Source organism: Saccoglossus kowalevskii, chromosome 15 (genome assembly GCF_978046115.1).
Source record: "Saccoglossus kowalevskii chromosome 15, keSacKowa6.1, whole genome shotgun sequence".
Taxonomy (NCBI): Eukaryota; Metazoa; Hemichordata; class Enteropneusta; family Harrimaniidae; genus Saccoglossus; species Saccoglossus kowalevskii.
This window is the reverse complement of record NC_140655.1, coordinates 31,840,896-31,962,791: the sequence shown is the minus strand read 5'-3', so window position 1 is coordinate 31,962,791 and position 121,896 is coordinate 31,840,896. Positions and strand designations below refer to the sequence as shown.

The window sequence follows — 121,896 nt, the reverse complement described above, 5'->3', positions numbered from 1 at the left end:
AGCTCCCTCTGGTCATTTTATTTTCACATTTCTTTTCCCTCTGCTATAAAGCAACAATTTTCAGCAATGTCCAATTTCTGTCCCCAAAGATTGGATGTGAATATTTTCCAGAAAGCAGGAAAAGCTGTTCAGTTTCACTTGGACAAAATGAGAAGGGGAAAATGACTATTTTTAAGTTGGACATTCAAAGCATTGAGCTGTTAAAAATAGATTGAGATTATCAGTTGATCGCTTGGTTGTAGAGCTGGTGTTAACCGGTTCTAGCGATATTGGGAGATAGCGTTTTTATCACAATCATCTAATTAAAGGATTATATCTACAATTTCACATCCATTGATAAATTAGGATTTTATGAACTAGATCCAATCATGAAATGAGGGATGCCTTGTATTGAATTTGGAGTCATTGCATGTCTATTACATGAATGACACATGTTCAATTCTCGGGTAGATTTGTACAAGAAATTTACTTCTAAAAGGACTATTGTCTACAGCTGGGAGAGAAACTATTTTAATACAGAGTTCCAGTTGTAATGTATAATTCCTCTTCATTTTGACTACAAAAATGTTAACGCAATCCCCAGAATAGTGTATTCAACAATAGTCTTGACTACATTTTATCTTTGACCCTTATCCTGCCAGCGCCATGTACTTTTACATTGATTTGACCAGATAGGAGTTAATTTTCCAGGTTACTGGTCATCTGTTCAGTATGCCAAAACTTGGCCAATTTTGTGGATACTAAGTTTCATTTCACTTATATAGTTCTGTATTTGCAATGCAAATATTTGAAAGCACAAGAATCAGTCAACCATTTACAAGTTATCACCCTTTAAAAGTTTATTAAATAAGCTAACATTAAGTATATCTCTATTACACAATAACTACTGGTACATTTGATAAAATATTTATAATTTCTCCCATTGAATAGAAAACATTTTAAATTACACATTTAGGCGGTCTAAAATATTGAGAGGAGCTTCTCTGTATACCCATCTCTTCAATAAGTTTAAATTCAGTTAGAGAAGGGAGACCGAGAAACACTTTAAAATGTAACAAATATCTTATATCAATAAATAAAGTTAAAATATACACACAAAGTTTTCACAAACACAGTTTTCACAAACACATTTTGCATGGCGTGGTTTGATCAAGTCCCACTCCCAAATTGTATGATGGATGGGCACCTGTGAAAAGTGAACCAAAGGCATTGGTCCTGCAATTTCGAAAAAAGGGGCTAGGTTCAGATGAGACGAGCCTCTTGAAAATTGGTATTCCTAGATTGATTAGAAAAAAAATCTGTTTGGAATGATTGTTTATTGGGTATGCATCAATTGTTTCCGTCACTTGCCTATTGGTCCAATGATAAGAGAAAGTATATTTATATTGTGTACTAAATCTAAAATATTGACAGGAGAAACCATGTGCAAACAATCGACAAGCTTTTTTTAAAAAAATATTTGGCATTAATTAATATGACATGATAAAACAGCAGCTCTGTCAAAAAATAAAAAATTCTTACAAAATTTACAGTTTCCAAATTGCTGAACTACTAGAAATCTGGTTACTATATCAGTACCATGCACAGGAGCTGTCTGATTTGAATGCTTGCTAAAAAAAAAAAAAAGACAATCCATCGGTAGCCTAAAACAGGTTTGGCTGGAAAGGGGTTGGGCAATTTAATAGGTGCTCTGGTTTACTACGCTGAACTGAAAATATAAATATTCTTTACCACACCTTACAAAAAAAAGAGCAATTTCTGACAATCTGCTCGAACAAATACGCCATATTTACATATTGCACCAAGGAATTGACCAAGCTGAATGATTCACATCACATTAAGACTTGAAAATTTGACAGATTTACAAAAAAACAATTACAATTTCAGCCACATTTCAGCATTCGCCATTTCTCTCTAAGCAGACTTTTTACAATAATGTCAACTTGTTAGTTGCATAGCAATGCCACGCCACAGCCCTCTTGTCAAAATACATTAAAAGTACAAAAGCAAAATGACAGCTATTAAACATGGAAGGAAGTCCTTGTGTATTTGATACAAACTCTGCTAGCACCTCAATAAATTAAGACCGTAGAGGCAGAAGTAAAATTATGGCAAGTTGCAGAGACGAGAGGCAGTTGCCGAATTTAAAAGTTGAATAATAACCATCATTCTATATCACCTTTAAAACCACATTATCATGTGTATGGAGAAGGGGTAGACAGGTTTGAAATTCATTGTACAACTTTTTATCTGACATCAGAGTCCTACGATTAGAAAGTCTGACATGATTAACTATTCGTCACGCCAACACAGAATTGTAGTACCATACGATTTCAAAATCTTCTGTCTGGGGTTGTTGATGCAACTTGTCTCTGATAAATTCATTTTTGAACTGTGAATATCTCTTCCCAATGAACCTGCATTGTTTTTAACAATATCTTATAAAATAATATAAATATAACAGCCATTGAAGGCTCAGTCTTATAAAATTTGGTTTTGCCATGTGATTGCGCGTTACTGATAAAGAAGGTAATTCCGCAGTACTGTTGGAAGAGGCAAGTCATGCACTTTATGTAGTCTTTCTTTGCCAACAGATACTCTGATTGCACGTCGACACAAATCCATAAGAGGCAGAGGTTCAGCTGTAACAAAAAAATAAATAAATAAAAATTAGTTGTTTTAACACTAATAGCCGCCTACATTTGCAGGATAGAGAATCACAATCTGTATCAATATACATGAAATGGGTTGCTCAAAGAAATTGTAGGTGGGTTCCATTCTAACCATGAAATTAAGCACAAGTGACCGCCCACAGAATACATTTATGATGAATACAAGGTTGTCACTAGTATCTTGTGAGCAAAAAAGCAACCCAATATAGCTCACTGTTATACTAACAAAAGTGCAAGATTGATAGTTCAAATGTTACAATTTGCAAGTAGAGACCAAATACTGGCAAAACAGAGCTACATTTGCAATACTACTTTGCTGGGCTTTTCTTTTACAGTAAATTACATGCAAGACTGACGGGCAAGCAAGGAATGCAAGGCAAGCGGTGACATGTTCTCAAATTATACATCAATGCTTCCTTCAGTGTATTTTTAGCATCAAATTTAGTAGCGATACTATAACTGTCAACAAACATGCACCTACTGCAATACAAAATGTTCTGCTGGACGGGGTTTGCAAAAATGCATGAAAGAATGATCAGCCGTTTATACAAGTGGAATTAAGCTCCAAGTATGATGATATATTTGAGAAAATGCAGAACCAGCAATGTACTCTCAACTGCCAGGGATATGCAACTTGCATAAACTAATATTACTGATGTTGTTAAATCCAGCCTTGAAGCTAAGGTCGTTTCAATAATTTATTTCCTTTTATAAGTTTATTACCAGAATAAATCAAGTCGGATACTGATATTACAGTCTCTTCGTGACAATATGAATTCATCACTATGCAAATTCAATTCATTAAATCCAGTTGTATTTTTTAGTTAATTTAACTAGTTACACAAATTAAACTATAGTTACAGTATAAAGTAATATACGCAATGATTACCTCATGTGGGGAAATTTTGGTTCAGTAAATGTAACAGGTTCTTATTACTGGTAATCACTATTGACACAAATGTTAAAATAAATTTATGGTTTTCTCAAACATAAATCAAATGTTAACTTTATTTAACACTAACTGAATAAAATGGCCAGCTATTTTACCATTCAGCATTTCATAATTACACTTATTTCAGATGAAAAACCATCATCATGACTTAAGTCAAATGTTTCTAGTAACTTTAAAAAATGACTGGGCATGCTTCATTTTATATTTTTGTGTATGTGCCATACTTTATTATTGCTAACACATAATTATGATTTAAAACTAGAGATGTGAAAAAAAGAACGTCAAAGTAAATTAAAAAATACAACATTTGTAAAATGGCTAATTTGCATATCAATAGTTTTGATTTAATTTGCATGAATTCTCCCAAAATACTGGTATACAGGTTACCAGAAATGAAGATTTATTTGGCTTTCAGTTTACTTTGATTAACTATATAAACATGAACTAATACTTACGATCAAGTCCACCGATATATTGCATTGTTATTTCACAATGTCCCCATACTGCACTCACAATGGGGTAAAGTTTCTTCCCCTTAAGTCCTCTAAAAGCAATTCCTAGGTATTGTCCATCAACAACAAAACTTAGGGTTCCTTCATCCATGTCAAGAACAACAAGAAATTTATCAGGCACAACAAAGTTTTCATCAGAGTTCAGAAGACTTGGATACGTTAGTCCGGGATTATTCTTCACATCATGGTAAAGTTTGTTCCTTCCAAGATCCCAGCCCCACGATTCACAGTTGCTTCCAACTAATGATTGATAACCAACACAATGTAAAGGTGCATTCTTAGTGCCAACTCCAACAACAGCATGTGTACCTCGTTGACGTGTACTCCAGTTGATTTCCCAAACATGAAGTCCACGTGTGAATCCTTGTTTACCCCGTATACAGTCAGTACTTTGTGCAACAGGATGACGATGGAAAGACATTGGATCATCTTCTTTCACAAATATGTTTAATGATCTATCACTTTCATTCCAGGAATGTTTATTTTGCACATCCTTGGGAGCTCTTGGCATGTCTAAGAGAATATCAAGACGGCTTGGTTTGTGCAATTCCATATTGAATATGTAGTCTTTGTGGATAGGCTTATACACTGGATCCCTTGCTATGGTCTTTATGCCTCCTGATACCTTTTGACCCATGGTTGCATCAGGAACAACTCTGATAAATAAACTGCAAGTCGATAAACGACACAAATTAGGAACTTGAAATTACTCGCACTTGCAGATCACTAATTAATAATAATCCACCAGATTTCTAGAAAGAAAAAGAAGAAAATTTATTTAATGAAACATTTTGTTTGTTGAGTATGCGAACAACCAGCTAAGCATAGATCTCAGCACTTTAAAATGGGACAATCAAGGACAATGGCACTAGGTCTGACTGGAGATAAAAGATCCTTCATGCATTCAAATGACCCTACCTAAAGGACAAAACAAGTCTACAAGGACATTCACTGCATTTCCTCTCAGTGAAAACAAATTTTATATGACTGAACGCAACTGTATTATTTTTAACAGGACTACTATAAACAATACTGAACTAACAATACAGTTAGTATTAGACAAAGGAATTCACAAAAGTATCATGGTCACTGGTTAAAAATAGGAATGTTGACCTGTCTCATGCAAAGCATTGACCACTTAAAGCCATATAAGGAATGTTCACCCTGAGTAGCAGCCATTTTGATACTAACAGGAAACCATGCATGGTTCCTTCCCTGCTGTGTAACTAATTATTAGTTTGGCAGCAATTTTAATTATACCAAGTAACCTAGCAAATTTCAATAGTTTAAATTAATGTGCTTTAGAATGACAAATTCTAGTTCAAGACATTAAGAAAAATATAATTTAGCCAGTCCCACTGGAACTATACTGAAGAATAATTCAAGACAAACAATTATATAGATCAACACTTCGTTGTGTCGTCACCGGAAGCGCTGTCCCAGCACAAACCTGTGTCATATGACGCCTTACTAGCCGATTTTGGCTAACATTCCGCTCCGCCGCCTCTTTATAACAGTGTTTATACGCGGAACTTGATATTGCTTTTTACAATTTGGGTTGCCTTTGAATCACATATTTTAGTGAAACATTGTTTATAGAGTGAAATATTATTGTCATACATAATTCAATCTTTGAAACAACAGAAACACATAATAACGATAATCAAATTTGTGTTTGAACTTTCGAAAGTGGTTGCGTTATTTCCGGTTTCAACTAGTTCGAAAATAGAACGTCCTTGAGCGCAATAAAATCACGCGTAGAACTCCATCCGAACCAGACTCTGGTAGCGTAAACTTATTGCAATTTGGGCCCAGTTTGTTCTTACAAGTTTTCTAAGTTTCATTTATCATTATTTAGTAAACAGGTCTCTGAAACGATTTAATATATCCGTAAAATACGTGGCAATCGACGATTGACTTCGAAACGTTCGAAATTTCGAACAAACTCCCGGCACACCTTGCGCGATATGCATCAGATCGGTGTAGAAATGATCAACACTTTAAATGCTTACTATTACCGGTATATAACTAGGTTCATTGTTTCCCAGTAAATAGCACGATAATTAATGTTTAAATTCACACATCAATTATCATGCTACTTACAGGGAAACAATGAACCTAATTAAATACATTAAGCAAAGGCATGAAATACTTTGTAGTCACAAGATACACTACCAATGCTGTAAACTTATTTTAATAAATTAAGGTAAATTTACATTTAATCTTAAACACAGAACTGTAGATATTCCAAAAACAAAACACTGACTACTATAGTCAAGGCATGGTAACATAGCCTAACCACCTCAAAAACAAAGATATAATCTCAATATTCAAATACCAGTGTAATCTGCATAGTTTCATTTGAATCAAACGTACCAGTCGCAATTGGCTTAGATTATGCTGAATTATGTAAAATGAAATATTTACAAATGCCACAGAAAAAAAAATTAATGTACTTAGTGTCACTAATTGTAAACAGGAAGTTGGCAATGGCCTCTGTCAACTAAAGATAAGTAATTTAAATTTTGGTTTACAGAAAAATAATTTATGAAGAAATTGCACATTTCGAAACAAAAGTTCTAAAAATAGGCCATGGAGAAGATGGATGCTAGTACCTTCTATTGTTTAGAATAGAGGATGAGACGCGTGTCACTAGAGGCTTGTTGTTGATAAGGGTAAGGGGGTGGACATTATGTGTAGTCTCTGCTGGTTCCCAATTAATATTAATAGATGGGACCCCATATGGTGTGGAGTAGAGAACAATAGTGAGAACCAAATGAGCCCTACAAAATGCTCAATACGATTAATACTAAATATTTGCATATTAATCAATACGAGATAGACACAATGAAACATCTTTATTCAACATCTCATAATTGTAATTCAAACTTAGTCTTCACAGCAAACACCAATCTTTGTCTTTTTCAAAACAGGCCAAGTTGTAACAATATTTTAAAAAGGCCGATTCTGAAATCTGAATGCATGATTTGCAGCATGCTTTGACAATTATTAAAATACCATGGACACTAACATTTTTGTTTTTGTGTTAACAAAGACAACAAAAATTCAAGGCCTGTTACAATACAAACGAAGCACTGTTAAGTTGATAGATAACTAAAATTAAAACAGCCTTCTCACACCCCTTTATTTGGCTGGTTGTAAATGGTACATTTTATGGAATTTTTAAGTGTTTAATCAAAGGCGCACGATTTAAGCGCGTCACCTTGAAATCAGAATGTCATTTTACATTAACCTTGGTACTGAATGAAATCTATTGAAACAGGGCCAGCATTCAAGGACGCGACACTGAGTAATTATCAGTAGAGACCGTGGTGGCTATTTCACATTGACCAAGCAAATTCGAAAAAACACGCATCAATTTGGTAATAATTTTTCAATTATCCCAAACGTTTCATGTCATGGGAAACACGTAGACATTAGTCATTTAAACCGGCATTCCTTTGCGAATGATTCATAAAGCGACAAGTAAATTGGGTGTGTATTTGACGAAATGATCGCCAACCTGCGAACAGACAAAGGGGTTGTCGGTCAAACCAATGAATGGACGTACATTATAATGTCGCACACAGTTCTTCGCCAAAAGAGTGTTGAATTTCTTTTCTTTGGTTCGACCAGACACACATAACATAACACCACTTTTATCATATAGTTATATAAAATATAGAAAGTGACACCAAGGGATGAAAATCAAATACAGTTTAGAAAGGCCGACAAAGAAAAATGCATCGAAAATTAAGAGAACCGAACAGCTGTTAACGGGTTTGCCAGCATGGAATTCATGTCGGCAAAACTTTGTTGAATGCGGTACAACACAGCACGGATAACTCTCTAACTGATACGAACGAGGGAGATAAATTTGAGACATACTTTTTGATACAAATGAGGAATATAAGCCGAAAAATAATAATGAATTTCACGCCCGGAAGTCTGTGTACGTGAACAAAATCCGTGAAAATGGGACAAAATATAGAACGCACACATTTTCAATATCAAAATGAGAGAAAAATACTTACACAAAGAAAATTGGTCCTATTTTGTTGTAAATAAGCTGAAATTGGACGTGGTCGAAGGTGTGCTGTGTTTATACCCTCCTGTTCCAAAACTGTGGGACTAAGCTGTGGTCACTGCTATAAAACCAACAATAAACTGCGATTATTCAAGGACCGTAGGCTCATAACAAAACCAATATGGCGGAGCAGGTCAAGGCAGGACGTCACGTGACCTGGTTTCAACCAAGTTGTTTCCTGCTAGTTACTTTTTGTTATTAAAGATATGTTCATGCAATGTTTAGCTAACATTTATATGTATACTATAATTTAGACAAAAATACACAATTTTATTGTTGTTTTGACCCTACATTGTAAAAATTAAAGCCATCGATTAAAGTTTGTCTCGACGAACTACACAGATCACCCCCATAAATTAATAGTCGGGTCTTCTGACGTCACTCGCCGAGGACGACGCAATCAAATTGAAGAAGTCCTTTGTTATGTTGGTTTTTAACGCGCCAATGTCGTATATGGTTAAAGATTTACTAAATATAGTCATACACACGTAAACAAGTCTCGGTAAATGTTTTTTTCTTCGAAGCCCATTGCGATTGTACAAAACACATTTTTATTGTTTATGTCAAATAATATTGAAAGAAGACATTCACAATACTGTGAACAACCAGGGTGATGGTTGGAGTATATTATTTGTTGCCAAGATAGAGTGTGTTGCATTTTACATCATTGTTTATCGGTGCTTTGACATAGTAATGTGTATGCTGCGCACGTCACTAGGGGTAAATCACCGTATATCCCCGGTTAGCAGGAAATGACCAGTGATCCCCGGAAATTTTATCCACCTTCGGACAACGGACGTATTATTCAGATTTAGCAGAACAACGAACTTTGGATAGTGGAGTCACCCCGTGTAGGCTTGGAGAAGCATCGCAACGGATCACTAGTAAATAAAATATGAAAATACAGCAAATTTCTTTGGTGAGTATTTATTTATTTATTTATTTGCTTACTTATTTGGCGTTAGCTTATTACGGGGACTCACACACAAGGGAGCTGCAAATAACAATAAAAATCGTGATTATTATTTGAAGCACAGTCCCTCTATGTTTGAAGAAACCATTTATAGTGTTGATATTACGTAATGAACTTTGTGGGCAGTGTTGTAGTTTATTACTTGTTTACCCCTCTTTTGTTTATTCTCATCAATTAGTTTTGTTTACTGAACAAACACACTCATACGGGTAGATAAAAAATAAAAATAAACGCTCGTTTTCTACTCTACTTGCTTTTAAACATGTTTCTATCTCAATTATTGTAGGATATCTATTTTTGGATGTCACGACCGCGTGGTTGTGGATCTATTGTGTTTTTATAGAACATTGGCCTTCACATGCCGGCCTCGTAAACTCGTTGCTAACTGCCTAGTTATAAACAACTTTGAACGTGGCTTGTGTAATTCATCGTGAAGGTTGCGAAGTGATGACCCCATGATGTTCAATATCACGTCCGAGGACAGACAACAAACTTAAATGTGGTCAGTGAACTGCGCATGCCTAGAACGTGACTGCGCAACCTGTGATACCTATTATCCCATGTTAGAATTATCATGGAAGGTACTAACGTTAGTATCTTCCATGGTATTAGTCATAGACGTGAAAATATGACGCTGTTTTGAATATATCTGATATCGACACAGTCACTCGATGAGGATGTTCTTCTATGTACACATCCTCGCTGGGTGACTCTGGATATCAATTATTGGAAAAGTGGTAAGCACACTTATATTTCAGTTATTATGTTCGAAGAGCGGTGGTCGTCGCGCCGCGTTCTGTTCGATGGAACTCATAGCAACGTATAAAACATGTAAAATACATTGTTTATTTACGTGAAATTCGAACACGACCATCGTCCTTTCATGTCTAATTTCAAGCTGTCTGTAAATTATATTACTGTACATATTATTTCTCAGGATAAATAATTAATAAAGCAACATATACATTAACAACATATAACTAGCACCATGTTTTTTATATTCTATAATTTACATCAAATATTATTTTCACTGAGGTGTCGCAACCATTTTTGTTGACAGGCAGTTGCTAAGTGTCCCACTCGACTTTAGTGGGTTGTTAACTCCTCGCGATAACATAACAACGTAACAACATAACAACTCTGCTCGCCCAAACCTAGTACGGACCTAGTATTTCACGTTTAATTCCTAAACATAATTCACCAATTCAGAAAAGGTCTAAATAAAGGGCATATCATATTAGCTCTTCCGAATAATTTAAAATAATTTGTTTTATTATGCGTGGCTGCTTCGATCGTGACAGTGACGGGGTATCAGAATGCAACTAATGGTTTCCGCGTAACCAGCGGATTACTAGTACTCATGGTCTGTATTTCTTTAATAATTTTTCAAACTAAACACCCGACTGACGAAGTCTAGTGCATCAAATGCAGAAGCTTCACCAACCACCGACTGACTCTGGCGGATTCAGTTTATGCAGCGAATCTTTGGCGCATACAGTGGTGGACAATTTGCCAATGAGTATCATACAAACAAGGAAATCTCTTTACTTTACGTGACAGAAACACCCATAACTATCTAACTATGTTCTAACAAGGGGGGGGGGCAATAGGCGTAGCTGGTACAGTTTTAGTACGGGAAATAAAACGGGCTTTTTACAATTTACAAAGAAAAAAAGAAGTTTTTACAGTTTTCAGTGAAAATTAATTTTTGCAGTGAATTGTTGTCATTTAGTCGTTTTACAGTTTAGAAAATGTAATTTCCCTGGATTATTCTTTACGACTTTTTTTATTTGGATGTAAATTCTTGTACGTACCGAGAAAAATGACACATTTTTACAGTGTACAAAAAAAATATTTGATTGATTACGTTGTACGTCTAGCCTGTGATTACAGAATTACGGAATTTATTTTTTCAATTTACCTTGTACGGCGAACAAAAAAATATTGCAATTACGTTGAACAAAATAACCCTGCCCCCTTAACAAATGTCACCGGATGTCGAGGCCTGGATTACGACTACTGAATGACCACAAGTTCCATCAATGTTTGCTATAGGTGACCCCGGGATTAGTCATGACTGTGGGAATGTGTCCACCAACGTCATCAATGAGCGTGGATCACGTGGTTTGGAACTCTGCTGGGAGTCATCCTGGGCCAGGGTACAAATTTGATAAATAAAAACATATTATAGCACTTTTAAATCTTGTATTAAATTTGAACAATATTTAGAAAATACCAAAAACAGGAAATTTAGAAATGCTCTAACCAAATTCAGGATTTCAGCCAATCAGCCAACCATCCAGTCGAAAAAGGTCGACATAGAGGCATCAAAAGAGAAGACAGATTCTGTCATCTGTGTAACTGTAATGAAGTTGGTGATGAAAAACATTACCTTTTCTGATGTAATCATGACAAAATTAGGGAATTAAAAAATACATTATTTACAACAATCTATGTTTACGCGCCTAGTCTACAACTATTAGCTAGAGTGGATTTTTTGTTTCGATTTTTTCAAGTTCTGATCTTTTTATCTGTAGTAGTCTAGCAAAATTTGTTTTTCATGTTTTAGAATTGTTTTAACTTATTTTGTTTGTGTTATTTTGGACTTTACACTAGCTCTGTATTGTGTACGTGCCAAATAAAATATCCTATCCTATCCTCACGGTCACGGGGTTAAATTTAGAAAAATTGAAACAACTGAAATAGGTTCTCTGAAAAAAAGTCATACAATATTAGTAATCGTCTTATACGATTGATCTATATTTTAACACCACTGTTGTTACTGTCTCAACAGATCAACTTTATTGACAAATCATCCTATAAAAATTATTAGACAACTGACATTAATATTACCTAATCACACACCAAATTGCGCCCTCATAGTTTGACTTTGTCTACGTAGTCTGACGAATCGTCTGTACCAACCATACAAGATGGCGACTACGGAGAATCGCAGCCAGCCTCCCTCCATTCCTAACGGCGTAAAGTTCTTGTTTGGAGGAGCAGCAGGGTAAGTCACCTTGTGCATAGACTTGGTCATTATTATGTATCTCAGATAAGAAATTTTAAAGATAAGTGATATACTATTCTTGTTGAAAGATGAAATTAGTTTTGGTGCCGGGAAATGCCGTGCTTACCGGGCGGTCGATCCAAAGAATTTGTCTGGCTCTTTAAACCGATGGTGAACATATTCTTCTTCATTACATATATTTACTAATCTCAGCTAATCCTCGGCGAATCTAAAGTTGTAACTATTTTCGGCTAGAGCCTTTCTGCAGCTCATCGACCAAAAGTTCGTTGAGGTCAATGTTCGCTGTCGTCAAGGCTCATTAATGTGCGTGACGTAGGCGTGACCTAGTTGACATCAAAGCAAATTACAGCTCTTTGCTTTTCAGGTTTATATCGTAAACAAAAAGTGTTTATTCGTTTGACGTAATGAAATTGATAAAAAAGATGAAATCACTTCACAAATATATCAACAAATATAAGAATAATATTAATTAAGTATTTACCCTATATATAAAATTTGTGAAATCCTGTCCCTAACTCCCTTGGCTATTTATTATCACAGTTTTTTGTCACCGGAGTGATTCATATCGCACAGGCATGAATAACATCTAACCGCTTGACTGAATTAATGATATTATTGATAAATCATGATAGATTTCTTTTGATTTTTAGTCTGCTGGGTGTCTATAAACATAGCAACGTTGTTTTTGTGAATATAGAACATACCCTTTTCCAGTAAAGGATTTTGATATGCCAATTGAAACATTTTAACAATTCCTTATTGGAACATCTTCTGTATAAATAGTCCTTGACTCACTAAAATTTGACAATAGTACTAACCCAGAATAGACTTCCTGTTCAGCGCATCTTTAATTGTAGCAATCACCTGACTGTACGTAAAGACACATTTATTTGAACCTTTTATTTGTAATAGAACTGAAGCAAGTAGATGGAAACATCGGTTGCATTACTCCATGCCATTACAAAATGCCAGACAGTACTCTACTGATGTGCCTTTAACTATTTTTCCTTGACCTTTTAGAGGTCATGCATGGTGCAAAGACTTCTTAGTTTAATACAGTTCTATGTATGTTCTATGTACTGTCACTAAAAGTTGTACAAATCTTGACACATATCTGATAAAACAGTTAAACCAGCTTATAATTGTATCTATTACCAAATCTCTGGTGACATTTAATAATTATCCTGTCAACCTCATGTGTTTTTACATTAGTGTGATCAGATAAACGTTAATGTATTTCTTAAAATATTGCACAATACAATTTTTGCATCATCCAAAGAAAATAAATGTAAACATGCCATTGCATGTGACAAATAGATTTGAAAAAAAATGCCAAAATATTTATATTGTCAAAAAGGTATTGATCAGCATGTCCCTGCACTACCTTGATTTAATGCTTTGATATGTGTCAACAATTCATGAGGAACAAGTTGATTTGAAGGCTATATGTCATGTTCGTCATATTTTCATTACCAATATTAGAGCTCATACCATCAGAATAGCAAAAATGAACGGTGACATAGGGTGAAAATCGTATATATGATATGAAATCTAACATTGGGTAATCATTTAAAAAAAAAAATGACCCCAGGGTGATACTAGTTTTCCATTTATACAATGAGAGGTTATCTTCCATAATGCATTGCATATATGTGCAGTAACATACTCAGTTGTGCAAAATTTGATTTCATCTAAAAGTGCCTTAAATAGGTCACTCTTGGTCATACAATGTTCCTTGATTTTATGCTTTCAAAATGTTGTTGATTTGAATATTTGAATTAATTTGAATATCATAAGATGACATACTGTCAGAAATATATCCATTTTGGATTACAGTACATTATGTGAAATTATAATGGCCTCACTGATTCACTTGTTAATGCCACATTAGCATAGAATACAACATGTATATTTAGTTTCACCTTTGCCCTCTCTTCTGTATTATTCACTTAAAGGTAAAATCTCTATGTTCTTGGATGAACTTAGAATAGGAGAACTTTATTTAAAAATGTTCTGTTTCTAAATTGGGTTATTTAATATGGGTTCAGTTGTCCAAAATTAACTTAGGACATTTTGTCAGAAATAATGTTATGGGACATTTCTAATTATTTGCCATATTAGAAAGTAAAACATTAAATTTATAAAAAAAACATGTATCGGAATATCTGATGTTCATTTATCATCTGAATTCAATATTCGATCACAAATGAACATGCATTTTTTGTCTGTTTCTTTTTTCAAAACAATTTTTATAAGACTCGTAGCCAATGGGTGTTATGTCCATCCATTTGGTCCGAAATTAACAAAACTTTGTTGGTGTTCACAAACTATGTTTTTATTTTTTCATAAACATGTTGAAAAGAGTTAAAATATTTTGTGACAAACAAGCTGCCTCTGTGACCATTTCATTGGAATTTGTAGACAGCTAGTACATGGGGTTCAGGTTGCCTATTGTGAAATTTGTCTTCAGGGCAACCTTTTGTTATGACTTGATATTGTAAAGTAAAGAAAGTTGACCCCTAATTTAAATATGATTGAATTTTTAAGTAAGTTGAGCAACTGGAATTATCATTTGACACAATTTAAATTTTACTGGCCCAGCCAGAAATTTTTCGCAAGTGTGCAATAATTGGTTTGAATGCTGAATTTGCTTGACATATTAATTTGGGCATATATCGACTGAATACTATTTAATGAAAATCTGGCAACTGTCTCAGTGTATAATGTGCATTCGAGATGTAAGACGAATTGCATGTGAGAAAAAGTGACTTGAAAAATGGCTAACATTGCATGATTTCTAGCTAATCGTGAGAAATAATGTACACTCACAAATGTTACCTATATTTCATGTTTGAACAGAATTGGGGAGTGGGTTTAATATGGCTGCCAGTTGGCCATTTTAAATCCGAGTAAAAAAAAGTACTTTAAAAACCTGTCTACAGACAGAAATTTGGGGAAATTTTGTGTCAACGTAGGAGATTCTACAAACTTGTTCTCTGAGGAATTAAATTCCCCGACCGGGACAGTCCAAGACAGACAGACAGACAGACAGACAGACAGACAGACAGACAGACAGACAGACAGACAGATAGATAGATAGATAAATGTGTGGGTAATAATGTACATGTAATTTATTTTTCTTTGTTTTGTAGATGTTTCGCTACATGCTTTGTACAGCCTTTAGATTTGGTGAAGAATCGAATGCAACTTAGTGGTGAGTAGTACACAATGCAGATCGCATGGGAAGTGGCAAGGTGTTCAAAGCATTTACTCAACTATATTTTCACTTCATGCTAATATATTGTCAGTTTTTGTTGTTGCATTTAAGACGAGGTAGTTCCCCTATGACGAATGAGTGTAATTGTAATATTCTATTGTATCAGTTGTCATTTCACTGAAATAATTGCTTTCTAAGGCAATTTCTAGTGACATAACTAGTTGGTTTTTTTTTTATTTGAAGATCCCTCCAAATCAGTCCTGTTAGAGGAAACACTGCACATTATTTACATTACAGGCAACTCATTTTCTGGTGGAATAAATCAATGCAACATCTTATTGTTTCGGTGACTGGGTGGGAGTTGATCAACAAATAGTACTCAACACACATCAAAATGTGGTGTCTGTTTGTACTGGTACTGATCTAAGGATACCAAACGTGACCCATATGATGGAGTCGATTGGTACTGCCAAACATCACGGTACTGAACACATCCCATATGGTGGAGTCGATTGGTACTGCCAAACATCACGGTACTGAACACACCCCATATGGTGGAGTCGATTGGTACTGCCATATACCACAGTTCTGAATACATCCCATATGGTGGAGTCGATTGGTACTGCCAAACACCACAGTACTGAACACACACCATATGGTGGAGTCGATTGGTACTGCCAAACACCAGGGTACTGAACACACCCCATATGGTGGAGTTGGTTGGCACTATCGAACTCACAGGCAACCCTAATATGATTTGCATGCGTTTTTAGTTGTGCATGTTTGTGCATGTTATTTTCTCAGAAATTCTGCAGCAGATATCAATGAAACTTTTTAAAAATAATAACTGCTCTGGACTGCAATGTATGTTATTTTCAAGATTATCTCTCTAAGTCACCTTCAAAAACCCATTCAGAAACAACTCATCATGCGCAATTCAGTATTGCTACAGTTCAATTTGTGGTTTAGAGGCGGACTATTTGATAAATGGGGGGAGGGGGGGGGGCACTTGTTTTCTGTCTTAATTTTTTTTAAACCAGTGATGACCATTCAGTAACTGTTTTTATTTAAAGCAGACCCTTGCAATTTTTGTTTTTTCTGTATGGGCATGTACATTTTTCTGATTGATTTATTTGTTGTTTCACTCTGTTCATGTTTGAATTATCACTGTAGCACACTTTGACATCAAAGCACAGCAAAGAATGGGAACCCATACATACACTGGCCAGGGGGACCTTTTGACGTTGTAGGCCAAAGCTGTTAAAATATATAGAAAACATGAGTTGCTAGTACATCAAGAAAAGAAATTTTTTATAAAAGCAGTTACAATTTACAAATTTACATTGCAGCTTGTCTACTACCTATTCATAACGGGATGATACAATATTTGACAACCATGTTTACTAAAAAACACACATCACAAGAGTCTGAAATATCTAACTTGGCAGTTTGTAGGCTCTGATTGCGGAAAACAAAATATTCCGTAAAAGTCAAAATCAGGTCAACAGTTCAGGGTTGAGTACGTATATTTAACAGAATTTACACTGAACTTTGTTTTAGCTTTTCAAAATTTACCCAGTTTGAATGTGTAAAATGGAACCAACATCATAGGCACTCATATTAGCTCTTCAAAGTTCGAAAACAGGACGTATATTTCAGTCTCCGTTCGTTCATATTTCAAAACCCTCTGGACTAGAAGTTCATTCATTGCACTTTGTTTGTTGAAAATGTGGTATCCTGGACATTGTCAGTTTACATTCAAATTCAGTACATACATTATTAATGACAGAATACATGTCTATGACAATTTGTTTTACAATTTGATCGAAGATGGCTGACTGGTGGCCATCTTGCTTTTTCATCATACTACTATAAAGGTTGTAGTAAATGTTCATACAATGTTTGTTAGTCACTTGGTACACATTCATGTTTGACTTCATGCTCATTAAATTGTAAAGTGCCTTAATTTCCTGCCATTAAAAATATTGTTAGAAAGATTGTTGGGTAGTGCCATACACACACATACAGTACTGGAGACATGCACTTCACTTGAGTTTGAATACAAAAATTGCATATAGGAAAGAAATAGCAAATATAAATAGAAAGTTTGTGACCATATATATATTAGATTTGTCTATTATCCCCTCTCAATTACTGGCAATACACTACAAATTTATTCAGAAACAATTAACGTTTAAATAAGGGAACTACGACATTCATGTCTTGTCGTGCATGTTTTTTTTTCAAAAATAGTTTTTAAGAATAGCCAAACACTTGTATAAGAATAAAAGTATTGGTGGTGTTTAGTAGATATCTATTTTACCCATACTGTAGTCAAAAAGTAGGTATCTATTTTACCCATAGTGCAGTCTAGAAGTAGGTATCTATTTTATCTATTTTTACTCTAGAAATAGTAGGTACTGTATCTATTTACCCCCCCCCCCCCCAGTCGCACATCATGAATCTGGGAACACATCATGCATCTGGGAATGCATCATCCATCTGGGAACGCATCATCCATCTGGGAATGCATCTGGGAACACATCATGCATCTAGGCACACATCATGCATCTGGGAACGCATCATGCATCTGGGAACACATCATGCATCTGGGAACACAACGTGCATCTGGGAACACAACGTGCATCTGGGAACGCAACGTGCATCTGGGAACGCAACGTGCATCTGGGAACGCATCATGCATCTGGGAACGCATCATGCATCTGGGAACGCATCATGCATCTGGGAACACATCATGCATCTGGGAACGCATCATGCATCTGGGAACGCATCATGCATCTGGGAACGCATCATGCATCTAGGAACACATCATGCATCTGGGAACACATCATGCATCTGGGAACACATCATGCATCTGGGAACACATCATGTATCTGGTGCACAAGTCTTTAGAGTGGAACAGGCCTAACCCATACAAAAACATTTTGAATCTCTAGATGTTATTAACTTTTTGTATACTATGTATGCCTTCATTGATGACTTCATTGAATTGTTCAGTCAAAGCATAACTTACTTTCTTACACTAAATTATCTTATTGCTAACTAGGTGAAGGTGGCGGTTCTCGTCAGTATAAAACAAGTCTCCATGCTTTACGATCTATTATAAAGAGTGAAGGCGTATTGGCGGTGTACAATGGGTAAGTTGAGTGGATAATCTACCTGGTTAGCTAAGCCTACTCACTGTGTACAATGGGTAAGTTGAGTTGATAATCTACCTGGTTAGCTAAGCCTACTCACTTTGTAGAATGGGTAAGTTGAGTTGATAATCTACCTGGTTATCTAAGCCTACTCACTGTGTACAATGGGTAAGTTGAGTTGATAATCTACCTGGTTAGCTAAGCCTACTCACTGTGTACAATGGGTAAGTTGAGTTGATAATCTACCTGGTTATCTAAGCCTACTCACTGTGTAGAATGGGTAAATTGAGTTGATAATCTACCTGGTTAGCTAAGCCTACTCACTTTGTAGAATGGGTAAGTTGAGTTGATAATCTACCTGGTTAGCTAAGCCTACTCACTTTGTACAATGGGTAAGTTGAGTTGATAATCTACCAGGTTAGCTAAGCCTACTCACTTTGTAGAATGGGTAAGTTGAGTTGATAATCTACCTGGTTAGCTAAGCCTACTCACTTTGTACAGTGGGTAAGTTGAGTTGATAATCTCCCTGGTTAGCTAAGCCTACTCACTGTGTACAATGGGTAAGTTGAGTTGATAATCTACCTGGTTATCTAAGCCTACTCATTTTGTACAATGGGTAAGTTGAGTTGATAATCTACCTGGTTAGCTAAGCCTACTCACTGTGTACATTGGGTAAGTTGAGTTGATAATCTACCTGGTTATCTAAGCCTACTCATTTTGTACAATGGGTAAGTTGAGTTGATAATCTACCTGGTTAGCTAAGCCTACTCACTGTGTACAATGGGTAAGTTGAGTTGATAATCTACCTGGTTATCTAAGCCTACTCACTGTGTACAATGGGTAAGTTGAGTTGATAATCTACCTGGTTATCTAAGCCTACTCACTGTGTACAATGGGTAAGTTGAGTGGATAATCTGTCTGGTTAGCTAAGCCTACTCACTTTGTACAATGGGTAAGTTGAGTTGATAATTACCTGGTTAGCTAAGCCTATTCACTGTGTACAATGGGTAAGTTGAGTTGATAATCTACCTGGTTAGCTAAGCCTACTCACTTTGTACAATGGGTAAGTTGAGTTGATAATCTACCTGGTTAGCTAAGCCTACTCACTTTTTACAATGGGTAAGTTGAGTTGATAATCTACCTGGTTAGCTAAGCCTACTCACTTTGTACAATGGGTAAGTTGAGTTGATAATCTACCTGGTTAGCTAAGCCTACTCACTTTGTACAATGGGTAAGTTGAGTTGATAATCTACCTGGTTAGCTAAGCCTACTCACTTTGTACAGTGGGTAAGTTGAGAGGATAATCTACCTGGTTAGCTAAGCCTACTCACTGTGTACAATGGGTAAGTTGAGTTGATAATCTACCTGGTTAGCTAAGCCTACTCACTGTGTACAATGGGTAAGTTGAGTTGATAATCTACCTGGTTAGCTAAGCCTACTCACTTTGTACAGTGGGTAAGTTGAGTTGATAATCTACCTGGTTATCTAAGCCTACTCATTTTGTACAATGGGTAAGTTGAGTTGATAATCTACCTGGTTAGCTAAGCCTACTCACTGTGTACATTGGGTAAGTTGAGTTGATAAATCTACCTGGTTATCTAAGCCTACTCATTTTGTACAATGGGTAAGTTGAGTTGATAATCTACCTGGTTAGCTAAGCCTACTCACTGTGTACAATGGGTAAGTTGAGTTGATAATCTATCTGGTTAGCTAAGCCTACTCACTTTGTACAATGGTTAAGTTGAGTTAATAATCTACCTGAATAGCTAAGCCTACTCACTGTGTACAATGGGTAAGTTGAGTTGATAATCTACCTGGTTATCTAAGCCTACTCACTGTGTACAATGGGTAAGTTGAGTTGATAATCTAGCTGGTTATCTAAGCCTACTCACTGTGTACAATGGGTAAGTTGAGTGGATAATCTACCTGGTTAGCTAAGCCTACTCACTTTGTACAATGGGTAAGTTGAGTTGATAATTACCTGGTTAGCTAAGCCTATTCACTGTGTACAATGGGTAAGTTGAGTTGATAATCTACCTGGTTAGCTAAGCCTACTCACTTTGTACAATGGGTAAGTTGAGTTGATAATCTACCTGGTTAGCTAAGCCTACTCACTTTGTACAATGGGTAAGTTGAGTTGATAATCTACCTGGTTAGCTAAGCCTACTCACTTTGTACAGTGGGTAAGTTGAGTTGATAATCTACCTGGTTAGCTAAGCCTACTCACTTTGTACAATGGGTAAGTTGAGTTGATAATCTACCTGGTTAGCTAAGCCTACTCACTTTGTACAGTGGGTAAGTTGAGAGGATAATCTACCTGGGTAGCTAAGCCTACTCACTGTGTACAATGGGTAAGTTGAGTTGATAATCTACCTGGTTAGCTAAGCCTACTCACTTTGTACAGTGGGTAAGTTGAGTTGATAATCTACCTGGTTAGCTAAGCCTACTCATTTTGTACAATGGGTAAGTTGAGTTGATAATCTACCTGGTTAGCTAAGCCTACTCACTTTGTACAATGGGTAAGTTGAGTTGATAATCTACCTGGTTAGCTAAGCCTACTCACTTTGTACAGTGGGTAAGTTGAGAGGATAATCTACCTGGTTAGCTAAGCCTACTCACTGTGTACAATGGGTAAGTTGAGTTGATAATCTACCTGGTTAGCTAAACCTACTCACTGTGTACAATGGGTAAGTTGAGTTGATAATCTACCTGGTTAGCTAAGCCTACTCACTGTGTACAATGGGTAAGTTGAGTTGATAATCTACCTGGTTAGCTAAGCCTACTCACTGTGTACAATGGGTAAGTTGAGTTGATAATCTACCTGGTTAGCTAAACCTACTCACTGTGTACAATGGGTAAGTTGAGTTGATAATCTACCTGGTTAGCTAAGCCTACTCACTGTGTACAATGGGTAAGTACATGTAGATAATCTACCTGGTTAGCTAAGCCTACTCACTGTGTACAATAAGTAAGTACATGTAGATAATCTACTTGGGTCAATTGAGTTGAATTATACATGTATAATAATAACTAATTGTTGTGATGTGTCTAGTTTATCTGCAGGGTTGTTACGACAAGCAACCTACACCACCACCCGACTGGGAGTCTATACGATGCTGTTTGACATGTGTATACGGTGAGTGATTTGTATTAGACCACTTTCTTGGTATCCTGTGTGTATACAATGAGTTATTGTGTATTATATTATGCCAGTATATTGATGGTGTTAATCCATCGATTTGATTGGTCCAAACACAAAATTTGCATATGCAATTAATGGTATATTGGCTGATAATGCACAGCTAAACAAAAAAGCACCGGAACATGAATTGACTACAGGTTTAATGCGGAAATACATAAAACCGGTAGTATTTGATTTTTAGGGAAATATAGTGGTTGGAATTTGGAAAAAATACTGGATTAAAAACACCTGAATAATTATATAACCATAATATTGCTTTTTGTTAATGGTGGGATCCAAATTGTGAGCATCTGTCGTTTGCTACACAAACCTAAACCACTGTCCCTCAAAACCATGAGGGATGATGCCTAAACGATTGTCAAAACGCTGTGTTCTCCGCATTGTGACTTAAGAATGGATTGCAAACCTCCAACAAAGAAAACAAGATCTTTAAGTTTAACTGGTGACCAACAAGATGAGATTGAGGGATTGAAGCACAAAAGAAAATGCAAAAAACTATGAGTCACAGGCAAAAATGTTTGCCACCAATAACAACCGGTGTCCCGTAGCGGCGTTCGAATTTTAGCTGACAAAATTGCAGTGAAATTGCACCCAGGTAGTTGCCATCTGTTTCAAAGAACACAGGACAACGCAGAATTCAACGATGATATGTGGTACATTGTATTGTACATTGAATGCTTTGATATTTGGTGTATATATACCTTGGGTAGACCTCTCTCAGATTTGTTCATTTCATGATGATATCTTTAATTCTCTAATTTTGATGAATATTTTTGTCATTTTTGGTAAAAAGTGATATTTTCGACTTCTTGCTAAAAACCACAAGTCCAATTGCTTTGATATTACATATATACCAGTAGGTACTACATGTGGACCTCTCTCAGATTTGTTCTTTTCGTGATGATATATTTAATTCTCTAATTTTGCTGAATGTTTTTGTCATTTTTGGTAAAAAGTGATATTTTTAACTTCTTGTTAAAAACCACAAGTTCAATTGCTTTGATATTATACATATACATGTAGGTACTACATGTGGACCTCTCTCAGATTTGTTCATTTCGTGGTGATATCTTCAATTATCTAATTTTGATGAATATTTTTGTTATTTTTTCTGAAAAGTGATATTTTTAAATTCTTGTTGAAAACAGCAAATCTGATTGCTTTGATACTATACATATTGTTCATTTTCGAATGATATCTTCAGTTCTTTAATTGCAATGTGCATTGCTTACAGTGGAGCTATCTCAGCCGACAGCCTGCTTGTTTTACTAGTTTTATCGAATTGTCAATATACTGGTATAGTATAATAGCAATACCAGTAACCCCCCTCCCCCCCCTTCCCCGGCAAAGTTGGGTATACCACTTGATATTGCACTCCATATATGCACTCGCCTGCGGCTCGGAAAGTAGTGTATTGTTTATCAGTGAACATGTGGTGTATTACCCTAAATGGAATGTATTGCATTGTTTCAAAACAAATATTTTTTTTCCATTCAATTCTCAGGGATGATGGAACACCACCAAATTTTGCTACAAAGGCTGGTTTAGGTAAGTGCTTGACATTTTTCTTGTAAATGTTTAGTCTGATGTAGTTCACAACCCGGTTATGTGTTTTGGGTGTGTGTCTGTCTCTCTTTCTGTCTGCATGCCTGTCTCTCTCCTTGTCTGCATGCCTATTCTGATTTCGTAAAAACTTGGTATTTTGATCACACCTGGTGCACATCACTTTTGTTTTGCGCTTTGATTCAAAATAGCTGACTGTCAGCTGTGTTGATTTTAACCATTTCTCTGATGTACCTAAAACTATTTTGTTCAAGTAAGGACAAAGACAAGTCATAAAAGTATTTATATGTACATCAGCAATTTCTCTAGTATGCCAGGTTCGGTTTTATCTTTACTCATGCTGGGTTATTGATGCATGTCATTTTGTTTTCATGATTTGATTCAAAATGAATACATCTTACCCATTACTCAGGAAGATAAATTTTCACTGTTGTTTGATTATGAAGCAAGCTATAATGGTGTGGATATTCCCTATGATCAGAATCAATAGCATTCACAACCAATGAATTGGGCAAGTTTCCAGTGATATAATAATACAATCAAATTTTATTTAGTTATTTATGATAGCCATGGACATGTATTTATTTTTAAAAGATGGGAACTTAAAACTGGTTGATTTTGTGTTTGTTTATTTATGTACATACTAGATCTAGCTGGTAAAGAACATAAATTCTGTCATTTTGTTCTCTTGGTACTGTTCTATTAGTAGTGCATGCACACACGAAAATGATGTGTTTCTATTCCCAAAATTTTATTTTAATGATACAATAAATGTGAGTTTATTTGTGCTTCTATTGAAAGAAATAATGACATTATTTCTCAATTTATAACATTTAGGTATAACTGCTGGTGGTATCGCTGCAATGGTTGGAACACCCGCTGAAATATCACTAATCAGAATGTGTGCAGATGGCAGGTAAATATATTATTCACTTGCTTACCTGATAAATCTTTTTCTAAATTAAATAAATTGAATTGTAGTTTCATTGAATAAAAATGAAATAATTCCTCAATCATTTATTTATTGTATGTTAGATATAGTCTAATTGTTTTTTCAATAGAATTTTGTATCTGGACGTCTGTCTTGAATCGTATTTCAGAACCCTCTGGACCGAACCTGTTTATTCTGCAATTGCCTATAATTTCATGTTGGCACATACAAAAGTTTAGTGATTCAATCCAAAATGACCGACTGCTGGACATTTTGGTTTTTGAAAATGTGGAATTTTGAACATGCTTTATCAGTTTTTGCTCAAATTTGGAACATACATTATACACATGTACATGTCTATGACGATTCGTTTCGCAATTTAATCAATGATGTCCGACTGGCAGCCATCTTGTTTTATGTGAATGATGTATCATGGACACGTCATTTGTGAACACTTTTGTCATTTTCATTCAGATTTGTTCTATACATTTTATATTTTATTTTTGACCTTATTACTTATGTCAACCATTTTCAATCATATTTGGCGCATACATCAAACATGCTTGAATACTAGTATATATTAGTTTGTTTCATAATAAGAGCAAAGAAGGCAGACTGACAACCATATATTTTTTTTGTGGGATCTTGGACATGCTTTGTCAGTTTTCATTCAAATTTGGTATGTATATTATACGTGTTGAGATACATGTCAATGGTGATTCATTTTGTGACTGGATCCAAAATGGTCAACTGGCAGCCATCTTGTTTTTTCTTTCTTCAAGTTATACATGACATTTAGTTCCATAATCAGATCCAAGATGGTCGGCTGGCAACCATTTCCCTTTATTAGCCATATTTTATTTGTAGGAATATCTTACAAAGGTTGTATTAAATTTTCATAGTAAAAAAATCCAAAATAATAAAAATAAACAAAATGTACATAGATCATTTAGGATGAGTGAGTCTAGTTGCAAATGAATGCATGAATGGCACGATTTCCTTATGTGATGTGTAATAGCTTGTACAACAGATTATGTCCATGAGTGTGAGTAAACTTAAACTGACAACTCCGTATTGTATATCTCAAACATACATAGTATATGTTAGTCACTTAGTACATGTTTACGTACAATTTATGCTTTGTTCTTATTAAATTATAAAGTGCCTAAATATACAGCCATGAAAACATTGCAACTTGCTTACGATACTCAGACATAAATTGTAAAGTGCCTAAATATACAGCCATGAAAACATTGCAACTTGCTTACGATACTCAGACATAAATTGTAAAGTGCCTAAATATACAGCCATGAAAACATTGCAACTTGCTTACGATACTCAGACATAAATATTTGTTTTTATCTTTACTAGACTTCCAGTTGATCAAAGGCGAGGTTATAAAAATGTATTTGATGCACTTTATAGAATTGTCCGAGAAGAAGGTATTCTGACATGCTGGAGAGTAAGTTACTGTCTTTTTATTTGTTTTTATTTGTCACCGTAGTGAATCAGTTTGTCTGATTGAGACAATCAATGTGTCATTATGACATTTCAGAGTGTAACCATAGCCATATATTACATGTGATATATATGAAATCTCAAAAAAAACACTCTGATTCAGGTGGATTTGAATTTCACCAAAGAACATGGGCTTCTCACTGAGAAAATTGTTGTAGAAATAAGGCATACGGTAGAATAAACACTACCTGGTGGGGTGTATGTCATCAAAATCAATATTTAATATTGGTACAAAGAGGAGAACTAATGTTTTATGTTCTGATCCAATATGACGTATTATCATTGGCATTCATTGGTCTTGTTTTCCAGATATACACTGGTCTATTCAAACAAATTTAATACATGTTTATCTTGTCTGTATCATCGTAGATGTAAGGCAAGGTGCCCAATTTAGTGCACAGATTACTCAGCTCTAAACATCTGATGTTCTTAGGGGTGGGTGCTTTCCCCACTGGAAAAAGTGTGCAAATGACAATATTAGTTGACAATGTGACAGCTTAAGTGGAATTATATTACAATATTAATTACGACCATCAAAATTTACATTTCGTTTTCTTGCTCGATTTGATCTGCATTTGACCTGATATGAACCAATCAGAATGCTGTGTTGTAACAACAGGAGATACGTGTCCTTAGCCAAACATGACCCCCCCCCCAAAAAAAAAATGCCCCCAAAATGGGGGGGGGGGGTGCTTAGCTGAACATGGGCTCCATTAAAGTCAAATGAGTATGGAAAGGAGGGGAAAATATCTGTTTTCTTGACACATGGAGCTGGGAACAGCCACTGTAGACCGCAGAAGCAGTTGTTAAATTTGGTGACCAGTTTAGAATGATTACAAGCGTATACAATATTCAAATAATCACAATAGACAGAGTGAGGGTCAAGACCGAATATACTAGTATGTGATTCCGGAGTTTCATACTAAATGTTTTCTAATAATAATTTCACTTTCAAATAATATTCATGAGATATGTCTTCGTCATAACCTCGTTAAATTTCATTAGCATATTGCGTTTGCAGTACGCATGCTTTGGCTCTTTTTTTCCGTATTCCACAATGTACGAGTCATCACAGTGAGTTCAATTTCCATGCAATGCAACATTCAGCATTGTCAGTGGGGTTTCACCACATTAATGGTGCTGAATGTTGTTTTCGTATTCAAAGTCCACACATAAATAACGCTACCAGATATATAAAACAACTTATTTTGCTGTACTATTATCTTTTAGAAACTTTTATACATTCATGTTATTCTATAAGGGACATGGAGATTAAAACAGTACATTTTTCTATATAATTATATTTACTTTTTTTATTTAGTCTGTATTTTCCGTGCAAAATTCTAATAGTTAATGTTATTGCATCATTTCAGTATTTATATACATTTGTTATTTATTGTAAAATACTTTATTTTTGCTGCGATGATTCAGTGAAAATAAAATCTAGTGAATATACTGCTTTTCCTATAAGTTATATTCAACTTAATCTAGGTTCTCAATGGACAAGGTTATAATAGTTATGATATATTATTAAGTATTTGTGGAGTAACGTGTCATTGATGATTTGTTTCTAATCCAGGGTGTTACACCAACTGTGACTCGAGCTATGGTTGTGAATGCCGCTCAGCTAGCTTCCTACTCACAGGCTAAGCAAATGTTGTTATCAACAGGTACGTAAAGTATCGGTACATAAAACCAATTCCCATTTGATAATTTATTGACTATTATGACGATGAAATTTTAAAAGTTGCTACGACTTAGCTGTATCGACCAAATAAAAAGTCTTGAAATTCCTCTTGCATATTTTAGTAATGGCGCCCTCTACCACCAGTTATAGTAATATTTTTCTTCAATATTGAGGGCGCTGTATAAATCCCAATAGTGAAGTTCTCCATCAAAACACCAAAAACTTATTCATCCTGTAGATTTGCTACTATATTTTACAGTGCATTTTTTTTTTCAGCGTACTTCAATGATAATATTTTATGTCATTTTGTGGCAAGTATGATCAGTGGTCTGATCACCACTGCAGCGTCCATGCCGGTTGACATTGCCAAAACTAGAATCCAAAATATGAGAATAATTGATGGTAAACCAGAGTACAAAGGATCTTTGGTGAGTACAATGATATGATATATGTATATGCAGTTATTTTCATCACCATGACATGATATGGTATCAATAAATCAGTTGCATTCATTCCAAAAATATTTTCTCGTTGCCAGATTGCAGTTCATTGAGGTGATACTGTAAAATCTGTATTAGAAGCTGCGACTTCTATTAAAATGGTACAATGCAACAGATGTGATGCGGCTTCTATTATTACAGCATCTACAAATAAGAGAAATTATGAATTTTTGGTTCTCGGTTATTCAAAAAGATTTGTTGCGACTTCTATTAGGGATGCGGCTTCTAATACAGATTATACAGTTATATCCAAGGGATTGTTGCTATTATACCAGTAATAACAAAGTTTTATTTACTCTCATTTTTAGGACGTATTATTCAAAGTTGTAAGAAAAGAAGGATTTTTCAGTCTCTGGAAGGGATTTACACCGTACTATTTCCGACTCGGTCCACACACTGTACTCACATTCATATTCTTGGAACAAATGAACGCATTCTACAGGAGACAGTTTATGGGATGGAAAGAATAAAAAGAAATATCGTCATGGCAATTAGACTACCAGTGTTCAGAATATGTTGCCATGGTCACACTAAATAAACAACACAGCTTTTGTTTGATATCAGTGATTGTTACCGTAGTGATATTCATTGTTATTCCTAGATGCTATGGTGATGTTTTTGTATGACCTTTTCTCAGGCGTACCATTGCATATATTTTTATATGTACATGTTCATTATTCCTGAAGTTACACTCTAATTTTTCTCTACCAGTAGCAACTTTTCTCATCCCTTAGCAATTGTTGATTTGGAATGAATGGTTCATCAAAGATAAATAACATTGTGATGCAAGATGCACATAGATTTGACCAAAAAAACTGAGTCAATATAGAATGGAATACAAGGTGTAACTAAAATAATGTTCAACTGGAATTCAACTGAACTTATCTGATGTATTTGTATCAATATTTTATATTATAAACACAAATCATTGTGACACTGAAGAATGAAAACTTCTTGATTTTTCCATCGCTGGGGATAAATGGAACGTAAAACTTTTTACTTTTTGTTGGTGTCATTTTTTAGTTCAGCTGATTCAAATACTTGTCAAATGTGTGCAGGTGATAAGGTGAATGTGTCCATGTCTGACCTCTAAAGGTCACAACCTGGCATAGTTAATTTTGTACATCCAACTGAAAGTACCAGGATGTGTGACAGTTTGGAGGTGCATGCTTAAGGACATGTGCACACTACATTTTCAATAAATCATGACTTTAACATTAATACCTACCATTTTATAATTTGAACAGTTTGAATACAATTTATGTGACTTGCACATGATGTGGGTGTGTTTTGAAATAATGTAAACAACACACGTGATCTATGATCTAATATATTGTCTAGAGAATTCTCTGTCATGCTCTTCTTATATTCAATGCTCAAAAGTTTATCTGAAATAGACATCAATCAGGAGATCAAGAATTTGGATTGTTTTGATTTGTAGCATTTACAATACCAACCCACTCTTGCCCTAATTTCTAATTAAAACAGTAGGCAATGATGCGATGTGTAATCTTAGAGTGATAAAGGTAGAATGGTTTTTGAATTTGTAGACTGTTTCAGTGGGTCTTATTAAAAATAAGTTTACTATTTGCACTTAGGTGTGTGTGCATAATCTCCCATGCCACATTTCCTAATTTTTGTTGTAAGTTAAATTCTATTGTACTATTGTTTAGGATTATTGAAGAGTGTGCACATACCGGTACTGAGGACCATAGAATGAAAAGTACTATATTGGGTTTTGTGTGAGAAATTATCAATTTTAGGAATTCAGAGCAATAATGATGTAATGTTGATGTACGCGCTTGAAAATTAAATTGTTAATTTAAAAATTGCCGACTTCAGTTCTGATTTTTCTGCAATAAAATTTAGTATCCAATTTGGATGAAAGCTGCATATTCCAAGAAATTCTAGCAGTCTATTTATGCAAAGTTTATTGTTGAAAGTGCAAGATACCAATTGAGAATTTTCTTCTTTGGTGATCACAGGAGTTGGCACTAATAATACAAGTTCTTCAACACAAAAGGACCTGTTGAAACGCCTGCAGTACAGCCTCACATTTGTTAGAGTATGTAATTATAGATAAGCTTAAAGGGGAACCACTCAATATCATGGATTGCACCATGTACTCTTGGGTAATTAACTCCCCTCTGTTCACTAAGTAAATGAATTTTTAATTATACTCAAACTGATTGACAGACATTTTGCATACATTAGTTGCCATTTTAAACTCGTGATTTTTACTTGTTACGGCACGTTTCGACCGAAAACAACTTTTATACATCAAAAGCCCAACCAGACGAGTAATTGCTAGCGTACATATTGTGCCCTCGTAGAAATCTAAACATCATAAATGGCACATTTCCCGGAGCTCCCGCCACTATGCTTGGTTCGGATTAGCATACTAATTGCGGTGACCATCTTGTCCTTATTTATAGCATAGTTTCCCCTGGAAATAGATATATACACACACTTAGCGGTCTTTTGTTTCTCATTCACTCGCATACTAGACTAAATCAGATTATGGATAGATCACCAACACTGTTTACATGCAGGAGTTTACATCTGCAGAGACTGCTGGAAAATTATGGAAAACTAGACGGCTCAGGCCCATTTTAATTTGATACTGCAGTGTCCTTTAGAAGGAGTCTGTTTCTGAGGGACTACTTGGATTTAAGTTGAATGAAAAATCGCATTACTTCTATCATACCTAGCAGACCACCCAAGGAAACTGTAAACAGTCCAATGTGGTACATTTCTGTTGCAGAATTATTTCATCTTTATGCATCAGATCGGCATTTGAGTTTTCTCGCAAAGTCACAGACTATTCTCAAAAATCTCCATCCCAGCTCAGTTTGATTATATCAGAGCCAGAGATTGGTGATGTAGAACCAAAAACATCCATATACCAGGGGGTACATAAATGTATATGCCACAGATTCTCTCTACAACAAACACAGAAGGGTGACAAATATCAAAACAATTGACTGTCACTCTTTGGACAATTTTGACCATAAAATCTGTTGAATGGTACTTAAAATTTACTGATTAATATGCATAGTTTCAATCAAAAACTAATCATGCCTGCACATTATCCCAGAGCATCAATGCATCTGATGATTGGTTCTTAAGATATCAGCGAAACAGACACAGATGCACTAACCGCAAAGACTCTCATAGTGTGCTTCACACAGAGGAGTCAAAAATGCTGTGACCAATCAAGACTGTTTGCATAAAATGTTGTTCCCGTTTCCGATGCCCCTCCCGTTCAATTTTGTCCTTACAATATCCAGACTAGGTATTTACATAAAATCAATAGGCACTAAAAACCTACCATTATTAGACATGTTAATGTGCACATTGTAAATAGCTTTAAAAAAAGTCAGCGAATTCACAAAATTTTGTAGCAGCAGTGAAAATTCAGTGAAAAATTGTTTCAACTGTTCGCTATTTAAAAAGGGATCCATCTATTTTTTGCATGGACACACTAGTCTTGTTGGAGAAATTTCTGAAAACTGTATATGGACCCAGTGCATCTGTCCTCTTCATTATATCAACAAACATGAATGAGATATGGCACCATCGAACTGCACTCTTTTAAACTAGATGACTACCAATCATCCATATTGAATGTAATGAAGACAAAAATGTACAAGACATTGCCTGATCGACAAGTGTAATTTGAACTTTCAGTTCAGGCATGTCCGGGATTTGGTTTTAGAATGGTGAAAATGTGATTTTTGCTGCATTTTCAGCTTTAAAATGGCTGCCATTTCACCATTTGGATTATAAATGTATGGGCATATATCAGATGTGAATATTATAGGGCCTTGATGTACGGCATTGCTTTTCTGATTGGGTTCAAAATGGCTGACCCACAGCCATTTTAGTTTACATGTAATGCTGTTCAAACTTCTAATATACATGTACATTTGATAAACATTCAAAATTGCGGTCATTTTCATGCATTACAAATTCCAGGCTCAGATTAGAGTCATACAGCTATTGTTCAAACTTGATACATACATTGAACACAAGTCATTGTCAATGACACGTCCCCGTTCCGTTCATATTTGAGTGGCATATACATTCAAAGCAGATCATGACTGAAATGCACCTGTATATGTACAACACATTGTACTAAATCTGAACAAAATCCATCCATGCATGACTGAGATCAGGTTCCGGAATTGTGAAAATACGTGATTTTGATGCATTTTCGGCCTTAAAATGGCCATCACTCAGCTATTGTTAAGCGGATCATGAAACAAATGCACATATCTATTTGTGACATGATATACCATGTGTGTGTGAAGTTTGAACTTGATCAATCCAGACATGTCTTGGATATGGATCAAGAACTGAATTTATTAAAACAAAATGGCCGCCAGTCGGCCATTTCGAACTTGATCCAAAAAAAAAAAATAACGTGCATCAAGGTCCTATTATTTTTAATGTATGCACCAAATTTGAACGAAATCCGTCCATGCACAACTGAGATCCGGGTCCGGAATGGTGAAAATGTGTGATTTTGATGCATTTTCGGCCTTAAAATGGCCGCTATTCGGCTATCGTTAATCGGATCATGAAAAAAATGCATGTGCATATGTCCCATATAATGTGTGATGTACGAGTGAAGTTTGAACTTAATCGGTCTATGCATGTTCGAGAAAATCTGGGTTTTAGAGATGTTCAAAATGAACTGCTTAATAGGTAATTAACAATTATTTGCATATTTGAGCCACAAAGCAGAGCTTTGTACAGCAGTATACCAATTCAAAGGTTGGTGTGAATGGTTTGCCAAAAACTACGCATAAATTGGAAGTCATGTGATCAAGTGGCCATTCATTCTCCCATGGGGGCTCAGTTCTTATAGGTTATCGAAAGTAATCAGTCTCTGCTGAGAATGACTAATGGTGAAGTGTTTTAGTTTGACTTTGAGGGCAGGGTGTTCTGCAATTCTGGTTTTGAACCCGAGAAACAGGTTGCTGCACTCTGCATTACTGTGGCTGCAAATTTGTTTCATACACCGAGTTAGAAATATCATCAGCTAATTTGATGAAAATACAACTGATAACGATGTAGTAGCTTCCTGAAAGAAACATTGCTTGCAATGCAGCCGAGTTGTCAATTAGCAGACTATGTTTAGGCAAAAAAAACTTGTGGAGCCCTCAAGTCAAAAAATTAGGTCGGATGGATTTTTTTTTTTAAATTCGTGAAAACTAGGAGTATCGTAAATAGCTAAGGTATATGGAGTTCACAGTATTCAGAACATGTCAGAAATACAGATCAACCTGAGGTTCAAAGTCGCCACTTGCGGGGACCCTGAGGATCAAACAACGGTCTGGGATCCTTAATTTTTAGAGGAAACCCTTTTTTACTGCTTAAAATGGTGAGTTTTTAATATTTGGATCTATTAAAAAAAAAACACGACCCATTATTTCATATTTTTTGGTCCGTCGCTGAGGGCAACAAATTTTTTTTTTTGGCCTGATGAAATATTACTGGCCACATTAGCACTCTTTGCAAGACACAAAATATTCAAATCATTTCACAAGTTGGCGAGCTCTGTTGCTAAGTTGGAATCAACTCGTCCAATATGGCACTTTACGGAATTCATTGTAATAATAAAGCGAGAACAGTAATATTGCTTTAGACTAACATTTTAATAGTCATAATCCATATTCTCTGTACTGACCGGTAATCTTTAGTGTATGGTCATTATACCGTTCATAAGGGTCCAAAAAAGCCATAAGGTCAGTCCAATACTATTTAAAATAAAGACATATAAATTCAAAAGAAAGAAAGAAAGAAAAAATAAAACGCACTATTATCTCCATGTGAAATGATAATACATCAAGTTTGAAATTTTCTATTTCATCAAAATAAACATTAATGGAAGCAATGGATACAATTGGTCAACAACCATCGGCCAATCATGCTGGAATAAAATAGATACTTTTAGGATGGTTGTGTAATATAACTGGACACAAGACAACAAATCCTTTGTAATACATAATTTTGTTAACATTTCCTGAAGAAATAAAATTAGATACGATGTATAACCCTACATTTAAAAAAAATAAGAAATAGAACACAATCGTCTAACAATTTAGATTCTGAAAACTCCCCCACTCCTCCCCATATATATAAAATATTTCAGTGTTGCCACATCCAGTCTATCTATACATACATTACCCACAATGCATCATGAAGTTTTCAATAACACCAAGAAATTATGAATGAGGAAAAAAGGGTATGAAAATAATTTCAATTAAAAACCTTTTTTTACCCATGTTTTAATACAAGCACCAAATTAATCTGAAGGCCAAAAAGCATCATGTACCAGGAATCAACGACAATTTACAGTAACAAAACTGAGGCCAGCAATCAACAGTATTAGGCAATATCTTACAAATATTGCAGCATTAATTCTAATTGCACTTGTATACAATGTTCTTAAAACTGGTTTGAACCTGTTTAGACAAGTTTGAATTGGGAAAGGATAGCATAGAAATAAAAACAGATTTAAAACGTAGAACATTGCAAGACAATTACTTTACATTGCAAAAAATTTCTCTCAGTATTGCAAGGTTAGTCAAACACTAAAACACTGCTATGAATGCTTGTTGTACAACTTGTTTGATTCCCAAAGCCACATTCTGTTCACAACTTAATTAGCTCAGTTGCAACTGAAAGGGAGATTCACAATTGTGACCAATTTATTTACACAAATTCACCTTAATGTGCTGGATGTACCAAGATTTTTGGCAAACACCAATCATGGCAATGGTAACAGTCAACCAATCTTGTAGTGTGAGCTAGCTCATCTCTGCTAACCCGATCCAGTTCAACTGTTACTAAAACCCCCCACACAAGGTTTCAACATAAAGTACAGAAAATAGTTTCTTTTCCGATACTCCAATTAACTAAGCAGTTTGATATTTTCAAAATTAAAAGATTAAGAGCAGTTTTATTTAGTCTTATATGGTTTGATTATAGGATCATGTTAACGTTTTGATGGCCCCCATCTTGGAGCATTGCCTCCTGATGTAGGGGCAGCAGCAACAGAGCCTAAACTGGGATATTCCTGAGTACTGGTGGTGTCAGGAGGTTTGTTCCAAGGAGCATCTCTTACAACAAAGCCCCTTGGCTGATTCTTCTCTCTGTATTCCGATGTAGACCTTGGAGGAGACATGTACTGTTGTAACATTGATCTCTCTGTGATATCTTGCATCTGAAAAGATAAAGTCATAACAAAATTATTAAATCTTTTAGCCCACTATCAGTTTAACATTTTGAGTACAGGCTTTGGCTTGCACACTCACCTAGGGTAGGTGGCTTTGGCCTCCTTACTATGGCACACTCACCTGAAGTTTTGACTTTCCTATCATGGCATGGGATTACCCTTTTCTGGTGTTAAACGCCAGATACATTTTAAAACTCAGAACCTAAAAACTACTGTATCAGTGATTGGTGCACAGATTTATACAAAACCAAATGCAACTTACAAATTCTTCTTCTAAATTGAGTAGATGGTCCTTTGCATCAAGCACATCATCCTCCATTCCAGTTATGGTAACAAGATCGGGATCCACATCATTGCCTCGAGGGAACCGAATATCAACTTTATAATCTTCCATAACTTTACGAATTGCATGGCCTTTGTTGCCAATTAAACGGGGATGTACACGCTGGTCAATTTTCACTTCTACAGTCGACATATCCTCCTGAAACACCAAATCAATGTCCGTCAATCAACTGCCTTATAAGAAAATGTTCAACAGAGGCACAAACAAGCTCATATGATACAAGAGTCAGGTTTAAAATCTCTCAAAAATTTGAAGAAAAAAAATCTCGTCAAATTTTTAATAGAGATATGTCATTTAACATGGCGTATATTAGTAATGTGCACGAGTGGGCATAATTTGTAACATCAATACAAAGATTAATAAATTCTGCAAAGACATGAAACTTGATGTTGATTGTGTTTTGTTGGTCAAAGATCAACATAATGCAAAACTAATGAGTCTATTATGGCTTGCCATTGTACCAAATGATGACAGACTGATGACCAAACAAAACCCAAAACACAAGTTCCTGCTTTGGATTTTGTCTGAAATGTACAAAGGTGGGTGCAGACACTATGCTGACACACAAAGGTTATTTTGATTCAGTAATACACGATTCAAAAATGTAAAATTTACCCAATGTACCAGGTATATAAAATTGGGTTATTAGAATAAACAAATTCTTAGAGAGGTCCATCTCAAGGTTCCTACATAACTAAATAATAAAGCCACATGCATGGCTAACTTATCACGACAAATTCAAATATGTGAAGTTGATGACTGAACAAACAGTAAATATGAATACTAGTAACTCCACTTGACATTCTCAACTGTTGAGATAAAAACTAAATTATGTGATTAAACTTACTAGTTCCTGAACAATCTTGAGGATGGCTTGTTTAGCAGCTTCAGCATTTTGTTCATATCCAGTTATTGTGATTGTGTTCATTTGCTCACTATCTCTATCAGGAAACTGAATATTAACAGAGTGGTCCTGTCGAATTTTAGTTATTACTTGTCCTCTACGACCAATAATCTTGGGGTGATGTACGGGACTCACATTTACAGTCAGCTGAAAGTTACGCAAGACCTACAATACAAAGATTATACATTTAGAGACAAAACTACATGTACACGTTTATTTTACAAGCAAATACACCGCCTTTGAATACCCCTATCATGTTCAGTCAGTGACTATTTGTCCTATCAGAAGTAAATCTTGATTGGACATGAACAAAATATTGCATTTATTGTATACTGGACTTGATTTATTTAGGAGCTATAAATAGAACAAATACAGTATGGTTAACAGCTTCAAACAAAAACCTACCCTGTCTTCCTTTTCTTTTTCCAGTTCCTCAACTCTATTCAGTAATGCAATCTTTGCATTTTCTACATTGTTGACTGGGCCTGTTACTCTGATTATACTGGATTGCTGTGCTGGAGGTGGTATGGCAATATTTACCTGCAAGAGATAAAACATCAAATGACAAATTAATTTGTAACTATAGTATTTACTATTTATTTAATTGATATACAAACTAATGTTTGACACACTGAAACTAGCCGCAAGCAGACTAAACTAGCGGCAAGCAGACTAAACTAGCGGCAAGCAGACTAAACTAGCGGCAAGCAGACTAAACTAGCGGCAAGCAGACTAAACTAGCGGCAAGCAGACTAAACTAGCGGCAAGCAGACTAAACTAGCGGCAAGCAGACTAAACTAGCCGCAAGCAGACTAAACTAGCCGCAAGCAGACTAAACTAGCCGCAAGCAGACTAAACTAGCCGCAAGCAGACTAAACTAGCCGCAAGCAGACTAAACTAGTCGCAAGCAGACTAAAACTAGTCGCAAGCAGACTAAACTAGTCGCAAGCGATTCCCCACCAATATTTCTTATTATTCAGAGATTATCAACTGAGGGTTTGAAAGAGACAGAAGTTGACTTTGGTGTACTATGCATCAAACAACTATACAAGGATGCCACTAATAATCTATTACAAAGAGGAGCAAGTTTTCATCTAAGGCATGACAAACTAACATTACAAAGAGGAGGGAATCTTCATTATACTCACATCATGATCATCCATCATTCTCCTCACACCAGCACCCTTAACTCCGATGATGAAACGATGAAATTCAAATGGTACAGTTACTTCTTCTGTTACAGGAACCAAGGCCTACAATATAGAAATTAACAAGTTACAGACTGAGAAATGACTGGACAGTAACACCCTGGAAGTCACAAGATCATTATTATAGTATCCCAAAAATACAACTTGAATCTGTCAGATTTGCCTTTCTCTAATAATAAAAACAAACATGGCTGCCACCAGAGTTGGACTCTGCAAAGAAGTTGGCTGATTCTGTTCTAAACTTTTTGTATTTTGGCATTCCTATGATGTATCCTTGGAAGGAAAAGATGTATAATAATAAGGTTATTACGAGGATACCGACAAGTATACACTCAAACAGTACGCGGCCCCATCAACCTACGCTGCGCGTCTGTCGATACTCCTGCTGTAATGTCTTCGTGTATACTTTTGTATACTTTAATAACCTTACATTAATACCACATATTTTTAATGCTTCTGAGCACATTGCTTATGCCACTCATGACTAATAATTTTTAGTGTGAATTTATTGTAAACAGTTATAGCAGCAATTGAAGATAGTATCTCACCAGTAGAGCAGCTTTAGCACGGTCACAATTATCCTGCTTGCCAGTGATAATTATTGTATCACATTTCTTGGGTTTATCATCTTCACTGTTCTCACTTCCGCCATCGCCATTGACAACAGGTTCAATGGGTTCACCATTGCCATTATTTCCATTACCTATGAACCAAATAGTGTCAATAATGGTAAACACAAACATCATCTACACTAATTTCAGAAAACCTATTGGTGTTTGGAAAACCTAAGGCAAATACTTTTCTTGCACCAATGAAAAATGATTGATTCTATCCCCCCATACAAATAAAGATTTTTTTAGTTAACATGTAAGGCACATTGTGTTTTACGGGAAAGGAAATGCCAACGTGCAGCTGTAACATAGTCAAGTCAGCCATTTTGTGAACAGTTTTAGCAGATGAAACGCAAGACAAATTAACATTTTCAAAACTTGTTCACCATTTTAAGTTCGACATTTTTCTTCGCCATGATGTAACGCATGTATTCAAAATAGAGATAATGACTTGTTTGACATTTGTTTTATTTTACTTACTTTCTGCATTCATGTTCATATTACGATCAGGGAATTTGATTCCTACTTCATACTCTGATGTAATGGCCTGTACTTTGGATCCTTTGGCCCCCATAACAGTGCGATGGTTTTTCTGGTCAATTATACATTCAACAGTCACTTGGGATTCCTAATAGACAGAAACAATATTCAAAAGATACCCTTTATAACCAATATAATTTAGTCAGGAAAATGCAATATTAATAAACCGCCTTGAATCAATGTTATCAATCACCAGGGTGAAAATTAATTTTTAGTGATTTTGAATGCACTAATTTGGCTTTCATATATTGTAAAATTATTTGACAAGCAAAAATTTACTGTGGAAGGGGTTAGTTCTACAACATTACCCATGACTGACCAACTGACCAACAATTGCAAGATACACTCAAATATTAAGAGAACCACAACACAAATCAGCACAGACACATGGTTAAAACCCCATGGAAAAGGCTCAATACTACGACTGCACAAACATCAAAGACACAATTGTAAACGTCGTTAACGCGAAGGCCAATAATGGTCACTGTCTGGAATTTTGGTAATAATCTGCAGAGTTTCTTTGATAGAAACAACAGAATGTAATCCAATTTAATATTCCTCTTCTTATTACACACTTGTAGATGGACTACTACATGCATGCCTTTGTAAAGAGGGCAAGGTCTCACCCCCCCCCTCCAATGACTACTTGCCTGAGAACAGTGCCTGAGTTGTCACAAGGAAGTGTCAATACAGAGAACAAGTACTTACCAAGTCTTGCACGATTTCTAATATTCTATTTTTGGCTCCCTCAACACAATCTTTAGCTCCTTTCACTGTCACTTTGTCATTCTTGGTTCCACTTCTAGGAAAACTAACAGTAACACCACCATAGTCATCTGCTATATCCCTCAATACTTGACCACGGCGGGCTACAAAATGACGATGGAATTTGGGATCCACACTGATCTCACTTTCAGCAATATTATCCTGTTAACAGATTATTTGTTATTTATGGTGCAATAATTAAACCAATAGTTGAACAATTTTCAATAATTATTGTCTAAGCAGACAAGATTAAGCTAAGTTAAGTTAAGTTAAGTTTAGCAAACAGTACATTATTTAATACAGTACACTTTTTGTATACATCAATTGACAAGGCATTTCTCAGACTGAATTGGGAGCTGTGTTTTTGACAGACCAGGCTAAGTTAATAGCACATTATTCAATACAATACACTATACATTTAATAACAAATTCAATTAAATGGAAGCCTTGTTTTTAACAGATACACTACATTCTATACATGACAAACTACACAGCTGTTCCTTCAATCGATTGAACATCACCCATCAATTTAATTATGTCAGAAGCCAGAATAAAAACAAAACAAGATAACAGATGCTTGGTGCAATTCAAAATATTATTACAGCATAGAAATACTTGCTATGTAAACATATGCTTAGTATATCTATACCAAAGGTCAACTTACCAGATTTTTAATAAGTTGTTCCAATTCTCCCTTTGCGTCATCTACGCATTCCTTCTTTCCTATAATTGTAATCAGCTCCTGGTCCTCGTCCTTTGAAGTTGGGAAGACAATACGTGCACCAGTTCTGTCACGTACTTTTCTAATATTCGTCCCACCTCTACCAATTAAGAACTTATGATATTCTGGTTTAGCATGTACTTCAGCTGTAAAGCTAGACTGGGCCTAAAAAGTTTCATAAACAATTCAGTATTGGAACTCCTGTACACAAAGTTGTGTATACCAAATTAAACACAAGTCATGTACTCATGACTTGCCTTATATATGCAAGGGCTGGCGTATTATTATACAAGGTGGGGCAGATAACAGCACAAGATGGGAAGATGGACGAGGAGAGAGAAGATCACTGCAGAGGGTGGGGGAAGGTAATTTACATCTATAGATTAACCAACAAGCAGCCAGTCGACTGAGATAGCTCCGCTGTTAGCAATGCACATTTCAATTAAAGAACAGAAGATATCATTAGAAAATGAACAATATGTATAGTATCAAAGCAATCAGACTTGCGGTTTTCAAAAAAAATTCAAAAATATCACTTTTAACCAAAAATAACAAAAATAATCATCAAAATTAGATAATTGAAGATATCACAACAAAATGAACAAATCTGAGAGAGAACCACCCAAGGTACCTTCCTAGAAAGTTTCACAGCTATACAGTTTGTGGTTTTTAAGAAGAAGTCAAAAATGTAAAGTTGACGACGGACAATCAGTAATACTATAAGCTCCGCTCAACTTAGTCGACAACAGGGCTAAAAAGAATTGTTAGGCAAATAGGGCAGTTTGGGGAGTAGTTGCAGAAAGGAAAGGTAAAGGAGTATCGTAAAATTCCTTTTTGAGACCGCGGCTTTAATTAAAATTCATTTTTACAATGGACGAATTCAGATGCGTGAAGTCTTGGTGCGGCTTTAATTAGAGCATTCACTTCGGTAACAGTGGGAATTTTTTTCAGAAAACAAAGGAAGGAATAATGATATGCTAATGAGATGCACGACACTCGATTGCAACTTTGTTGCAATTCTAAGGCACTTTCGGATTTTTACACACAGACAAACTTGTACACAAACGAAATTTCACACTGTACAACATACTGCACAATAAATAATATCTACAAATAGATTTGTATGCATTTGCAGATTACGATACTGTATACTACAATCTCTTGAATAGATTAATTCGTTAGCACCGGTCACTCTTTTAGTAACCGTGCAGACAGCCGTCTGACAGTCGATTGCGGCATGTTCGACTTCCGGCAGAGTGACTGTACATTCCATGTTTAATCTAGACATCGGGGAAATTAAAATAAAAAAAGTCAATCAAAAAAAAAATGATAACGAAAAAAATACTCCGTATATTATTTAATGTAATATATATTTATTTTCTTATTTTTGATAACGAAAAGTATATTCTAAAAGAAGTCAAAACAAAAACGAATGCATTCTTAGTAGCAAATGATCACGGTAACGGTCATGCTGCTTCACACAAGTGAATAACTTACTTGTTTTGAAGTGTTACAATTGCTGATTATTAATCAGTAGTGATTACAATAATGTACAAAAAATAAATTCGTTGAATTGTTGTGAAATTTCAACAGTTTCACCGCAAGCGAATGATTTTGGTCACATATAAATGCTCGATCCGATACGATATCCGCCATGTTAGTTCAAACATCTTTAGTGACTTGAAACTTATGTTGACCTGATAGGTCAAGTCGCTAATTAACCAATCGAAACGCTGGATGGTGCAAACGTGATTAAATTACCATAGCTCATTTAAATATGTTAATGTAGTTCAGCGACCTCATGGTAAACGAAACACGAAAGAGATTTACCGTTGTTGTAGTGCAATCGTTTGGCTTTGATTTTGATGGGAAAACGACATGATTTTTTTTTAAATCAAGAAATTGGTTGTTTTCGACAGATAAGCTGAGCATTGAAGAAGAATTTAACATTTTTGAAGATAATAACAGCTCATTGTCGAAACGCAGTTTACCCAGTCACGTTACCCACAATAAACCTGTACTCTGGAATAAGCGTCAATGACTACGGAAAACCTTAATTAGACTCTAATTTAAGCGTCAGGAATCATTGCCTTAATTTAAAATTAAATGGTATATCTTTTTCTGAAATATGTGGTGGCTGTTTGGTTTGTGAAAGTTTGGGGTGCGGCTTATATTGCAGACTTTTCCCTGGGATCAAAACTTGTCAATTTCAACATGAAACAATGTCTCAAGTTAGGGGTGCGGCTTCTATTAAAGCTGCGGCCTCAAAAAGGAATTTTACGGTACTACATATTGGATTGGGTAGATGTGGGATTACCATATTAGGATTACTTGCTGTTCTGTTGCGATTATTGTGTGCTTGTGTGAATTAACCGCTGCATATCGCCATTGTACCATGATATGTCGTTTGTCTGGTGTATATTCGCATGCTTGATGGTTGTATTGTTAGTTTGACTTCAGCCTTCATGACAATGCACTGACATGAAGTGTGATGGCAACCAAGACATATGGGGTTGATGCACGTACGTTGATGCACATGCTACTATGCCCATTGTACCAGTTTCCAAACAACTGTTCAGCCAATGTCAACTTTTTATAATGTTAAACAAAAATCAGTATTCAATGGGAAATTACATTTACTATTCATAAAAAAAATGCCTAAATTTCTTGCTTTAAGACTAATGGCAACTTAAATTTGGATTGTGTTTATGTAATCTTACCCTTTCATTTGCCAATTCCATTAACTGTTTCTTTGCTTTATCCACATCATCCTTGGGTCCTCTCAATGTGACCTTGTCACTCCCTGATCCTTCATTAGGGAAGTGAATCATCACACCACCACAGTCTTCCATGATGGAGCGTACCAAGCGACCTTTGGCACCAATCAGGGACTGGTGATATTTAGATGCTATACTGATCTCAAGCTGGGTAACATTGGCCTGCATCAAAACATAGTAACATTTGGTGAATATTAATAGGTGATTTTCAGTTCAACCGCGAGATCTCGCGAGATGCATGAAAGACGCAGGTTGAACGTCTGCCGCAAAAATAGTTTTGATTTCAAACTCTAATTTTGATATTTCGTAGCTCACATCGACCGGCCGATCTTCGACAGAGGAATATTGCTTTCGAATACCCTCACTTAATTAAAATTGTCTATCAAATGTGTACAGGACATTATTAAGCATGGAAATGCCTCCCAAAATATTTTTGCGTTTGTCGAATCCCATACGATGTTCGACGCCACTACGACCTTTGTCCTGTTTTTACATTCGATTTCACACAACACACGATTCTTGCAGTGAGCGGAAAATGGTCTATTGACAACGTGCTTAAACATACTTATAACGGATACAGAATACAACTAAAAGCAGAAAGCTATAAATCTAGATGACACTAGACAAGCATGTTCAAGTAACAGTGCACTACAAACAGTGACCTCATCTGCATTGGCTTGGAAGGTTGAATATCAATCCATAGCCAGGTTTACAATCGTCAATTATTAACCTGAACCAATCAAAATCCAACCTTCTGGGTGACTGCAGCTTAGCTAACAACTACCACAGTTAATCTGAAGCATACATAAACCAAACCAAACATAGCATAGCATAACTATTGCAACATGCCCTATTCAGAATATAGATTAAGTAAATTGATGGATTCACTATTTTTGGCATAACAAAAGTAAGTTTTAAAGTCCTGAATCAATGCATTAATATATGTAATAAACATTGTGCATCAAAAATACAGGCACAATTTTCACCAAAAGGTACAGTGAAGTACGGTAGTTATAATTACCCAAAATTACTTAATCCTACATGTACTATTATAATATTAATCTCAATGTCACTTATAGAATAAAATAAAGTTACCACTTAATAGTGCCGGAAAATACAGTCCGAGTGAATGTCCAAATTTAACCATAGAAGTATTGTTTTTCTTTACAAACAAGTGAATTTACATCCTAGAGTTAATTTTGTTGATATATACTACTTACCAATACCAACAAGTAGGAGACAACTTTAAGTGAAATTTAACTAACTTATAGATAGAACATAGCACAAGGCTAAGATCACAAACAGAATTCGAAAAAAATTTAATAAAACTTGGGAAAAGTTTTACAACAAAGTCAATAATAGACATTTCCTTTGTATTTCCTTAGTTTTGACCATAGACACCTCTGTGGGAAGCACAACCAACAGAGCAGGTATCCAGATTTGATACTGCAGGATAGAACAGAATACAAGGTACTCACAAGTTCTTTCTGAATTGCTTGTATTTTGTCTCTTGCCAATTCTACTTGTGGTTTCTTTCCGATAATGATAATCACATCACTATCACTATCCTCGCTTGGTATTTCAATTCGTGTGTCAGTTTCGTCTTTGATCTGCCAACACAGACATACAACAATAAGTCAATGACATAGACCAAGTTTGTATTAATATTAGACGATACAAGTATAAAAAAAAAAAAGGTTTAACATATGCCTGAAAATGATGAAATGTTTCAATTCTAAGTCTTCTTAGAAGAAAATGACCACTAATACCAATTCAATTGTGACAGCAGTTTTCAAAAACTTGTGATATGTATTCATTACAAACTACCAAGAGTGATTTTAACAAAAACCATGGTTGACAATAGGATTTTAACAATAGGACAGATTAAACAAATGTTCACATGTTGCAGTCTTTAATAATCAAAATTAGCAATGTTCATTATGTACAAATATTTCACATCATAACCCTAAGACTACAAAGCTTTGGAATGATGCAAATGCAACCTAAAGCATCAATAATCAGCATTCAGCAATGAAATCATGTTGAGAGTCAAACCAACCAGGTTTTACATACCTTGCTAATAGTAGCTCCACCTTTACCAATAATATTTTTATGGAATTTCTTGAAAATAGGTATCTCCACTTTATAATTATTAGCGACCATCTCAGTGTTCAGCTGGTGTAGAAACCTGTAACACTTATCAACGTCTTGTCTGGGTCCACGTAATGTCACAACATCTGACTTTCTACCAGGGTCAGGAAAAGTGATGCTAACCTATCAAAACAATGACAGCAACAATACATTTATATAAATTGATACTTGTGACATAAATACTTAGAACATTGTACTTGACATGGTCACTAGGAATAGGAGGTCCTTTGTACAACATTTTTTTTTTCTTGAAGTCGCAATTCAAAAATTGCCCACCTGAAATGCTTGTAGAAAATGTTTGAATAGACTTAACTTTAAGTGATGGAATTTTAATGAGTGGCTTACTTGATTGAATTTGTCTCTGATGTCACGGATATTGTTCCCTTGAGTTCCAATCATTGTTCTGTGAAAACGCTGTTCAATCACTATATCTTTGGTCTTTTCATTTTCCATTTTGCGTACCATTTCTAGTAGTTCATTCTTTGCCTTAGTAACCCCCTCAGGACTGCCTTCGATGCGGATACATCTACTCTGTTTTTCCTCACCTGGTATGTGGATGGATACGCCCGTCTCTTCTTTGATACGAGAAACTGAAGAAAAAAAACATTACAACCTTGCGAGAGAATCTAGATTAAATGAATGGATGGATGAATGATACAAACTAATAATGAACAATCTTTTCTTTGAATGGCAAAAGGAAGTATAAACGTTCTGAAACAATGCAATAATATATCTAAATATTTTGCATAAAAAATACTGGCTAAAATTGAATTCTGATTATAATTACATGAAATGAATACATAATTACATGAAATTAATACGTAACACCAGAATTTTCATTGTCAATAATTCCCAAAGAATTGCATTCGTACAAGACAGCATTCTGATTGGTTAATATCAGACTTGACCTGATCGAAAACAGATGAAGAGAATGATGAAGATTGACTTCAAACTTTCAGAGCCAAATAATTTATAAATTCTGATAGTAATGACATCAACAGATTTGAGTTGTGTTTTTGTCCAGTATAACAGAACTATGCGTGTCCCATGACTACTGTCTACATGTCTGCTCACTCGCTAGCCCTGGGCACTATTTTCAGAAAAATGTTTAACAGTACTGTGGAATACTTTATTTTAGCTGGAACTAATTTTCGCTGAAGAGTGTTTTGTATGGAATTTATTTTCACTGATTATTAATAAATTGAATTTGAAATATAGGAAAAATAGTATATTAGCTGGATTTTATTTTCACTGAATCGTCCCTTCAGCAAAAATAAATTTCAAGCAGTGTTTTACAGTAAGTAATTATTAGTGATGAAATGTGCTCATTTTATTTCCCAAAAGGAGTTAATATTCCTCATACTCTGGCATATAACAAAAATTATCATAAGAATAATTTCCGAATAAAGGGTGTTCCAGCTTGGCACCCACTCCCTAAAAACAATTTTTAAAGTCTAGTATCCGAGGCGTTAAGTCAGACAAGTACAGCAAGTGTGAGCACTTGACTGACAATCGTAAAATATGGTTCAAAGGTCATACAACCACCCTTCCCATGCTACTTTTTAACCAGTCACAATCCAGTACAAGCGGCTCTGAATTTGTGTCAACCATGTGACTAATACGAACAGGAATAATTGTGTGAGAACACTCATTTTGTTCACTGTTCAAACAAACAGGTCCAAATTATTAATGAGATGTTTTAGTTTCTATTCCTCCTATTATTACACACTAGTAGATGAAATGCTACAAGCATGCCTTTGTACAGAGGTAATGTAAAATACTTTATTCTCCCTTGCCATTAATTTTCGCTATTTTTGCTGAAGGAGTGATTCAAGGAAAATAAAATCCATCGAAAATACCTTTCCCCCCCTATATTTTACATTCAACTCGTCAAAAATCAGTGAAAATAAACTCCATACAAAATACCCAAAAAGGCTTTTTAGTGAAAATTAATTCCAGTGAAAATAAATTATTTCACAGTAAGTTTACTGTATTGTATGATGAATACTTTTTCTATAAGTACAGTCTGCATAAATGAGGTGTATCTAGTCGTATTTTTTAATTGGCCTACAATATATCTCGATTTTCATTATTGTATTAGAAGAACATGTTCAATAGAAGCGCATATAAACCGAAAATTGCACATGTTGTATGTGGAATAATTAAAGCGGGGGAGTGGTCACCTGCTCATGCATCTGATGGCCATAGCGTGTCATAGTTTACAAACAAGCGTCTACCCATGAGCCTTTGCATTTCAACGCATGTTATCGTCGCTTGGGTGCACAGGTGACGACCCCTCCACTTTAAAATATGGCTTATTCTCTTCATAGTAACATGTAAAGTGCTGCTAATAGAGGAAATACAGTACTTGCAATAATAAATACACTGGTTACTTACCGTTAGCACCGCTTTTGCCAATGATGTGCCGATGATATTTTGGGTCTACTTCAATCTCAGCGAAGACAAATCTGCTTTGTAGATCTTGTGTTATGTCATCCAAAGCCTTTCTTGCTTGTTCTACCTCTTCTGGTGGTCCCTCAACTGAAATGGTATCTTTTCCCTCTTCAAATTCAACATGAACCTGATATAATGAATCAAGGTAAGAAAGATTAACACTAAATGCAGAGTCAAATAGTTTAATATTCTTTATTCAGGTGAAAACATGAAATTGGTAGTGTGACATAAGATGAAATGAAATTGACATTATAGATACATTGAATTAAATGAATAAATCATTTCATGGAAATTTTTAAAGTACATGTCATCTTGGAACATTAAAAGTTACCTTTGGTAGATTTTGTGTGATGCTTCTGATGTTCTGTCCTTTTCGTCCAATGATGAATTTATGCAGCCAAGCTGGTGCCCTGACTTCAACAATAACTATACTGTTGGCCTGTAAGTCAAAGAAAATTAATAGTTCGTTATTTAACGACTTATGATGTATCCAATTACCCAACTAGATTTTTAAAGTAAACGAAACATGCTATACACGTCCATCTTCTCTAGCAAAGGTCTAAGTTTATCCGGCCAAGCCTATAAACAGACCTTGGCAGAACGACCATCAAATATGCGTATTCTAACAGTTTTGTGTGGGAGGGATATCATCATAGCGACAAAAACAGGAAGTGGAATTTTGTTTTATAATTAAGTACGTCCAAGCTGATTGGACGCCTTGTTTCGAGGCGTGCCCAATCAGATCTCACTGCTTAAGATACGCAATTAGCCTAGCGATCCCATATGGTATGGTGTAGAGGCCTATAGGTGCGATTCAGAAAATGATACACGTCTAATACCTTGGCATACACTTGGGTAATAGCAGGTCCCAACTTGTCTTGTTCTCCACGCAGGGTTATTGTCTCTGATGGACTATCTGTAGGTGGCAGCTCAACAGAAACACCAGTTTTTGCTAGGATTTCCTGGATGTTGTTTCCACGGGGACCAATAACATATTTGTGTTGTGACTTGCGAACTTCTAATGATACTGTGGTTGTCTTGCGTTTCTGGAAAAAATAATTGAAAATTTCAAGAAAGAGTGTTAGTGTCCATCTTTGGAAATGGCCTGTTTTTACTTAATTGAAAACTATAATGATTATAGACAATCTAGTTATCGTCCATTTTTGGTCCATCACAAAATATAATACAAGTATTGTATAAATAGAAGAGTACATGCGAGTTTGTAAACCGAGTGCCTAGTGCTACTGCCAATTGTGTATGGTGGCACAGTCATTGTCTATACACTGCACCATTATTTAAATGGTACTATGCAACAGAGTGGGATGCAGTTTCTATGGAACACCTAGACAGAAGAATGTCTTATTTTGGTTCTCAATTTTTCAAAAAGAATGGTGCAGCTTCTAATATAATTTCGTTAGTACCAAAAATATTGATTTAACCACTGATTATTCAGCATCTACTGTTAAGTTAGAGTACAGTAAGCATACACCCATATAATGCAATGAATAGATGTACTATGCAAGGTGCAATGAATCAGCGATTAAATGAACATACCTTTTCCTCGTATATAGTCATAATGGTGTGTATCGCTGCCATGACACCTTCCTTTTCACCAGACACCACAATTTCATCTTTCATAACACTGGGAGGAGGAACATTAATCCTGGCTCCAGTTAATTCACTTAGTTCTTGGACGTTTTTATTGTTTGGGCCGGTTATAAATGGATGGTATGGTTTCTCAATGCGAAGACGTTCAAATGCTAGCTTTGACTGAAAATAAAAACAATACGTCTTAGGATATAAATGTACATCTTAAAGTACCACAGCTGAACAGCATTCAATTTATGTAAACATGGCATTGTACACATTAAATATAGAACATAGTAAAGCACAAGGACAATGGGGCATTAATATTGTCACCAACAGTCCCCCCCCCCTCCTTTTTTTCATTACAAATTCACAAAATGGTCTTGTGTATAGTCTGCACATTCCCTCAGAAGATTGGGACAAAATTAGCCAAATTTTTGAGTAAAAACTGAAATTGACCCAATTTTTGTCTGTTGGCTCCAAACTTACAGTTAATTGCCAGAAATACTGAAGAATACAAGAAAAAGATGCAGAAAAATGTGGGCTAGAAAGTCTGGTGGTGAAATGGTTAAAGAAATTTGTCCAACTGTCAAAATTAATATTCTCTCATACCAAAGCTACAAACAGTTTTGTTGACATTATTTCCACGAAAACACATTTGCAGTCTTGCACCTACTTCTTAACAAATCTGGTTCTAGAGGACTGCTGAAGAAAAATGAAACAAAGTTTTGTTTATACCTGTTCCTCAGAAATGAGTTGTATTTCGTGTTTAGCTTTGTCAATACCATCCCTAGTACCAGTGATTCTCAGTACATCAGAATTGTCTTCAGTGCGAGGTATAGAAATCTTAGTAGCAGTATTTAGCTCAAGATCTTTCAGTTTTGCACCATGTTTGCCGAGAATAAAACGATGATGTTCCTTTGGGATGCTCAGAGTCACGTTAGCTTGTGTTTGCAGTTTGGAAAGAAGTTCTCTCCTTGCCTGCATCACAGCATCTGTCTTTCCAGTCACCATTATAGTTAGACTTTGATCCTTGGACAAGCTCATCTCAATGTGTGTACCTGAAACAGAACACATATTTACATTAAACTCTTATCATACGTTGTAATTACTAAGAGCATGGCAATTAATCAAGCTGCATGTACATCTTTCTTGAAGTCTACATGGACATTATAAAGAATTAGAGTGGCTTAGAAAATTCAAGACAGACTTGATTTTGAAATGAATGTCACAGTCCAGTCATTTAATTATAAAATACTCGTGTTAAAATAATACATGGAACATCTGCAAACAGTTGAATTAATATGTACTCTATGTGGGTACAACTTATCATAAAGTGATTTCCCTTAATTTAGTATTGTACTGATATAACTGAAAACTTCCATTGATTGCAACATACGTGCAACCAAACTGTGTCTCATACTTGCTGAGCCTGAAACTGGGACTAATAAGTGGGATGTACCACGCCATGTTGTATGGTTTTATTTAAGATGGCTTAACAGCAAGATCCAAAGTTCAACTGACCTGTCTTCAGCATGATGTCATAACATATTTTGTTAGACTGTTCACCAGTTTCACCAAATCGCTGTTCTAATGTTAGATCCCGATAACGTCTCTCTTCCAAAGGAACATGAAACACCTACAAATAAAATTGACCAATTCAATTCCGTATTCAGGGCAAGCATCATTTATTTTCCTGTACTGAAGTAATTATTGAACAGTTCTTGAAGGTCTATAAAAACAGATGATCGATGCATGTTTATATACACTTCAAGTGCTCATCTTTTATTACGAGCTTGACACAAATGTTTAAGACCTTACCTGAGTTACATTGGATGATCTAAGCGCCATCTTAGGATAAGCAATATGGCCAACAATTTCTGCAGTTGTACGTGGTGAGGTTGTTGTCACGGTTGAAGTCGTCGTTTCTGATTTCTCTAATGATGCTGGCAATGGAGGGAAAGCCTCAGCATAAGTAGGCTGGTAGGCTTCCTCATCCACTGGTTTAGACGTAGACGGTGATGGTATCATTTCAACAGCCTCTGTGCTCCCAGTGTTATTACTAGTTGGATCCGAATTCATGGTCGGTTGCCGTTTTCAAGTCTGACAGTACCACTGAAATGGGAGAAATGAATGCTTAGCACATACCCATACTCAGAAACCCTTGCTTTCAGGAGTCCAAGTCACAAGTCATTGCCAACAACATTTTTTAGTGTCAATTATAAACAAGCCATGCATGGCACCAGTCACAGTTATCAAATTTAAGATGTATAGTAATATAGTTGGGAACATGTCAGAGATATGGATCCAGAAGCTGATGCTTGATTATGATGATTTTTTAACATTATAAAAATAATTGACATTCAGTCATCTTGTATCTGATTGTCAAACAAGTACTTGTCTGGAACAGCATTAATTAAAACAAAATGGCCACCGGTCGGCAATTTTGAGTATATGTATGACATGATGTATAATGAATATATAAAATTTTAACATAGTGAAAGCATGTCAGAGACATGGCTCTAGAACCACATTCATTAAAACAAAATGATTGCCATAGAAATCAGCACAGGCATGGAGAGGGGAGGCGAGAACTGAGTGAAATGTGTAATGTCCAAATGTTGAGTTTTGGGACCAGTCAGTCAAAGTTCAACAGAACAAAAAAATAATTGATACAAACTTTAAACAAGCAGCCTGTCGGCTGAGATAGCTCTGCTGTTAGCAATGCACATTTCAATTAAAGAACTGAAGATATCATTAGATCAAAGAAAGCTTAGAAAGAACTCCCGTGTGCTGAGAGTATTGGAGACACATTAAATATAATTCGAAATTACTTAGCTGAAAACTAATTATGCAAATCAGAAAATTAATATGACCAGATTTGAGTGTAAAACTAATGGGGTCTGCGCAATGTAACAGAAAATCTATGTTTCCAAGTTTAATTGAAATGTGATTAGAACCAATAAATTATGAATTATTATGCTTATTAGGGAATTAATATGAACAGATTTTTACCCCAAACTAATTAGGTTTGTACATTGTCCTAGAGCATCTTTGTACTAAGTTTCATTGAAATGGAATAATTAGTACTTTAGATATCAGTGTGAAAGCTTAAAATTGGTTAATTATGCAAATTAGGTAATTAATATGTACAGATTTTAACCCACAATTATTCAGGTCTTTCTATTGTCCTACAGCATCCATGTACATTCATTGATATGTGATGTATAGTACCCGAGATATCAGTGTGAAAGTTGGTTAATTATGCAAATTAGGTGATTAATATGCACAAATATTTACCGGAAACTAATTGGGTCTGCATAATTCTAGATTCATTGAAATGTGATGATTATTACTTTAGATATCAGTAGAAAAACTGAAAATTAATTATGCAAATTAGGTAATTAATATGCACAATTATTTACCCTAAAACTAATCAGGTCTTTGCATAGTCCTAAAGGATCTATGTACCAGGTTTCATTGAAATGCGATGATTAGTACTTGAGATACCCATGGAAAAGCTGAAAATTAACTAATTATGCAAATTAGGTGATTAATATGCACAAATATTTATCGGAAACAATCTCTGCATAGTCCTTGAATATGTAAGTACCAAGTTTCATTGAAATGTAATGCTCACTACTTATATCAAATGCTGAAAATTAATTAATTATGCAAATTAGGTAATTTATATGTACTGATATTACCATAAAAACTATCAGGTCTGTGCAGTGTCATGACATCTATGTACCAAGTTTCATTGAAATGTGATGATTAGTACTTGAGATATCAGTGGAAAAAACGAAAATTGACTAATCATTATGCAAATTAGGTAATTAGTATCCACAGATTATTACCAAAAACTACTGAAACCTAGCATTAGTTCAGAGCATGTATGTACAAAGTTTCTTTTATCACGCTAACAAGAGGTCGCTGCGGGCGTGCGGTGCAAACATCGGTGATTACGTCGCTCTGTATTTTGTTTGTGTTTTCTCGCCTGTTATGGTACTTGTGCGAGTTATTTAGAACGATGAACGTCGATGGAGTACGATATACGAATGCAGGCTCGTCTGGGGACTGTTTTGGTTCAGAATTCGCTGGTCTGTGGAATGAGAGAAATATCGCTATGCCCGAAGTGTTTTGCAAAGGAATCCAAGATGGCCGACACCCACTGAAGAACACGTGTAAGTGGATAATAGCGCTGATATCTTTATTGCTAATATTGTCTGGGGATATCGAATTAAATCCCGGGCCACCTAAAAGAGGGACAAAAAAGAAAACTAATTCAATGGAGTCGAAGAAAATCACCGAGGTATTTGGATCCCAGTCCGTAAATGGGGATGACTCGCGTGGACGTCAGTCTGTGTCCTCTCTTTCAAGTGGAGATGATGGTATTACACTTGTTGACATTATTGCTGAAATCCGGGATCTCAAAAAAGACATGAGGCAGCAGATTAAAGTGGTAGATGATGGAATACAGCAGTTATCTAGTGAAGTTCGGGAGTTGAAATCCGGTGTGAAAGTTAATTGTGAAAGAATACAGCTTTTGACCGATGAAGTTAAGTATTTGCGTGATAAACTTTACACAGTTGAATTCGAAAATGATAAAACGAAAGCACAGTTGTTACGGAATAATCTCATATTTCATGGGCTCCCTCAAAGTGGGTTTGAAAATTGGCAGGAGACAGAAGATGCTCTTCGGAGTTTTATTTCGGAAAAATTGGATATGCATGCAGAAGAGATGGAATTTGAGCGAGTTCATCGCATTACTCATGTACGTAGTCGTCCACAACCTGTAGTTGCAAGATTTCTTCGATATAAGCAACGAGAAAAAGTCCTTCGAGCATCCAGTGTGCTAAAGGGTACGAAATATTGGATACGCGAGGATTATACCCCCAGAATCAGGAACCTGCGTGGGAAACTTGGAAAATATGTTATGGAGGCCAGGGAAGAAGGAAAATCAGCAAAACTACTTTATGACAAAATTAAAATTGACAATACTGTGTACAAGTATGATGAAGAAACAGAAACTATCAAGCCGTTGGAAACCAGTGACTCACTACGAAAGCAGCAAGGGACACACAATAGAGTATCTGTAGTGGCCATGCCAACTCCTACTGCGTCCAATAATTCAAATACTGTTAATGACTAGGAATTTGGCCATGGCCTTAATAGCATGGGGAGTGACGCTGAACTAAAGTTTTTAGTATGGAATGTAAATGGCTTAATAGGAAAGTTGGCTGATCATGATTTTGTAGATTATTTAAAATCATTTGACTGTGTTTGTTTGGTAGAAACTTGGGTGAGTACCATATTTGATTTTAAGATTGAAGGGTATGAGGAACTACATGTTAGTGGTCTAAAAAAGAAAAAATATGGAAGAGCCTCCGGTGGAATTTCTGTGTTTTTTCGTAAAAAGAACATAGGTCAATTTAAAATTAAGCATATTTCTAAAGATCCATACTGTGTTTGGTCTAGGATTATAAGCAATGATCACACAATACTTGTATTTGCAACAGTGTACAGACCTCCCGAGGGTTCAATATTTGCACATGAAAAATACTTTGATCAATTAGAAAAAGATCTGATTGTATATTCTGCAAAATTTGGTTGTAATGTCATAATTGTAGGCGACTTCAATAGTAGAACTGGTAACTATGGTGATAATGTTGATCTAAATACAATGTATTTGCCAATAGATGATTTAGAGCAAAGTAATGATATACCTTTAAGGGAGTCGATGGATAATGAAATTAATAAATATGGTAGTGAACTTCTGGATTTTTGCATTAGCACTGGCCTCAGAATTGTGAATGGTAGGGTTTATAAAAACACTGGTAGTGGGAATTTTACTTTTATTTCAGAGGTTGGGACAAGTGTTGTTGACTATGTTTTGTCATTTCCAAATACGTTTCCATTGTTCAATGTATTTACAGTTGGAGCTCGGGTTGATTCTGATCATATGCCACTTGAATTTGCTACATCACTTGCTTATGGTTCCAATTCTGCGAATGTCAATGACTTTCAACATAGTGTCAATTATTCTACTCCTAAACTAAGGTGGGACACCAAGGGAAAACCAAAGTATTATAATAATATTAATTTACAACACGTTGAGGGGATGCGCCATGATTTTCATGATAATATTAGGCAGGGAAATGTAAGTAAAGCTGCAAATAATTTAGTTGATATTATATATGCTTGTAACACACATATGATGCACAAACCTAATTATGTTGGCAGGTCATATTTTAACTCCTGGTTTGACAAGGAATGTTGTACTACTAAAAGAGAAGTAAATCAAGCATTGAATCGTTTCAGAAATTGTAGAAGTCAGGCTACCTTAGACTATTATTTGCAGTCTAAATACTCATACAGGCAACTAGTTCGTGATAAGAAAAATAGTTATCAAAGAAAAAAACGTGATGAATTTTTAAAAATGGCGATACAACCTAATTCAAAACAATTTTGGAAGAGTTTGAAATCTAATAGGCCCAATGTGCCAGACAGTATATCAGAGGTTGAATGGTTTAACTATTTTAATGATTTATTTAACCCTCTAACCTTGATGGAGGACGAAAATCAAAAAGAGTTTTTCGCATCAATCAAAAACTACATGGATGATTTAGAAGATAATGCGGTGTTAAATAACGAATTAAATGTTTCTGAATTTGATGGGCCTATTTCTTTGGATGAAATTAGGGAAAATTTAAGTAAATTAAAGACAAATAAAGCCCCAGGACCAGATGGTATACCCACAGAATTTTGGAAAAATGCTCCCATAGAAATCCATGAAATGTTATTTATTTTATACAACAAGGTATTTGACCAGGGAATCTTTCCTGATGAATGGGGTAGGGGATTAATATCGCCTGTATACAAGAAGGGAAATAAGGATGACCCCGGTAATTATAGGAGTATTATGTTATTAAACGTCATAAGTAAAATTTATACAAGTATATTAAGTAATAGGTTAAATACCTGGTTAAAACATTATAATGAAATTGTAGAAGAACAAAGTGGTTTCCAGAAACATAGAAGCACATTAGATAATGTTTTCATTTTACGTACTCTTGTGGAAAAATATGTCTTTCAGTTAAAAGGTCGTTTCTATTGTGCATTTGTGGACTATGAGAAGGCCTTCGACAGGGTACATCATTGCTCATTGTTTTACAAATTATCGAAGACCGGTCTCAAAGGCAAATTATTTAATTCCTTATATTCAATGTACCAGCATGTAAAGGCAGCAGTGAAAACTCCCTGGGGGGTAACTAACTACTTTAATATTAGTATGGGTTTGCAACAGGGCTCTGTGATTTCACCTCTTTTATTTTGTTTCTACATTAATGATCTTCATGGGGCTTTTCAACGAGGTCATGAAAGTGTAGTTTACCTGTGTGCTTTGAAATTGTGTTACCTATTGTATGCAGATGACCTGGCTCTGTTTAGTAGTACACCCATTCGTTTACAACGATTATTGAATAATTTGGCAGACTATTGTTCAAAGTGGAGACTTACAGTGAACCTTAAGAAAACTAAAATTATTGTTTTTCGGAAAGGGGGTCGTTTAAAAAACAGTGAAAAATGGTTTTGGAAGGGTAAAAGCATTGAAACTGTTTCAAAATATAATTATTTGGGGGTTATACTTTCCAGTTCTGGAAAGTGGTACCAGGCACAAAAATATGTTTCTCAACAGGCCAGTAAAGCACTTTTTTGTTTGGAAAAAAAGATACAGAATCTGGGTGGTGTGCCGCCTGATGTTGCTTTTCGTATATTTGATTGTAAAATCCTCCCAATTCTCCTCTACGGTAGTGCTATTTGGGGCACTCATTCTGATATTAATGATGTGGAGAGAGTACACAATAAATTTTGCAAATTTTTACTAAGTGTTAGTTTGGTTGCCACTAATTCCGCTGTTAGGGGAGAGTTGGGTCGGCATTATCTTAGAGTGTATGTAAATGTTGAAATTATTCGTTTTTGGTTAAAACTAATACGTGATGTTTCTCCACATATTTTAAAAGAATCGTATAAATTTCAACTTAATATGGCAGGAGCAGGTGCTATTTGCTGGGCTTTGACAGTTAAAAATCTTCTCTATAAATATGGTTTTGGACATATTTGGATTGACCAATATGTAAGTAACTCTATTGCATTCCTGGAACTATTTAAACAGAGGTGCTTTGATATTTCCAGACAAGATTGGAGCTCTGAAATTAATAGAAGTCTCAAACTAGTAACTTATTGTAAGGTGAAACATGAATTAACATGTGAGAAATATCTTACAAATATTGGTCAGTCTTATGCAATATATAGAAATGCTTTATGTAGATTAAGGATCTCGTCCCATGTACTACAAATTGAAAAGGGTAGGGCCAGTGGTACTCCACGTAACCAGAGGTTGTGTCCTTTTGGCTGTAATGTAATTGAGGACGAATACCACTTTACATTAGTTTGTCCCAAATATAGCTCCCTAAGGTTGAAGTTTATTGCACAGTATTACTTCTCCCCACCTACAGAGATAAAGTTTATTTCATTATTTCAGAATCAAACCCCATATATACAATTAAACCTTGGTAAATTTATATTTTATAGTTTTCAAGTACGTCAGCTTATGCTTGAAGAGAACACTTAATTATGCAAATGTTATGTATTATGATTTTATATTTGTTTTTCTTTACTTGTTTCTGCGACCATTCCAATCTAATTTATTATGTATTTATTTGTATCTGTACATAAGGCCAATGGCCACAGTACGAAATAAAGATATATATATATATGTACAAAGTTTCATCAAAATCCAATGAGTGGTTGTTTAGATATCAGTGGAACAATCATGGAACAGCTAAAAATTAGCTAATTATCATGCAAATTAGGTAATTAACGAGCATGGATTTTTACCAAAACCTAATCAAATCTGCGCATTGGTCCAGAGCATCTATGCACCAAGTTTCATCAAAAACCGATGTATGGTTCTTGAGATAGCAGTGGAACAGTCTGACACACATACACACACACACACACAGACACACTAAACTGCAATGGGACTTGCTGTTTTTCAACAAGAATTAGAAAATGTCACTTTTTACTAAAAATTACAAAAATATTCATAAAAATTGGATAATTGAAGATATCATCACGAAATGAACAAATCTGAGAGAGATCCACATGTAGTACCTATATATGTAATATCAAAGCAATTGGACTTGTGGTTTTTAACAAGAAGTCCAAAATGTCACTATTTACCAAAAATTACAAAAATATTCACCAAAATTAGAGAATTGAAGATATGATCATGTAATGAACAAATCTGAGAGAGGTCTACCCAAGGTCCATATACACCAAGTATCAAAGCATTCAGGCTTGTAGTTTTCAAGAAGAAGACGAAAAAGTAAAACATTGACACGGACGACGACAGACAATCACTCGTATGATAAGCTTCGCTCGACAGCGGAGCTAATAAAATTTGTTCAGGCATGGCCAATAAATTATGTCTGACCCATGTACCTACAGATGGATGAATTGACCTTATCTCAAAGTTCTTGTTTTAGACAATTGTTATGCAAATCACTGCATGACTAGTCCCACTATGTTAATGTTCATATAGAAGTCAAAGTGTACATGTACCACAATGTCCAATGTATTACTAACTACCTGGTAAAGTTTTGAACCCAATATGAAAATTAAAATGGCCCTATAATCTTAAGTGTATACAACTCTGAATAGAATGTTAACACAAGACTGAGATCAAGTTTTGAATAGATTTTCAGCTTTAAAATGGATCCATTTAACTATTTCACAGGATCATGAAACAAATCTGAAGTTTAAACTTGATCGACCAGAGAATGCGAGAGATACTGGTGGATACAGACACGTACAGATCAATTCATAACAGCACCATCTCATTTTCTGAACGAATTTAAAATTTGTCTTTTTTCTCTGTATTCTTGTCTAATTTTATGTACATCATGACACATCAAAATTAAACTTTGTTAGCATTTTTTACATCGTAAAAATCTTTGACTTATTTGTAACCATAAGAAGACCCTTTTAAGTTGCACTTTCAGATATCTTGAAAAACACTGACAAGCAAATCACACTATGGAACATGTGCCAGATTTTAAAATTAATTTAATATCAAAATATTACGAAGACCAGCGTTTGTGAAGTCTAGTTCTGAAGTATGCAATCAAACTATTATGCAGAAGAAGACTTCAGAGTATAACTGCTACTTATAATAAATGAAAATTCTGTTTCAGCAAGAAACTGCATAGGCTGTTGTGTTATGAATTACTGTTTAGGTATTTAGGGGTTGCAATTCCCAAGAATACAAAATGTATTCTTTAATTCTTGTTCAAGAATGAGACTTTCTAAAAGCAGGAATTCTTTAATACTGAACATTACTTACTAGGACAAGAGGTCACAGCAATTTGTTGTGGCCATTGTGAGTCAAGGCTATGCATAACAAGGCAAACTTCATGGAACTGATATATGAATACAATACTAGTTTACTATGCAAATCACTATAAAGATCTGTAATGTAATGTGTACTGTAATTTAATTGAAGCCCCCATAGCGAATTATAGAATTTTTTTGTAAGGAACATCAATCCATTTTTAAGAACTTTATTTTATAACCCTTTTCAGCTATAGAGATTATGATGAATAAATTATTTACAACAACACAATTGATTGTACAAAATGTATGTCATTGGTAATTTTTACAACAAACGCGCCTGACAAAAAAAAACATCAAAATATTCAAGTTGTACGCAAAAATCAACAGTCAGTCTACAGTAAACGTGCAAAGCGAAGTTTCCTTAAGAAAAAATTCTCTTCAACAAACAATGTAGACCACATATAATGATTACACTAGGTCAAGGAAACCATTAAAAAAGTTAAACTATTTGGGGTTAGTGATACAAGGACATTTCATTATCAACTCACTGCAGTATACCTTTCTATTGTATGTAAATTAAAAATGATGGAACAAAGTGCCAGCTATAGTTGTATCTTATCTTAGCATCTCGAAAGACAATGCAACTAAACATGTGCCATGGTATCCAAATTGTTTTCAAATGTTTATTAAGTAAACTTCTGTACAAAATGACATTTATCATTCACAAATGTACCGTATTACCCCGGGCACGCGCCCAGGGGCCTGAACATACAAAATCTGGAAAAATTGGGGGTGGGCGCTTACCCGAGGACCAACCCAAAAAAGATTTTAAAATGTTGTTTATGTGATCGTATGATAAGGTCAAATAAAGGAATGCTTTCGTACACTTTGTACACAACTTATTTCTTGATTTATGCGAGGTTTCAATAAACGTGAGCACTCGGTCAAGAATAGTGGGAACACTAAGACACAGGGTCGAATTTCAAGAATAAAACTTGTTTTATGTCAGCGAATGAAGTTGTATTACTCACTGAAATTGGCTACAAAGTATGGTAAGTATTGTAATCAATGCACGGTTACTTGTTTAGTACCGGTAACCGTGATCAGTGCAAGTCGAAATGACCGGGAAAAACTACTGCTTGTAATCCAAGATGGCGATGACCTCATTAGCATAATTTTGTTCACGCACGTAATCAACATCATAATTACCAAAGAATAGCACAGGGTTATGAAACAAACCTTTTACATGTATTACTGATGTGAAATGTTTACAAACTATTGTGAATACATAAACATATCCAAATGGCGATACATAAAAAAACAGACTGAAAATAAACTCTGGTCGACCTCATTAACATGATTTATTCACGCACCAACACACGTGACAAAATTACAAAAATAACGATGATGCAACAAGTTCCCATCGTCGGCATGCCTCATTATGGTTATCGTAATGGACTTGAGGTCGGCAAAATGTTTTTTCTTCAACGACAGAAAAATAATCCACATGCTGTGATGAAGGGTGGAAAGAAAGTAGCTAGTTTACGACGTGATGTCTCAAAAGTGCTAGCTCCCGTTATGGATTCACAGTTAGCGAAATGCTACGTTTTGAAACCAAAGCTAAGTGCTTCAAACCCCCGGTTCAAACCACTCACCAAGGAATGGATTGTTGCAATATTGGATTCATTGTGAATGAAGAGAAAGCAGAACGTGTGCGCCACATGCTGCGTGGTTCATCTTACGTCGTTAAGTTCCAATGAGTTTTTACGTAAAAACACAAACAAAACGGCCCTTTTCAGGGCCACCACACACTCCCAAAAGAGAACTACCGTAACAAACACACTATTTAAATAAATCGAACGCGTTCATTTTTGACTAATAAAATTTTATTGTTGACCCCGTTCTTGGCTAAAAATCACCCTGGGCATTTAACCGAGGATGTCCCCAACATGTAACTTTGGTGAAAACAGGGGATGGGCACGTGCCCGGGGTAATACGGTATAAGATTTCAACCAAGAAATCATTTTAGTGGATAATCTCGCAGCTGAGTACCCCCCCTCCCCAAAACAACAAATGTGATTTTAATGTAATATGCATTGATTTTGATTTTTTTGGTGAAGTATAGAACAAGTGTTACAGGGCAATAACTTTTCAAGGTGTGAATGATTATTACTGTCATGATTAGAAAAATGTACAAATGTTTGACCTCGCGTAGACGCTAGATGCAAAAGGATGTTCGCGACAGATTTTATGTTTGAGTTGATCTGAAAGGTAAAGCCAGTTATTAACAAATCAGAATGCTGGATATTCAGAAATTTTTAAATGTGCATGCAACATGTTAGTGATCCCTTGAGCAATGTTGAAAAGAAACATTAGTAATTTTTGGAAGATAAACCAAACTAATTTAACAGTTTTCAATGCGTGAACGAACTGCTCATTGTCAAAATGAAGTTTACCCATTTAATTAACTATTCACAATAAACATTGTATTCTTTGGTGACTTAGTAGAATACTTACAGTAGCTATTCTGCATTTTATTTTTAACAAAGTAATCCTAACAGGAATATGACTGTACATCAACATTCCAAAGTGTTGCTGATTAATACCATGTGGTCAATGTATTTAATCATCCATTCACACATTTCAATTTGTACAAATTCCTAAGAGGCAGATGTCTTTCAATGTAATCAGTTTTTCAGGCCACACGAGAAAACAATAACAGACTCCAGAGCAGATTAGCTTCTGTAGCAGCAAGTTAAGAGACATTCTAACTTGCAAATATAATAGTTTGTAGTTACTTCCATCAAAGCAGGTGTACGTTTTTTTATATTTTTGTAAATTCTAACAGACTTGGCAAGTAGTGGCGAGGGCACACATTTTTAACACTAGAACCAGAAACCTAAATGTTTTTGTCAGGGTCTATTTAAGATAATGGCTGCCATGGATGAACAGATTCCATGACTTTTACAAAAATGGTTTTATTTTATTCAGTTTATCCATATAAAAATGTATGATCACTGAATTGTTCTGAGCATTAAAATACTAGGTAAATAAGTTGATAGTCTTTTTAGTACAGAAATTGAGTTTGCTCCAACAGAACTATTTCGTGATGAAATTTGTTATTTTGCTTTTTCTTTACTAATGTATTGGGGATTATTTTCTCTGCCTCTTCAATGTTTCCTCAGTGTTTTTTCTTCTTTAAACCCTACCCACTACTTTAAATGGCCAATCCATAATTCTACCTGTACTGTTATACACACAAAGTATTCAGAAATTTGTTTCAAATTTAATGTTTAGCACTCAAATTATAAATTGCATTGTAGGGCATGTTTGCTCATGTCATTAGTTGTGTTCACGTTAGAGATCTTACCACGTGCCAAGACTTGGAGCCGAGACTTGTGTGTGAACTGTCAGACCGAGACAAAAAAAAAACACTTTATCTCGGACCTGATAGATGAAAAAATAATTGGTTTTCGAATCTTCTTTGCCGTTCATGTGCACGATGACTCTTAATACCATAACAAATGGATATAATTTCAATGTAGCAATTATTATCATATGCGTATTGTTTTCCATATTTGCGTCAAATAAGAGATCGATGAATGAGAGCGTGATTTCGACAGGAGCCAAGTCCGCCCCAACTGACATGAACACAACAGCTGTAATTTCTCTACAAACACAAATGATTGTAATTGACGGGATGTGTCGAGATCCCGTACTGTGAATGTAGCAATTGATTCTAGGATAACCAAAGTACTATAATAAATATGAAGCAGATAACGTGGATTATTCCTCACTATAACACCAATATGTTGCTTCATTAACATAGCAGGCACAGCATGTTTTTTGGGCTATGACTGTCAATGTATTAAACAAGCAAATATGCCTTACCCGTCAACACAAGCTTCCTCAGAAAGGTTCCCAGAAATGAACAATAGTATTAAATTAAATCAGGCAATTAGTATGGTAAAACTAATCCACCAAAGTAATGTTAAGTCCCTATTATTATATAGTAACATATTGCTGAGTTCTCACTCCAAAATGCGAGAATGTGACATGGAAAGTAACAGGGCCTTATGTGTATCATTTACATGTATGCTAAAAAATAGCAGCTGCTTTTTATTAAAAGTATAATTTTTGAGAAAATGAATTGAAATTACAATACAAGTGATATTGTTATTGCTGGGACAAAAGTAATACATGCCTGTTACAAGCAGGCAGGCTGACGACAACAGCTGACGCCTTCACGCATGTGTATCAATAATCTTGTCTTTTCACGTACATCAAAACTTCACACATCTTTTGGAAAAGTATTGCCAATAATGGAAATGTACTTCACACCCATAGTGTATTTATGTGGAGTTAACTATTGCTGTATCAACTGGTTGGTTTTAAAACAATCTTGCAACTTCGTACCACAGTTGACATGTGATTAGTCAAGTCAAAAGTTTAATCAGTTGTATAGATTATCAGGGTTTGGAAATATAGTAAATAACAGAATATTAAATCTGACTGCAGTATTTCTAAACAAAAACCTCAAAAATTGCATTTTATTGACAATATTATTATTGTATTTAATCATATAGAACTAAAATTGTATTGTAAGCTGGAACTTTAAAATAAGACTTAGTTTGATCATAGACTTATTTATGCAAGTGCTACTAACGGAGCAAATATGATATTGTATACTGTTATTTATAATACAGAGTAGCAAGCATCAGCCAAGAGCTGCTCTACAGTTAGCTATTTAGAATAATATACCCATCACTTATTATTTTGTTTATATTTTAAAATTGTACAATCACTCTTTACTCAAAACTAAATGTTTATAAAAAATGTATAGTTTAGTGTTTGAATTCTCAAAATAAGCAACTAGGGCAGGCAACTTAAAATTTTACCAGCTATACCAGACAATTATCAGCCCTTTATTAAAAATAAACTGAAAATACTTCTGTTCCCATTTCAAGTAAACACCACAAAAATTCAACATTCTGCCAACACACACTGACATAATTCAACTTTCACATTTGGTTTCAGGATCTTTGTATCAGCCATCAGAAGGATGGTATTAAATTTGCCTAATAGTAAGTTGTTGTCAAAATTTTTTATTGGAACAGACCATGAACAATCTTTATGCCAGACATAGGGCATGCATGCCAGTTTTAATTTTTACCAGGCCAACTGTAAAATTACCTGTCTTGGGTGCACAAGCAAGCAGAATTTTGAAAATTCTAGGTGAAGTACATGTACACGACTGCTACACAAGCAATCATTTGTGATATTGACAGCCCTAAAATTGTCAAAATATACCTAATCAAAGGAAAAACTGAATCTCACTGTTAGTAAACAACGAAAAGTGTTATGAAAATCCTGGGATCATGATCGATCAGTTGGGAAAGATAATTCGTTGCAAAGTTAAAATACATGTTTAATGTATTTGAATCAGCTGTACCTAGTCTCTGTAAACTGTTTCAATGAACATTTTTGTGAAGACCAGTTGTGAAAATTTGTAGCAATAATTTCACCACGGTTCTCCAGGGACAACTCATGAAATTTAGTGACTAGATTGCCATTATTGAAAGAATGGCATCACTTTATAGTATTTCATGGACTAGTGTTATAGAAGTGAAAGGGAAAAAAAAAACAGTATGAAAGTGAAAACACAAGTTACTAAATTTAATATGCTGGAAACAGTTGGACAAAGGCAATTTGAATAATTACCATATTAAACAAATTACCATATTCTATGCATTAACTTTGGATCTGTATGTACCAAAGAAATGGAAAGGAAAAGTTGCATCACCAAACCAACAGTAGCAGTGATATGGTAGAAAGACAAGTAAATTTTAAGTGATTGTTGAAAATAATTTATATTTGAATAAAAGTTATATGCAAGGGAAATGTGGTTTCATATACATAATAAGGTTCTAAAATGATTAGAGAAGACCTGGAATATAGCACAACTTGAATAATGAATTTTTTTCATAATTTGTTCTTAATTGACTTAAGCATATGGAAACTTTAAATTAATACACTTATTGGAGAGATTGATATTTTGCGATGTGAACAGAGTGTATGCATCTATACCAAGGCAACACAGGTCTACCACCCTAACAATTAGAGCTTGGGTCACAAACATTGGCAATATTGCAAAACGGGTAGGCAGCATGTCAGAAATTATTCTAGCAATACTACAAAATGCACTTATTGGTGTTTTGAAAAATTGGACATGAAAACTCCAGCTTTGCCAGGTTGGTAGTTAATTTAATTGCTAAATGAAGGTTATCACTAACAAGATCTGAGGTCATTGTGCACACTGCTGATATTTTCTGCAAAGAAAACGTTTCTACCCACATGTGCACACTTCTATGATACGATACATTGAATTTCTAAACTGAAATCACAGAAGACAACATGGTTATTTATAGCATTACTGTATGCATGTAACTAGGCATGTACAGGGATAACTTTGTTCATGTCATTGACTTTTAAAACCAAATTATTTGTAGATTAATCAATTTTTGAAAGCCACTGTGACTGAAATTGTGAACAGTTTATAGTCACGGCTCAGAATTAACTTTTTTGAGAGAGAGCCCGGGTGGGTAGATAAATTTTATTTGCAGTTGGGTACAATAAGTGTCACTTTTGCCAATTTACCAATGGCTAAGAGGGATTACAAACCATTTGAAAAACAAGTCATCACCCACAGCAATATACCGTAAACATGTGGAAAATGTATTGCTTGATACATGGTGTATGTTACAGTAGTTTAATATCCAATTTTCTGAAATAATTCATGATTTTTTTTCCTCATTTGCAAAGTGGCTAATTGAATTGGGAATTGGCTAAAAAAATGTAGTTTTAGCCAACTGGCTAAAGCTACACAATCATTAGCAGAATCCTAGAATTTCAAAAGCTTACAGCCTGACAATGTTTGGTAGTCTATCAGTGGTTTGGTAATTTGGTATGTTAGTGGAGATATTTTTAGTTACCTGAAAATTACTCGTAGTCCAAAGTGGTAGCCTTGGTACAAGAATTGCTAGTAGACACTACTTTTTGAGCATTGGCAGTTATTATATTTTGCATACATATAAATAGAATTCTAAAACCAAAAATTACATTTGATAGCCAGAGTGTGATGAAAGCCCATGGATTACTATATTTGTTGAAATCTTCTTCTTGCTTACTTCTAAGCTACTGTGTATTTTGTTTCTCAAGGTCGTATTGAGTTTATCTAGTTGGCTTTCAAGTAAATGTGATCTTTTCAGGCAAAAATACGATATGCTTGAAACAATTAATTTTAAAAGTTGATGAGATTGGCATGTTAAATGCAGATTCAGAAGCCATGTAAACAATGTCGTTTTTCATAAAAATGCGACCGGTTTTATCTTTAAAAAGCAAAACATTTTACCGTTTTAATTCAAGACAATTCTCCTGAAACACAGAATCACTGAATTTAACAATTAGAGGGCAGATAATGCCAGACAACACAATGGACTACATCAACCCATGATAACAGTGACGATGTATCAGTTTGGACCACAGAACATCGACTGTACTATCAGTGATGACGTTGACACGTGGGAATCTTCTCTGCCACGCATTGAAGTAAAGTCCTTCAGACGAATAAAACACGTACTTTTTTGTTGTTAACTTGTGTTTGCGACTCGCATAATCAGAAAATTGACGATTTCTTACAATGTCGACAGTGAAATTTAAAATGAATGACCAAAACCAAAATGTAATCGGAAGATTTGAGAATGTGTACTTTGAGTTTTTGAGTCTGTCTCGTAACAGCTGGACGTTTTCTATTACAAAAACGCTGACGAAAACATGGCAATATATACCATAGTAAATTGAGCGTTTCATCCATTCCTCAGAACTGACTTGAAAAAAATTAACAGAATTCGAGTCTTAAGTTTAGAAAGAATATAGTTATCAAAGTGCACAAGTGAGGGAGGGGTTCGAGATAGGAAAGTCTGATTTACTTACGCGATGGTGCTGTTAGCCGTAAAGTCCGTCCCAAATATGAAGCAAGGGTCTTCAGAGCTCCAGTGTGGCTGATAATCAGTCTAAGAAAATTAAAACAACTCTGTTAATAATATTGACAACGATTAATTTCAAGAAAACCATACAGAATCAAAGATTTACACGTAACAGTCCACGTACCACGGACAAAAAATAAAATGGCAGTTCAGCACTTCCTCTGAAATTAAATATCCATCCGCGCTAAATAGTAGTTCGTGCTAAAAAAAATCTCAATAATGATTGGCCAATAAAGAAAAAATTAGCATTTCGTGGCAGCGTTAACCCAATCAGAAATTCTCTTATAGTGGACGAAGACGCCAAAACTTGTTTTTTCGACGAAAAACCTATGCTGTATGAATATAGTTTATCTTTAAACATACGTATATGCTGTATGATATTCAATAGCGTTCACTGTGGACGTACTGGTGTAACAGATGACGAGTAAAACGACGACGCTAAAGTAGTGTTATAGTTCGATGGCGTAGGGTTTTATTAAAGGAGCAGTTATCACTACTGGGTTCAAAGGTGAACGATTGTTTCTTCATTGCCATTGCTAAATGTATTCGGTTTGTGGTGTGTTGTATATTACGTTCTCTGTGTTAACAACACAATGTTACTATACACCGCATACATGAAAGAAATGCAGTACGTTTTATTTATATTACATTTTTTATTTAATCCGAATTTGTTACATCAAATATATTTTCTGTTTATTTTCTATTTTTTTTTCTATTTAAATTTGATAAAGGAGTTAAAATGTTTAATTTCTGGTGTTGATCCTAGAAGCGCCTGCAATTGAAAAAAAAGTAATTACACTTTATAAATGGTACCTGGTTGCATGCCACGTCGCCCTCTTGTGCGCCCTCTGGCGACGAAAATTTTGCGAAAAATTGCCTTGGTTTTTCGTTGCCAGAATCATTTATGAAGTTTACCCAATTTTGTATTATGTCGTTGTATTTTTTTTGAAACTCGACAAAATTCGTGTTGCATTCGACTATGTGGAGACTGTATAGACTGTCAACATAAGACACCAACATTTTTTTGAGAGGGATAGGTTTTTAGAAAGATAATTTTTGCGCGACTACGACCTGGGACCTGGACAAATGTACACTGACTCAATTGTTTTTTTCACTATCACCACACTGATTATGAGACTTGGTTATATTTCATCATTTGCAAGATGGAATTTCCGACATAGATTTATAATGAGTCGAACCCTTAAAGTTTCATAAACTTCTCTATATTTATAGTATCAATAGAGAGTCCAATATTAAAACCACGCACCAAAAATACGCACACAACAAAACGTCACCCTGACTAGTACTTGCACAACATTTGCACGAAACATATTTGGTTAATTATGACCCAGGACCAGACAATGTCTGAATGAATGGTTACGATGATAGCTGCAGGAAACGTGAGCGCCAACAACCGTTGTGTTCGATCACTAGTTTTTATGTAAACAAAAATGGTTGCACAAAGAAACATTCATGAGATTATAATTATTGACGCAAATATAAAACAAAAATATGTAAACCAATGGGAGTCACAACTTTCAAAAGATAAAAGTAAACTTATAATATTTGCAAAAATCGAACTTTTTGGGCCATATTGGACATTACAAAACACTAATCACAGAAATGTATTACTAAAATTGAAAACAAGCACACACAAGCTTGAAATTGAAAAAGGCAGGTACACGCACCCTAAAACACCACTAGATTCAAGAAAGTGCAAACAGTGCGACATGAATATGATTGAGGATGAATTATTTCATGATATGGAAACTTGCGCCATCAACTTTTGTCTGAATTAAATTTTCTACCACACGATTGATTCACACAATATGAAATTATTAAAAAGGTCTCACAGTTTATTTACAAAGCCTTTCAAGAAAGAATAGATAGTTGATAGTTTTGAATCATATAATATCGCGTAACAAATCGTAAAACATCCCCAAAAATCATATAATATCGCGTAACAAATCGAAAAACACCCTCGAAAATCATATAATATCGCGTAACAAATCGAAAAACACCCCCAAAAATCATATAATATCGCGTAACAAATCGAAAACCATCCCCAAAAATCATATAATATCGCGTAACAAATCGAAAAACACCCTCGAAAATCATAGAATATCGCGTAACAAATCGAAAAACACCCTCGAAAATCATATAATATCGCGTAACTAATCGTAAAACATCCCCGAAAATCATATAATATCGCGTAACAAATCGAAAAACACCCTCGAAAATCATATAATATCGCGTAACAAATCGAAAAACACCCTCGAAAATCATATAATATCGCGAAACAAATCGTAAAACATCCCCAAAAATCATATAATATCGCGTAACTATTCGTATAACATCTCCGACAATCATATAATATCGCGTAACTAATCGTAAAACATCCCCGAAAATCATATAATATCGCGTAACAAATCGAAAAACACCCTCGAAAATCATATAATATCACGTAACTAATCGTAGAAAGAACTAGACAAATGATAACATATTGGATGAAGATAAGAGATATGCCAGAAAACACACTAATGAGCGAAGCATAATGAGCTTGGTTTGAAAATCCACAAATTAGTAGATACACAAAATTGGGTAATCTTTGTCCGTAGTGTGACTTAAATATTAGATGGAAAATAAACAATGAAGCCTTAATAAAAGACTTCTGTGAAAAATTGAAGTTCAATGTCAGAAAAGATATAAACTATTTATAAACAATGACGACAAAGGCACATAACATAAAAATAAAATGAGAATATACAGAAAATTAAAAACAGGGTTTTCCCTAGAGAAATAATTGAAATGAAAAACCCACAATATCGCTCTGCAATTACCAAACTGAGGATAAGTGCCCATCGTTCATAGATTGAAATAGGAAAGTACAATAATGTACCAATCTCTGTTCAGTTTGTGTGAATTATTAGTATTAATTGATATTTTAAACAATAAGGTTGAACAAATGACGAATGATGTAGCAAAACACATTAATAACATTACTGTTTTAATACACGAGAACATACTTATAAAATCTTTTGTTCAGGGAAACAATAAATCAAAGGGAAAAATTAAAAATACAGGATCGAATTTCAATACCACCTTTCTACGATAACGTGACTTTCGTGGTCACTGTCATCATAGTGGTGCCGCCATTTTCAATTTTATCCATGTTACACATTTACCAGACGTATTGATTTTGGAGGTCAAGTGGCCATAAAACAAACATAACATTGAAAAAAAAAAATATTAATCTAAACTTTAAACCAGGGTTTTTCTAAATATATACAGGTTTGGTGGTTTCATGTACGCCCTTCTTTCAATTTGTAGATCTGCATTTCCCTTGCCAATAAACTAACTCGCTACATTAAAAGTGAAATGCTTGAATCAGCTGCTCCAGAAAAAAACAAATCAACCATTTTTTTTCTGTCTAGAAATGTGAGTGTCCTGTGTTTGTTCCTGTATTGTTAGTGTCGATTATATTTTTAGGTCTTCAGAATTCACTATTCATTTATTGTTCTTTTCATTTTATTTATTTATTTATTTATTTATTTATTTATTTATTTATTTATTTATTTATTTATTTATTTATTTATTTGTTTGTTTGTTTGTTTGTTTGTTTGTTTGTTTGTTTGTTTGTTTGTTTGTTTGTTTGTTTGTTTGTTTGTTTGTTTGTTTATTTGTTTGTTTGTTTGTTTGTTTGTTTGTTTATTTATTTATTTATTTATTTTTTTATTTATTTACGATAGCAACAACGAATCTATTCTATTCATTTGAACTATCAATATTACTATTCTGATTGCGAAATAGTAAGCTATATTACTGCTGAATTAGTTGTTTTTTCGTTCACCAAATGGAGGTAACCTGACGTGTTAACAGCTCTCATCCAGCTATAGTCAAATAATTTGTATTTAAACATAGACCTAATTTTTTTGTTTCTTGAAAAGTCTTAATTCATAAGCTTCGCTGATCTTCCCAAATTGTATGTATGTCAAATTACATTAGTGATTTGCTACAACTATGATTATTGCGTAATATACTAACACGATTTATTTATTTATTTATTTATTTATTTATTTATTTATTTATTTATTTATTTATTTATTTATTTATTTATTTATTTATTTATTTATCAATCATTAACATCATAATTTGTTGGTGGAATGAATTGTATTCATTTATTCGTTTGTTCACCTGATCGATTGTTCATACTGTTAAATAGCGCCAACTGTGGTGACATGACGTGAAGCACGCCGGGAGGAGTGTGATTGGTGAGCTGATAATATCGGAAATCAGGTCACTTTCTCCAGGCGCCGGTTAACTATGGTAAGTGTGACAGGTCACTCTACGACATCGTCACAATTCGCGACCTTTTTGGTCCTCTTATGGTATTATCAATATCGCCTTATTTGCTGTGTACTGTGTCATGGGCGTACTAACGTCCATGATTGTATCCAGTACTTGTACTGTGTTGTCTCTGATATATGATATGATTGTTCTAAAGAAGATTGTAATGTGAATTTAATTTACATATCTGCAACAGTCTCTGTGATGCTGTATGTTCATGCTAACTCTATGACCACCTGTTATGTTTTAGTACATTGTCATTAAAATCCTATTAAAACCACAGTTTTTGTTACAATGTTACAATTTAAAAATAAATAGTTCAAAATCATGAAGTCTGGGCTGTTAGTAATAGGTGCATTATGACAAGCTCTATTGAAAATTTCTACTCAAAAAAAATTCAAGGTCTAAAATTCATTCATGATCTAAATACAGTAACAAACCATTCAATTTGGGGGAAAAAAATCACTGCAAACTCATCTTGGAATCATCTCTCTCCTCAACATGATATGCCAACCACAGTCAGCTGGTGTACAAGTGATTATAAAATAAATGTAATTAATTTACCAATTTTTACTCTATGGGGGCAGCCATCTTGAATACGGCATGAATCTTAAATAAAGAGTTTAAAAAACAGGTTTTTCAGTTTCCTACAGATTTGTGAACAGTCTCTTGACTTGAGACCTTTGCAAGGGTTTCCTTGCTAGTGATATTAATGGGATTTCAAAAACGTCACAAATTAACCTTGCCTGAAACTAAAGCATTTTTCTAAAGTGTAGAAATTTTGTATATTTTGATAACCTTTGTAAATTAAGGTAGAGATGCAGATTCGTGGGCACTTGGGAGTGAATTGTTTTGTTTTTTTTTTGCTTTTATTATCCAAAAAGTCTTGGCTATAGACTATTGTAGAATTGTGCATAGTGGAACATACTCAAAAAACGATTTCAAAATATAGATAACAGGTGCAAAATTATCTCTTTTGAATGCTTAGCAAGATTTAGCAAGGCTGTACATAAATAATAAAAAAAAAAACATGGTGAAAAAAAGAAATGACGGGATCTCCATATTATTTATGCACTGTATTTAACTTTTTACAAAACGATAATACATTTAAATTTTAAACTGTAACAGCCATTTTAATTATGAGCATTAGCAAACTTCTTACTGAGTGAATTGTTATGCAAATTAGCAATTATTTCAGCTTCTTTTTAGAGCACATTCCAGAACTTTAAAAAAAATAGCTCCTATACGCTTTGACCTTCTGTTTTGAAATTTTCACAAATGAATGACAATGTGTTTATTTTCAAAACGCCGTCGGGGCATTGTTTTTAGTTGAATAGTGTTACAGCAATCGTACAGACAACTAGCCTGGGTGTTAATTTATGCATAAACTTGAAGTAGTGAAATTTGAGCTGCTGCCCTGCAAAATTGACAATCGGTAGACAGTTTTCAAGATGGCGCTTTCTTCATAGTAAACAGATGTACCCGTAAACCAATTTTGACAGGAAACAGAAGCATGGTTTAGAAGCTAATTTTTTTTAAATCACTTTTGACCAAAAAAGCACATTTTTGTGCATATTTCAAACTACAGTGTCCATAAAAATATAATACTAACAAAACTTTAAAATTCATACAATAAGCTTTCCGAAAATATAGTTTTGTGGACAAGGTAGGTCATCTTGGTTTCCTAATTAACTAATTAAAATACCTGTCAGGTAAACTGCATCTCTACCTTAACTCCCTTGATGTGCCACTTGTTACAACATGGATAATTTAGTCTTCCAAATTTCTGTTTTTAATATACGTTTCATACATCATAATCACAGTAAACAGGAATAGCTAGAAATATTTATAAACATCAATGGATTTTACTCCAGCTTGTTGTAATCTCATTAAATATTGAATATTCTATTCTTCATTATTTTTGTGAGCAAACGAAAATTGTGAAATTAAAAACAAGTGAACTCCTGTTCTAGTTCTAAATAACGTTGCTATACAATACTGCCACCAATGTGATTTGCAGGGCATAAATTCAGATCTTTAAATAATTTTATTTTTTACAAAAATAAATGATCAAAAAAAAAATATAGAAAAATCCATGTTTTTTTTAATTTCAAGGACATATCAAAGTTTCGAATTCTTGGTCTGACTGCTGGGAGCTTCACACCATTCAAGCCAAATGGGTGAGTTTATTAGTCCCAGTAATACATAGATTGAAACAGTGACATTCGTTTTGGGTTCAGTTCATTCTTCTGGTTCATCCATCCATCCCTCCATCTGTGTATGTATCCGACATCATTTCTTAGACTGATACCTAAGTTAGTGCAAAGACAGTCATTATGAGAGACGTATGTACATCACTTCCAGAGTACAGTAACTGTATGTTTCATTGACTTTTAACAGTTGGTGACCAGTTCAGACCAAAAAAAATCATTTGAACATCTTGACCTGTTTTTTGGACATTCCTTTACCAATTTACTTCAAACTTGGCTTCCATGGTGGGTTAATGATGCACATTATTTTGTTTCTTGAATTGACTGCCAGCCATTTTGTTTTTTCACAATTGTTCTAACTATTTTTTGGATACACTTATTATAGAGATTTGGTTAAAATGTTGTACATAATGTTGAATGTTGTCTTCAATTATTTTAGGATTTGGTGAAATTGAGCGGACTAAAATGCCATCAGCAATTTCTCATTTCGTGAAATTGAGCGGACTGAAATGCCATCAGCCAGTTCTCATTTGGTGAAATTGAGCGGACTAAAATGCCATCAGCCATTTCTCAGGCATACCCCTGTCCAATTCATTCTGACATGGTATGAATATCACGCATAATGTGTTACATATGCATGTCATTTTTTGGATGTGACTGGAATCAAAATGGCCGACTGGCAGTTGTTTTTATTTTTCTGTGGTCTCAATCATTTCTTGAACATACCTCGACAGATAAAATCTCTAGCCACCATTTCAGTCAAAACATTTTAGCATGTCTTTAATCAGGTTGTTGGTAGGTGGTGAGCAAAATTCCGTAAGTACAATTTTGCAAATAAGAAAAATTATGCTCAACAAATCAGCGCAGCAGAACTTTTTTTGAAGCAGATTAAGGTTTTATCATTTTTAATCGAAAAGGGGTATTTTATGTGCACATATATACAAACATTTTGGTAACACATTTTAAAGTATGGCCTTTCACTCTTCTACTCGTCCCTATTTATTTCAGTGTTGTTTTTTGACTGATCTACTCACCCCTATTTATTTCAGTGTTGCCCTTTGACTCATTTACTCAGCCCTATTTATTTCAGTGTTGCCCTTTGACTCTTCTACTCGCCCCTATTTTAATTTCAGTGTTGCCCTTTGACTCATTTACTCACCCCTATTTATTTCAGTGTTCCCTTTGACTCATTTACTCACCCCTATTTATTTCAGTGTTCCCTTTGACTCATTTACTCACCCCTATTTATTTCAGTGTTGCCCTTTGACTCATTTACTCATCCCTATTTATTTCAGTGTTGCCCTTTGACTCATTTACTCATCCCTATTTATTTCAGTGTTCCCTTTGACTCATTTACTCACCCCTATTTATTTCAGTGTTGCCCTTTGACTCATTTACTCAGCCCTATTTATTTCAGTGTTGCCCTTTGACTCTTCTACTCGCCCCTATTTTAATTTCAGTGTTGCCCTTTGACTCATTTACTCACCCCTATTTATTTCAGTGTTGCCCTTTGACTCATCTACTCACCCCTATTTATTTCAGTGTTCCCTTTGACTCTTCTACTCACCTCTATTTTAATTTCAGTGTTGCCCTTTGACTCATTTACTCACCCCTATTTATTTCAGTGTTCCCTTTGACTCTTCTACTCACCTCTATTTTAATTTCAGTGTTGCCCTTTGACTCATTTACTCACCCCTATTTATTTCAGTGTTCCCTTTGACTCTTCTACTCACCCCTATTTATTTCAGTGTTGCCCTTTGACTCTTCTACTCACCTCTATTTTAATTTCAGTGTTGCCCTTTGACTCATTTGCTCACCCCTATTTATTTCAGTGTTCCCTTTGACTCATTTACTCACCCCTATTTATTTCAGTGTTCCCTTTGACTCATTTACTCACCCCTATTTATTTCAGTGTGCCCTGACTCATTTACTCACCCCTATTTATTTCAGTGTGCCCTTTGACTCATTTGCTCACCCCTATTTATTTCAGTGTTCCCTTTGACTCATTTACTCACCCCTATTTATTTCAGTGTTGCCCTTTGACTCATTTACTCACCCCTATTTATTTCAGTGTGCCCTTTGACTCATTTACTCACCCCTATTTATTTCAGTGTTGCCCTTTGACTCATTTACTCACCCCTATTTATTTCAGTGTTGCCCTTTGACTCATTTGCTCACACCTATTTATTTCAGTGTGCCCTGACTCATTTACTCACCCCTATTTATTTCAGTGTGCCCTGACTCATTTGCTCACCCCTATTTATTTCAGTGTGCCCTGACACAATTACTCACCCCTATTTATTTCAGTGTGCCCTTTGACTCATTTACTCAGCCCTATTTATTTCAGTGTTGCCCTTTGACTCTTCTACTCGCCCCTATTTTAATTTCAGTGTTGCCGTTTGACTCATCTACTCACCCCTATTTATTTCAGTGTTGCCCTTTGACTCATTTACTCACCCCTATTTATTTCAGTGTTCCCCTTGACTCATTTACTCACCCCTATTTATTTCAGTGTTGCCCTTTGACTCTTCTACTCACCCCTATTTATTTCAGTGTTCCCCTTGACTCATTTACTCACCCCTATTTATTTCAGTGTTGCCCTTTGACTCATTTACTCAGCCCTATTTATTTCAGTGTTCCCCTTGACTCATTTACTCACCCCTATTTATTTCAGTGTTGCCCTTTGACTCTTCTACTCACCCCTATTTATTTCAGTGTTGCTCTTTGACTCATCTACTCACCCCTATTTTAATTTCAGTGTTGCCCTTTGACTCATTTGCTCACCCCTATTTATTTCAGTGTTCCCTTTGACTCATTTACTCACCCCTATTTATTTCAGTGTTCCCTTTGACTCATTTACTCACCCCTATTTATTTCAGTGTGGCCTGACTCATTTGCTCACCCCTATTTATTTCAGTGTTCCCTTTGACTCATTTACTCGCCCCTATTTATTTCAGTGTGCCCTGACTCATTTACTCACCCCTATTTATTTCAGTGTGCCCTTTGACTCATTTACTCAGCCCTATTTATTTCAGTGTTCCCTTTGACTCATTTACTCACCCCTATTTATTTCAGTGTTGCCCTTTGACTCATTTACTCACCCCTATTTATTTCAGTGTGCCCTTTGACTCATTTACTCACCCCTATTTATTTCAGTGTTGCCCTTTGACTCATTTACTCACCCCTATTTATTTCAGTGTTGCCCTTTGACTCATTTGCTCACACCTATTTATTTCAGTGTGCCCTGACTCATTTACTCACCCCTATTTATTTCAGTGTGCCCTGACTCATTTGCTCACCCCTATTTATTTCAGTGTGCCCTGACACAATTACTCACCCCTATTTATTTCAGTGTGCCCTTTGACTCATTTACTCAGCCCTATTTATTTCAGTGTTGCCCTTTGACTCTTCTACTCGCCCCTATTTTAATTTCAGTGTTGCCATTTGACTCATCTACTCACCCCTATTTATTTCAGTGTTCCCCTTGACTCATTTACTCACCCCTATTTATTTCAGTGTTGCCCTTTGACTCATCTACTCACCCCTATTTATTTCAGTGTTGCCTTTTGACTCATCTACTCACCCCTATTTATTTCAGTGTGGCTCTGACTCATCTACTCACCCCTATTTATTTCAGTGTTATTTTGTTATGTAATCAGATATATATGTCACTACAATCAGATTTTTTCTACCATATTCTGTGCATATTTATCAATCTAATTTGTATACTAACATTTTAGAATATTTTTTTTTGAACTTGTGTGTTACGTAACAACATTTTGTTTTTAACTTGCCAAAATTTGGATATTGAAAAATCATTTTTATCATTACATGCAATTGGTGTTCTAAGGTAATTTGAATTTCAACAACTACTCAGTCATAATGACCCAAATTTTGGGAAAATTTTGTCATCAGGTATTGAAGACCTAGGTATGTGACAATTTTTGTTAGCAATACATGTATGATGAAAGATTACTCTTTGACAAATCTAATTTGAATGATTGTGTTTTTTTTCAGGGATCTAAATTTGGAACTAATAGATACATTTGTTGAGCGACTTTTAAATGATGGTGTACGCAATGTGTTTGGTAAGTGGAAGTAGTACTAATGATGGTGTATGCAGTGTGTTTGGTAAGTGAAAGTAGTACCAGTGATGGTGTGTGCAGTGTGTTTGGTAAGTGGAAGTAGTACTAGTGATGGTGTATGCAGTGTGTTTGGTAAGTGGAAGTAGTACCAGTGATGGTGTGTGCAGTGTGTTTGGTAAGTGGAAGTAGTACTAGTGATGGTGTGTGCAGTGTGTTTGGTAAGTGGAAGTAGTACCAGTGATGGTGTGTGCAGTGTGTTTGGTAAGTGGAAGTAGTACCAGTGATGGTGTGTGCAGTGTGTTTGGTAAGTGGAAGTAGTACTAGTGATGGTGTATGCAGTGTGTTTGGTAAGTGGAAGTAGTACTAGTGATGGTGTATGCAGTGTGTTTGGTAAGTGGAAGTAGTACTAGTGATGGTGTATGCAGTGTGTTTGGTAAGTGGAAGTAGTACTAGTGATGGTGTATGCAGTGTGTTTGGTAAGTGGAAGTAGTACTAGTGATGATGTATGCAGTGTGTTTGGTAAGTGGAAGTAGTACCAGTGATGGTGTGTGCAGTGTGTTTGGTAAGTGGAAGTAGTACCAGTGATGGTGTGTGCAGTGTGTTTGGTAAGTGGAAGTAGTACTAGTGATGGTGTATGCAGTGTGTTTGGTAAGTGGAAGTAGTACTAGTGATGGTGTATGCAGTGTGTTTGGTAAGTGGAAGTAGTACTAGTGATGGTGTATGCAGTGTGTTTGGTAAGTGGAAGTAGTACTAGTGATGGTGTATGCAGTGTGTTTGGTAAGTGGAAGTAGTACTAGTGATGGTGTATGCAGTGTGTTTGGTAAGTGGAAGTAGTACTAGTGATGGTGTATGCAGTGTGTTTGGTAAGTGGAAGTAGTACTAGTGATGGTGTATGCAGTGTGTTTGGTAAGTGGAAGTAGTACTAGTGATGGTGTATGCAGTGTGTTTGGTAAGTGGAAGTAGTACTAGTGATGGTGTATGCAGTGTGTTTGGTAAGTGGAAGTAGTACTAGTGATGGTGTATGCAGTGTGTTTGGTAAGTGGAAGTAGTATTAGTGATGGTGTATGCAGTGTGTTTGGTTAGTGGAAGTAGTACCAGTGATGGTGTATGCAGTGTGTTTGGTAAGTGGAAGTAGTACCAGTGATGGTGTATGCAGTGTGTTTGGTAAGTGGAAGTAGTACCAGTGATGGTGTATGCAGTGTGTTTGGTAAGTGGAAGTAGTACCAGTGATGGTGTATGCAGTGTGTTTGGTAAGTGGAAGTAGTACCAGTGATGGTGTATGCAGTATGTTTGGTAAGTGGAAGTAGTACCAGTGATGGTGTGTGCAGTGTGTTTGGTAAGTGGAAGTAGTACTAGTGATGGTGTATGCAGTGTGTTTGGTAAGTGGAAGTAGTACTAGTGATGATGTATGCAGTGTGTTTGGTAAGTGGAAGTAGTACTAGTGTTGGTGTATGCAGTGTGTTTGGTAAGTGGAAGTAGTACTAGTGATGGTGTATGCAGTGTGTTTGGTAAGTGGAAGTAGTACTAGTGATGGTGTATGCAGTGTGTTTGGTAAGTGGAAGTAGTACTAGTGATGGTGTATGCAGTGTGTTTGGTTAGTAGAAGTAGTACTAGTGATGGTGTATGCAGTGTGTTTGGTAAGTGAAAGTAGTACTAGTGATGGTGTATGCAGTGTGTTTGGTAAGTAGAAGTAGTACTAGTGATGGTGTATGCAGTGTGTTTGGTAAGTGGAAGTAGTACTAGTGTTGGTGTATGCAGTGTGTTTGGTAAGTGGAAGTAGTACTAGTGATGGTGTGTGCAATGTGTTTGGTAAGTGGAAGTAGTACTAGTGTTGGTGTATGCAGTGTGTTTGGTAAGTGGAAGTAGTACTAGTGATGATGTCTGCAGTGTGTTTGGTAAGTGGAAGTAGTACTAGTGATGGTGTGTGCAGTGTGTTTGGTAAGTGGAAGTAGTACTAGTGATGGTGTGTGCAATGTGTTTGGTAAGTGGAAGTAGTACTAGTGTTGGTGTATGCAGTGTGTTTGGTAAGTGGAAGTAGTACTAGTGATGGTGTGTGCAATGTGTTTGGTAAGTGGAAGTAGTACTAGTGTTGGTGTATGCAGTGTGTTTGGTAAGTGGAAGTAGTACTAGTGATGGTGTATGCAGTGTGTTTGGTAAGTGGAAGTAGTACTAGTGATGATGTCTGCAGTGTGTTTGGTAAGTGGAAGTAGTACTAGTGATGGTGTGTGCAGTGTGTTTGGTAAGTGGAAGTAGTACTAGTGATGATGTCTGCAGTGTGTTTGGTAAGTGGAAGTAGTACTAGTGATGGTGTATGCAGTGTGTTTGGTAAGTGGAAGTAGTACTAGTGATGATGTATGCAGTGTGTTTGGTAAGTGGAAGTAGTACTAGTGATGGTGTATGCAGTGTGTTTGGTAAGTGGAAGTAGTACTAGTGATGATGTATGCAGTGTGTTTGGTAAGTGGAAGTAGTACTAGTGATGGTGTATGCAGTGTGTTTGGTAAGTGGAAGTAGTACTAGTGTTGGTGTATGCAGTGTGTTTGGTAAGTGGAAGTAGTACTAGTGATGATGTCTGCAGTGTGTTTGGTAAGTGGAAGTAGTACTAGTGTTGGTGTATGCAGTGTGTTTGGTAAGTGGAAGTAGTACTAGTGATGATGTCTGCAGTGTGTTTGGTAAGTGGAAGTAGTACCAGTGATGGTGTGTGCAGTGTGTTTGGTAAGTGGAAGTAGTACCAGTGATAGTGTATGCAGTGTGTTTGGTAAGTGGAAGTAGTACTAGTGATGGTGTATGCAGTGTTTTTGGTAAGTGGAAGTAGTACTAGTGATGATGTATGCAGTGTGTTTGGTAAGTGGAAGTAGTACCAGTGATGGTGTGTGCAGTGTGTTTGGTAAGTGGAAGTAGTACCAGTGATGGTGTGTGCAGTGTGTTTGGTAAGTGGAAGTAGTACCAGTGATGGTGTGTGCAGTGTGTTTGGTAAGTGGAAGTAGTACCAGTGATGGTGTATGCAGTGTGTTTGGTAAGTGGAAGTAGTACTAGTGATGGTGTATGCAGTGTGTTTGGTAAGTGGAAGTAGTACTAGTGATGGTGTATGCAGTGTGTTTGGTAAGTGGAAGTAGTACTAGTGATGGTGTATGCAGTGTGTTTGGTAAGTGGAAGTAGTACTAGTGATGGTGTATGCAGTGTGTTTGGTAAGTGAAAGTAGTACTAGTGATGGTGTATGCAGTGTGTTTGGTTAGTAGAAGTAGTACCAGTGATGGTGTATGCAGTGTGTTTGGTAAGTGGAAGTAGTACCAGTGATGGTGTATGCAGTGTGTTTGGTAAGTGGAAGTAGTACCAGTGATGGTGTATGCAGTGTGTTTGGTAAGTGGAAGTAGTACCAGTGATGGTGTATGCAGTGTGTTTGGTAAGTGGAAGTAGTACCAGTGATGGTGTATGCAGTGTGTTTGGTAAGTGGAAGTAGTACCAGTGATGATGTATGCAGTGTGTTTGGTAAGTGGAAGTAGTACCAGTGATGGTGTATGCAGTGTGTTTGGTAAGTGGAAGTAGTACCAGTGATGGTGTATGCAGTGTGTTTGGTAAGTGGAAGTAGTACTAGTGATGATGTATGCAGTGTGTTTGGTAAGTGGAAGTAGTACCAGTGATGATGTATGCAGTGTGTTTGGTAAGTGGAAGTAGTACTAGTGATGGTGTGTGCAGTGTGTTTGGTAAGTGGAAGTAGTACTAGTGATGGTGTATGCAGTGTGTTTGGTAAGTGGAAGTAGTACTAGTGATGGTGTATGCAGTGTGTTTGGTAAGTGGAAGTAGTACTAGTGTTGGTGTATGCAGTGTGTTTGGTAAGTGGAAGTAGTACTAGTGATGGTGTATGCAGTGTGTTTGGTAAGTGGAAGTAGTACTAGTGATGGTGTATGCAGTGTGTTTGGTAAGTGGAAGTAGTACTAGTGATGGTGTATGCAGTGTGTTTGGTAAGTGGAAGTAGTACTAGTGATGGTGTATGCAGTGTGTTTGGTAAGTGGAAGTAGTACTAGTGATGGTGTATGCAGTGTGTTTGGTTAGTAGAAGTAGTACTAGTGATGGTGTATGCAGTGTGTTTGGTAAGTGAAAGTAGTACTAGTGATGGTGTATGCAGTGTGTTTGGTAAGTAGAAGTAGTACTAGTGTTGGTGTATGCAGTGTGTTTGGTAAGTGGAAGTAGTACTAGTGATGGTGTGTGCAGTGTGTTTGGTAAGTGGAAGTAGTACTAGTGTTGGTGTATGCAGTGTGTTTGGTAAGTGGTAGTAGTACTAGTGTTGGTGTATGCAGTGTGTTTGGTAAGTGGAAGTAGTACTAGTGATGGTGTATGCAGTGTGTTTGGTAAGTGGAAGTAGTACTAGTGATGGTATATGCAGTGTGTTTGGTAAGTGGAAGTAGTACTAGTGTTGGTGTATGCAGTGTGTTTGGTAAGTGGAAGTAGTACTGGTGTTGGTGTATGCAGTGTGTTTGGTAAGTGGAAGTAGTACTAGTGATGGTGTGTGCAGTGTGTTTGGTAAGTGGAAGTAGTACTAGTGTTGGTGTATGCAGTGTGTTTGGTAAGTGGAAGTAGTACTAGTGATGGTGTATGCAGTGTGTTTGGTAAGTGGAAGTAGTACTAGTGTTGGTGTATGCAGTGTGTTTGGTAAGTGGAAGTAGTACTAGTGTTGGTGTATGCAGTGTGTTTGGTAAGTGGAAGTAGTACTAGTGATGGTGTGTGCAGTGTGTTTGGTAAGTGGAAGTAGTACTAGTGTTGGTGTATGCAGTGTGTTTGGTAAGTGGTAGTAGTACTAGTGTTGGTGTATGCAGTGTGTTTGGTAAGTGGAAGTAGTACTAGTGATGGTGTATGCAGTGTGTTTGGTAAGTGGAAGTAGTACTAGTGATGGTGTATGCAGTGTGTTTGGTAAGTGGAAGTAGTACTAGTGATGGTGTATGCAGTGTGTTTGGTAAGTGGAAGTAGTACTAGTGATGGTGTATGCAGTGTGTTTGGTAAGTGGAAGTAGTACTAGTGATGGTGTATGCAGTGTGTTTGGTAAGTGGAAGTAGTACTAGTGATGATGTCTGCAGTGTGTTTGGTAAGTGGAAGTAGTACCTTTGATGATGTACTGTTGTATCAATGGTTTGGTATGAGCCATACAGATGGAGAATATTTTGTTAGGTAAAAACATTTTTTAATCGAACAAACAGACTATTACACGCAGTCCTCCCTTTTCTTTTCAAATATCTCATAATTAGCGTATAAGAAACAGAAAAATGCATATGCCGATTGTCATTTTAAATGACTTGTTTGTTTTCAGTTTGTGGCACTGCTTCAGAAGGCACACATATGACGATGGAAGAAAGAAAGTTGGTTGCTGCAAAATGGGTACAAGCTGGCAAAAATAAGTGAGTTTACATAAAATAATCAAAGAAAGCTTAGAAAGAACTCCCGTGTGCTGAGAGTATTGGGGACACATTAAAAATTAATTCAAAATTACTTGAACTTGAGATATTGATGGAAATGCAGAAAACTAATTATGCAAATAAGGTAACTAATATGAACACATTTAAGTGTAAAACTAATAAGGTCTGCGCAATGTAAAAGTAATAAGATCTGCGTAATGTAATATCTATGTACCAAGGAAATGTGATTAGAACCAAAAAAATATTAATTATTGTGCTAATTAAGAGAATTAATATGAACAGATTTTAACCCAAAATTAATCAGGCTGTCTATTGTCCTAGAGCATGTATGTACCAAGTTTTATTCAAATGTGATGATCAATACTTGAGATATCAGTATTAATTAATTAATTATGTTAATTAGGTGATTAAGAAGCATAAATATTTACCAAAACTAATATGGTGTATAGTCCTACACATGTAGGTTCATTGAAATGTGATGAGTACTCTTTAAAAGTTTCATTAAAATTCAATGAGTGGTTCTTAGGACAAATTAACTAATTAAGCAAATTAGTAGTTAATATGCACAATAATTTATCCTAAAATTAATCAGGTCTCTGCATAGTCCTAGAAGATCTATGTCGCAAGTCTCATTGAAATATGATGATTAGTACTTGAGATATCAGGTGAAGGGCTGAAAATTAACTAATTATGCTAATAAGGTGATTAATATGCACAAATATTTCTCCAAAAACTAATTAGGTCTCTGCACAGTCCTCAAGTAACTATGTACCATGTTTCATTGAAATGTGTTCATTACTACTTGAAATATCAATAGCTGAAAATTAATTAATTATGCAAATTAGGTAATTAGTATGTACTGATATTACCCTAAAAACTATCAAGTCTGTGCAGTCTCATATGACATCTATGTACCAAGTTTTATTGAAATGTTATGATTAGTACTTGAGATATCAGTGGAAAAGCCGAAAATTGATTAATCATTATGCAAATTAGGAAATTAATATAAACAGATTTTTATCCAAAACTAATGAAATCTGCGCATTAGATCAGAGCATCCATGTGCCAAGTTTCATCAAAATCCAATGAGTGGTTCTTCAAATATCAGTGGAACAGTCATGGAACAGCTAAAAAATCAGCTAATTATCATGCAAATTAGGTAATTAACATTCATAGATTTTTACCAAAACCTAATCAACTCTGCGCATTATCCCAGAGCATCTATGTACCAAGTTTCACCAAAATTTGATTAGTGGTTCTTGAGATAACGGTGGAACAAAAAAAGTGACATACATACAGACATACAGACATACAGACATACAGACATACAGACAGGGTAACTGCAAAGACTCCCTTTTGTGCTTCGCACACGGGAGTCAAAAACCAAGATATTTACAATTTCAAAAATTAGAATTTTCTTTCATAATTTGCCAATTGAAAAAAGTTCTAATTGTAATATTCCACAAAAGCAGTGCATTTGACTTAAAAATTGTGTGACATTAATAAAATTGGTGCGTGTTCCCCTCCTGGTGCCGGGGTTATGTTCTCCGCTGGTGCCCGGGTTTTGTGTTCCCCTCCTGGTGCCGGGGTTGTGTGTTCCCCTCCTGGTGCTCGGGTTGTGTGTTCCCTCTAGTGCTCAGGTTGTGTGTGTAACCCCTAGCCCTGCTAGTATACCCCTCCTACCTGCTCGCTTTACAAACACTTAATAGTCCCTGGTCGAACACCGAAAACAGGGACTTATGGATTGATCTCTGTCTGTGCATCAGTGAGTTCATGTGTTTCCAGACCTGTTTCTTAGACGTACCTGGACTGATTAAATTTAAACTTCACACATACATCATATATAATATTATATACATATGCACATCAATTTGTTTCACAATCTGATTCACGATGGCCGAATAGCGGCCATTTTTGTGCTGAAAAATCATCAAAATTAAGTATTTCTGATATTCTGGAACCGAATCTTGGCTGTTTACAGATGGATTTCGTTGGACATATGTTGGACATTATGGGACCTTGATGCACATCATTTTGTTTTTCAGATCAAATTCAAAATGGCTGATTGGCGGCCATTTTGTTTTAATGAATGCGATTCTAGTGCCTTATCTCTGACATCTTTAACTGACTATGTTAAAATTTTAAATATTAATTATACATCATGTCATAGATATACAGAAGTATTCAAAATGACCAACCGGTGGCTATTTTTTTCAATTAATGCTGTTTCAGAGCAATATTTCTCAATATGGACAAGTCATAATCATAATCAAGCATTAGCTTTTGAATCCATAACTCTGACATATTTATAATCCAACTATATTACTATAAACAAAACTATATATCCTAAATTCGATAACTAATGGGGACTGTGCCATGCATGACTTGACCTCAGTGTGTGACATGAATGTTTAAAATATAGAAATAACTAAAAACAAAGAAACATAACAATATGTAATCGTGGTATATTGTCTTGTTTCCTTGCAGGTTAGACAATGTTATTGTTCATGTTGGAGGAAATAATTTACGTGAGGCCAAGGAATTGGTGAGTATAGATTTGTCACAAGTCTCTCTGACACTTACTAATCTATTGTTTGTAGTTCAAATTATATCTCAATTTTATTGTATTTATTGAAATGCAGTCCAAAACAGACTTGTGATGGTCATCACAATGTAGGTCCTGTCGTCAAAAGTCGGTGTAAAGTTAAATTGAAGTCGTCACAACGTTGTTTCCACACACACACGCGCATATATATATATATATATATATATATATATATATATATATATATATATATATATATATATATATATATAATCTCACAGAACCATAATTAGACATCATGTCATTTGTTTGTTTCATGTTCTGATTAAAAATGGCCTACTTATTTCAGTTTTGTTTTATATTAAACCGATGTCATTATTTGTTGAATCTTCCTTTATATATGCAAGGTTTTGGTCATGTGATTATCTATTCATGCTGTAGATTACCCAATGGCTATGTTTCACATGTTATTTTGTCTTTCCCTGTAATATTAATATGAATGGCAAAAGGTATTATAAATTTGCTATTTTTAGCAAATATTTTTCTCATTTTTGATAGAAAAATAATATTTTTAACTTCTGTCAGATTGCTTTGATATTATTTTAAAAATATTTGGGGAAGTAATCACATGGAATATTTGACCTCATGACTGTGCTAAAAATTAAAGTTGAACTATATTAGCGGTGAAGTCAGGTGAGCATTTTTGGCTCAACGGACCATAGGTCCGCTGAGCCTATGGAATGGGTTTCTGTCCTGCGTCTGTTATTCGTCTATCTGTCTATCTGTCTGTCTGTGCACGACTTCTTCTCAAAAACCACCGAACCACTTGACTTGATTTTTGGTGTGTGGATGCCTTGATGAGTGTAGATGGTAATTTGTTCAAGAGAAGTCGATCTGCCAAAAATTATGCAAACTATCCCCCCAAAACTCTACCGTGGCGGCCTATAGTGAGAGCGCCATCTATAGTATGGTGTTGGAATAACTTTGTTTATGAATAAGTCTGAAATAGTTTCGGGACCTGTCGACAGTAGAAAGGTAGAAACTTAAGACGAAAATAATGAAAAAAACCGGCTGTTACGACCCGACCTGATTTCAGTTCAGAATACTTTAAAATGGTCATTTTTGGTCAAACATTCTATTTTCGACTTCTTCTTCAAAATTGGTAACCTGATTGCTTTGTTACTTAGTGTGTACCTTGTGTTGACATCTACTAGATTTGTTCATCCCATGGCCATATCTTTAATTCTCTAAATTTTGGCAAATATTTTTGTCATTTTTGGTTAAAAATGGAATTTCAACTAACCACTATTTCCAATGCTTTGGTGTTAGGCATACATGTGTTTATTATTCCATTGACAACTTTGTGTGGTTGTTTGGCAATATTTCATTTAAAAGTACAAATTTTAACGAAAAGTTGTGGCATATACAGCACTAATCTTTTGTCAATAGCCGTTGAGCAACAGGCCATTAGCTTATTTTTCATTACCTGACTTCCTTCTTGTGGGTGAACTGTAATTTAAATGTCTTGTTGGTGTGCATGTACCTTCGACTGTCAGGTCACTTTAGTGAATGTTTAAGTCTTTCTTGATAACAATTTACATTATCATTTTTTTGAAAATTACTAGCCCAGGCTTATAGCTTGTTAAATAAATTATGTAAATCAACAATAATTACATTGTTTATGTTATTTTGTAATTTGTTTCATTGTCACATTATCAGCAAATTTAATGTATCCATTAAAAATTATCATGGATCACAATCTCAATTAATATAATATTGATCATAATTTGCTTGTCTCGTTTATCAGAATTTTTCATTCACTTACTCAAACAATTATTCATAGTTCATCAGATATTACCAGTAGTCAGTGCTTACATTGTATCATTCCAAATTTACTTATTACATGGTTTTGCCCATGTACAAGTGACAAAATTTGTCACATTTTCTTGGAATACCAACAAAGGGCAAGGTAACTTGAGCAAATTGTTTTTACATTGTGATTAACTTAATATATGAACCTTTTTACAGGCTCAACATGCAGAGCAAATTGGTGCTAATGCCATCAGCTCCCTTCCAACAGTGTTTTTGAGGCCAAAAAATGTTCGTAAGTGTTAACCAATCAGTTTAGAGATTATTTACATGTATATGCACTTTAAAATCATACACTGACACAATAACACCTTTGGGGGCTACCTTTGGGACCATGACACTCTATGGGGGAGGGGGGAGGGGTGACTTGGTGCCATGTAACTTTATTGGGGACCCCTTGGGATGGAGTGTCTTTTGACAGTGATGGGGGGGGGGGGGGGTTGGTGCTCTGTCTCAGGGGGTATTTATAATATCTCTTGTTCTTAAGTGCATGGGTTTACAAAGATTCACTTCAAATCACATTGGCTCTAACTCACAGGATCCCATTGTAATTCGAAAGAAAGGCGAATCTCCACCCTACTATTTAATATGTTGCTTAATAATCACAATACCTTAATAAATGTTTAGAAATGACTTCAGACTTTAACTTTCAAAGCTCTTCATGTCAAAATCTGGGAACGCTGTGCACAAGTATTATTATCCAAATCAGCAGTAAATATGTACCTAAACAATCTAGTATTTGCAAGCGTATAGGATTATTTACAGCGTTACTGCCTTTTAATTTGAATATTTTGTGACAAAACAATTTAGACTTGGTCAGCTAAACATAGTTAGATTAAAAACGAATGTTTATGCATATCAGTCTATGCAATATTAACTTGACGTTTATCAATGTAGAATGTTAATATAATTTTAAAATAATGTATTAAAATATGAAATACCAATAGTGTGAAATCTACAGGAAATATATATTGACAATGCATTTTTTTTTCATCAGAAGCACTGGTTGAATACTTGAGAGAATTGTCAGAAGCAGCTCCTACATTACCACTGTATTATTACCATATACCATCATTGTCTGGTGTGAATTGTAAGTTGTTATGGTATATACAGTCTAACTTAGCATCATTAGATATGAAATGTTTACTATACAGAGGTTTACCATTGTCTTTATTGTATTGCTTTTGCAGTATGCATGGAAGAACTACTTGATGCAATTGGTGACAGTATACCAACATTCCGTGGTATGAAATATACTGCTGCAGATTTACATGACTTTGGACGATGTATCACCCATAGCAATGGGAAATATGATATGTTGTATGGTAATGATGAGGTAAAGACTCCTTTTAGCGGGACATCAGTTTATTTTATTATAAAGAAAATGATACAAACTGGGTCGATAATTATTTGAACACCATTTGAAAGAAAATAGTTTGCCATCAATTGATACAGGAATAATCAGACCAAAATTCAACACTAAAAATTTGAAACAAAGCTTTTGTAAAATCAAATTACATAGGATATCATTTGGCAAGTTTAAAAAGGAATACCACTATATATGAATCATTATCAACTCAGAATATTAAAAATAAAACTTGCTTAGCCAAATTCAAGACAATCATCCATAAACCAGTCTTGTAACTCTAGTGTTTTTTTTTCAGTCCATCTTAGCGGCACTATCATTTGGAGGAAAAGGATTTGTTGGAAGGTAAAATCTTATGTATTTAGAATAACTCACATCATAGTTTATGAAATATAAATTGATTTCTGGTAAAAACAATTCAATACATTCACAATAATTTTGAAAACTTTTGAAACACATTTGAACACATATAAAACATCCTTTACAAAAATGTATCATAGGATTCTAAAGTATTATTATACATCTGTCTCTGTAGCACCATAAGTTACAGCATGCCATCATTTTGTGGTATTTTACAGTGTATTTTCATCCTACCATATTAGGAAATTTCAAATATAGAATGATTACGTGCATAAGCGTTCTCTAAAATAAAAACAAACATGGCTGCCATTAGGGTTTGACCGGACTCCACACTCTGGAAGTTTGCTGATTCTATTCTGAACATTTCCATGATGTATCCTTGGAAGGAAAAGATGTATAATAATAAGGTTATTATGATAAGTATGCATTCAAACAGTACACCGTCACATCAACCGGCGCGCAGCGGAGGTCGATACTTCCACTCTACTGTCTTCATGCATACTTTAATGTATCCTCGTGATAACCTCATATTCATATAAGAATATTCTTGTAAGATCATTCTGTATGTTTGCCCCTTTTCTTTATCTTAATTACTATTAGAATTCTTGGTTATACTTTTTATTTCATTTTATGAAACAGAAAAAAAAATATATTTCACATGTTTTTAATATGACAGTCATATAAGAATTCTAATGAGTAATATAAATGTCTGTTGGACATGGAAGAGATGAATGTATAACATGTTATTTCTTGTTGACAGTACATACAACTATTCTGGAAAAATGTGCAATCGTGTCATTGATGCCTTCAATAAACGAGACCTTGAAACTGCCAGGTCAGAAATGGTAAGAATTGCAATAGTAAGACTTACTGTAAGCCATGTTGGTACATACATACGCTGTATCACTTCATTATTAATTTAAAATGATACCAAACTCATTGTTACATTAGTAGTGTTTTTAATATGCTTTAATATTGCTGAATTACTTAATTAATAATATAAATGTGACATGTGTGTGATGTCACAGTGCATTTAGGAGTCACAGAATACCTACATGTCATGTTACTAACATTATCTGATTTTTCAGTTTAAGGTGCAAGCCTTCGTCAGTGTCCTCAAGAAATATGGTAATAACTAGATTTCTTGTTATTCATATTATTCATATTATTTTCACCCCTCCTAAAAAACAAACCCTTCATTTATTTTTAGACTGTTTAATTGATAATAATTAAGACACCAGGGTGTTTGTGTTCACTACTAAGGAAAGTACCTAATAAGAAACAACTTATGCATATCTGGTGTGCATTTTAGATTACTGTAAAACATACATACCATTACTTGTCTCAATGCATAAATTAACTGAATCTTAATTTAGCTAAAGTGTCAATAGCCTTACTGTAAGAATATACTCTATTCTAATTAGCAACGTCTTAATTTAGTGAAGTTGCGGATTAGCTACAATAACATGCTAGCTAAAAAGACATGATTTTAGTAATCTCAATGGAAAATTCTTCACAACGAATATTGATTTAGTCCTATAGCCTATCTTTTATCACTGAACAGAGAAGCTTGTGTGTGACTTGAAACTCCATCTGCGAAACTGTTGATGTTTGTCTATTGACATAATTAAGATGCATCTTTACCGTTGTGCAGGAACAGTCACTTATTTTTTGAGGGGGCCATGGTATTGACTATCTAGGGTATATTCACCTACTTGACTGATTTATTTATCTATTTCTCTATAGGTGGTTCTGTCGATGCCAATAAATGTATCATGGTCTTAAGTGGCCTAGATGTTGGACCACCTAGATTACCATTAATTGAGTTCACCAAGGAAAATCGTGAAAATCTACAAAAAGATTTGGAAGCTGTTGGGTTCTTTGGTCTTATATGAACAAATATAATTGTTGTTAGAGAAACGGTCAACAGTTGTACTCTCAACAAATGAAGAATAAAATAATGTATTTTAAATATTATTTATATATATTATATTCAGCAGATCATATCCTTGTAGGGAATTATTTATAATAAAAATTCTAATTGTTGAATGAACAACTTTTGATCCAGAGAGTGAATTTAATAATCATGAATGTATATTTAAGATGTAGAAATAGCAATAAAACGTATTATTTAAAATTACAATCGGCTCGAAATTCTATGGAAGTAATATCCTAGGTTTTAAGATTTGTTCAACTCAGTGGGCACATGAAGCTACCCCTGTAGTAGTGTAAGCTCATTCACACGATTTCCCCATAAAAACACAAATACATATTGAAAAATATTTGTAAAACTATTGCTATCTCAATATTCTGGATAGAAAGACAAATCAAGTATACATAGCAGTATGGATATACGAGAGGATTTGCTTCCTGATTAGTAAGAACAAAGATTTGAGTAGCAGTACAACTAATAGCATTCTAGTGAATGCGTGAGATATTAGCAAAAAACAAAACAAAAAGAAGTTTAATTTTTCATATTAAGTATACTTTAAATATTTGGAAGTATACATGAGGTGTGAGACATTTTGATAATAACAGACAGTTGGAGACCAACAACATTGAGATAATTCTTAAAAAGTCTGAATCTTTCGACAATAAGCCCTTTGCCAGCTTAGATATTAACATTTTTTTGGCAAATCCGTTTAAACATGCATGAAATCTTTGTTATTAACTGCTTGAAGATGAAGGAAGTTTGCATAATGGTAGTAACAATATGTATACTTGTTTGATCCATATTCCAAATTTAATAATGTATACAGATCAATTTAACACAGACTTGGCAGGAAATCCGATAAATACCTATTACTACCTACTTTTCAATAAAAAGAACATAAACAGTGGCGTCGTCACAGAGGCCTTTGGCACAAGTTTAATGAGCAGATCTCACCCCCCATGCAAAATTTTGTGTTGCTCGCCTCTGATAAGTACTGTTTGTCAATGACAATTAATCAGGATGGGTTTATACAACCATTATGCGTATTAACAACTTATAGAAGAAGAGTACGATTTGCAGTCAACAAGTTCTTCATACTTTAATATTTTTCTTTCGTATGGATTTAATAACATTCAAGTTTGCACTAGAGTATCAAAGTTTAGTGGTTTTGCCATGCAAGCAATTTTCATCATCTTTCAAAGCTGCCATGGCAACCTTTTTCTTTATACTATAGTTCAACATTCGTAATTATCTGGGTGAGCGTAACATTGTTCAGTCATGCAAAGTTCTTTCAAACACATTTGTCAATCAATGTGTTTTTACATTTAATATTGTAAGTTACTCTGCCCTAAATTTGCATAATTAGATGCGTAATTTGCACATCCATGATTGTAAAATTTGAATTAGAAATAATTGTGTTTTTTTTTAAATCATTTTTTTATTCTTGAAATTAGGGCAAAATCATAAACAGAGTTTCATGTATCGTATGTATTTACAGAAGTAAATTTTAACCTTGTATGTATGCTTCCCAAAACTACAGTGGTTGCAATGAAAATAAATTGTACCATAGACTGGGATAAAACTGCTATGCACCCAAACTGTTCTCACTAAATTGTTGAATTTATGGATGATAAAGAAATTATGAATCGAATAGTCGAACCAATCTTTGACATGATGTTTAATGAATATATTTAATTTGAACATAATCAGTCAAAGCACGACCGACATTCGGCCATCAGATTGTGCAACAAATTGTTGCGCATATGTATAATATTATGTATGACGTATATGTGAAGTTTGAATTTAATCAGTCCAGGTATGCCTAAGATACAGGTCCACACGCACGCACAGAGGTCAACCCATAATTCTCTATTTTCGGACTGTGTCCGAACGGGGACTAATAAGCTGAGAAATGTATACATAATAAGCAAGAGAATAAGCGATATTACTACACAGATTGTGAAAATCAAAATCATATCACTTGTCATACAGCCTAGTAGAAAGGTTACACTTAGAGTCAAATTTAATGAGGACATTAAAATATGAGGCAAAAAACATGATTGTTACTTTATTATCAAGTTCAGGTGAATATATCATACAAATATATAATCGTTGATAGAACGTCAATATACCTTGATTTAATAATTTTAATTCGTCATGTGGTAGTATCAAGTGTGGAAAAGTGCTTTTTAACAGAGTGTGAATCTGGTGTCATAAATGACACGTGGTTAACCAGCATGTTGCACAGTATTCAGATCACTCGTGGTAAAATGGCCAATAGAAGCATGATTAAATGAAAAAGATGAAACGTAATAGGGTGTATCACCATGATGATAATTGTGAATATTTATACATTGCAATGCCTATTTATGGTTGAATGTCTTGGAGGGTATTTTATTGTTGTATGTGTTACACCTAATAGGTGCAGACTGATATTGAAACTAAGGGTATGGTGGAACTAACCTCTTTGTTGTGTAGTGTATTGCTGATGTTGTTTCAATTTAACAGTTATTTTGTCCACACAATGAAATATCAGCAATAATCTGAATCTTACTCGGGGGGGGGGGGGTACGAATATATAAAATCCATAACGCTTCATCTCGCTGACAGTCCAGAGAGTAGGATGAAATAATGTTCAAACTATGATAGAAGCATGAAACATGGTACACAGTTTTAGTGTGCTTATCAAAATAAGAGATGAATCCATTTCGGATCTTTAATCTAAACACAGATGTTTGAGTAAAAAAAATCATTACAACTAAACTATATTCATGGAATACATCGCATATTTTAATCACGATAATACAAAATAGTAAAAATTTAAGATGTATTACACATTTCAATAACCAATTACTGGGTCTAATTGCAATTCCTGTTGATACCTTAGCATGTAAGATTTATGCTTGTGACTGCAAAATACACAGATTACATTTCTCAATTGCAAAATGACATAATACATGCGTTTGGATGTGGCTCTCAAATCTATTTTCCCGCTATCGCTAAAAAAGTTGAGTCTTTTTCGGTATTTGACATTGATATTGTAAATTTACGGTTCATTTTCTTTCATTTAACCATGCTCCTATTGGCCATTTTGTCACGGGTGATCTGCAACATGCTGGCCAACCCCATGTCATTTATGACACCACTATAGATTTATACCACGAAGTACATTGTATTACTTTAGTATTTGATTACACATTCAGATATATTAATGATGTACGACAGATTGTTCTCACAAAGTTGTAAAAGTAAAAAATAAACACAATGAGGCCAAATCATTTAATTTCTCTTTCAGGTATATTGAAGACGTATTCACCTGAACTTGATATTAAAGTCAAGTTTTTCTTGCTCATTTTTTATATCCTTTCTACTGTATGACAAGTGATATGACTTCATCTGTGTAGTAACATCGTCTTTACTCTTGTTTATTGTGTATACATTTATCCGCTTATTAGTCCCCATTCGAAGGCAGTCCGAAAACGGAGACTTATGGGTTGACATCTGTGCGTGCATCCGTGTGTGCGGACCTGTATCTTGGGCATGCCTGAACTGATTACATTCAAACTTCATACTTACATCATACATAATATTATACATATGCACATCAATTTGTTTCACAATCTGATTCAAATTGGCCGAATGTCGGCAATGCAATGACTGATTATGTTCAAATTTTATATATTCATTATACATCATGTCATAAATTGGTTTGACTATCCGATTCAAAATGGGCGATCGGTGGCCATTTTGATACAATTGCAATATTTCTCAATATGGCCAAGTACTCGTTTGACGATCAGATACAAGATGACTGAATGTCAGTCATTTTAATGTTCAAAATCATAATCAACCATCAGCTTAATCTGGATATATCGTTGACATGTTTTTGTTCCAAATATATTACTATAAACAAACTATATATCTTAAATTTGATAATTAACTGTGCCATACATGGCTTGTTTTATATAATATATAACATTGCATAAGGTATGGTGACCTTGTGAAACGTCATATACTCCTGTCTCCAAAGAGCGTCTTACCTCAATATTCACGCGTTTCCATCGCAGATTTCAAGAACTAGTGAAACAATCTGAGAAATCACACCTAAACAGATGATCTCTGATAGTTTCAACACTTGTCTTATATAGTAGATGCCTTCATGAACTGACCACTCAGATTGATGTACGGCGGCACTACCTGTATGGCAGGATATGCTCACTCTATTGCGAACATCTGATGTCACTCTTTAAGTTCATACATCAATCTTTTGTACATTTGTTGTAAAAGTTCTGAGACTGATCAGTTCATCTGGTGTAGCACATTAATCTCTGTATTATGGTAAACATTAGCCTATGTATGCATGTACATGTACTTTGTCTCTTGTACATCATTGTTGTTTTATATCCATTGTACTTAATTAATGGATGGGTATGTCAGCGCTTATATATGGGGATATAATGAATGCACGAGCTCCCCTGGTTCCAATAAATTGGTAAATCGTCATATCAACAGAATTATTACATATACAATAATATATACCAGAAGATTATGTGGACAGATATTTGCAATATCATATAATTTCCCACATCTGTCATTGTCTATACAGAGTATAGTGTTTTTTCTCTCAGATAGTATCTTTGTAATAGGTGATTTTCCGTACAATTGCGAGATCTCGCGAGATGCATGAAAGGGCGCGTCGAACGTCTGCCGCAAAAATAGAACGATTTGATTTTGAACTAGAATTTCTTTATTTCGCAGCTTACATTGACCGGCCGATCTTCGACAGAGGAATATTGCTTCCGAATACCCTCACTTAATCGAAATTGACTATCATCAAATGTGGATAGCACATTATTAAGCATGGAAATGTCCCCGAAATACTTTCGCGTTTGTCGAATCCCACGCGATGTTTGACGCGACTACGACGCTATGATTTTGATTTAAAATAATGTACTTATGTTAAGACAACATAAAAACACATGTTTTCATTAACATGTTAACATGTTAACATGTTTTCATTATTTGCTATGATTTTGATTTTGATTTCTTCACACTTGCTTCTATGCTATCGATAAAGAGCCATTGCTCGAAACGTCTAGCTATTTTTAATAGTTATTTAGGACTACGATTACCAAATATTATCTTCAATATATCTTACGACGCTATGACCTTTGTTTGTCCTGTTTTTACGTTCGATTTCACGCATAACGCGTGATTCTCGCAGTGAACGGGAAATGGTTTATTTCTTTTCTAGTTTACGTCTATGTGTTCGCATTTCCCTGTTCACCATTCTTCATATCTGTATTTTGATCCTGTTAGTACTACATTCGCTTGTTACCCACTGCGCAGGTATATTACATTGACACTGGTCCTACTGGAATTTATATTATATTACATTGAAAAATATAGATGACTCAACAACAATAGTTTATAGTATACAACATAAAGATGGTCTTATGCTTAAATGCATAATAATTAGTTAATTTGCATATACCTCCCAGTCGATTGTAAACGGAATCATTATCTGAAAGCACTACAAACTGTATTGTTGGTATATCTATTCACTGCATAAAACATGGTAATATATCAGGTCAAAAGACTTATTATAACTTGATCCACCATTTTCATTTTTACTGGTACATATAATAAAACTACGGGGGCTATTTAGTGTGTCACAAACAGGTATCCATGTCGCATCCTACCAGACCAATGGAGAAAATACACTCTAGATCGACACCAGTAAGTTGGCTATTTTATTTGCCTCAGTCATTTAGAGCAATGTATTAGTCAAGTTGATTTTTGCCTAGAAATTGGTTTCGTTTAACATATTATATACCAGCTTTGAAACCACAGTATGTTAGAATCACGTCCCTGTTTTGTGGTATCACTCATTTTTTATAACGAATTTATGCCATGCTTATATAGTATAACGGTTATAAAGGTTGTGTAACCTTTCTTGCATCATTTGTACATACGTGGCCCACATCATGTAGATATTGAAACATTTTGATAACATGTCTTCATGCTCAATTCCTATAAATAACTATGGATTAAATAAAATAAACAAATTCGGAAATTTCAGAAACAGAGGCAGTCATAAATAGCTTTTTCAATTTTTGAAATAATTTCATCACAACATTATTTGAAAACTATCTTGGAATTAATTTCTAAAGAAATGACGTAAAGAGTAAAAGTAAATTATTAAAATGGAGAATATAGTATTTTTAATTTGAAAAAAAACACAACATTTTATTATTATGATTTCGCTGGCTGCTACAATATCAAACTTTGGTAAATTAATGCTGGCGACTATTGGCATTACATTGACCGAAAGATTACAGAATATGAAATAAACACATTATGCAGTGTATGTATGTATATATAACGAACCTTTGGTAGTTAATCACTTCTCGGGGAAACATGAAACATACAACCGAGGAAAAAATAATGACTTGCATAGCCTGCAATGGACACGCAAATCCTATAAAACACCATACAAAGTTGAAATATTAAACCAGGGAGTTCTCTACAATAAACACATGTTGTCTTAAGTTACGCATTTGAAGGGCGGTGGTCGTGGCGCTGCGTCCCTTTCGATATAAGACTCATAGCGACGTAGATAACATAAGTACATTGTTAATTACACGAATTTCGCCACCACCCTTTAATGTTATGATGTATTCTGTGATTGTGACTGTGACGCAAAATGACAGTAAATACTACTAAATCCCCCGTACAGTCAGCAGTGTTTTCCATCATGATGAAATCGACGATTTCATTGTGAGACTATCAGGTCAATGATAGGTTTATGTTTATACACATAACATCAATGTTTTGTTAGGAGCATGCCAAGGTGAAATGGTAACATCCTGACACAATATTATGACAATGTACCTGTAGCATTACAATGCATTTAAAATTGTTTTATTTGCTGAATGATCAACTAGAATGATATTTTCCTTGCTTTCCTTCCTGGCCTAATGATAGTCAAGTTACAGGTCAGTATTCACTGCGCATGCTCATTTTTCTTGAACCGATTTTAAAATTAGGTATGTACGACCTAGAAAAAGTGTCATATGCGAGTACTAAGTTGCGAGTCGCAAGTAGCAAAATATGTCATATGCGAGTGGTAAAAACAGCATATGCGAGTGGTAAAATGTATCACTTGCGAGTAACAAAAACAGCATATGCGAGGGGTAATACAAAGGCCGGGAAAACTGGTGTATGCGAGGGGTGGAGTCATTTGTCAGTTTGCTCAAAGGCTGGATTCGTTTGCTTAATAATATAATAACGTACGTTCATATGCGTTTTATCACAGTAAAATAAAATATTTACCATGGTTGAAATGATGTGTACATGGTTGGTTAAGATTAGCATGATGCTGTTTAAGCTTTTACTTTAGGGTTGATTCATATATAAAAATAATGGTAGCAAATAGGTGTCAACGCGATCTAGCCTAGGTGTAAACCGGCGCACGCCGCCTAGTACTCAACATTACAGTCGACCAGTGTACGCCGATTACATTGCGAAGGTCGCGAATAAAAGCAGCTTTAACTACTATTTCCATGTAGTGCTTTTTGTTTATTATTCATTTAAGTGTTTATATCAAATAATTCGTTCAGTCGTTTGCATAGAATCGATCTTTTCTCTTCACACTGCACAGGAAACGTGACAGCTCAATAATTTAATAAACGGCCATGACCAGCCAGCATAACATGTGAAAATTGTTTTTTTTTTGTTTCGGTAAAATTCGGTGGTCACAGAAGGGTCACATAATTCTTGTGTCACGCGCCGCCATATAAACGCAACTATATGATCAATGAGCATATAATTGATTTGAACCAACAATGTTTGTGTGTTGTTGCTTCTCGTCTCTTGGGGAAAAGGTGCGATGGCACAGTTTTATTTCTTTCTTTTTGTTAATGTTCCCAAAACAGTTTTTATCAAGACCATCGATATTATGAACATATTGTTTAATATCAGATTATTTTGCACTGTAACATGTATAGTAAATAAAATATAAACATAATATTTGATTGCGTCTCCAGGTGGATCTTCACAAAACAGGATTGATTGCAGCCACGTTTGCACCATTCAAGGAAGATGGGCGAGTATTTAATACAGCATTGGTTTCTGTTTTCATATCATGTAATTAATTACCTGGTCAGTATTGTGAGAATGCATTATATATGTTGATTGTCTTATCATTATAGAATATATAATGTACAGTTTTTAAAACAAGTTAATATTAGTATTCATAGGCGATGTGTATATTTTGAATAAAAGAGCAATAAGAGAACAGTGACCAAGGCAAAGCTGGGATCAATAATGCTTGCTGATGGTTTTTGCACTCGAACAAAAACAGCGCACTGGGGGCTACTCAGATCAGAATAAAATGCAACAAAACACGTGTCAATGGTGAAACAAATAGAAGTATGCAACATCAACAAATGGTGAAATGCTCTGCAGCATTCAAGTTTCAGTCACGTACGCAGTGTTGTGAAAACATGCAGACTTGAACATATAGACATGTTGTTCGATGTTCAGTTACAAATGTTTATATAATATATGATATCTCGTTGAGCCGAAAAGTATACAGATGTTCGACTTGTGCACACATGTTAGGTGATCCACTGAGAAAACGCAGAGAAAATCATAAACGCATAAATTAGGACATAAAAAATCAACACGATGATGACTTTCCACATCAGTAGAAACTATGTAGGCACAGAAGCTGATTAGACTTCGTTGACAGCAGGAGAATTTAATAATGCCATTTATTGACTGATATTTACTTATTATTAGGGCTATGAGGTATATTATATTTCATCAGTGTGTCACACCTGTAAATGCACAATTGTTTTTGAATGAAAATGAGTTTTAATTCATACAAGCCGGTCTAAAATACCACTGTTTTCTGTTGGCAAAACGTGAATAATTTTAAGTCAACAAACAAATTATTTTGCACAAAGAACGTGCGTAATGAATTATCAATATAAACTAATCTAAAACCTCGAGGTAAATTTCTTAAATAATATTGTTTATTGCTCATCGTAATTGAATATTGACCATTATCTTTATAGATTTTTGAAATTGTTTTTTTAGGTCATTAAATCTTTCAATTATAGACCTGTATGTTGATCACTTAGTAGATGACGGGGTTTACTCTGTGTTTGGTGAGTATGTCAAATATTTGTTTAAGGTTTTTACTTTCATTGTGATGTAAAAACAATTTGAAAAACTGTATTTCGGGTATTGAACTTTTTAACAGTTAATGGAGCAACTGGTGAGTGGGTTTCTTTGACGGTAGAGGAAAGGAAGAAACTGGCAGAAAAATGGGTTGAGGCGAGTAGAAATAAGTAAGTAACATTTAGGTTAATGGCTTCATGTGATTCATATAAAAAAATTGTACAATTGTATTGCTCCCCGAAAGACTTAATTGCCCATCCCTTCAATTAAATTACACGTAATAGAGGATACATATTGGTATTTTTATGTTGTATTCTGGGTCACGTTACTTACTGATCAGTTTATTCCTAAAATATAGATGTTTTTATTGCTGTGTTGTATTCCGGGTCACGTTACTTACTGATCAGTTTATTCCTAAAATATAGATGTTTTTATTGCTGTGTTGTATTCCGGGTCACGTTACTTACTGATCAGTTTATTCCTAAAATATAGATGTTTTTATTGCTGTGTTGTATTCCGGAACACGTTACTTACTGATCAGTTTATTCCTAAAATATAGATGTTTTTATTGCTGTGTTGTATTCCGGGTCACGTTGCTTACTGATCAGTTTTATTCCTAAAATATAGATGTTTTTATTGCTGTGTTGTATTCCGGGTCACGTTACTTACTGATCAGTTTTATTCCTAAAATATAGATGTTTTTATTGCTGTGTTGTATTCCGGGTCACGTTACTTACTGATCAGTTTTATTCCTAAAATATAGATGTTTTTATTGCTGTGTTGTATTCCGGGTCACGTTACTTACTGATCAGTTTTATTCTTAGAGAATACATATTGGTATTCTATGTTGTATTACGGTCACACTATTTGCTAAATTATATAGCATATTATTTTATTATTTACCTAAAAATTGCTGACTTGTTGGCATTTTGGTTTTTGCCTTCATGCATATTTTTTATTTAGTATAGGAGTATCAGTAACTGCATATCATTTCCAAATGTCAAGGCACTGTAATTAATTAATATGTAGTTAACAATTACCTCAGTGTGTGACATAAATGAATAAAATATAGAAATAACTAAACTAAAGAAACTTAGCAATATATAATCGTGGTATATTGTCTTGTTTCCTTGCAGGTTAGACAATGTTATTATTCATGTTGGAGGAAATAATTTACGCGAGGCCAAGGAATTGGTGAGCAGATGTTTTATTCTTGAGATGCATTGGTCATGTATAATAATCTATCATGCGGTAATAATTAAGGCCACGGTTTGGAATGTTATTTTTGTTTACATTGTAATAACCTCAACATATGAACTATTTTACAGGCTCATCATGCAGAGCAAATTGGTGCTAATGCCATCAGCTCCCTTCCAACAGTGTTTTTGAAGCCCAAAAATGTTCGTAAGTGTTATCGGGTTGGAGACTATTTATATTTATGCAGCATAAAGTTATATTCTGAGACCAAAATCCTTCTTGGGAAGCGTCTTTGACCCAAGAAGCTTTATGTGCAGCTTTGGAATTATTATTGGAATAATTTAATTGCCTGAATTTGCATGAATTGTGAGAAATCTATGTGAACCGCGCACGTTTTAGTGATGTATGAATGTTGGTGATTCTTTCAGCATTCTATATGATTTTTCAAATGTATTCATTAATACTTTTCAAGTACATGGATTTACACAAATTCTTGATATGTCCATAGTATTCTAAAGTTCATGCATTCATAAAGGTTCACATCAGGTCCATAGTGTTCTGAAGTGGATGGATTCATAAAGATTCATCCCAGGTCCAAGGTCTTCAGTATTAAACAGGAAACATATGTTGACAAAGAATATTTTTGTCATCAGAAGCACTGGTTGAGTACTTGAGAGAATTGTCAGAAGCAGCTCCTACATTACCGCTGTATTATTACCATATACCATCATTGTCTGGTGTGAATTGTAAGTTGTTATGGGTTTATATTACTTATATACTGTCTGTTGTGAACTTCAAGTAATAATAAAATATACAGTCTTACCTAAACTGAGCACCAATGAATCCTTGTTTTTTATTGTATTGTTTTTGCAGTATGCATGGAAGAACTACTTGATGCAATTGGTGACAGTATACCAACATTCCGTGGTATGAAATATACTGCTGCAGATTTACATGACTTTGGACGATGTATCACCCATAGCAATGGGAAATATGATATGCTGTATGGTAATGATGACGTAAGGGCGTCCTCTTGTTTTAGACAGAACTCATTACCTACTTACTACATCAGAATAGAATAAATGAATAGAATATGTGTGATTTTAGACATACATACCATGGCTATGTTATTCACTGATGACATATGAGAACTACACATGGTAAATCACTTGAACACCTCATATGACAATGGGGGCCTCTTAAGATAGATAGAATAGAATATCATGTAAGCTGGTGTTTGTTATAGTAATGAAGGTAACCTGATCTCATTTATGCCTCCCATATTTGCTCCATTAGAAGAGTGTCTCCAGTAGAGCCTTATTCAATCACGTTTTACATGTATAATCCTGCACTACCCAAATACACATACACATTAACTCTCTGCTGTTAGATTCGGTAAAAAAAAGTATGGTAGACTGACATCAGTGAGGGCTACATTCTTTCATTATCACTGTTTTGATGTAATAAATACCAAGTCCATGCACCATAATTTTTTTGATGCACTAGTTACCAGGATACTTGTATCATCACTGTTTTGATGCACTAGTTACCAGGATACTTGTATCATCACTGTTTTGATGCACTAGTTACCAGGATACTTGTATCATCACTGTTTTGATGCACTAGTTACCAGGATACTTGTATCATCACTGTTTTGATGCACTAGTTACCAGGATACTTGTATCATCACTGTTTTGATGCACTAGTTACCAGGATACTTGTATCATCACTGTTTTGATGCACTAGTTACCAGGATACTTGTATCATCACTGTTTTGATGCACTAGTTACCAGGATACTTGTATCATCACTGTTTTGATGCACTAGTTACCAGGATACTTGTATCATCACTGTTTTGATGCACTAGTTACCAGGATACTTGTATCATCACTGTTTTGATGCACTAGTTACCAGGATACTTGTATCATCACTGTTTTGATGCACTAGTTACCAGGATTATTGTATCATCACTCTTCTCTACGTGCCCGGCTTCTTACTTCATTGTGTTTTTTTTCAGTCCATCTTAGCGGCACTATCATTTGGAGGAAAAGGATTTGTTGGAGGGTAAAATCTTATGTATTTACATACATTTTGTTTAAGTGTTACAAGCATTCTACAGGTTTTAATTTGTGTTTTATTTTATTGATTAATAATACTCCATGATGGCTTAGAGATACTAAATATTTGAATCTGCACTTTTGTTAAATTCTAATAAGATGTTTATAAGATTTGTACTATTGGATTCTTTAGAATATCTTTAGTATTTCTAAAAGAATATTTATAATATTTTAATATTCAATAAATGTTCTATTTCCAATAGTATTAGGTTTGTGTCTAAGTACCCCGTAGTTTGGTCATCAGAATATCCAGAACCCCTAACTAGTGTTCCACAACTTCAAGTAATCTTCTCTCATACAGTTGCGCCATTTTTGAAGACAGCTACTGAATAATTATTCAGCCAATTAATACTGTTTATTGAGGGAATATTGAGCCTCCCAAACCTAAAATTTGTTGATAATATAATTCAATTCCTGGAATAATAAATAATAATAATTTGAACTTGCAGTTCTATAAGATCCTGAAGAGGTTATGCAGAAGTATAATACATTATTCTTATTTCTTGTTGACAGTACATACAACTATTCTGGAAAAATGTGCAATCGTGTCATTGATGCCTTCAATAAACGGGATCTTGAAACTGCCAGGTCAGAAATGGTAAGGATTACAAAAATAATACAGTGCAAATAATATAAATAATGTTGGCGTAATCGTTTTGGCGCATGTATGTTCTGTATCACTCTATTTCTGGCATAGAACTCGCTGTGAAATTAGTAGTGTTTATCGCTATGTTTCAAGTTTGGTGGCTTCAGTATTTTATTATATGAATTTGGCGTCACATCTGTGGGTAGTTGAAAGTGACATGTGGCTGAATTTGACAAGTGTATGATGTCACAACACATCTATGTAGTAGAATTTGACAAGTGTATGATGTCACAACACATCTATGTAGTAGAATTTGACATATGTTGGTGTCACAGCACATATATGCAGTAGAATTTGACATATGTTGGTGTCACAACACATCTATGTAGTAAAATTTGACATATGTTGGTGTCACAACACATCTATGTAGTAAAATTTGACATATGTTGGTGTCACAACACATCTACTTAGTAGAATTTGACATATGTTGGTGTCACAACACATCTATGTAGCAGAATTTGACATATGTTGGTGTCACAACATATCTATGTAGTAGAATTTGACATATGTTGGTGTCACAACACATCTATTTAGTAGAATTTGACATATGTTGGTGTCACAACACATCTATGTAGTAAAATTTGACATATGTTGGTGTCACAACACATCTACTTAGTAGAATTTGACATATGTTGGTGTCACAACACATCTATGTATTAGAATTTGACATATGTTGGTGTCACAACACATCTATGTAGTATGATTTGACATATGTTGGTGTCACAACACATCTATGTAGTAGAATTTGACATATGTTGGTGTCACAACACATCTATGTAGTAGAATTTGACATATGTTGGTGTCACAACACATCTATGTAGTAGAACTTGACATATGTTGGTGTCACAACACATCTACTTAGTAGAATTTGACATATGTTGGTGTCACAACACATCTATGTAGTAGAATTTGACATAAGTTGGCGTCACAACACATCTATGTAGTAGGATTTGACATATGTTGGTGTCACAACACATCTACTTAGTAGAATTTGACATATGTTGTGTCACAACACATCTATGTAGTAGAATTTGACATATGTTGGTGTCACAACACATCTATGTAGTAGAATTTGACATATGTTGGTGTCACAACACATCTACTTAGTAGAATTTGACATATGTTGGTGTCACACTTATATATCCTGTTTATATATCCTAACATGAATGTCTGATATACCTTTCAGTTTAAAGTGCAAGCCTTCGTCAGTGTTCTAAATAAATATGGTAATAACTAAATCTCTTGACATTCAAGCAATTTTCAATTTATCACCTACACCTTTAATGACCTGGGTTAAAGCGGGAGGGTCGTCATCTGCACACGCGCGGGAATTGAGTCCCAAGCGATGATAACAACACACGCTAAGGACGCAAATGCGCTTGTTTGTAAACAATGACACGCTATGGCCACCTGGCGCATGCGTAGGTGACGACTCCACCGCTTTAAGCATATTTCTCAAGAATCAACTCTTAACTTATTTCTTGACTGATGTTTCATTAATAATAATAAAGAATCATTATAGGTGCCGATGTGGTTTGTTATTTACAGCCCATTATATTTTGGTTAATTTAATGACACAAATTGATTAATTAGACCTCAGATTTCTATAAGTTTGAAAAGTGTATTATTGTTCATCATTAAAAAAATTATTATTCCCATTCTTGACAATACCCCCAAACTATTCTCGTGATAGCAATTATGACATACGAGGGACACGTGGGGTTTTCTTTTTGTATTTCAACTTGACCACCTAAGAAATTATTCCTTCATTTATGTTCTTACTGATGGTTCTGTTTACAATAGTTTTAAATATATAAATTAGGCTTATTAACTGATTTAAGGTAGTGAGACTATTATTTGTGTTGAAAATTACGATTTTCACATTTATTTATTAATTGATGAAATGCACTATAAACTTTCATATGATAAAGTCAACATAACATAAAATGTCATGTAAGTTGGTTAAAATGTAGTTTTTCTGAAGGGAAGCAAGTCAGCCTCAGTAGTGTTTTCCAAAATCAACAATACAGGTTTAATCTGTGTGCCTATAAGTTTCAAAGATAAACTCAAGACAAAGCAATGTTAGGATGTGTTATCAGTAGCTTTCTCACAGACAATGAGTGTTTCCAAACACTTGAGTGGTTTGTCGCCGCCCCTGTCACAAATTAGCATTTGCATATGAATGTATCAGACACAAGGTCACGCAGCCACTGAAAAAAACATTGATTTTGGTGTTTTCATCTGCCGATTTTATCGAATTATAGCTATCCCATTCCTTTATTTGTTTTGTTTCCAATAGCATAACCCATTTAGATGCCCCTACATATGTTAAAACAGACTTTGAAGGGAAAACAAATCGATTGTGCCGATAAACAAGCTTGGAAATCTTTGCTGTGACTTCATGGACGTTTTCTAGGAGTTTATTTTTTTCAAAATACAAGGCCTTTAAACAAAAAATAACGTATACTTATTGTTGTCGGATTAACACCAAATTTTCACAGCTTTAAGGTGACAATGAGAGGAGCTTGAATGTGTCAAGACAAACTATTTCGTGGATTATTTACCAACGTGTTGTGGTTTGAGTTGGGGACAATGCGACTAAAACGGAAATTAAAATTCAGCACACTACTTTTTAAAACGCATTGCTTGAATAAAGCTGACAAGACACATTCAATTTACCAGACTATTGAACAACTAGGAAAAGTAAAAAACAAACTTCTTATCACCAGCATAAATGCGAAATTATTTTTTTTACAGAAAAAGTAATTTTTTACCTTTGATTGAGTAACGCATCGTAGAATGGAAATACGGGCATGAAAAACCACTTTTCAAAAGCTTGAAGTCTGGCGATTCCAAAAATATATACTTTCCTGAGTCTTTTTGTAGACATTTAGTCACAATTAGAAGATGAAAACAAGTATGCAAATAATAGTCCCGCTACCTTAACTCAAAATTTAATTTTTCTATTTGTTCATAGGTGGTTCTGCTGCCAATAAATGTATCATGGTCTTAAGTGGCCTAAATGTTGGACCACCTAGGTTACCGTTAATGGAGCTCACCAAGGAACAGCATGAAAATCTACAAAGAGATTTGAAAGCCACTGGGTTTTTTGACATTATTTAAAAGAAAATGAATTGTATTATTTTAAAATACAGTTGTACTCCCAATAAGACATATCAGTATTCTATAATTTAGGTTCAACAGATCATATCTCTGTGTTCCTTATATGAAATTAATTATAATATAAATAATAATAATAATTTGTTAATAATAATATACATATCCTATATCAAATTTAAAGTAAAGGGCAATTTGGGATATTGGACCTGGTCAAAATATGTAGCTGCCGCCCTCTAGTGCCAGGTTTGAATACTTTGATGTAACCAGAGTCCACAAAACAAACTTCACCTTTTTAGTGGTGTGTCATTTCGCATTGGTTTCATGAGTTTTAGGCATTTGTAGATTCCTTGTTGTGTTTGGGGATATGTATTTACATTCCGCGCCTCGTATTAATTGACAGTAATATTTACTTCGTGTTGTGTACTGAATACTTTAACTAGTTACTAATTTGGTCTTTGCAAGTGATTTTTTTGGCCTTTTTGTATCCATGTGCACTATTACTGTTTGATGGCACAGGAAATTAAAACTGTTTTTGTTAAGTCATTTTGAATTTTGAATTTGTTTGATTATTCCAAGGCTTTACAAGATTTATTTTGTTATCAAGAAATTTAGATGTTTTAGCAGATCGTACAAGCGATCATACGTACTGTTTGAGATTACAAGTATATCGATATTATAAAATAAATTGTGTTGTTACTGGACGTTATTCTTATTTGTATTTTGTTTGTATTTTTCATTTTAATCAGACAGTTATCAGACAGTACTCGGACAGTGCGCGGTCACATCGCTACTCGTCGGTCGATACTTTTGCTGTGTTGTCTTCGTGCGTACTTTGCATTATCCTCGTAATGACCTCATATTCATTTCTTGGTCAGTATTACCGGGGGGACGTAACATCTGCAACCCTTTACAGCGAGTATCGAAGTATGAGAAAGGGAAATTGACACTCTGTGTTACGTGTGGCTACAAACACTAATCCACTAACTACTTTAAAAAATCAGCCACGACATTTGGTTATGTGGGTAAAAGGTCATCTCAAGACAGCGCCCACACTATTAACCAATCAGCGACAAGAGGGTGCTATCTTTACTTGTCAATCATTAATCCAAGATGGTGACGTACGAAGTACTGTTCACAGTGGGCTGACTCAGTTTGTTGTGTCTTCCCCTCTCGTACCTTCGGTACTCGCAGATGTTACGTCGCCCCGGTAATACATACAAACTTTACAAGACCCTGTGCCACGTATAAGTCGCCGAGTCCCTGTGAACGACACATGGCTGTTTATAACTATATGCCACACAAAACGCCCAGTAATGCTACCCTTCTCTGACTGTTGTCGATTTCAGTGATGCAATCCGGGACGCAAGTTTACAAAAAAAAACAGTTATTGAGGATGAGCAACATTTTGTAATGAAATGTCCAGCTTACAGTCATCATAGGGACAAATTATTCCTCACTGCACAAAATAAAGTTCCAAATTTTGATAAAGAAAACAGTCAGAATAAATTCATATTGATGATGGGAAACCATACTCTAGCTTCAGCCTTAGCTGTCTTCATAAAAAAAGCTATGAAACAAAACAACAACAACTATCAGTGTATTAGGCTACATCTTGTGTTCATTCTATATTCTGTATTCACCATTGGCTGCAAATTGTCTTTATTGTTTATTACCAAACGCTTCAGCGTGGTATTAAGAGTTTGTTTTCAGGGGTGGGTGATACCAAGGTGGGAAATGGATGCACATATGGGGTTAATTCCTTGAATTGCAATATAGAGGGTTCAGGCTGAAATACAATATATAGTGTTTTCATGTTTCGTCTGATATTTCTGTGGTATTCTGCTGCTGTAAGTAATGCACGATTTGTTCCGAAATTCAGTATATTGTGTGTATTCCAGGGTTATTCGTTTTTTGCTGAAAACACCCCTATTTTTTAGTGGTAGAGTTTGAATAGTCTCACTCCCACTGGGAAATCTGCATTGTTGCTTGAATGTGAGTTAATTAAACACATTTTCCAGACCGGCGAAAGAGTATGCAACAGCCAATTTTAACAGCCTGTCACGTGATTTTAGTCTGAATGTCAACATGAAGAGGCTAGTCCATTTTACGCAGGAGTAATTGGGAGTAGAATATGTGAGGAATAGTATCAACAGAGATGTGTATAGTGAAAAGTAATATCTATCCTTCATTGACATCTCTGAGCATTTCTGTTTTAGTATATTGGTTTGAAAATGTTGAACTTGCATGATTTGCAATGTGTTTTTTTAATGGGACTCCCCTATTGATCGAATCCCGGGTTTGAACGAGAACGGCACACCACGTGATTCGTTTGAATACAATGCTGATGGCAAACATGCCGTGTTACTGCGGTACTCCACTGACGGGATGACTTACTGCATGCTACAACTTCGCTTGTGATGTTGCTTGTTAGCCATGGATTACATGAATCTTGATTACCAGTCAAATGTTGCTCATTTGACGTTGGTAATCTTTATTTGGAACTGAGTAACTTCCTGGTACTTCGTACTATGATAAAAATCAGTCAACATACATCAAGTTCTCTCAATCGTAGTATTCCATGTGATGTACACCTAATATGCCAAAATGTTGCTGAACGATTTGAACTGCTTTTTAACAGAGTGTGAATCTGGTGTCATAAATGACACGTGGTTAACCAGCATGTTGCACAGTATTCAGATCACTCGTGGTAAAATGGCCAATAGAAGCATGATTAAATGAAAAAGATGAAACGTAATAGGGTGTATCACCATGATGATAATTGTGAATATTTATACATTGCAATGCCTATTTATGGTTGAATGTCTTGGAGGGTATTTTATTGTTGTATGTGTTACACCTAATAGGTGCAGACTGATATTGAAACTAAGGGTATGGTGGAACTAACCTCTTTGTTGTGTAGTGTATTGCTGATGTTGTTTCAATTTAACAGTTATTTTGTCCACACAATGAAATATCAGCAATAATCTGAATCTTACTCGGGGGGGGGGGGTACGAATATATAAAATCCATAACGCTTCATCTCGCTGACAGTCCAGAGAGTAGGATGAAATAATGTTCAAACTATGATAGAAGCATGAAACATGGTACACAGTTTTAGTGTGCTTATCAAAATAAGAGATGAATCCATTTCGGATCTTTAATCTAAACACAGATGTTTGAGTAAAAAAAATCATTACAACTAAACTATATTCATGGAATACATCGCATATTTTAATCACGATAATACAAAATAGTAAAAATTTAAGATGTATTACACATTTCAATAACCAATTACTGGGTCTAATTGCAATTCCTGTTGATACCTTAGCATGTAAGATTTATGCTTGTGACTGCAAAATACACAGATTACATTTCTCAATTGCAAAATGACATAATACATGCGTTTGGATGTGGCTCTCAAATCTATTTTCCCGCTATCGCTAAAAAAGTTGAGTCTTTTTCGGTATTTGACATTGATATTGTAAATTTACGGTTCATTTTCTTTCATTTAACCATGCTCCTATTGGCCATTTTGTCACGGGTGATCTGCAACATGCTGGCCAACCCCATGTCATTTATGACACCACTATAGATTTATACCACGAAGTACATTGTATTACTTTAGTATTTGATTACACATTCAGATATATTAATGATGTACGACAGATTGTTCTCACAAAGTTGTAAAAGTAAAAAATAAACACAATGAGGCCAAATCATTTAATTTCTCTTTCAGGTATATTGAAGACGTATTCACCTGAACTTGATATTAAAGTCAAGTTTTTCTTGCTCATTTTTTATATCCTTTCTACTGTATGACAAGTGATATGACTTCATCTGTGTAGTAACATCGTCTTTACTCTTGTTTATTGTGTATACATTTATCCGCTTATTAGTCCCCATTCGAAGGCAGTCCGAAAACGGAGACTTATGGGTTGACATCTGTGCGTGCATCCGTGTGTGCGGACCTGTATCTTGGGCATGCCTGAACTGATTACATTCAAACTTCATACTTACATCATACATAATATTATACATATGCACATCAATTTGTTTCACAATCTGATTCAAATTGGCCGAATGTCGGCAATGCAATGACTGATTATGTTCAAATTTTATATATTCATTATACATCATGTCATAAATTGGTTTGACTATCCGATTCAAAATGGGCGATCGGTGGCCATTTTGATACAATTGCAATATTTCTCAATATGGCCAAGTACTCGTTTGACGATCAGATACAAGATGACTGAATGTCAGTCATTTTAATGTTCAAAATCATAATCAACCATCAGCTTAATCTGGATATATCGTTGACATGTTTTTGTTCCAAATATATTACTATAAACAAACTATATATCTTAAATTTGATAATTAACTGTGCCATACATGGCTTGTTTTATATAATATATAACATTGCATAAGGTATGGTGACCTTGTGAAACGTCATATACTCCTGTCTCCAAAGAGCGTCTTACCTCAATATTCACGCGTTTCCATCGCAGATTTCAAGAACTAGTGAAACAATCTGAGAAATCACACCTAAACAGATGATCTCTGATAGTTTCAACACTTGTCTTATATAGTAGATGCCTTCATGAACTGACCACTCAGATTGATGTACGGCGGCACTACCTGTATGGCAGGATATGCTCACTCTATTGCGAACATCTGATGTCACTCTTTAAGTTCATACATCAATCTTTTGTACATTTGTTGTAAAAGTTCTGAGACTGATCAGTTCATCTGGTGTAGCACATTAATCTCTGTATTATGGTAAACATTAGCCTATGTATGCATGTACATGTACTTTGTCTCTTGTACATCATTGTTGTTTTATATCCATTGTACTTAATTAATGGATGGGTATGTCAGCGCTTATATATGGGGATATAATGAATGCACGAGCTCCCCTGGTTCCAATAAATTGGTAAATCGTCATATCAACAGAATTATTACATATACAATAATATATACCAGAAGATTATGTGGACAGATATTTGCAATATCATATAATTTCCCACATCTGTCATTGTCTATACAGAGTATAGTGTTTTTTCTCTCAGATAGTATCTTTGTAATAGGTGATTTTCCGTACAATTGCGAGATCTCGCGAGATGCATGAAAGGGCGCGTCGAACGTCTGCCGCAAAAATAGAACGATTTGATTTTGAACTAGAATTTCTTTATTTCGCAGCTTACATTGACCGGCCGATCTTCGACAGAGGAATATTGCTTCCGAATACCCTCACTTAATCGAAATTGACTATCATCAAATGTGGATAGCACATTATTAAGCATGGAAATGTCCCCGAAATACTTTCGCGTTTGTCGAATCCCACGCGATGTTTGACGCGACTACGACGCTATGATTTTGATTTAAAATAATGTACTTATGTTAAGACAACATAAAAACACATGTTTTCATTAACATGTTAACATGTTAACATGTTTTCATTATTTGCTATGATTTTGATTTTGATTTCTTCACACTTGCTTCTATGCTATCGATAAAGAGCCATTGCTCGAAACGTCTAGCTATTTTTAATAGTTATTTAGGACTACGATTACCAAATATTATCTTCAATATATCTTACGACGCTATGACCTTTGTTTGTCCTGTTTTTACGTTCGATTTCACGCATAACGCGTGATTCTCGCAGTGAACGGGAAATGGTTTATTTCTTTTCTAGTTTACGTCTATGTGTTCGCATTTCCCTGTTCACCATTCTTCATATCTGTATTTTGATCCTGTTAGTACTACATTCGCTTGTTACCCACTGCGCAGGTATATTACATTGACACTGGTCCTACTGGAATTTATATTATATTACATTGAAAAATATAGATGACTCAACAACAATAGTTTATAGTATACAACATAAAGATGGTCTTATGCTTAAATGCATAATAATTAGTTAATTTGCATATACCTCCCAGTCGATTGTAAACGGAATCATTATCTGAAAGCACTACAAACTGTATTGTTGGTATATCTATTCACTGCATAAAACATGGTAATATATCAGGTCAAAAGACTTATTATAACTTGATCCACCATTTTCATTTTTACTGGTACATATAATAAAACTACGGGGGCTATTTAGTGTGTCACAAACAGGTATCCATGTCGCATCCTACCAGACCAATGGAGAAAATACACTCTAGATCGACACCAGTAAGTTGGCTATTTTATTTGCCTCAGTCATTTTGAGCAATGTATTAGTCAAGTTGATTTTTGCCTAGAAATTGGTTTCGTTTAACATATTATATACCAGCTTTGAAACCACAGTATGTTAGAATCACGTCCCTGTTTTGTGGTATCACTCATTTTTTATAACGAATTTATGCCATGCTTATATAGTATAACGGTTATAAAGGTTGTGTAACCTTTCTTGCATCATTTGTACATACGTGGCCCACATCATGTAGATATTGAAACATTTTGATAACATGTCTTCATGCTCAATTCCTATAAATAACTATGGATTAAATAAAATAAACAAATTCGGAAATTTCAGAAACAGAGGCAGTCATAAATAGCTTTTTCAATTTTTGAAATAATTTCATCACAACATTATTTGAAAACTATCTTGGAATTAATTTCTAAAGAAATGACGTAAAGAGTAAAAGTAAATTATTAAAATGGAGAATATAGTATTTTTAATTTGAAAAAAAACACAACATTTTATTATTATGATTTCGCTGGCTGCTACAATATCAAACTTTGGTAAATTAATGCTGGCGACTATTGGCATTACATTGACCGAAAGATTACAGAATATGAAATAAACACATTATGCAGTGTATGTATGTATATATAACGAACCTTTGGTAGTTAATCACTTCTCGGGGAAACATGAAACATACAACCGAGGAAAAAATAATGACTTGCATAGCCTGCAATGGACACGCAAATCCTATAAAACACCATACAAAGTTGAAATATTAAACCAGGGAGTTCTCTACAATAAACACATGTTGTCTTAAGTTACGCATTTGAAGGGCGGTGGTCGTGGCGCTGCGTCCCTTTCGATATAAGACTCATAGCGACGTAGATAACATAAGTACATTGTTAATTACACGAATTTCGCCACCACCCTTTAATGTTATGATGTATTCTGTGATTGTGACTGTGACGCAAAATGACAGTAAATACTACTAAATCCCCCGTACAGTCAGCAGTGTTTTCCATCATGATGAAATCGACGATTTCATTGTGAGACTATCAGGTCAATGATAGGTTTATGTTTATACACATAACATCAATGTTTTGTTAGGAGCATGCCAAGGTGAAATGGTAACATCCTGACACAATATTATGACAATGTACCTGTAGCATTACAATGCATTTAAAATTGTTTTATTTGCTGAATGATCAACTAGAATGATATTTTCCTTGCTTTCCTTCCTGGCCTAATGATAGTCAAGTTACAGGTCAGTATTCACTGCGCATGCTCATTTTTCTTGAACCGATTTTAAAATTAGGTATGTACGACCTAGAAAAAGTGTCATATGCGAGTACTAAGTTGCGAGTCGCAAGTAGCAAAATATGTCATATGCGAGTGGTAAAAACAGCATATGCGAGTGGTAAAATGTATCACTTGCGAGTAACAAAAACAGCATATGCGAGGGGTAATACAAAGGCCGGGAAAACTGGTGTATGCGAGGGGTGGAGTCATTTGTCAGTTTGCTCAAAGGCTGGATTCGTTTGCTTAATAATATAATAACGTACGTTCATATGCGTTTTATCACAGTAAAATAAAATATTTACCATGGTTGAAATGATGTGTACATGGTTGGTTAAGATTAGCATGATGCTGTTTAAGCTTTTACTTTAGGGTTGATTCATATATAAAAATAATGGTAGCAAATAGGTGTCAACGCGATCTAGCCTAGGTGTAAACCGGCGCACGCCGCCTAGTACTCAACATTACAGTCGACCAGTGTACGCCGATTACATTGCGAAGGTCGCGAATAAAAGCAGCTTTAACTACTATTTCCATGTAGTGCTTTTTGTTTATTATTCATTTAAGTGTTTATATCAAATAATTCGTTCAGTCGTTTGCATAGAATCGATCTTTTCTCTTCACACTGCACAGGAAACGTGACAGCTCAATAATTTAATAAACGGCCATGACCAGCCAGCATAACATGTGAAAATTGTTTTTTTTTTGTTTCGGTAAAATTCGGTGGTCACAGAAGGGTCACATAATTCTTGTGTCACGCGCCGCCATATAAACGCAACTATATGATCAATGAGCATATAATTGATTTGAACCAACAATGTTTGTGTGTTGTTGCTTCTCGTCTCTTGGGGAAAAGGTGCGATGGCACAGTTTTATTTCTTTCTTTTTGTTAATGTTCCCAAAACAGTTTTTATCAAGACCATCGATATTATGAACATATTGTTTAATATCAGATTATTTTGCACTGTAACATGTATAGTAAATAAAATATAAACATAATATTTGATTGCGTCTCCAGGTGGATCTTCACAAAACAGGATTGATTGCAGCCACGTTTGCACCATTCAAGGAAGATGGGCGAGTATTTAATACAGCATTGGTTTCTGTTTTCATATCATGTAATTAATTACCTGGTCAGTATTGTGAGAATGCATTATATATGTTGATTGTCTTATCATTATAGAATATATAATGTACAGTTTTTAAAACAAGTTAATATTAGTATTCATAGGCGATGTGTATATTTTGAATAAAAGAGCAATAAGAGAACAGTGACCAAGGCAAAGCTGGGATCAATAATGCTTGCTGATGGTTTTTGCACTCGAACAAAAACAGCGCACTGGGGGCTACTCAGATCAGAATAAAATGCAACAAAACACGTGTCAATGGTGAAACAAATAGAAGTATGCAACATCAACAAATGGTGAAATGCTCTGCAGCATTCAAGTTTCAGTCACGTACGCAGTGTTGTGAAAACATGCAGACTTGAACATATAGACATGTTGTTCGATGTTCAGTTACAAATGTTTATATAATATATGATATCTCGTTGAGCCGAAAAGTATACAGATGTTCGACTTGTGCACACATGTTAGGTGATCCACTGAGAAAACGCAGAGAAAATCATAAACGCATAAATTAGGACATAAAAAATCAACATGATGATGACTTTCCACATCAGTAGAAACTATGTAGGCACAGAAGCTGATTAGACTTCGTTGACAGCAGGAGAATTTAATAATGCCATTTATTGACTGATATTTACTTATTATTAGGGCTATGAGGTATATTATATTTCATCAGTGTGTCACACCTGTAAATGCACAATTGTTTTTGAATGAAAATGAGTTTTAATTCATACAAGCCGGTCTAAAATACCACTGTTTTCTGTTGGCAAAACGTGAATAATTTTAAGTCAACAAACAAATTATTTTGCACAAAGAACGTGCGTAATGAATTATCAATATAAACTAATCTAAAACCTCGAGGTAAATTTCTTAAATAATATTGTTTATTGCTCATCGTAATTGAATATTGACCATTATCTTTATAGATTTTTGAAATTGTTTTTTTAGGTCATTAAATCTTTCAATTATAGACCTGTATGTTGATCACTTAGTAGATGACGGGGTTTACTCTGTGTTTGGTGAGTATGTCAAATATTTGTTTAAGGTTTTTACTTTCATTGTGATGTAAAAACAATTTGAAAAACTGTATTTCGGGTATTGAACTTTTTAACAGTTAATGGAGCAACTGGTGAGTGGGTTTCTTTGACGGTAGAGGAAAGGAAGAAACTGGCAGAAAAATGGGTTGAGGCGAGTAGAAATAAGTAAGTAACATTGAGGTTAATGGCTTCATGTGATTCATATAAAAAAATTGTACAATTGTATTGCTCCCCGAAAGACTTAATTGCCCATCCCTTCAATTAAATTACACGTAATAGAGGATACATATTGGTATTTTTATGTTGTATTCTGGGTCACGTTACTTACTGATCAGTTTATTCCTAAAATATAGATGTTTTTATTGCTGTGTTGTATTCCGGGTCACGTTACTTACTGATCAGTTTATTCCTAAAATATAGATGTTTTTATTGCTGTGTTGTATTCCGGGTCACGTTACTTACTGATCAGTTTATTCCTAAAATATAGATGTTTTTATTGCTGTGTTGTATTCCGGAACACGTTACTTACTGATCAGTTTATTCCTAAAATATAGATGTTTTTATTGCTGTGTTGTATTCCGGGTCACGTTGCTTACTGATCAGTTTTATTCCTAAAATATAGATGTTTTTATTGCTGTGTTGTATTCCGGGTCACGTTACTTACTGATCAGTTTTATTCCTAAAATATAGATGTTTTTATTGCTGTGTTGTATTCCGGGTCACGTTACTTACTGATCAGTTTTATTCCTAAAATATAGATGTTTTTATTGCTGTGTTGTATTCCGGGTCACGTTACTTACTGATCAGTTTTATTCTTAGAGAATACATATTGGTATTCTATGTTGTATTACGGTCACACTATTTGCTAAATTATATAGCATATTATTTTATTATTTACCTAAAAATTGCTGACTTGTTGGCATTTTGGTTTTTGCCTTCATGCATATTTTTTATTTAGTATAGGAGTATCAGTAACTGCATATCATTTCCAAATGTCAAGGCACTGTAATTAATTAATATGTAGTTAACAATTACCTCAGTGTGTGACATAAATGAATAAAATATAGAAATAACTAAACTAAAGAAACTTAGCAATATATAATCGTGGTATATTGTCTTGTTTCCTTGCAGGTTAGACAATGTTATTATTCATGTTGGAGGAAATAATTTACGCGAGGCCAAGGAATTGGTGAGCAGATGTTTTATTCTTGAGATGCATTGGTCATGTATAATAATCTATCATGCGGTAATAATTAAGGCCACGGTTTGGAATGTTATTTTTGTTTACATTGTAATAACCTCAACATATGAACTATTTTACAGGCTCATCATGCAGAGCAAATTGGTGCTAATGCCATCAGCTCCCTTCCAACAGTGTTTTTGAAGCCCAAAAATGTTCGTAAGTGTTATCGGGTTGGAGACTATTTATATTTATGCAGCATAAAGTTATATTCTGAGACCAAAATCCTTCTTGGGAAGCGTCTTTGACCCAAGAAGCTTTATGTGCAGCTTTGGAATTATTATTGGAATAATTTAATTGCCTGAATTTGCATGAATTGTGAGAAATCTATGTGAACCGCGCACGTTTTAGTGATGTATGAATGTTGGTGATTCTTTCAGCATTCTATATGATTTTTCAAATGTATTCATTAATACTTTTCAAGTACATGGATTTACACAAATTCTTGATATGTCCATAGTATTCTAAAGTTCATGCATTCATAAAGGTTCACATCAGGTCCATAGTGTTCTGAAGTGGATGGATTCATAAAGATTCATCCCAGGTCCAAGGTCTTCAGTATTAAACAGGAAACATATGTTGACAAAGAATATTTTTGTCATCAGAAGCACTGGTTGAGTACTTGAGAGAATTGTCAGAAGCAGCTCCTACATTACCGCTGTATTATTACCATATACCATCATTGTCTGGTGTGAATTGTAAGTTGTTATGGGTTTATATTACTTATATACTGTCTGTTGTGAACTTCAAGTAATAATAAAATATACAGTCTTACCTAAACTGAGCACCAATGAATCCTTGTTTTTTATTGTATTGTTTTTGCAGTATGCATGGAAGAACTACTTGATGCAATTGGTGACAGTATACCAACATTCCGTGGTATGAAATATACTGCTGCAGATTTACATGACTTTGGACGATGTATCACCCATAGCAATGGGAAATATGATATGCTGTATGGTAATGATGACGTAAGGGCGTCCTCTTGTTTTAGACAGAACTCATTACCCACTTACTACATCAGAATAGAATAAATGAATAGAATATGTGTGATTTTAGACATACATACCATGGCTATGTTATTCACTGATGACATATGAGAACTACACATGGTAAATCACTTGAACACCTCATATGACAATGGGGGCCTCTTAAGATAGATAGAATAGAATATCATGTAAGCTGGTGTTTGTTATAGTAATGAAGGTAACCTGATCTCATTTATGCCTCCCATATTTGCTCCATTAGAAGAGTGTCTCCAGTAGAGCCTTATTCAATCACGTTTTACATGTATAATCCTGCACTACCCAAATACACATACACATTAACTCTCTGCTGTTAGATTCGGTAAAAAAAAGTATGGTAGACTGACATCAGTGAGGGCTACATTCTTTCATTATCACTGTTTTGATGTAATAAATACCAAGTCCATGCACCATAATTTTTTTGATGCACTAGTTACCAGGATACTTGTATCATCACTGTTTTGATGCACTAGTTACCAGGATACTTGTATCATCACTGTTTTGATGCACTAGTTACCAGGATACTTGTATCATCACTGTTTTGATGCACTAGTTACCAGGATACTTGTATCATCACTGTTTTGATGCACTAGTTACCAGGATACTTGTATCATCACTGTTTTGATGCACTAGTTACCAGGATACTTGTATCATCACTGTTTTGATGCACTAGTTACCAGGATACTTGTATCATCACTGTTTTGATGCACTAGTTACCAGGATACTTGTATCATCACTGTTTTGATGCACTAGTTACCAGGATACTTGTATCATCACTGTTTTGATGCACTAGTTACCAGGATACTTGTATCATCACTGTTTTGATGCACTAGTTACCAGGATACTTGTATCATCACTGTTTTGATGCACTAGTTACCAGGATTATTGTATCATCACTCTTCTCTACGTGCCCGGCTTCTTACTTCATTGTGTTTTTTTTCAGTCCATCTTAGCGGCACTATCATTTGGAGGAAAAGGATTTGTTGGAGGGTAAAATCTTATGTATTTACATACATTTTGTTTAAGTGTTACAAGCATTCTACAGGTTTTAATTTGTGTTTTATTTTATTGATTAATAATACTCCATGATGGCTTAGAGATACTAAATATTTGAATCTGCACTTTTGTTAAATTCTAATAAGATGTTTATAAGATTTGTACTATTGGATTCTTTAGAATATCTTTAGTATTTCTAAAAGAATATTTATAATATTTTAATATTCAATAAATGTTCTATTTCCAATAGTATTAGGTTTGTGTCTAAGTACCCCGTAGTTTGGTCATCAGAATATCCAGAACCCCTAACTAGTGTTCCACAACTTCAAGTAATCTTCTCTCATACAGTTGCGCCATTTTTGAAGACAGCTACTGAATAATTATTCAGCCAATTAATACTGTTTATTGAGGGAATATTGAGCCTCCCAAACCTAAAATTTGTTGATAATATAATTCAATTCCTGGAATAATAAATAATAATAATTTGAACTTGCAGTTCTATAAGATCCTGAAGAGGTTATGCAGAAGTATAATACATTATTCTTATTTCTTGTTGACAGTACATACAACTATTCTGGAAAAATGTGCAATCGTGTCATTGATGCCTTCAATAAACGGGATCTTGAAACTGCCAGGTCAGAAATGGTAAGGATTACAAAAATAATACAGTGCAAATAATATAAATAATGTTGGCGTAATCGTTTTGGCGCATGTATGTTCTGTATCACTCTATTTCTGGCATAGAACTCGCTGTGAAATTAGTAGTGTTTATCGCTATGTTTCAAGTTTGGTGGCTTCAGTATTTTATTATATGAATTTGGCGTCACATCTGTGGGTAGTTGAAAGTGACATGTGGCTGAAT

The 121,896-nt window shown here is 34.9% G+C and overlaps 6 protein-coding genes across 15 annotated transcripts in view; 4 read left to right on the top strand and 2 right to left on the bottom strand.

Annotated features, from left to right (window-relative positions):
* Positions 1-813: 813 nt before the first annotated feature.
* On the bottom strand, positions 814-12,413 carry LOC100377075 (SPRY domain-containing SOCS box protein 1-like). 2 transcript variants are annotated; one of them, XM_085490724.1, is made up of 5 exons: positions 12,334-12,413; positions 9,175-9,217; positions 8,171-8,284; positions 4,080-4,888; positions 814-2,642 (listed from the first exon to the last, which is right to left on the bottom strand). In XM_085490724.1, the coding sequence occupies exons 4-5, from the start codon at positions 4,771-4,773 to the stop codon at positions 2,515-2,517; spliced, it is 822 nt and encodes a 273-aa protein (XP_085346850.1). In that variant the 5' UTR covers positions 4,774-4,888; positions 8,171-8,284; positions 9,175-9,217; positions 12,334-12,413; the 3' UTR covers positions 814-2,514. The 2 variants fall into 2 exon arrangements, with proteins under 2 accessions (XP_085346850.1, XP_002734356.1); XM_002734310.4 differs by lacking the exons at positions 9,175-9,217; positions 12,334-12,413 and having other exon boundaries at positions 8,171-8,341.
* On the top strand, positions 8,654-29,832 carry LOC144344254 (mitochondrial 2-oxoglutarate/malate carrier protein-like). 3 transcript variants are annotated; one of them, XM_085490721.1, is made up of 11 exons: positions 8,779-9,142; positions 11,991-12,206; positions 15,380-15,441; positions 18,512-18,602; positions 21,655-21,738; positions 23,309-23,352; positions 24,205-24,283; positions 25,670-25,760; positions 27,396-27,486; positions 27,780-27,931; positions 28,312-29,832. In XM_085490721.1, the coding sequence occupies exons 2-11, from the start codon at positions 12,130-12,132 to the stop codon at positions 28,471-28,473; spliced, it is 933 nt and encodes a 310-aa protein (XP_085346847.1). In that variant the 5' UTR covers positions 8,779-9,142; positions 11,991-12,129; the 3' UTR covers positions 28,474-29,832. The 3 variants fall into 3 exon arrangements, with proteins under 3 accessions (XP_085346849.1, XP_085346847.1, XP_085346848.1); XM_085490722.1 differs by having other exon boundaries at positions 8,780-9,142; positions 12,099-12,206; XM_085490723.1 differs by lacking the exon at positions 11,991-12,206 and having other exon boundaries at positions 8,654-9,142.
* Positions 29,833-34,937: 5,105 nt separating this feature from the next.
* LOC100368134 (vigilin-like) lies at positions 34,938-67,899 on the bottom strand. The gene is made up of 22 exons (XM_085490720.1): positions 67,875-67,899; positions 67,698-67,777; positions 51,132-51,425; positions 50,835-50,949; positions 50,049-50,371; positions 49,278-49,493; positions 48,563-48,769; positions 48,055-48,162; positions 47,667-47,850; positions 45,615-45,859; positions 45,192-45,392; positions 44,597-44,728; positions 43,062-43,280; positions 40,285-40,506; positions 39,564-39,782; positions 38,796-38,943; positions 38,253-38,407; positions 37,645-37,749; positions 36,902-37,036; positions 36,440-36,661; positions 35,512-35,730; positions 34,938-35,237 (listed from the first exon to the last, which is right to left on the bottom strand). The coding sequence occupies exons 3-22, from the start codon at positions 51,390-51,392 to the stop codon at positions 35,010-35,012; spliced, it is 3,864 nt and encodes a 1,287-aa protein (XP_085346846.1). The 5' UTR covers positions 51,393-51,425; positions 67,698-67,777; positions 67,875-67,899; the 3' UTR covers positions 34,938-35,009.
* A 4,089-nt stretch (positions 67,900-71,988) lies between these two features.
* Positions 71,989-92,080, top strand: LOC100377673 (N-acetylneuraminate lyase-like). Its single transcript, XM_085508395.1, has 12 exons — positions 71,989-72,076; positions 74,213-74,277; positions 78,325-78,395; positions 83,692-83,779; positions 86,285-86,342; positions 88,371-88,446; positions 89,209-89,301; positions 89,402-89,547; positions 89,876-89,922; positions 90,698-90,782; positions 91,026-91,065; positions 91,684-92,080. Exons 1-12 carry the CDS (start codon positions 72,074-72,076, stop codon positions 91,830-91,832), a joined length of 921 nt encoding a protein of 306 aa, XP_085364521.1. The 5' UTR covers positions 71,989-72,073; the 3' UTR covers positions 91,833-92,080.
* Positions 92,081-97,377: 5,297 nt separating this feature from the next.
* Positions 97,378-108,844, top strand: LOC102808494 (N-acetylneuraminate lyase-like). Of its 4 annotated transcripts, none has more exons than XM_085490717.1 (12): positions 97,378-97,609; positions 99,919-99,977; positions 100,976-101,046; positions 101,142-101,229; positions 102,196-102,253; positions 102,388-102,463; positions 102,910-103,002; positions 103,130-103,275; positions 104,273-104,319; positions 104,886-104,970; positions 106,205-106,244; positions 107,996-108,844. In XM_085490717.1, exons 1-12 carry the CDS (start codon positions 97,559-97,561, stop codon positions 108,139-108,141), a joined length of 960 nt encoding a protein of 319 aa, XP_085346843.1. In that variant the 5' UTR covers positions 97,378-97,558; the 3' UTR covers positions 108,142-108,844. The 4 variants fall into 4 exon arrangements, with proteins under 4 accessions (XP_085346843.1, XP_085346845.1, XP_085346844.1 ...); XM_085490718.1 differs by having other exon boundaries at positions 97,547-97,609; positions 99,919-100,018; XM_085490719.1 differs by lacking the exon at positions 106,205-106,244.
* A 5,242-nt stretch (positions 108,845-114,086) lies between these two features.
* Positions 114,087-121,896, top strand: part of LOC146734326 (N-acetylneuraminate lyase-like) — an 11,467-nt gene continuing 3,657 nt past the window's right edge. For 2 of the 4 annotated variants that reach the window (XM_085490716.1, XM_085490713.1), the window contains exons 1-10: positions 114,087-114,318; positions 116,628-116,686; positions 117,685-117,755; positions 117,851-117,938; positions 118,905-118,962; positions 119,097-119,172; positions 119,619-119,711; positions 119,839-119,984; positions 120,982-121,028; positions 121,595-121,679. In XM_085490716.1, the coding sequence (XP_085346842.1) occupies positions 114,268-114,318; positions 116,628-116,686; positions 117,685-117,755; positions 117,851-117,938; positions 118,905-118,962; positions 119,097-119,172; positions 119,619-119,711; positions 119,839-119,984; positions 120,982-121,028; positions 121,595-121,679 (774 nt within the window). In that variant the 5' untranslated portion in view covers positions 114,087-114,267. Of the gene's footprint in view, positions 116,728-117,684; positions 117,756-117,850; positions 117,939-118,904; positions 118,963-119,096; positions 119,173-119,618; positions 119,712-119,838; positions 119,985-120,981; positions 121,029-121,594; positions 121,680-121,896 lie in introns of all 4 variants that reach the window. The other 2 variants (XM_085490715.1, XM_085490714.1) reach the window with 2 other exon arrangements.

What these genes read in the sequence shown, in the direction of transcription:
- LOC100377075 (XM_085490724.1), bottom strand. Translation starts at nt 4,773, where the DNA reads ATGGGTCAAAAGGTATCAGGAGGCATAAAGACCATAGCAAGGGATCCA. An exon ending in ATATATCGGTGGACTTGATC is followed by an intron (nt 2,643 to 4,079) that starts GTAAGTATTAGT and finishes TTTTTGTTACAG; the next exon opens with CTGAACCTCTGCCTCTTATG.
- LOC144344254 (XM_085490721.1), top strand. Translation starts at nt 12,130, where the DNA reads ATGGCGACTACGGAGAATCGCAGCCAGCCTCCCTCCATTCCTAACGGC. An exon ending in TTGTTTGGAGGAGCAGCAGG is followed by an intron (nt 12,207 to 15,379) that starts GTAAGTCACCTT and finishes TTTGTTTTGTAG; the next exon opens with ATGTTTCGCTACATGCTTTG. An exon ending in GCAAATGTTGTTATCAACAG is followed by an intron (nt 27,487 to 27,779) that starts GTACGTAAAGTA and finishes TTTTTTTTTCAG; the next exon opens with CGTACTTCAATGATAATATT.
- LOC100368134 (XM_085490720.1), bottom strand. Translation starts at nt 51,392, where the DNA reads ATGAATTCGGATCCAACTAGTAATAACACTGGGAGCACAGAGGCTGTT. An exon ending in AAGCAATTCAGAAAGAACTT is followed by an intron (nt 43,281 to 44,596) that starts GTGAGTACCTTG and finishes GTTTTGATGCAG; the next exon opens with GCCAATGTTACCCAGCTTGA. An exon ending in TATGAACATGAATGCAGAAA is followed by an intron (nt 38,408 to 38,795) that starts GTAAGTAAAATA and finishes TTTGGTTCATAG; the next exon opens with GTAATGGAAATAATGGCAAT.
- LOC100377673 (XM_085508395.1), top strand. An exon ending in ACACCATTCAAGCCAAATGG is followed by an intron (nt 74,278 to 78,324) that starts GTGAGTTTATTA and finishes GTTTTTTTTCAG; the next exon opens with GGATCTAAATTTGGAACTAA. An exon ending in ATCATTGTCTGGTGTGAATT is followed by an intron (nt 89,302 to 89,401) that starts GTAAGTTGTTAT and finishes TTGCTTTTGCAG; the next exon opens with TATGCATGGAAGAACTACTT.
- LOC102808494 (XM_085490717.1), top strand. Translation starts at nt 97,559, where the DNA reads ATGTCGCATCCTACCAGACCAATGGAGAAAATACACTCTAGATCGACA. An exon ending in GGAAAAGGATTTGTTGGAGG is followed by an intron (nt 104,320 to 104,885) that starts GTAAAATCTTAT and finishes TCTTGTTGACAG; the next exon opens with TACATACAACTATTCTGGAA. An exon ending in CAGTGTTCTAAATAAATATG is followed by an intron (nt 106,245 to 107,995) that starts GTAATAACTAAA and finishes ATTTGTTCATAG; the next exon opens with GTGGTTCTGCTGCCAATAAA.